The sequence below is a fragment of the Leptodactylus fuscus genome, chromosome 5 (assembly GCF_031893055.1).
Source record: "Leptodactylus fuscus isolate aLepFus1 chromosome 5, aLepFus1.hap2, whole genome shotgun sequence".
Taxonomy (NCBI): Eukaryota; Metazoa; Chordata; class Amphibia; order Anura; family Leptodactylidae; genus Leptodactylus; species Leptodactylus fuscus.
In genome coordinates, this window is record NC_134269.1 from 44,710,726 (window position 1) to 44,825,513 (window position 114,788).

Genomic DNA, 114,788 nt, shown 5'->3' on the forward strand with positions numbered 1-114,788 from the left:
GAGCTTTGGTCTCATGTTTTGCAATGATATATTTAAGTTACAATTAACTTATATACAGTTTATTGTCTCCTGTAAGGTGGACTGCACTCAAGAACACATTGGTCATTGCATGGCCGTACGGAATATTTCTGTGGGTTATAAAATAGATCACTTTACTTTTTACAAATATCCATTTCATGGATAAAAATGTTTACATTCCAGGTGAATAGCCCAGTAGTTAAAACAGCACCTATAGCACTCGCAAATTGGTATATCTCTATATTGAGATTGGTAAGAGATAGAGGGGAAGATGGCGAGCAAGGGAATGTATGGTTTTCTCACTTATGTTTCAGTATTTTTAGGTAATAAGTGCTTTAAATATAGCTAAAACTCTAAACCCTGTGAGTCCTGATAACCCCTCCCACTCAAAGAGAAAGCCTGTGAGTCCTTCTAACCAGTCCCACTCAAAGAGAAAGCCTGTAAGTCCTTCTAACCAGTCCCACTCAAAGAGAAAGCCTGGGAGTCCTTCTAACCAGTCCCACTCAAACAGAAAGCCTGTGAGTCCTTCTAACCAAGTCCACTCAAACAGAAATCCTTTGAGTCCTACTAGCCAAGCCCACTCAAAGAGAAAGCCTGTGAGTCCTTCTAACCAGTCCCACTCAAACAGAAAGCCTGTGAGTCCTTCTAACCAAGTCCACTCAAACAGAAATCCTGTGAGTCCTGCTAACCAAGTCCACTCAAAGAAGAAGCCTGTGAGTCCTTCTAACCAGTCCCACTCAAACAGAAATCCTGTGAGTCCTGCTAACCAAGTCCACTCAAAGAAGAAGCCTGAGAGTCCTTCTAACCAGTCGTACTCAAACAGAAAGCCTGTGAGGCCTTGTAAACACTCCCATTCAAAGAGAAATCCTGTGAGTCCTACTAGCCAAGCCCACTCAAAGAGAAAGCCTGTGAGTCCTTCTAACCAAGTCCACTCAAACAGAAATCCTTTGAGTCCTGCTAGCCAAGCCCACTCAAAGAGAAAGCCTTTGAGTCCTTCTAACCAGTCCCACTCAAACAGAAAACCTGTGAGTCCTTCTAACCAAGTCCACTCAAACAGAAATCCTTTGAGTCCTGCTAACCAAGTCCACTCAAACAGAAAGCCTGTGAGTCCTTCTAACCAAGTCCACTGAAAGAGAAATCCTGTTAGTCCTGCTAGCCAAGCCCACTCAAAGAGAAAGCCTGTGAGTCCTTCTAACCAGTCCCACTCAAACAGAAAGCCTGTGAATCCTGCTAACCAAGTCCACTCAAAGAGAAACCCTGTGAGTCCTGCTAGCCAAGCCCACTCAAAGAGAAATCCTGTAAGTCCTGATAACCCCTCCCACTCAAAGAGAAAGCCTGTGAGTGCTTCTAACCAGTCCCACTCGAAGAGAAATCCTGTGAGTCATGCTAACTAGTTCCACTCAAAGAGAAGGCTGGTGAGTCCTTCTAACTAATCCCACCCAAGAGAAAGCCTGTGAGTCCTGCTAACCAAGCCCACTCATACAAATGGCCTGTGAGTATTAGTTCGCCCATTGACTGTTCTCCATGAATAATAACTTATACAACCAAAGTTGTAGGTCACTGTGTGGGGTGAAGAGGACTCATAGGTTCAAGTAGAAGCAGATAAATAGGTTTTCACCTAAAAATACTCTATTAACTTATAGAGAACTATCATCCCCATGCTCATTGTCTCCCACTCATTGTCTCCTATTCTACCACTTTATGGAGATTATAACTTCATTTAGTAGTAGTTTTTTCCTGATTATTGGTGAAGCTAGTGCACAGGTACAAGCTGCATCTCATGCTCTTGGTTAAGTTTTCACGACCGCATTTGATGCGGACGCCTCTCTTATAACCTATTTAGGACTATATTTGACATGCTTATACAAAGTGATTTTAGACCTGGATCATTTTTTTTATATTTTATAACTCTTGAGTATATGGTTCCCTCTCCACAGCATTATTACCACCTGCCATAATAACATACTCATCCACAAAGAACAAGTTGGCAAACACCCCCCACACCAAAAAAGAAAGGGTGACTGCTAATAAGTTAACACTCAAACAAGATTCAAGGAGCAGTATTCTTAAGGTGATAGTCCCTTATTACTGTCAAATGGAGTTTTCCAGGATTTTAGTTAGGATTGTCCATATCTGATCAATGGCACCTTAACGTCACACCCATCAGCTGTTTGGGGCCCCTGCAGAGTCTGTTGCTATACAGTATACAGAGCTGGAAGCAGATGGCTCTGTATATTGTGTAGTGGCTGTACAGTGTTAGTCCAGCTCTACTCCAAGTGAGCTAAATGGGAGCTGAGCTGTAATATTGTAATACAGTATACAGTGTACAGTGCCATCTGCTGACTCTGTACACTGTATAGTACTGGGCCGGAATCACAAACAGATGATGGTGTGTGATCTGATACTGGTGGCCTATGCAAACGATAGGGTATAAAGTGTGAAAAAAAATCCTAGGAAACTCATTTAGGCTAAAGCCCCACGTTGCTATAACGCAACCTTTTACATTAATTGGATTCTGGCTAATCCCATCTACATATTGCAAAAAAAAAAAAGTGCAGCGAAAAATCTGCATTTTCGAAAAACGCAGCATGTCAATTCTACCTGGATAAACGCTGGCGTTTTCTGTATAGACATAATAGGGGCAGATAGTCCACAGAGGAAAACGCAGCGAAAATGAAATGAAAAATGCTGCAGAAAAAAGCATAATGCATTTCTACCGGGTTTTTTTGTTGCGTGTCGCTACGTGGAGCCATAGCCTTAAAAGGTTTGATTTGAACCATAAAAAGGGACTTTTTTCCCCCAGAAACAGCATGGGTAGTGTGCATGGGTAATGGAAGTTTATTTGTATTCAAGTGCTTCGTTGCAATCCCAGACACAACCCCTGGTACTATTTTTGGGAAGAAAGGCTAATCCTGGGCAAACCCATTAAATTACATTTTTTTGGACCAAAAAAGCACACCAGTCTCTTAGGCCAGGTTCACTTCTGTGTTCGGTATTCCATTCGGGGAGTCCGCTTGGTGTCCGCATGAAACATGCGGAGAGAAAAGTGCTGCATTTGGAAACCACATGGACCCTATTACAGGCTACTGTATGTGGTTTCTTAGTTAACCGCTTTTTAATAAGTATAGGTTTCCCTTAGGAGGGGTCCCAAGCAGACTCCCCGAATGGAATACCGAACACAGATGTGAACTGGGCCTTATGTGTAAAAATGACTGGTAATAGGAGACTGTTTTGGTGAAATCTGGACTGTCTCATTCTATTCTGAAACATTCAATATTAAATGACCTGAAAGGAAAAAAATATATTATTACATTATTACCCCATAATTTCGTTTTATGGGGTGAGGATGGTATCACTATTTTGTCCACACAATTCCTGGCTATAATATTGGCATATTATTGAAAATTGGATGAAAGGGTAGCTACTTAAAGGGAACCTGCCACATGGAAAATGCAGTGGCATGTTATAGAGCAGGAGGAGCCGAGCGGATTGATGTATAGTTTATGGGAAAACATTCAGTAGGACTTTCGTTTTATTCATTGGAATGTATGTCAGAGGGGTGGACTACCTAGTGATTGTCCGACTCCTCTCTATGACTGTGCATGCAGAGATAGCTGTCAATCACGGATTGATAGGCCCGCCCACTTGACTTCTTACCAGAGAAAAAGCAGTGATTTCAATGGATATATAACAAGTTATACTGAATGTTTTCCTGTTTTCAGGCCTACCACGTCAGAATAGCCTTAAGAAAGGTTATTCCTCCCCTACCTTTTAGATGTCTTCACACCGCTGTTTCGGTGATATTCACAGTTTTTACTGTACCCAAATGAGTCTCCAGACAGCACTGGGGGCGTCCTCAGTGCTGCCTGGAGACTCTCCAGTGACACCCTCCATCTTCTTCTCACGACCACCTCTTCTCCGCATCTTCAACCGAAAGTGCCGACTGCGCATGTGCGGCGACCATTTTCCTGTGGCCTCTTGTCCGTTTGGTCACAAGAAAATGGCTGCCACACATGAGCAGTCGGCACTTTCGGTTGAAGATGTGGAGAAGAGGCGGTCGCGAGAAGAAGATGGAGGGGGCGTTGCTGGACAGTCTACAGGCAGCACAGGGGACGCCCCCAGTGCTGTTTGAGTGCAGGGGGACCGCCCCCACTGCTTTGTGGAGACTCATTTGCATACGGTGAAAACTGTGAATATCACCGGAACTGTGGTGCCAAGAAGACATATGGAGGTAGGGGAAGAATAGCCTTTCTTAAGGCTATTCCGACGTGGTAGGCCTGAAAAAAAGGATTCTAATGATAGAATCCCTTTAAGGAACGTTCCTTTTTTTCCCTCAAAACATGAACACATGACTTCTATCTATACAGATGAAAAGTGAATAATTTATTTTATATTGAAGTTGTTAAAAGTAAAGTTATACAAGGTAAAATTGCAAAGCAAATTTCAAGGAGCCGATAGTTGCTTTTTGGTCTTCCTCAAGAAATGTCACGCAATAGTCTTGTGATGTCAGCTAGTGTCGATAGACTTAACCTATGTCCCCAGCTTGTGAGAAATGTACGATTACTCAATAACATCTATATAGAGCTGCAGGGGTATATTGTGGGGGTGGAGTGGCATTATCTTCTTTATCTAATGGCTGCTCTAGACTGTACAATAGCAACAATTCTGTAGCTTACAAATTACAACTAAAAAAATTATATATATATATATATTTTATATATATATAAAAGCAGATATAGTAATTGGTAGGACGGCCACATTGCGTTAAATATTCTACCTCTATATACAATTCTCCCATTATCTATGTATTTGCAGCAGGATAAAAAGTGCTTTAAAATCAAATTATAAAACAGGCAAAAGGAAAAAAAAAAAAAGCTATTTACAGACTGATGGTTCAAAAAATTTAGTGACATGGAGTATACTCCCCCCATGTGTAATACGCCTAATGCAACACATCAAAATCATTATAATATTAAAATTGAATTAAAATTGGATTTACATTCGGTATGGAATCGGCCGCCCGGTAGTTGGGGCAGTCAATAATATAGGTGCAATGGTTTTTTTTTAGTCTGTATTTTTTTTTTTTTTTTTTTTTTAATTTCTCTGTGACACAACCTTGCAACCTTCATCCAACCTACAGACTAATACATTTAACTCCTAAAAATCTAAATAGTCATAATTCCACTACTTTCATAAAAATACTTTTATTTTTTATTTTTTTATTATTTATTCTTTGTAGCACCTGCATTCTTCAGGCCAAAAAAATAGGTGTTGCTGTCATAGATATTCTATGTTGCAATAATTGTCTTGTTTATAAGGAGATAAAGCACCAAACTCCTCTTACCCGCTCCCCTCTCACCACAAAAAATATTTATAATAAAAAAAATTAAATTATATATAAAAAAAAACTGATTCAACACATAGACAGTAAAAAAAAAATTGGGGGGAATTAAAAAAAAAAAAAAAAAAAAAAAGGAATTCTAGGATATTGTAGTCTGCATGGCAGTGTTAATGATATAAATGAAACAGAGAATGCCCCAGAGCCTACCAGCACCATGTATGCTATCAATCGAATACGGACAACAATGGTATAATATTCACAGTTTTCATTGGATGCCAGATACAGCAGCCCTTTTGTCAAAATATTAATATTTCATTTTTTTCTTCATTAGTGCCTTGGCGGAAAAAAAAAAAAATATATGTATTGCGAGGAAGCTGTAAGGCCCCATGTTGCGGAAATGCAGCTTTTTTTGTTGCAGATTTTCCGGCCAAAGCCAGGAGTGGATTGAGTAGAAGGGAGAAGTATAAGAACTTCCTATATATTTCCCATTCCTTCTGTAGCCAGTTTTGGTTTTTGCTCAAAAAACCGCAGCAAAATCTGCAACAACAAAAAGCTGTGTTTCCGAAACGTGGGGCCTCAGCCTCAAAAGGAGAAAACAGATGTGCATGGAAAATGACTCAAAAATTCCAATCATGATTCATTTCACTTCCGTTTCAAAAAATAGCAGCAAAAATCTGGATAAAATTATATTTTATAAATAGGCCTCCACCCTCGCATGATAAAAAATATTTGTATTAAAATGATTACATTGAATTAAATATGGTTTTCCGTACATCACAATTGGCAGTGGAGCCCGTATTGTAATTGTAAGAAATTTTGAAAATGATTCTATTTTTTCAATAAATATATTTAAAATCTTCCACAAAAAAGCTGCTTTAAATAATATTTCATAAATAGATTTTAGGCAGTCATCTTCTCCAACACATCTGTATTCGCTTCTGTTCGCACTCACGTCATGTATCTCGATCACGATACAGATCCATCAAAAATACCAAGAAACCAAGATGGTTCCACGTAGATTGAACAGAGTATCAACAAAAAGTTCCGTTGGTCAAGCAGAAAGATGCCGATACTCTTCCAGATCCAATTATAATAAGATAAAATCTCTAATATTTGATCATAAAAGGGTTACTGTATCTGTGGTGTAGCCCGCTGCCATAAATACATCATTGCCATCCTCTACCAGAGCACTAGGCAAAAAAAAAAAAAAAATTCCTCGCGAGCAAACTTTTTGGTGGCAAGTCAGCTGATATTAAGTAGCTTAGAAAACCTTTGCGGATGTGATTCGGCTATAAATTTTGCACCATTATTGTTCTATAAAATCCAATAAATATATGTTTGAATGCAATTAAAAATCTATTTTTTCTTCTTTTTTGTGTGTGTTGCAAAAGGATGCCAAGATATTCCTGTTCTTTGTTGTACAACAGTAGGTTTTAAAAAAATGCAGATATAAATCTTCTTTCTTAAGATTAATTGAAAAAAAAAAAAAAAATACAGTAATAGTTCTCTTGCGGATCATGTCCTGGGAGATGTGTACAGATAAAGGATCCCCCTGTGGTACACAGGAGAACGAAAGCACCAAAAATAGCACCATATATTAGTGCTGTCGAATAGCTGAGGTACAATGGCCACAATGGTAGCTGTTTTAATCTCATATCCAGCGACTGTATGGTCCCGTAACCTTGGTATAGGCATAGGAAGATGAAGTGGTAAAAGAGTTTGTCAGAGTAGGAGCTGCTTGTCGAGTTGGAATACTGTCCTTCTTTTCGACAGGTGGGGTCTCTGTAGTAGCAGCACCACCCCACTTTTTCTTTTTGCCAAAGCTTTTGACTTCCTGTTTGATCCCCAGTCTAGCAGCTTCTTCCTGCCTCAATCGTGCTCTTTCGGCCAATTGCTTCATTTTGGCTTCCCATAGTGCCAGTCCGTGGTTGGGCTGATTTAAGTTCTTGTGTTGATAGAAGACCAAGGAAATACGGGTTGGATGACAGCGATTGGGCTTCTTGAGAGGTGTAGTGGCATGCAGCTCTCTCCGCGCACACTCTATCAGGATGGAGCCATGGCCCGGTGCTACAGCAACTCCTCCGATATTTTCATCAAGGAAATTGTGTTCACTGTCAGACCAGACTTCTTCCTCATCCTCTTCTTTTTTCACTGGGGTATCATCCATATTATCATCTAGACTATATGGATCCCAGGTATCTGATTTCAAGGGGGTTGTCGGAGTGGCTGGAGAAGCAAACATATTCCATGACTTTTCCTGCATACTGGCACTAGGTGTCACACTGCACCTATCATTACCAGCAACTGAATTCCAGAGCTTTTCTTGGAACATTTGGGTCTCCTTCATGGAACGCCCTCCCATCCAGTTCTTCGCCTGAGAGTTTGGAGAACCTTCATTGAGCTTGCATGAGCTCCAGACCTTCCCTGGAGTGTTAGAATCACGCTGACCACTCTGGGTATCCATCCCATATACACCCCATTGCTTGTTTGATCCGTGTATGTTCTTCATACCCATGCCATTTGATTGGACACCATAATAATCTACCTTATCTACACCATTTGCTAAGCCGCTTTTCTCATTGTTCATAAACAAATTTTGAGGACCTTCTGAATTCGTCCTTTCAGAAGGAGGCAATGCCCCATTTGCCTTATAGGCCTGATCATTTTTCGGCAAGGAAAGATTCAAAGCCGGGCTTTGAGAAAGGGAATGGACACTAGGGGATCTCTGGAATGGATCGTGCAAAAAGTCATTCACAGGTTCCTTCTTAATGACTTTGTTAAAACAAGAAGGATAAGGAGTGTTATCCATTGGAGCAGGTGTAGTCCGGTGGGGGGTATTTGCTGACCTTTGACTGGTTGCATCATGGAGGTTGTACTGCTGTGCCACGTCTCCGGACCGCCCATAATTTTGCTCAGATGATTCATTTCCATAGCCATGGTTCACACTCTCAACTGCTGGTTGCATTTCAGATTTTTTCTCAAATGTGTTGCTCATCCATCCACCAGTCCTTGCGTCATTAGAACCATAATTCATAAACTGAGAAGGGACCATAGGATTGTTGGGTAAGCCATAATATCCAAAAGGAGGAAGAGCATATTTTGAGTGATAGCCATTTAGAGAAGGCAGGTTAGGTGCTTGTGCATAGAAAGAATGGTAGGAGTAAACACTATTCATGCTGTAGGGATCAGAAGGTCTGCAGCTGCCCAAAACAGAGTAACTCTCCACAACTCCGTTTGAATTAAACTTGTAGTTATTGTAGTGATTTGTAGGCTCCACTTTTATACAAGGCTTTACCTGTTGTTGTGGTGGACCTGTGGATGACGGAAGTAAGGAGGAGTTAGTAATAACAAACTGAATAGAAATAAATTGTATAATATAGTTTATCCATATAGTCTGCAGCCTACGGGATAATACACACAGCAGTGTTACAGCTCCATACAAGCTATGAAATGTACAGTCTTCATATAGCTCCCATAGACTATGTATGAAGAAGGAAACCCCATCCATAGAGTCTATGGGACCATATTGTATCTCCAATTGTACAGAGTTCTTTTTTTATGTCTTACTCATACAAAATGCACCTTAAAAAAATATATATAGCTTGCTCCATCATATGCCCCATTACAGAGATATCCTGCCCTGGAAGACACATCAAATCGGAGTATGGAGTATTATAATATAGGTGGATTGGGTAGCCATCCGGGGCTCCCGGGATGCCCAGAGCTGCCCAAAGCACAAAACAATATTCAGCACTGCACCAACAGAGGACATGTGTAAGGTAGGTGCACGATTTTATGTCCGTGTGTCCGTGTGCTCTTGCCCTATAATTGTGCACTTCACAGCATAGCACTAATACCCTAATCTTGCCCCTATGGGCACTGCAGAGAGCACAGTGCAACTTCTCTTATCCCGCACATATTGGCACAGCACAGTACTACTACCCTTATCCTTTACATATGGGCACAGCATGACTACTACTGTAATCCTGTACATGTGGTCTCCATATACAACTACACTAATCCTACACATGTGAGCGCTGCTGAGTGCACAGTGCAACTACTCTTATCCCGCACTTATTGGCACAGCACAGGACTACTACCCTTATCCTGCATATAAGATAAGATAAGATATGGACAGTGCACAGTACTATGACTGTAATCCTGCATGTATGGGCACAACACAATACTACTATCCTAATCCTTTACATATGGGCACAGCGCATGACTACTACTCTAATCTTGCACATATGGGCACAACACAGTACAACTAACTTTATCTTTACATATGAACACAGCACAGTATCACAACTCTAAGTGGGTGTTCACACTTGCGCCTGCTGTCCACCCACCGTGATTCCATTGAAATTGCAGAAAAACAGATTAGGGATGCTTGCATATGGTCAGTTTAAAAACCTATTCATTTCAATGGGTTTTTAAAGCGATCTGCCGGTGTCCGTATGCAGCTTCTCCACCATGAAACCGCTTTTACCCCACAGACACAAAGTCCTGCTTGTATACCTTTGAGTCCGTGCAAGAAACGGCGGTTTCACGGCGGATTGCTTTAAAAAAACCATTGAAATGAATCGGTTTTTAAACTGACCGTATGCAAGCATCCCCAATCTGTTTTTCTGCAATTTCAGCAGAATCATTATTTGGTGCTGAATTTTCAGCGCTAAAAAAAAGCCTCCCAATGATTTCAATGGGTACTGCTAGCTTTTTTTTCCCACTAGCGGAATTTTCATATGGCATATAGGCATATATATCTGTATACTAATACACTATACGTAGAAAGAAAAATACCACTGAAGTTGTGGTCAGAGAAGTCAAGTAGTTCCCTTAATCCAGCCAGCCCTGCCATGGCCATTTCAATCAGTTGCATAGAGGGGGCGCAGAGAGGCAACCTTCCCCCCAAATCTGATACTGATGACTTATCATAAGAATAGGTCACTATTAAAGTCCTGGACCTTTCCCTCAGTTATTACCCACCTGGATTCTGCTGGTTTGCTGTTGGTTCGGTTGGCTCCTGCTTGGTTTTATCTGGGGTGGTAAGTTTTTCCTTCAGAAGCTTTTTCTTCTCAGCCGCTGCCTTCTTGGCGTCCAGTTGCCTCTGCCTGCAGGACTTGGCAGGTTCAGAAAGCTTGCGGACTTCTCGAGGAAAAGATGACAGCACCTGTATTCCCCCTTTCCTGATCTTTTCATGTTGGCCTTCCTCGCTCCCAAACTCATCCGTCGTGTCGACTTTGTAAAGCGGCAGCACATGGAGTTGCTCATCTTCAGCAATCTTACCAACCATCCTGTTGTCCTCCTTCGTCAGGGTGCAAACCTAAATACCATAAAGAGTTAGTTATTTCTGTAAAATATTGTTATGGATATTCGTTGTCATAAATTGGCTGCTTAAGGGGCTCAGTAGTTGTCTACAGGACTAAATGGTCACTTGTGGTCGCGCAATATAATATCACATTGTTGTGCAACTACCGTATAGTTTACCTAATAACAGTGAATATGGTCAAATAGTGACCTGAAAGCTGTTGCAATACAATATCAGAAGATATCCATCCCTGCTGGATTGTTGCGTGAGCACATTCGCTATTGTTAGTTGCGACCAGCAGTGTGACGTTTTTCATCTGGCCACCTTATAACAACAAATTGATAGGCAGATAAAATATTCATTTTTCTGATGTAGAGCTACAAATCCCCAGAAATACCAAAGCAAGGCTCTAGCCGCCAATAGGGGGAGCTACGGAGGTCACTGTATAGTCTTTTTTTTTTTTATTACTATTTTATTGCTTTATATTATTGAGGTCTTTGTCTATAGCAAAAAAGGTGATCTAGTAGGGGCTATAGGAAGCCATTGTGAAACCCAGTTGCAAATATAATAACAAAGTAGCAGGCAGCCCCAAAGTTATCACTTAAAGGGGCATTTCAAATGCAACAAGTTACTCCCAATCCTTTGTATAGTAGGTAACCTAGTGATTATTGGAGGTCTAACCACTGGGAATCCCATCGATCACCAGATTGAGACGTGACAAATGGAACGGCTGATCGGACTGTACGCCATTCTATTCATTTCAATGGGACTACTGGATATAGCCAAAACACAGCACTCGGCTATCCCTAGCAGTCCCAGTAAAGGGAGCGACATGCACTTTCCTATCAGCGGCTCCATAAAACTCTGTGGAAAATATCCTGCTTCTCGTCATCAGTGGACCTTGCCGATCAGCAAGTTATTAGGGGATAATTTACCGTGATTGGAATACCCTTTTAACTCTATCTAAAGGATCTGGTGCTCTGTATCAGAAAAATTGAAATATTTTTAGAAAATCCAAACAGTTCATAGATTGGTAAATGTAAGGTTTTTGACTGTAAATTCCCACTGATGCCAACAAGACCCTCTTGTGAACTTACCACTGTGCAGCCATTGTAGAGATTGTGCTGGTCTTTGTGAGCATGGGCACAGAAATCCATACATGCTGTAATACCAGAGAATGGACGTCCCTCTTCCAACCCAAGCCTGCAATCTATTGCTATTTCCTCATTGTTAACCTAATTAGGAAAGAAGGATAATGAGTCAATATTACTATTGTTTATTTATATAGCACCATTAATTCCATAGTACTTTACATTATTATATTAACTCTATCTTGCTTTACATCATTATATTACTTCCATGGTGCTGTACATTATTATATGAATTCCATAGTGCTGTACATTATTATATTAATTCTATAGTGCTTTGTACATTATATTAATTCCATGGTGCTTTACATTATTATATTAATTCCATGGTGCTGTACATTATTATATGAATTCCATAGTGCTGTACATTATTATATTAATTCTATAGTGCTTTGTACATTATATTAATTCCATGGTGCTTTACATTATTATATTAATTCCATGGTGCTGTACATTATTATATTAATTCCATAGTGCTGTACATTATTATATTAATTCTATAGTGCTTTGTACATTATATTAATTCCATGGTGCTTTACATTATTATATTAATTCCATGGTGCTGTACATTATTATAGTAATTCCATGGTGCTTTACATTTGAGGGTTTACGTACGGTACACAAGATATACAAACAATATAATACTAACGATTGCTACTTTCAGCTGTTTGCGCAAATCCACACACAGTTGAAAGCTGTCAGTTCAGGCCGCGGTCCGCGTGACCGCAGCCTACAGTGATTGCAGAGTGTAATCCCTGCCTTGACGCAGGGGTGACTATGTAGGCCATCGGCGCCAGCAGTCTGAAGGGGTAGGAGTGCACACGGCAGCCCGTCATGGGTAAGTATAATACTGTGTATGTGGTGGTGTCGGGGCGTACTGAGAAGCACATAATACTGAGTGTGTGTGGGGGGAGGGTGTACCGAGGAGCATATAGTAATGTGGCGGGCTGCTGTGGAGCATATAATACTGTGGGTTGGGGGCTACTATGGAGCATATAATGTATTTGGAGACGGTTGTGTGAGGAGCGGAGTAGGAGGTTTTTGGAGGATCTGAGGTTACGTGTGGGGAGGTAGTGGGAGATTAGGTTGGAGATATATGGAGGAGACAGGTTGTGGATTTAGCGAGCAGCGCAGTTTAAGGTGGACTGGAGGGGGGCAAGAGTATTCGTCGGGAAGCCATGGTGTTCTCTGTGAATCCATCTGGGTTTGTTTTTTTTTTGCTATAAATCAGGTTATTGAACACATGTCACAAATAATATACAACGTTATATAGAAGATACAAATTGGGAGTTTTCAGTAGTTGATACCTTTTAATGGCTTATATGATACAAAAATATAATTTTTCCTTAAACAATATTATATAGACCAGGGGTAGGCAACCTTTTTTGTTCGATGTGCTGATTTAAATAAAAAAAATCACAGATGAGGTACTTGGAGTGCTGGTCAGTAATTGTAAGGCTGACAACCCCTATACTAAAGTCATATACCACAAACATAACACAGAAATGCTGCCACCAGATGCTTCAGGACGCATGCGTTTTCTGCTATTTCCTGGGACGCACCTGTACCTTTCCATTAGAAGCAATGAATGTCCATTTACATTCACAATTAGTGATGAATGTATGTGTCCAGGAGCACCGTGTGGTAGCAGCATTATGGTGGAAACATATTACGTATCTGGATGCAAAAATATACCTTTATACAGAATAATGTCCCATAACGGTGCCTGCACACAGTATTATGTCCCATAGTGGCCCCTGTACACAGTATTATGTCCCATAGTGGCCCCTGTACACAGTATTATGTCCCATAGTGGCCCCTGTACACAGTATTATGTCCCATAGTGGCCCCTGTACACAGTATTATGTCCCATAGTGGCCCCTGTACACAGTATTATGTCCCATAGTGGCCCCTGCACACAGTATTATGTCCCATAGTGGCCCCTGTACACAGTATTATGCCCCATAGTGGCTCCTGCACACAGTATTATCCCCCATAGTGGCCCCTGCACACACTATTATGTCCCATAGTGGCCCCTGTACACAGTATTATGCCTCATAGTGGCCCCTGCACACAGAATTATGCCCCATAGTGGCCCCTGCACACAGTATTATGTCCCATAGTGGCCCCTGCACACAGTATTATGCCCCATAGTGGCCCCTACACACAGTATTATGCCCCATAGTGGCCCCTGCATACACTATTATGTCCCATAGTGGCCCCTGCCCAAAGCATTATGCCCCTGCACACAGTATTATGCCTCATAGTGGCCCCTGCACACAGTATAATGCCCCATAGTGGCCCTTGCACACAGTATTAGGCCTACATAGTGACCCCTGTACACAGTATTATGCCCCATAGTGGCCCCTGCACACAGTATTAAGTCCCATAGTGGCCCCTGCCCAAAGTATTATGCCTCATACTGGCCCCTGCACTCAGTATTATGTCCCATAGTGGCCCCTGCACACAGTATTATGCCCCATAGTGGCCCTTGCACACAGTATTATGCCCCATAGTGGCCCCTGCTCACAGTATAATGTCCCATAGTGGCCCTTGCACACAATATTATGCCCCATAGTGGCCCTTGCACACAGTATTATGTCCCATAGTGGCCCCTGTACACAGTATTATGTCCCATAGTGGCCCCTGTACACAGTATTATGTCCCATAGTGGCCCCTGTACACAGTATTATGTCCCATAGTGGCCCCTGTACACAGTATTATGTCCCATAGTGGCCCCTGTACACAGTATTATGTCCCATAGTGGCCCCTGTACACAGTATTATGTCCCATAGTGGCCCCTGTACACAGTATTATGTCCCATAGTGGCCCCAGCACACAGTATTATGTCCCATAGTGGCCCCTGCACACAGTATTATGTCCCATAGTGGCCCCTATACACAGTATTATGTCCCATAGTGGCCCCTGCACACAGTATTATGTCCCATAGTGGCCCCTGCACACAATATTATGTCCCATAGTGGCTCCTGCACACAGTATTATCCCCCATAGTGGCCCCTGCACACACTATGTCCCATAGTGGCCCCTGTACACAGTATTATGCCCCATAGTGGCCCCTGTACACAGTATTATGTCCCATAGCCGCCCCTGTACACAGCATTATGCCCCATAGTGGCCCCTACACACAGTATTATGCCCCATAGTGGCCCCTGCATACACTATTATGTCCCATAGTGGCCCCTGCCCAAAGTATTATGCCTCATAGTGGCCCCTGCATAAGGTATTATGCCCCATAGTGGCCCCTGTACACAGTATTATGCCTCATAGTGGCCCCTGCGCACAGAATTATGCCCCATAGTGGCCCCTGCACACACAGTATTATGCCCCATAGTGGCCCCTGTACGCAGTATTATGCCTCATAGTGGCCCCTGCACACAGAATTATGCCCCATAGTGGCCCCTGCACACACAGTATTATGTCCCATAGTGGCCCCTACACACAGTATTATGTCCCACAGTGGCCCCTGTACACAGTATTATGCCCCATAGTGGCCCCTACACACAGTATTATGCCCCATAGTGGCCCCTGCATTCACTATTATGTCCCATAGTGGCCCCTGCCCAAAGCATTATGCCCCTGCACACAGTATTATGCCTCATAGTGGCTTCTGCACACAGTATAATGCCCCATAGTGGCCCCTGCACACAGTATTAAGTCCCATAGTGGCCCCTGCCCAAAGTATTATGCCTCATAGTGGCCCCTGCACACAGTATTATGCCTCATAGTGGCCCCTGCAAACAGTATTATGTCCCATAGTGGCCCCTGCACACAGTATTATGCCTCATAGTGGCCCTTGCACACAGTATTATGCCCCATAGTGGCCCCTGCTCACAGTATTATGTCCCATAGTGGCCCTTGCACACAATATTATGCCCCATAGTGGCCCCTGCTCAAAGTATTATGTCCCATAGTGGCCCTTGCACACAATATTATGCCCCATAGTGGCCCCTGCATACAATATTATGCCCCATAGGGGCCCCTGCCCAAAGTATTATGCCTCATAGTGGCCCCTTCATACAACTATTATGCCCCAAAGTGGCCCCTGCCCAAAGTATTATGCCTCATAGTGGCCCCTGCACACAGTATTATGTCCCATAGTGGCCCTTGCACACAGTATTATGCCTCATAGTGGCCCCTTCACACAGTATTATGCCTCATAGTGGCCCCTGCACACAGTATTATGCCCCATAGTGGTCCCTGCACACAGTATTATGCCTCATAGCGGCCCCTGCACACAGTATTATGCCTTATAGTGGCCCCTGCACACAGTATTATGTCCCATAGTGGCCCTTGCACACAATATTATGCCCCATAGTGGCCCCTGCATACAATATTATGCCCCATAGGGGCCCCTGCCCAAAGTATTATGCCTCATAGTGGCCCCTTCATACAACTATTATGCCCCAAAGTGGCCCCTGCCCAAAGTATTATGCCTCATAGTGGCCCCTGCACACAGTATTATGTCCCATAGTGGCCCCTGCACACAGTATTATGCCTCATAGTGGCCCCTTCACACAGTATTATGCCTCATAGTGGCCCCTGCACACAGTATTATGCCCCATAGTGGCCCCTGCTCACAGTATTATGTCCCATAGTGGCCCTTGCACACAATATTATGCCCCATAGTGGCCCCTGCATACAATATTATGCCCCATAGTGGCCCCTGCATACACTATTATGCCCCATAGTGGCCCCTGCCCAAAGTATTATGCCCCTGCACACAGTATTATGCCTCATAGTGGCCCCTGCACACAGTATTATGCCTCATAGTGGCCCCTGCATAAAGTATTATGCCCCATAGTGGCCCCTGCACACAGTATTATGCCTCAAAGTGTCCCCTGCATACAGTATTATGCCCCATAGTGGCCCCTGCACACAGTATTAGGCCTACATAGTGGCCCCTGCACACAGTATTATGCCCCATAGTGGCCCCTGCCCAAAGTATTATGCCTCATAGTGGCCCCTGCACACAGTATTATGTCCCATAGTGGCCCCTGCACACAGTATTATGCCTCATAGTGGCCCCTGCACACAGTATTATGCCTTATAGTGGCCCCTGCACACAGTATTATGTCCCATAGTGGCCCTTGCACACAATATTATGCCCCATAGTGGCCCCTGCATACAATATTATGCCCCATAGGGGCCCCTGCCCAAAGTATTATGCCTCATAGTGGCCCCTTCATACAACTATTATGCCCCAAAGTGGCCCCTGCCCAAAGTATTATGCCTCATAGTGGCCCCTGCACACAGTATTATGTCCCATAGTGGCCCCTGCACACAGTATTATGCCTCATAGTGGCCCCTGCACACAGTATTATGCCTCATAGTGGCCCCTTCACACAGTATTATGCCTCATAGTGGCCCCTGCACACAGTATTATGCCCCATAGTGGTCCCTGCACACAGTATTATGCCTCATAGCGGCCCCTGCACACAGTATTATGCCCCATAGTGGCCCCTGCATACACTATTATGCCCCATAGTGGCCCCTGCCCAAAGTATTTTGCCCATGCACACAGTATTTTGCCTCATAGTGGCCCCTGCACACAGTATTATGCCTCATAGTGGCCCCTGCATAAAGTATTATGCCCCATAGTGGCCCCTGCACACAGTATTATGCCTCAAAGTGTCCCCTGCATACAGTATTATGCCCCATAGTGGCCCCTGCACACAGTATTAGGCCTACATAGTGGCCCCTACACACAATATTATGCCTTATAGTGACCCCTGTACACAGTATTATGCCCCATAGTGGCCCCTGCACACAGTATTATGCCTCATAGTGGCCCCTGCACACAGTATTATGTCCCATAGTGGCCCTTTCACACAGTATTATGCCCCATAGCCTCCTGTGTACACAGTATTATGCCCCATAGTGGCCCCTGCACACAGTATTATGCCCCATAGTGGCCCCTGCACACAGTATTATGCCCCATAGTGGCCCCTGCACACAGTATTATGTCCCATAGTGGCCCCTGCATACAATATTATGCCCCATAGTGGCCCCTGCCCAAAGTATTATGCCTCATAGTGGCCCCTGCACACAGTATTATGTCCCATAGTGGCCCCTGCACACAGTATTATGCCTCATAGTGGCCTCTTCACACAGTATTATGCCTCATAGTGGCCCCTGCACACAGCATTATGCCTCATAGTGGCCCCTGCACACAGTATTATGCCTCATAGTGGCCCCTGCATACAGTATTATGCCCCATAGTGGCCCTTGCACACAGTATTATGCCCCATAGTGGCCCCTGCATACACTATTATGCCCTATAGTGGCCCCTGCCCAAAGTATTATGCTTCATAGTGGCCCCTGCACACAGTATTATGCCCCATAGTGGTCCCTGCTCACAGTATTATGTCCCATAGTGGCCCCTACACACAGTATTATGTCCCACAGTGGCCCCTGTACACAGTATTATGCCCCATAGTGGCCCCTACACACAGTATTATGCCCCATAGTGGCCCCTGCATACACTATTATGTCCCATAGTGGCCCCTGCCCAAAGCATTATGCCCCTGCACACAGTATTATGCCTCATAGTGGCTTCTGCACACAGTATAATGCCCCATAGTGGCCCCTGCACACAGTATTAAGTCCCATAGTGGCCCCTGCCCAAAGTATTATGCCTCATAGTGGCCCCTGCACTCAGTATTATGCCTCATAGTGGCCCCTGCAAACAGTATTATGTCCCATAGTGGCCCCTGCACACAGTATTATGCCCCATAGTGGCCCTTGCACACAGTATTATGCCCCATAGTGGCCCCTGCTCACAGTATTATGTCCCATAGTGGCCCTTGCACACAATATTATGCCCCATAGTGGCCCCTGCTCACAGTATTATGTCCCATAGTGGCCCTTGCACACAATATTATGCCCCATAGTGGCCCCTGCACACAGTATTATGCCCCATAGTGGCCCCTGCCCAAAGTATTATGCCTCATAGTGGCCCCTGCACACAGTATTATGTCCCATAGTGGCCCTTGCACACAGTATTATGCCCCATAGCCTCCTGTGTACACAGTATTATGCCCCATAGTGGCCCCTGCACACAGTATTATGCCCCATAGTGGCCCCTGCATACAATATTATGCCCCATAGTGGCCCCTGCCCAAAGTATTATGCCTCATAGTGGCCCCTGCATACAACTTTTGTGGCCCCTGCCCAAAGTATTATGCCTCATAGTGGCCCCTGCACACAGTATTATGCCTCATAGTGGCCCCTGCACACAGTATTATGCCTTATAGTGGCCCCTGCACACAGTATTATGTCCCATAGTGGCCCTTGCACACAATATTATGCCCCATAGTGGCCCCTGCATACAATATTATGCCCCATAGGGGCCCCTGCCCAAAGTATTATGCCTCATAGTGGCCCCTGCACACAGTATTATGTCCCATAGTGGCCCCTGCACACAGTATTATGCCTCATAGTGGCCCCTTCACACAGTATTATGCCTCATAGTGGCCCCTGCACACAGTATTATGCCCCATAGTGGTCCCTGCACACAGTATTATGCCTCATAGCGGCCCCTGCACACAGTATTATGCCCCATAGTGGCCCCTGCATACACTATTATGCCCCATAGTGGCCCCTGCCCAAAGTATTATGCCCATGCACACAGTATTTTGCCTCATAGTGGCCCCTGCACACAGTATTATGCCTCAAAGTGTCCCCTGCATACAGTATTATGCCCCATAGTGGCCCCTGCACACAGTATTAGGCCTACATAGTGGCCCCTACACACAATATTATGCCTCATAGTGACCCCTGTACACAGTATTATGCCCCATAGTGGCCCCTGCACACAGTATTATACCCCATAGTGGCCCTTTCACACAGTATTATGCCCCATAGCCTCCTGTGTACACAGTATTATGCCCCATAGTGGCCCCTGCACACAGTATTATGCCCCATAGTGGCCCCTGCACACAGTATTATGCCCCATAGTGGCCCCTGCACACAGTATTATGTCCCATAGTGGCCCCTGCATACAATATTATGCCCCATAGTGGCCCCTGCCCAAAGTATTATGCCTCATAGTGGCCCCTGCACACAGTATTATGTCCCATAGTGGCCCCTGCATACAATATTATGCCCCATAGTGGCCCCTGCCCAAAGTATTATGCCTCATAGTGGCCCCTGCACACAGTATTATGTCCCATAGTGGCCCCTGCACACAGTATTATGCCTCATAGTGGCCTCTTCACACAGTATTATGCCTCATAGTGGCCCCTACACACAGCATTATGCCTCATAGTGGCCCCTGCACACAGCATTATGCCTCATAGTGGCCCCTACATACAGTGTTATGCCCCATAGTGGCCCCTGCACACAGTATTATGCCTCATAGTGGCCCCTGCATACAGTATTATGCCCCATAGTGGCCCTTGCACACAGTATTATGCCCCATAGTGGCCCTTGCACACAGTATTATGCCCCATAGTGGCCCCTGCACACAGTATTATGCCTCATAGTGGCCCCTGCATACAGTATTATGCCCCATAGTGGCCCTTGCACACAGTATTATGCCCTATAGTGGCCCCTGCCCAAAGTATTATGCCTCATAGTGGCCCCTGCATACAACTTTTGTGGCCCCTGCCCAAAGTATTATGCCTCATAGTGGCCCCTGCACACAGTATTATGTCCCATAGTGCCCCCTGCACACAGTATTATGCCTCATAGTGGCCCCTGCACACAGTATTATGCCTTATAGTGGCCCCTGCACACAGTATTATGTCCCATAGTGGCCCTTGCACACAATATTATGCCCCATAGTGGCCCCTGCATACAATATTATGCCCCATAGGGGCCCCTGCCCAAAGTATTATGCCTCATAGTGGCCCCTTCATACAACTATTATGCCCCAAAGTGGCCCCTGCCCAAAGTATAATGCCTCATAGTGGCCCCTTCACACAGTATTATGCCTCATAGTGGCCCCTGCACACAGTATTATGCCCCATAGTGGTCCCTGCACACAGTATTATGCCTCATAGCGGCCCCTGCACACAGTATTATGCCCCATAGTGGCCCCTGCATACACTATTATGCCCCATAGTGGCCCCTGCCCAAAGTATTATGCCCATGCACACAGTATTTTGCCTCATAGTGGCCCCTGCACACAGTATTATGCCTCAAAGTGTCCCCTGCATACAGTATTATGCCCCATAGTGGCCCCTGCACACAGTATTAGGCCTACATAGTGGCCCCTACACACAATATTATGCCTCATAGTGACCCCTGTACACAGTATTATGCCTCATAGTGGCCCCTGCACACAGTATTATGTCCCATAGTGGCCCTTTCACACAGTATTATGCCCCATAGCCTCCTGTGTACACAGTATTATGCCCCATAGTGGCCCCTGCACACAGTATTATGCCCCATAGTGGCCCCTGCACACAGTATTATGCCCCATAGTGGCCCCTGCACACAGTATTATGTCCCATAGTGGCCCCTGCATACAATATTATGCCCCATAGTGGCCCCTGCCCAAAGTATTATGCCTCATAGTGGCCCCTGCACACAGTATTATGTCCCATAGTGGCCCCTGCACACAGTATTATGCCTCATAGTGGCCTCTTCACACAGTATTATGCCTCATAGTGGCCCCTGCACACAGCATTATGCCTCATAGTGGCCCCTGCACACAGCATTATGCCTCATAGTGGCCCCTACATACAGTGTTATGCCCCATAGTGGCCCCTGCACACAGTGTTATGCCTCATAGTGGCCCCTGCATACAGTATTATGCCCTATAGTGGCCCTTGCACACAGTATTATGCCCCATAGTGGCCCTTGCACACAGTATTATGCCCCATAGTGGCCCCTGCACACAGTATTATGCCTCATAGTGGCCCCTGCATACAGTATTATGCCCCATAGTGGCCCTTGCACACAGTATTATGCCCTATAGTGGCCCCTGCCCAAAGTATTATGCTTCATAGTGGCCCCTGCACACAGTATTATGCCCCATAGTGGTCCCTGCACACAGTATTAGGCCTACATAGTGGCCCCTACACACAATATTATAGTCAATATACACAAAAAACTAGGGCAAAAAGGGGCAGAACTATATGAATATTTCTACTGTGCCTGAATCAGGCAAACTGCCATAAACATCTCAAAAATTGTGAAAAAATGTTGTACTTTATTAAATTTAACACATTAAAAATACACAATAATAAATGTACAGGGGATAGTACAAACCATATAATACATGGAGGTTAAGTTGTAATACTGCATCAAAAGGCTGTAGGTATAACTCTTGTTACATATATATATTTATCAGATGTCATGGTATAACTGTGCGTCTGAACAGCACTTCATTAGTTTAAACGTGGTTTACATAGAGTATATACACATAAATAGAATTAAGGTCGTGCAGGGTTACATTTACCTATAAGTAGACCTCCATGTACATGAACGCACCCCGACGCGCGTTTCGCCACTACCGTGGCTTCGTCAGGGGGAAATTATTATGCCTCATAGTGACCCCTGTACACAGTATTATGCCCCAGAGTGGACCCTGCACACAGTATTATGCCCCATAGTGGCCCCTGCCCAAAGTATTATGCCTCATAGTGGCCCCTGCACACAGTATTATGCCCCATAGTGGCCCCTGCCCAAAGTATTATGCCTCATAGTGGCCCCTGCACACAGTATTAGGCCCCATACTGGCCCCTGCATACAACTATTATGCCTCATAGTGGCCCCTGCACACAGTATTATGCCCCATAGTGGCCCTTGCACACAGTAATATGTCCTATAGCCGCCTCTGCACACAGTATTATGTCTCATATCCGTCCCTATACACAGTATTATGTTCCATAGTGGCCCCTACCACCAGCAACTGTTAAAAAAAAAAAAAAAATCTTGGAGGTTGAAAACTTCTTTAATTAAATGTATAAATAAATCCCATTGAATATTTTATTTTCTCCGTATTTTCACACTGCTATGTACAATACAAATATAACAACAATGTACACGATAAATATAATAACATACAATACAATTATAACAACATAAAGAAAATACAAGTTGTCTCACAAAAACATACAGCTACAGAGGTATAAACATAGAAAAGTTAAGATAAAAAGTTCTTTATTTGGTTGCTAACTTTCAACAAACTTTGTGTAACTGAACAGTACAAGCAACTATGTGAAATTTTATCCTGTTCTTAGGAGGAGGTCTCCCACTATTTACAAAAATGAGAATTTCGAATATATTTGTCTCTGGATGGTCTGCAGGTCACAAGAGTTAGATTACAGAACATGACTGATGTTACAGGCGCTATCACAACCAAAGTACTTAGTGCACATCTCTACAGATAAGTACTTCTCTATATATGTCCTGCATGGTCCTATGGCTGTTTCTGAGGTTTTAATGCACACATCCAAACATGCAGGCCAAGGCACTTCCTAGCGGTCGTCTTATTCTCCGTTCTGTTTTGACGAACATAGAGCAGGTCTTATCCTGCTCTGTTATTGGAACAGAATGAATCGGAAGCCCTCATAGAGGTGAGAGCATTACATGAAAGAGACTCAGATGTCACTCTGTGTGTCAGGGAGTGCAATAAGCTGTAAAATCGGTCACATCTTGGACATTGGACATTTCCCGTTAGTGAGCAATTCCTTCTTTCAGCTGTATGTGCAGCTGAAAGCTGTCAGTGTAGGCCGTGGTCTGCGCAATCGCAGCCTACATTGACTGCAGAGTGTGATCTCTGCCCCGACGTAGGCGCGATGACGTAAGTCAACAGCACCCACAGCCAAAAGGAGGAGGACGCCCGGCGGCTCTTCATGGGACTTCAGGTAAGTATAAGTGTGTGTGTGTTACTGTGCAGCATTTGATACTGTGTGGTGAGGGGGGCTACTGTGCAGCATTTAATACTGCGGAGAATATAATACTGTGTGGAGGGCCACTGCAGAGCATATAATACTGTGTGAGGGCTCTTCACTATTTATATCGCACAGTGTCTGTTTTATACCAGATGTGATATTAGTACAGGTAATAGTAACATTGCACAGTCACTATAACACATATCCTGTGTGATGTAAATAGTGAACATTAATTGTTCAAAAGTACCAAAGGCACAGACTTTACCTTTCGGTACGAGCTCTGTAAAGCCCCATTCACACGACTGTAATTTGTGGGTCCGTAATTGTCTGCAATTATGGATCCACCGAGTATAAGGTTAAATTGCCATGTTTGCACTTTGCAATAATTTAGTGGGTTTTGGGTTGCAGTTTGGGCACTCGATCTCAAAAAGGTTCGCCATCACTGGTATAGCAGCTAGTCTCCCGCCACCAGCTAGGGAGAAATGCAAACTATACATAGAGTTTGCAGAGGGGAAAACTATTACATTTTGCAGAATATCAGTCATATAATGGCCATAAATAGTGCCATTCCCAACCTCTTGGAGGAGTTATTATGGATTGGCTATTATTCCCAGATTATGCCTTTACTTTTCTTTGAAAGCCAGGTATTAATTTATAGGCAGCCAACTTCCACATGGTGCCACTTGGAACAAATTTCCTCTGTTTTATTTGCTTACTATACACACACTGTGCTATCGATTTATACAAACTTTGTTTAAAGGCTAAATACGCTTTTTAAATGCAATATTGGATCTCAAAGGGTTAAATTAAGGATGTGACCTTACACATAATGAAGGGAGATGGCATTTTAGAAGACGTAACTAATCTAAGATAATGTAAAATGTAATAACAAATAAAGTCAGTGATTTGTCTGTTGAAGGACCCTAGAATTCCTGGAAACAGCGGTACAGTCCTGGATTAGGTATTGTTCTGCTGTACTATGTATCCCCCATTGTGTCCGAATGGCGAGAATTTCAAATGTCCTTGAAACTTGGAAGAGCCGGCGCCTTTAGAACATATATTAGTCCAAAATTGTTATGTCCATTTATACATAATGGACACTATTTGTAGGGGAAAACTTACATTTGCTGCTTGAAGAGAAATGTATGCTGTATTACATGAAGGCACTGTGAAGGTTATAATAATGGGGTGACTTACTATCACTTCTAGGGGGCACTAAGACTGGGAGCATTGTGGCTGACAGTAATGGGGGAACTCAACTGGATCAGTCCTGGGGTAATATGACTTCATGTGTAACTCTAAAAGTGGACGTACCTGATTTTGGTATGCCTGTGGAGCAAGCATCTTGTAAACTGGAGCAACCCTAGTGGCCAGATCTTGAAAGTTATCCTTTAGACATTCCTCCTACAAAATAGAAAAAAAACACAGCGCTTTATAAAAACTGTAAAGCACTTAAAGACCTCCCTGGCAAATGACCACTAGAGGCACTCTTGCATTCTTTTTCATAACATGAGTCAGTAGTAGGTTTTGTGCTTTGAATATACAGACCAAACAAATAATAACACGTGTCTGTAAGGGCTCGTTCACATCTGCGCCCGGTCTCTGTTCTGCAGGTTTCCGTTTCCTGCACAAAACAGAGCAGGAGACGGAAACCTACAGGACTCTTTCATACCCATTCATTTGAATGGGTTTGAAAGATGTCCGGCCGTGAGCACCGGTGAGTGTTTTATGCTCTCTGCCGTGAAACTTTTTTTTTTAAAATCGGACACAGAGTCGGACATGCAGTACTCTAAAACGCTCACCACCGCTCACGGCCGGACCCGGTCTGACAGCTTTCCGTCTTCTGCATGCATGCAGAAGACGGAAAGCTCAGAACGGACTCCAAGCGCTAGTGTGAACCTAGCGAAAGGGTCAGTTCACATGGAGGAATTTCAGGGGGATTCCGCCCCTGAATCCAGAGCAGATTCCTCCCAAATCCACCTCCCATTGTTTTCAAAGGGTGGCAGAAATCGCAGCATGGCGCGGAAAAAGGAAGCATCCTGCTCGATCTTGCCGCAGATTCCACCCGCAGGGTCCACGGCTCTATACTCCCTCCTATTGCATTAGCATTCCGTCGCGGCTAGCTATGCGAAAAAGCCGGCGGTGGTAAATGAAGACGAACTTCCTTTTCATTTTCCGCAGTGTGAACTGACCCTAATGCTAACAGTCAGAGCAATGTCTTTTACTATAGAATGGTATAGTATAGTGGATTCATATTGACTGCCTACCTCCTTGGGATTATCGCCTACAAGTCGAAATTTCCTTGGAGTTTTGCTTCGAGCATACTTGCAACCATTGAAGTACATGCTCCATGAACACCCAAAGGAGAAAGAGGCGCCACAGGTGTTGGGATCCTTACCTTGGCACGCACAAGTTCGGCTGAAAAGACATAATTCACATGAGGCCTTGTATTTCCAATGGTTTTTAAAATTATTTTACCATTTTTCCTGGTTTTTCCTATTTTTTACTAGTTCACCTACTATACCAGATTTTCCATATGTACAATGTTACAGGAACATCAATTTTAGATTTAGTTTTGTTCGTTCTGAAGAGAAGCCAGAGTATACTAGATTTAGTTTTGTGTTATATTCATAGTTACACAGCAACAATACCTGGAACATTTTCTTAAAGGAGTTGTTTCATAACTAATGTTATATCAAAGTTCTTGAACCATTAGTATAAAAATTCTCCTTTCAGCAATTTTGCTTCCTTGGCGTTGCTGATAATCTGTGCTGGTGGCTGCCAGCACTAGATAAAATCAGTCTCCTTTCCCCTCTGGCAGCTGACAATATACAGTAGTCCGTTTTACTAGCCTACAGGAGTCTTCTCAGTTATACAGCGATGCTACTGCAGAGACTTGGCTATTAAATTGCCAAACAAGGCGGAAAGCTTTTTCTATTGCTGCTTCTTTGTGAACCAAGTGTCACAATACAGAAACCTGGCTGTGGAAATGGTAACCGAACAAATGTGTCAACAACAGGGTGGACAAGCACATTGCTATACACGTTGAACACTGGGGGGCACCATACTATGCAAGTAAATGGCATACTCTTCAGTGGATCTTCTTTTACAAGCATGGACTGTACATTGCAAATATTGTTTGTGTGATCTATAAAATGAATATATTTAATGGGGGATCATTTAAGGGCCAGGCATTGTTGTCTACCGAAAAACTTACTCATCATTCAGGCCACATCTTCTTGATGTTGGGTTTCCAAATTTGGTGATGGTTTCTGAGACAGTGTCATACAACTTATCACCCAAGGAACGCGGAATTCCCTCCCAAGCCATGATTAATATGATAATGACAGCATTTTCACAATGGTGGCCAGCTCGGTGCCGGACCAAACACAGTAGCTTCTCTTCCTCACTCTGTCGGCGGATGACCTGAAAGGCAGAACATACCAGACTAGTTAGGTATCTGTATTATTCAGACTTAGAAAAATCAGATTAAATGGATTTTCTAGGCAAAAGATATTGATGCCCTATATTTAGGTTAAGACATCAGTATCAGATCGATGGGGGTCTAATAGTTGCCAATCATCTGTTAGTTACTGAAGTTCAGCTCCTATACAAAATAAGCCAGCATGGACACTATAGCGCTATCTGCTGCCAGCACTGTAGCTCCCAAAACAGCTGATCGGCAGAGGTTCTGGGTGTCAGACCCCCACCGATCTGACATTGATGACCTCTCCCAAGGACAGGTGATCAATATAATTTACCTGGAAACCTATTTAACAATAAAGATACCCCCTTGAACCAACACATGACAGAGCTGCCACTTGTTTATAAGAATCCATTAATTGAAATGGTTGAATGTAATACTACATCTTCCCAGTAGTGGGCGCTTCATGGTAAATGAGCAGTTGACTACAACTTTTTTGGCAAAATGAGACGTTTGCCTGGGGTCTCCAGACCTGTTGCCACGGCGGCTTTTAGATTAAAGGGAGGGGGATCTATGATGAGTTAGTTCATAGTTATATAGATGAGGTTGGATGAAGACATTAGTCCATCAAGTCCAACCTATAACCCTACAATCCCTACAGTATTGATCCAAGGGAAGGCAAAAAACCGCATGAGGCTCATGCCAATTGCCCCATTTCAGGGGAAAAAATTCCTTCCTGAGTCCAATCTGGCAGTCAGTATAAAAACCCTTCATCCTACAATATACAGTATTTTTTTCTAGACATTCGTAATTTTAAAGGGTTTACAAATATCTTAAATAAAACCATTACATGAAATGTAATGTTTATGCTGTAGATATTTTTACGCCAATGTATACTACAAGCTTTATCCTCAAGATTTAGAAGCGTCACATATCATTAATATATATGCTGACGGCGACTACTCAGCGCCCGTTCTATAAATAATGTTATAAACATGCTTGTCCTCAGATCACCTCTATCCTACATACGGCTGTCTGCTTCCTGCCAGCGAGAAACAGCATCCTCTATCAGAAAGCTCACGAGGATGAAGGTGGCGCTCAATGTCACTAAGTATACACAGGAGGACGATATCATAGACAGTATAAACATACCTAGATCTCAAGAACTACTGATGGGACTGAAGGCCTATACACGGACATCAATGTGAGTATTCTAATAAGTCACATGGTAAAATGCGACAATGTCTCTGCGATCTGTTAATCTATATCTTAATATTTATCTATATCCAGAGGTGAAGGTACAAGATCCTGATGAACATCTTCACCATATACTTGACATGTGTCATTGGATGCACCAAATCTTTCTGACTTGGGTTGGGCAAGGCTGGGGGGGGGGGGATGAACTAATGCCTCGCGAAATCTCCGCTATCTATAGTTTTCTAATTGCTGTGTATAATTGATCTATCTGACTCCACATTGATATTTTCATTGTATGACGTCTTCTGCTGCCAACACAGTTATGTTATTGGTGAAGGCCTCCAAACTGTGCCCAACAGGTGATGTCAGGGGCTTAAAGCATCTTGAATTTCAACATATCCCATCTTATCCCATTTTTTTTCTGTAGCGTGAGGGGTCTAATGGGCGACTTTTTTATTATCTTAAAGGGATTCTATCTTTAGAATTCCCTTATTTAACTAAGTACACGTCGGAATAGCCTTAAGAAACACTATTCTTTTCTTACCTTTATTATTCTCATCTGCACCGCCGTTCCTGGGAAATTTCTTCTTTCTTCCTTATGTAAATGAGTTTTCAGACAGCAATGGGGGTGTCCCCTGTGCTGTTCGAAAGCTCTTTATCGACGCCTTCATCTTCTTCTCCGGACCGCCTCTTCTCCCACTTCATCTTCATGTCTTCATCCAAAAGCACCGATTGCGCAATGGGAACCGAACGGGAGAGGCCACTGGAAAATGGCCAACAGACATGCGCAGTCGGCGCTTTTCGATGAGGATATGACTGTGACATAGGAGAAGAGACGGTCTGGAGAAGAAGATGTAGACGTCGCTGGAGAGTTTTCGAACAGCACAGGGGACGCCCCCAGTGCTGTCTGAAAACTCATTTACATATGAAAGAAAGAAGATATTTACCAGGACCAGCGGTGCAGATCAGAATAATAAAGGTAAGAGAAGAATAGCCTTTCTTAAAGAGGACCTTTCACCATTTTGCCCACAGGCAGTTCTATATACTGCCGGAAAGCTGACAGTGCGCTGAGTTCAGCGCACTGTCGGCTTTCCCGATGTGGGCCCAGTGTGAAGATCTTACGGTCCCGGTACCGTAGCTCTTCTATGGTCAGAAGGGCGTTTCTGACACTCAGTCAGAGACGTCCTTCTTCACAGCACAGCCAATCGCGCTGTGCTGTGAGAGCCGGGAGGAACGCCCCCTCCCTCCCTGATAATGCTCGTCTATGGACGAGTACTGCGAGCAGATGGAGTTGGCGTTCTTCCCGGCTCTCACAGCACAGCGCGATTGGCTGTGCTGTGAAGAAGGACGTCTCTGACTGAGTGTCAGAAACGCCCTTCTGACCATAGAAGAGCTACGGTACCGGGACCGTAAGATCTTCACACTGGGCCCACATCGGGAAAGCCGACAGTGTGCTGAACTCAGCGCACTGTCAGCTTTCCGGCAGTATATAGAACTGCCTGTGGGCAAAATGGTGAAAGGTCCTCTTTAAGGCTATTCAGACATACAGTCCTATGAAAAAGTTTGGGCACCCCTATTAATCTTAATCATTTTTAGTTCTAAATATTTTGGTATTTGCAACAGCCATTTCAGTTTGATATATCTAATAACTGATGGACACAGTAATATTTCAGGATTGAAATGAGGTTTATTGTACTAACAGAAAATGTGCAATATGCATTAAACCAAAATTTGACCGGTGCAAAAGTATGGACACCTCAACAGAAAAGTGACATTAATATTTAGTAGATCCTCCTTTTGCAAAGATAACAGCCTCTAGTCGCTTCCTGTAGCTTTTAATCAGTTTCTGGATCCTGGATAAAGGTATTTTGGACAAACAATTCAAGTTCAGTTAAGTTAGATGGTCGCCGAGCATGGACAGCCCGCTTCAAATCATCCCACAGATGTTCAATGATATTCAGGTCTGGGGACTGGGATGGCCATTCCAGAACATTGTAATTGTTCCTCTGCATGAATGCCTGAGTTGATTTGGAGCAGTGTTTTGGATCATTGTCTTGCTGAAATATCCATCCCCAGCGTAACTTCATCTTCGTCACTGATTCTTAAACATTATTCTCAAGAATCTGCTGATACTGAGTGGAATCCATGCGACCCTCAACTTTAACAAGATTCCCGGTGCCGGCATTGGCCACACAGCCCCAAAGCATGATGGAACCTCCACCAAATTTTACAGTGGGTAGCATGTGTTTTTCTTGGAATGCTGTTTCTTTTTGGACGCCATGCATAACGCCTTTTTTTTATAACCAAACAACTCAATCTTTGTTTCCAAAATGAAGCTGCCTTGTCCAAATGTGCTTTTTCATACCTCAGGCAACTCTATTTGTGGCGTACGTGCAGAAACGGCTTCTTTCTCATCACTCTCCCATACAGCTTCTCCTTGTGCAAAGTGCGCTGTATTGTTGACTGATGCACAGTGACACCATCTGCAGCAAGATGATGCTGCAGCTCTTTGGAGGTGGTCTGTGGATTGTCCTTGACTGTTCTCACCATTCTTCTTCTCTGCCTTTCTGATATTTTTCTTGGCCTGCCACTTCTGGGCTTAACAAGAACTGTCCCTGTGGTCTTCCATTTCCTTACTATGTTCCTCACAGTGGAAACTGACAGGTTAAATCTCTGAGACAACGTTTTGTATCCTTCCCCTGAACAACTATGTTGAACAATCTTTGTTTTCAGATCATTTGAGAGCGGGCTGTCCATGTTCGGCGACCATCAAACTTAACTGAACTTGAATTGTTTTGTAGAAAGAAATGGTCCAAAATCCCTTCATCCAGGATCCAGGAACTGATTAAAAGCTACAGGAAGCAACTAGAGGCTGTTATCTTTGCAAAAGGAGGATCTACTAAATATTAATGTCACTTTTCTGTTGAGGTGCCCATATTTTTGCACCGGTCAAATTTTGGTTTAATGCATATTGCGCATTTTCTGTTAGTACAATAAACCTCATTTCAATCCTGAAATATTACTGTGTCCATCAGTTATTAGATATATCAAACTGAAATGGCTGTTGCAAACACCAAAATATTTAGAACTAAAAATGATTAAGATTAATAGGGGTGCCCAAACTTTTTCATAGGACTGTATTAAAAAAGGGATTCCAATGATAGAATCCCATTAAACTGAAATTAAAAACTGAGATCTGAATTAAAATAAAAGTTTTTGCCACGTAGGGAATTATGACCTACCCATTTAGCAATAGGGCAACCCCTGGAGCTCTTCCCTTCTTTTCCTGTGTAAATGACTTTTTCGATGCGGATTGCTTTCCCTTTCTCTCCATATCTGCAAACAATAAAAACAATGTAGGTAAATAAAAACTAGATAAGCAAACATAAGAGCCGCATGGGGTTAACAGACAGTCCAACGTTGCCCGTCGTACTCACCTTTCCTCCATTAAATCTCTAATTGATGCTACAGTTGGTCCAGATCCCAGGTGAGTGTAATACGGCCCTTCATCCTTCTCATTAATTTGTTCTGCAAAGAGATAGTTGACTTGTCATAACGTAGTTCAACAACCAAATGCGAGGGTGACAACATCTATCCAATGAGGGTTTGCAAGATTACAAAACTGTGTTAATATTTTTCTTCAAAAAACCCAAAAACAAAACAAAGCACCTCTCTTGCCCACGGTATTGCAGCTCTTACCCATTCAAGTCAATGTGAGCTCGAATATCAGACATATCTCATGGATAGCTGCGACACTGCTTCTGGAAAAACAAACAAATATTTTTTTCTATTCCTTCTGTAAATGCGGGACCTTCAGAGAAGGTAAGTTGCTGGGAAAATCAGTCGGAGGCAAAGGTGTTCAGCTCACACGTGTAGGTTTATTGGTAACGGTTCAGACAGTCCAGCAGTAAATAAACAAATTGGCTTTCTTCAGCAAAAAGGATAACTCAATAACATAAGCAGTCCTTACTTCAGGGTACAAGAAAGTAAATTTCCAAGGTTTTTCTCCCCAACACACCAGGGGATTTGTTTGGGCTTTTCCTCCAGACACATAAGGCAGTGTGTCTAACAAGGTTCTCCTACAAGAGACAACGACACCCCTTTCCTATGGGCAACCTCAGGTCTTTAATAGCTGATCACTTGGGTCAGCCAACAAAATCAGGACTGGAGCATAGGCCTGGGTTTGCAATGACAGCTAAAACCTGGTCCTCTACTCCAGCCAGTCACCTTGTAGACAACAACCACCTCAGTGGAAGATACCTTCTATCTACAACTTTACCATCTGCTTGTCTACATATCCCCCCCCCCCCTGCCCAAAGCTGACGGCCTGGGCACCTATAGCGGAGAGGCAGTGGATCCTAGACAGGGCATCCGCATTGCAATGAGCCTTCCCTGGTCTATGTTCCACCACAAAATCAAAATCCTGTAACGCCAGGAACCACCTTGTTACCCTTGCATTATTGCCTTTGCTACTTTTGAGAATGTTCTGAATACCAAGCCCCAAACTGATGGCCTTGTAGAAAGGTTTAATAAGACCTTGAAGGCAATGCTCACTCAAAAAGGCAGTCGAAAAGGATGGGAAAGATTGGGATTGTTTATTGCCATATCTGTTGTTCTCAATTAGGGAGGTGCCACAGGCCTCTACAGGGTTCTCCCCATTTGAGCTTCTATATTGTAGACATCCCCGTGGCCTACTAGACGTGGCTAAAGAGACATGGGAGTCTGAAGCCACCCCATATAAGAGTGTAATTGAGCATATTTCCCAAATGCAGGAGAGAGTCTCCAAAGTAATGCCCATAGTGAGGGAACATTTGCAAAAGGCACAGGAAGCTCAAAGAAATGTGTATAATCGTTCTGCAAGAATTAGAGAATTCAGTCCGGGTGATCGGGTTTTGATATTAGTGCCCACTGTGGAGAGCAAATTTTTGGTTAAGTGGCAGGGACCCTTTGAGATCCTGGAAAAAGTTGGGGAAGTAAATTATAGAGTGCACCAACCAGGCAAAAGAAAGCCGGTGCAACGTTACCATGTAAATTTGATTAAGCCCTGGAGAGAAAGGGAGTCACTGGCCGCACTAGTCTGCCCGCATCCTCCACCATATGTAAATCCAGGACCTTCAGAGAAGGTAAGTTGCTGGGACAATCAGACGGAGGCAAAGGTGTTCAGCTCACACGTGTAGGTTTATTGGTAACGGTTCAGACAGTCCAGCAGTAAGTAAACAAATTGGCTTTCTTCAGCAAAAAGGATAAATCAAAATAACATAAGCAGTCCTTACTTCAGGGTACAAGAAAGTAAATTTCCAAGGTTTTTCTCCCCAACACACCAGGGGATTTCTTTGGGCTTTTCCTCCAGACACATAAGGCAGTGTGTCTAACAAGGTTCTCCTACAAGAGACAATGACACCCCTTTCCTATGAGCAACTTCAGGTCTTTAATAGCTGATCACTTGGGTCAGCCAACAAAATCAGGACTGGAGCATAGGCCTGGGTTTGCAATGACAGCTAAAACCTGGTCCTCTACTCCAGCCAGTCACCTTGTAGACAACAACCAGCTCAGTGGAAGATACCTGCCATCTACAACTTTACCATCTGCTTGTCTACACTAGACAACCCCTTTAAACCCAGGTAAACCTATAGAAGGAAGGACTGGTTAAAAGTTTAGTTGAGCCTACCAATTTCTGGAGTATTGGGCAAGTATCCTTTGTGTAAGGGGTCTCTCACCTCTCTCAACAGATAATATAGGGGGTAAGGACTTGGCCCAAGCTTCTTGTTCCCAGAAGGATAAGCTAATGAAAGAGGTATATAGCTGCAACTTACACCCCACTGATAACACATGCAAGCTCAGCTGAGCAAAACATGTATATGGGGAGTCGGAAGAATAGCTTCAACAACTAAAATGTTTCCCTTCAGATAAAAAAACAAAGATAAGATAGGATAATCCTTTAATAGTCCCACCATGGGGAAATTCAGTGTGTTACAGCAGCATAGATAATACAGTAATATATAACAAGAAAGAAAACATACAAGCTCATAGCAGATAGAAAAAAGATACCAGGAGTCATAGCAACTAAGAAGAAAAGAAAGACTTCAGGATCATTTAGTTCTCTGTGCGAAGTGGTCCTCGCTTGGTCTGATGTAGATTATACAGCTTGACTGCAGTTGGGAGGAAGAATCTCCGATAACGTTCCTTCTCACACTTGGGGTGAATCAGTCGGTCACTGACAGTACTGCCCAGAGCTATCACGGTCTCATACATGGGATGGGAGTTATTCCCCAGCATGGAGCTCACCACGGACAGTATCCTTCTGTCACCCACCACCTATATTGGGTCCAGGGGGCTCCCCAGGACAGAGCTGGCCCTTCTAACCAGCCTGTCAAGCCTATTTCTATCCTTGGCTGGTATACTACTCTCCCAGCAGGCCACACCGAAGAAGATGGCTGATGCTAAAATAGAGCTGAAAAAGGGCCTAAGAAGTGGCCCCTGGACTCCAAAGGCCCTCAGCTCCTGAGCAGGTAGAGTCTGCTGTGACCCTTTCTATGCAGCACACCCAGGTGATCGGCCCAGTCCAGCTTATTATTGAAGAGCACACCCACATACTTTTAGTGACCACCGGATATGGGGAACATCTCCACTTACTAAAGTCCACCACTCTCTCCTTGGTCTTCCCATCATTAATCCTGAGGTGGTTCTGCTGGCACCATTCAACAAATTCCTGGTTTAAGTCTCTGTACTCCCTGTCATCTCTGTCTGTGATGAGGCTTACTATTGCAGTCATCTGAGTACTTTTGCAAGTAACAGCATCAAAAGCATCAACACATAAACTTCCCCTATAAGTTCACTTTTCATATCCTATCTATGCCACTATGCCTCCCACTGCCACCCCAGTATGTCAGCTGCTCACAAGGTCATGGATATCCACTTACAGAATTGATTGCTTTCTGTAGAATCTGCTGAACTTTCTTGATGAGTTATTGATCATGGGTTGATGGAGCATGCTATCCTTATAATAAACCTATTACAAACTCTGCAAGCATTGCAACTCCTTGATGTCGCCAGATGACCGACATTGTAGATTATAGTACATTATGCTATGATACACAATAAAGGTGGCAGCAATGCTGTGGCCCAGTTCACATCTGCATTTGGGCCATTCCGTTCCCCTCTCCGCATGACATGTGGATAGAAAAGTCCTACAAGCATTTGTCAGGCGGAAACCACTCAGACCCCATTATAGTCTATGGGGTTTGCGGGTTTCCTTAGGTAACGGCTTTTTTATGTGGACAGGTTTCCATTTGAGAAAGACTCCTGAAGCGAAAACCCGAACGCAGATGTGAACTGGGCTTGAGATGTTTTACAGAAATGCCTGGGATTGCTTACATGAACTGGTGTCTGCTTACTTTGGCACCACTGTTTACTATGATCCGTATGAATACATTGATACTGACCTCCACCAGCAAAATAAGAGAGGGATCGGTAGTATACAAAGTGTACGGCAGTGCAACAACAGAACTTCTCTAATACACTGGTGCTTTTATTGAAATGGCTTGTTCTAGCAGTGTGAATTTATATAGCAGGGCAGCCGGGGGACTTCAAAGTGTCTGCAGATATCTTGTCAGACCATTAGCTAAAGAAACATCCTAGGCAGGAATTATACATGGTGTTATTTTTAGTGCAAGGCTTGGCAGGAAAAGGGGGGGGGGGGGGTTGGCACATGACTTCCATCTAGTATTCTTTAAATCCCCATGTTGTGGACCACCTCTTAGACCCTGCACTTGAAATACCACTGTACAAGTTTTCACTAGAGTGTTACCACTAGTTCACATCTGCCTTGGTAATCCGTTTGGGGAGTCTGCATGGGGACCCCCCCAAACAGATTACCGACCACACTGGCAAGCGGTGTGCAGTGAAAGCACACGGACCCCATAGACTGTAATGGGGTCTGTGTGCTTTCCGCACGCTGCCTGCACGAATCACAATCTACTTTTCTGGGCAACGCGCAGAAAGCACACGGACCCCATTACAGTCTATGGGGTCCGTGTGCTTTCACTGCACACCGCTTTTCGGTGCATTTGGTATTCCATTTGGGGGGTCCCCATGCAGACTCCCCAAACGGATTATCAATGCAGATGTAAACGAAGCCTTAGCAACAGAAAAAGCTTATATTTGTATATCTAAATTTGTAAAGCTAAAATTTCCACCAAAAATGCAAAGCAAAAATAAATAAATGAATAAACACATAACCAACCTTCTTTATTAAAAAATGTAGCCATGTGACATGAGGCATAAGAGATAAGTTCTCGTCCTCCAGCCCATCATGGCAGCCAGAAGGTAATTCTTGTTGTTCTTTGACAAGGCTAATAACATTGATAAATGGTACTGTAGAGCAGAAAGCAGCAATGCAGATATATTACGTGCTGGTCCCCCTCGGCGGCTGGAGGAATGCTTCACATAGAGCAGATGTCTTTGCTGCAGCATTCCTGGGAAGAAATCTGGTCACGGATGGTTTTACACACACAGTCACACCCTTCATGCAGACGTTTATAGCAACACAGGCTCAAGTTCAAGGTTACAATATATGGGGGCAGGAAAGTAGTGGAAGCTAATCCCTGGTCACATGATGCATCCCTGCCCTTCTTGTATTGCTCCGTAAACATGTTTTACTTGATTGTTTGATAGACCATTATTTTTAAGGAAGGTCCGACAGTGCTATCAATGGGTTAATAAGTGCACCCAAATACCTTTAGCAGTGTTTTGAGTGTTTTCTGGCTTTCTCTGGTGTCCTCTGCCTTTGTTTACATGAGTAGCTTCCTGCTGTCTTAGCCTACAACTACCATGATGCATTGCAGTTCACTCAGATCCCCCTTCTCACATGACCACCCCAGGCATATGGGTAAATGATATATACATTTTTATTTTATTTTTTTGTAAAGGGAGTATGTTAGAAGTTAGGAGGGGGGAGGGGGTTTAGCTTAGGGGTAAGGTTTTAATTTATTCCGGGCAACCCCTTTAATATATTTATATACAATAACTATATAGCAATATATATATTGCTTTTATTTTGTTTATTTGCTTCCTGAATCCTTGGTTAAGCAACTTACTAAATCATTTTTACCTACAATTTTGTTGCTGCAAAGTCTGTGTACCTCCTTCAGCTAGCTGGCTGTGCTGTTGAATCTGACATAGGGCAAACAGCACTGCTCATGGCTCTCAGTCTCTAAGCTCTCTCCCTCTATTCTATTGATGTCATAGATATTATCAGGGGGAGGAGGTTATATACACTGCAGAACAGTGTGAGGACAGTGCTCCTAACACAGGATCCAGGAGGAGCCAGTACTAAAACCCTGCCCACCAGAACCAGCCTTATGTAGAGTGGGCTGGATGGTTTTCAATACTGCCAGGGTTTTGTTATACTGTATGTATTCTTCAGCACTCTGAGGACCCCTAGAGATTGGGGCTACCCCTCCCACACAACTGCCCAGCATCTTGCTGTAACATGATACAGAGACTGCTCAGTAGTCGGCAGTGAGTGATAGGGGAGGGGGAGAGTCTACAAAGTGACATGGGGTAGCACAGGAAGATGCAAGAGTCTTCTATTGTCAGTCTCCCCTCTAGCTGTTCCTTTCTTTCATCTGCCCCTCTCAAGCTACATATTTACTAATGGTTTACTTCCACTACTGTTCTAGGAAGGGATTGCATTAAATATTTAGGCTTCCTGCATGGCAGAGGTCCAAAGTCAGCAATCTGCAGATACGGTAAGTGCCTATGTGTGTATACATGTGTGTATACATGTGTATACATATATTAAACACACGTATGTGTATGTCTATACAATGGCCCAGGTCTTCCATTGGGTTTTGAATAAATGTTGAGCCGAAAAGTGAAGGGGTTACTGACTGTGGAGGGAATGGAGGTTAGGAGTAGTAGTCATTGGGAGCCATAAAAGATGTGGGGGTGCAGTTGTGTTGTACCTTTAGCAAAATGGATCACGGTGACCAGACTCCCCTTCACATCCTTTAGCTGGAGTAGAAAACGGTGTCTTGTGGGTTTGGGTGTTTTGGTTGGCGAATAGGTCATCTTTATTTGTGGTTATTTCTTGTTTTGTGGGTCCTAATGGTTTTTTCTTTTGCAGTTCTGCTGCGTGTATTTTATTTCACAGCTGGCGTTACAGAAAATGTATGTTGGAAATGAGGGCGGCATACCGCTTCATGTCCGGGTTTATGACATAATCGCGTTTAAGGTTATAACGAGATATTGAGAGTTAAAACAAAGCTGTGGCCGACCCAGTCCACTTAAAGAGTTAAGACCTTGTCTTGTCTTTCATTAAAGGGAGATGGTTCTATGGGTTAAGTGTTTAGTAAGCTTCTACAGTCATGACTAGATACGAGTGTCAATGTGGCATCCTGGAACATCTTTCGACTTGCTAGATGTGGGTCTGAATTCTCAGAAAAAGGGGCATGGCTTAAACATACCAAGATGTTGTGATAAAATTCTAGTTGTAAGTAAGGTGGAATAAACGTAGACAGTCTTCCAGAACCTTCCAGAATATGACCATAGCTGGGGGACTAGTTCAGGTCCTTGCCTAAGATCGGCCTGTGACAATTGGATGTTTACTTGTGCTTTGTGCATCTGCTTGATCATTTTATGATGTGTATTTTGCTGAATAAACTGATGACTTGTTGCACGGTTATTGTAATTGTGTATTTGCTTTTATTGTGACCAGTCTGGTGTCTCGTAGAAAAAGAGTGGCATGTCGTCTCTACAAACAGGTGAGACTTGGTTGTGTCCATTGGCTGTGCTATAGGTGGTGTCTCATCGGTGCCGCTCAACATACATTACTTTCTTGCCTTGTATGGCATGACCGGTGGTGAAAATCTACAAAGGTAAGGTTCTCTAAAGTCTTCAGATCTTCCATCTGGCATTATGTCTGTATGGTTCATTCTTGGTACTAATTTTGGCAAATCTCTTGTGAGCCTTATAACCGATCTTAGACATTTGAGATCTAATATTTGGCAGGAACATATCAGTAATTGACCACGTGACCATGTGTGATGACATATGTAACATATTACACTAGAGTGATTTGCTCAAATTTTATACTGTACTATGCACTTTTAGTCTGGCCTCTTTTTTTTAAACAATTTTCCAAATAATTGAATATAGTCTAACAGACAGAAAAATAGGCTGGAAATATTATTGTCTCTATGGATTGGATTGACATTGAGTAGTCCTCCAATGGTTAAAGGGTAATAAAGATTTTGGGACCAGCAGTAAGAGCATATAAATCCATACAATCCCCAACCTACCTTACTACGCATAGGTGTGTAAAACGATACTCGAATATCACATTATTAGTAGCAAAGGCTGAAAGTGATCCTTCAAGGTCAGCTTTGTATGGAGTGTTGACATAGGTCTTCAATAGGATGTTCCTCTGCTTATAAATTTAACAGCACCTTATCTGTTGTGTAAATGTTGCCTGGTGGTCACATCGAGCTAACCTGACCTCTAAACTACTACTACAACCTACGGTAGGCCATAAGATTTAGTGCAGGCAAGCCAAGGTTCCTCCCTGAACCAATGGACCTTGGCTTGCTCACCAGCTACTGTGTGTGTGGCGTTGTGTTCACCCAAGTCCTGACAAATCCTTATCAGTTCTTGACTAATAGCAAGGCCCTCGTCTTGACTGGTAATAAAACTCCAAACTCCTCTGGGAGTTACAACTTCCTTATTGCTCAGTATTTGTATCCTGACCTCCGTCCAGCTACTCGAGAGGCACCATGCACCAGTCTCTTCTTCTGTAGTGTTCCAGCCTTTGAAATAGCTTTTAGGGTAAGAAAAGTAACAATAACCTTGTTTTTTTTGGAGGAAAAGGCATTCAAAATAGACAACAGGGATTGAGCTGAGAAGATTTCCTTCAAGGAAAGCAACTGATGGAATATTTTTGAGAAAAGCCATCATGTATGAGAAGACAAACCTGGAAACTAAAAGTTGTAGATAAATGTTGGTTGAACCCAGCAATTTTAGTGTGACAAAATGTTCACTTAATATATCTGGTGGTGTCCTAACTCTACCCCAATGGTAGACATCAGGGGAAATACGGCTCAGAGATTTCAGCATGATCTTTTTGTTCTCCCCAGAGATAAGCCAAGAGGAGTTGGGCAGTGGCTTACTCTCTGCTCCCCATTGAGAACACATGCATGGTTAACTAAGCGTAGGCAAAGTCAAGGCCTGAACAAGCATTCAGATGCCAGTTATGTAAAGTGTATGGCCTGGGTTCATGTAAACCTTGACCCACTGCCAAATCCATAGCATCACTAACATCTCCCACCAGGCCCCATTAACTCACATGAGGTCCACAGGGTTCTAGCACTATTTTACCTGTTCAAGAGGATGGAAAGTGCAGTGTGAACGAAGCCTAAGGCTAATATATATTATTTATTATTTATTTATTATATATTATTTATTTATTATGTATATATAAAACAAACACGGAGTCAAGGGCACAAAAAGAATCACAAAGTATCATATAGTACCCTTAAGCGTAGTCAGTAAATATACGCATATTCAAAACCTAATAAATAAACAAAGAAACTGGATTGAAAATGCTCAAAATATAAAAATAAATTTATTCAATACACATAAATAACACTACATATTCAATGTTAAAAAGTGACAGAAATGACAATACCATCAGAAAAGTGTGAGCATATCATCGAGCGAGGTAAGTACATACCAATGGGTAAGTATAATGCATAAATACAATATCCCAACACAACGGTTTAATTGCAAGTACAGTATATGTCAGAATCTCCCTAAGGTATATCTCAAATTTGTATAGGTGTTAAAGGTGGCTCTCATAAGTAGCCTAGTAGGCACCAATAGATGGATGGCAAATCCAGGGTTAGCTGCCCTAGATATAGGAATGGTAGCCGAAGTACAATATCTATAAAGGTTAAGTACCAATTTTATATACACAAAGGGCTGTCCCAGTTGACACAATCTGTCTATTGTGACATGTCTAGTGACATATAGAGAGGTCAACCAGGTCAGCACATATAATCTAATAAAACATGCAAATAGCATATATATGGAGTCTGCTAGGATCAGATAGAAATAGTCTTAAAGGAGGGAGAAACGATACAATAAAGGCACTTAAAGCATGTAAGGTGGAGATAACCTACCCATATTGTAATGAGGATAAGGAAAAACCTCGCAGAGAGATACACACGCCTGTCCCCTTGTCTGATGGTATTGTCATTTCTGTCACTTTTTAACATTGAATATGTAGTGTTATTTATGTGTATTGAATATGTATATGCATATATTCATAGATTCCAAAAAAAAAACACGAAACAAAACACAAATCCTGAAGAATATATACGTGCCTCAACATCTTCCATATTACTCCACCTGTGACTGTAAGGGATTTATTTATATGTAAATACAATTGTCAAATATGTCTAAATATAATGCCCATACCTCTAGGCTATAGAGGGCAATACCAGTTCTTTATTACTTACATTGGATCATTGTTTGCAGAAAAACAAAACACAAAGTTTGGCAAAAGTGTGTCAAGGACCTACATGAATGGTTACCATAAGTAAAGGGCTTGGGTTTGCGAATGTGATGCAGATAATGCGGGTCACACTTGAAAGCCCTTCCGTAGAGGATTCTATGGCTTCTCTTCGTCCAAACACCTCAATTTTCTTCATAAAGTCCTTCTTACACCGCTGATGGCTGAGAAGTCGGGAACAGTTCTACAAACACCACCACCCTCATTGTTCCAAAGATCTCACTTGAGCATTGACCAGAATGGTGATCTCTCGGCAACAGGGGCACCGATTCATAAAGGGGAAAACATAGTTTTATTGGGCAGACCCTAACCTATTGATCAGCAGGGCTGGCTTAGAATACAGGGTTCTGGTGACTGTCTTCCAAAAACATTACATCCCACAATCCAAGTGTATTACATAGAAATTTTGTTGTGGAATTTAGACAAGGATTTCACTCACTGCGTTACAATGAATTAAATCCACTGCAGATTCTGGAACGGATTGGGCATGTTACAGAAAGAGCTGCAAATATACAATTTCATTTTTGTTATGCTGTGAGTAAATGGGGTTTATTAAAATCCTTTTCACCAACATTGTAGCAAAATTTCAGCACAGATTCCGCAACAGTTTTGCAGTGTGTTAATTCGCCCCTTGGTTTTTTTTTAGGATTTCTGATGGAAGGGATGATGTAAAAATACTTCTATAGGAGTCATTGCAAATCCCAGAATCTGAACAACGTAAAGAATGTTTTTATGAGTAATCTGAAAAAACGTTCTGGAAGAGACTTCAGTAACGTGTTGGTTGACAATGGCCGTATCTAGAAAACCCCACTCGATAGTAATAGTACATGGTCTTCAGAGAAGATACTAAGGAGAGCTCAAAAGACCTGCGGCTTCCCCAATCCACCGCTAGATGCTAATTCCTAGTAATTTTGCAGAAAAACGACAATGAGCGTGGGGAAACCTTGATATTTTATAACGTTTACATTACGCTAGTGTACGTAGAGCAAATATTCGGGATATTACAGTTGGCTCGTGGTGAGGAGTCTCCGCCCAGCTGTTCAACCTTGGAGAATGGTTGACAAATACATGTGGTAAAGAGGCGGCAAACGTTACTAAGCAACAAGGACGCCAGTGCTGATACGTAATAGCAGCTAGCGGGTAATTAACCCTTTGGATGGTTTCCTGGCTACGTTCTACGGGACAGTAGGAATTGTTTGTCTTGCGATTCCGGAATGTGGTATCTTAACCCTTTGTGAAACCTATATTTTAATCTTCCGTTTTCTACAGCGGTTCACACCCTGCCCGTCTACTCATTTTGACAACAAAACAACCCTACAGTTGTGGGTTTTCTCCCACACTTATGGCTATGACCGACATTCCAGAATATCCGTATAATGCGGTATTGTTGTTTAATAGTGTTTAGAAAGCTAGGGTGCGGACTTCCTCTGTTTTAAGACGTTGCGAGTAGAGAGGGGATATCTGGAGTCCCTTAAGAATTCCATAAATAGAACACAGCAATGCTCTCTAATTCTTATTCTGGAGCAATATTGCTGTTTTTATGGGTCCATCCATTGTGTTTGTATTCAGTTATCAAATTGGCAGGTCACGCATTCTGAGAAGAGAAGTATAGAGTTGGAATTTACGTCCAAGCTCAACAAAGATGTCCGCCCATGTTATTTACAGTTACTGCCTTAGTTCTGTGATGTATGAAGACAATAGTCATAGTATTTGTAAGATATTACTGCTAATCCCTTGGGGGTCCGAAATAGCGAGACACTCCTTGATAAACATATCATTGGGGAAACCTCCAATCTTAAAGTTCATCTAAAATGGAAAATCTTTACTGACTACTGGAAATTAGGTAGAGTAGGTTTTTTTTGGGTTATGGGTCTGACAAAATAGATACAGTCATGACTTACATAGTTTTCTTTATTTCACTAAGGTCATCAATGTTTCTTTCCATGAGAAAGTCAAGAAATGAGACTGACATTTCAGTTTAGTTGGTAAATTTAGTTGCAGACTGATCAAAAACTATAGAAGTAAAAGGGCATCAAAACATACATTTAATGTAGTTTTCTTTGGAGACAGCCCCCTTGTACATAAAAGCCAGCTATTATCATCAGGTGCAGTCATGTCTGGCCATACGTATACCCCATAGCATCCACTGGTAGAGGTAGCAATCATTTTCAGTTTGGGCTCTTCAGGGGAGGGTCCTTAGGGGAAACCTCCTCCAAGACTTCTAAATGTCATAATACAGCATACAGAATGGAGCTGCAGCTGAACAAGACCACTATTGCCTCTAAGCAATATGGTAGTTACGAGGTAACCTGCAACCACAATCTCTTTTTATAATACAAACCATTGATGTACACCACTCCTCTAAGAAATGGCAAGTCAGTTTCTAAGTCATTCATATGGGTAGCAGTGAAAATGGCTTTTAACAGGGCTGTGGAGTTGGTAGGCCAAACCTCAAACTTTTAACAGAGCCCAACTCCAACTGGGATTCCTTTATAAGTGGCTGACAGGCAATGGTCCGACAGATGCAGTAAAGCTTGACAAAAAGCTAACAATTGAATTCCTATAAAAAGTAAACTATACACCTAACCATATTGAAGCACTTATGTTGAAGTCAGTTTGTGTCTAACTTTTTTTTTTTTTTTTTTAAATAATCAAACCAGCTCTTTGCTGGAGGTCCCCTCACTAGGAGGAAGACCCATCACTCGGAGAAGGTCCCATCACTAGGAGGAAGACCCATCACTCGGAGAAGGTCCCATCACTCGGAGAAGGTCCTATCACTCGGAGAAGGTCCTATCACTCGGAGAAGGTCCCATCGCTCGGAGAAGGTCCCATCGCTCGGAGAAGGTCCCATCGCTCGGAGAAGGTCCCATCGCTAGGAGGAGGTCCCATCGCTAGGAGGAGGTCCCATCGCTAGGAGGAGGTCCCAACGCTAGGAGGAAGACTCATCATAAGGAAGAAGACTCAACACTCGGAGGAGGTCCCATCACTTAGAGGAGGTCCCATCACTAGGAGGAAGACCCATCACTAGGAGGAGGTCCCATCACTAGGAGGAAGACTCATAAGGAAGAAGACCCAACACTCGGAGGAGGTCCCATCACTCAGAGGAGGTCCCATCACTAGGAGGAAGACCCATCACTAGGAGGAGGTCCCATCACTAGGAGGAAGACCCATCACTAGGAAGAAGACCCATCACTAGGAAGAAGACCCATAACTAGGAGGAAGTCCCATCACTAGGAGGAGGTCCCATCACTAGGAGGAGGTCCCATCGCTTGGAGGAAGACCCATCACTAGGAAGAAGACCCATCACTAGGAAGAAGACCCATCACTAGGAGGAACACCCATCACTAGGAGGAAGACCCATCACTAGGAGGAGGTATGGTTATTTTTGATAGTATTTTAGACATTTACAGAAGACTTACCACTCTGTACACTCACTGTTCTGCAAAAAGAGGGGAAACTCGGATCGCATTCACACGACTGGTGGGACCCGCTGCAATCTAGGATGACTAACCACAATTGCTTGGAGGGCTTGTCATTTCAACGCATACAGTCAGTGTGTATAGTCTATGAAACCTAAAATCTTCACAAGAAACTTAATTAGATAAAGGCATGGTCTTTAAGATGTGGTCCATTCGGGCAGGGGGGGGGGGTCATTCTATAAGCAACATATCCCATATTACAAATGGCCAAACATCACTGCCATTTCCTCCAACAGCAGCTTTTTCTCTAGAAATATCATACATGTCAAAGTCTAATAGGAAAAGTCCCCTCCTAACATGTCATTGGCTGATGCCACTGAAATGGGCGGGGGTTGGGGGGAAGGTAAGCAACTGCATTCTAATGTAGATACCAATAATATAAAAGGGCTATTTACACAGGTCAACAATCATGATTTCCCTATTATTGCCCAATATGAATATCCCCAACAATTGCATATCATACGAATGCATGTTCATCTGCCGTAGATCTCATCCTTTATCCAAATATAACAATCAATCACTTGCTGGTAGCATATCTCTGGTGTGAACAGGTGATGTATCACCAACAATAATGTATATTGTATGAGAGGAGGGAAACAAAAAACAACGATACAATTACTGAAATCATACATTAATTGAAAAACATAAGCGGTGAATGACTTCCTACATATTTGATAGGGGTTTGTTATGGGCAATTTATCTTGCAACCAAAGGACAACAGTTGGGCAACAATTCTCTTACCGTTACAGGTTAAGGCTGGAGTGTATTTTTGGATTGCTTATAGTCCAACTATTAAGTGTCAACTGTAGTCTGCACTATGGCGTATGTAATGCAAAGTAGTATTCTGGTCAACAGATGTAGCTTCATAAAAAAAAAAAAAAAAAAAATGAATGAAGGTTCATTATACTAAATGTCTGTGTAGTGCCAGCCTTAAGAGCTTATTACATAGGGGCAACACGGTGGCTCAGTGGTTTGCAATGTAGCCTTGCAGCGCTGAAGTCCTAGGTTCGAATCCCTCCAGGAACAAAATCTGCAAGGAGTTTGTATGTTCTCCCTGTGTTTGCGTGGATTTCCTCCCATTCTACAAAGACATACTGATAGGAAAAAAAAAATGTACATTGTGATCCCTAAATGGGGTTCACAATCTAAGAAACAAAAAAAGAGCTTATTACATGGCCCAATAATCAGGCCAGTTCCCGGGAATAAGTGTTCCTAGGAATACTCGCTCCCAATAATTGGCCTTGTGCCTGTCCTTTCACGTTATAATTTAAGTTTTTTGCGTTTTTTTGTTTTTGAAATAGTAGTAGCTCCTTTCCAATATAAAGTCTCTGCCTCTTATGATCCACACCTCATTTTGGCTTCAAAAACAATGAAAAACCGGAAATTGTAAAACTAGCCTAATCGTGCAGCATAAAAGGAAGATTATCAGCAGCACATCACCCTATAAACAGGGATGCGCTGATGATAATCAATACAAGTGAATGTGGAGGAACAATCATACTTTGCAAACACAAACATCAATTGGTGCTAGTCCTGCCCGTGCATGGGGCCTTATTGGACCTTTAAAGCTTCCTTCTGTCCATTAGGTTGCTATAGTCTTCCAAAGCTACAAATCACTAGAAGCAGTATTGTGGTAACAATGAGCTAGCAACGCTCTAGGACTAAAAGGTGATGCAATTGCTGGCAAGTTTAGCAACATTACATGTGCAACTGCTTTGACTAGGACTGAATTCACCTATGTCTTCATGAAACCCAAGCACAAAAATCATCTTTTGGTTTCCAACATTTGAGGTGTCCTTCATAAACTCGGTACAAATAATGCCAGTACCAATGCTTAATTTCATTGTCCCATTCTATAATGTGACATTTTTGATATTGTGCAGAAAATCACCAAAATGCAATGATTCTGCAAATTTTTCTTTTTGCACAGTAGATCATTTTAAACTCTGCACAGAAAACAAAAGGTTGTACTTACCGACACAGTTGCAAGTCGGGAAATCAGACTGAGCCCTTTTCGCTGGAGTGTCCAATAAACTCTTGGTCGGAGAGGTTAAATAGCTTAATGGAGATTCCAAAAACCCACTGAGAGAAGGATTAAAAGGCAGGTCACTTTTTGTAGGCGTTCCATCAAGTTGTTGGTTTTCCTCTGAGAAGAAACACGTGGTAGAGACCACTGTAATAGCACCAGAAGACTCAATTTTGACCTGTTTTGGAGACTTGGATGAAAAGAGACTCTCAAAATTTTGAGACATTTCCTGCCCTAAGGGCATGGTGGAGTTTGCAGCTGACACAGATGGTGGAGGGAAGGCATGTTTAGCCTGCGGCTCTAAAGCCGTTGCTGGTTTTGCAGGACTTGCACCATTTTGAGAGGCCACCTCTGCACCTGGGAGTGGAAAGTCATCACCAAACTCTGCTTCAAACTGCCTTATCAAATCTTCAAATTTGTCATCAATGAGGTCATTCTGAACAGAAACGGGGCCAGCGTTGGCCTGTTGACTAACAGAGTCACTCTGTCCAGAGCTAGAGCTGGTGTCATCAACAGTAGATGTGGCATTCGTAGTTTTCGGACCAAAATTGTTGGTTTGAGGAATACCAAGGGATAAGCTATTGCCCTGCCCGTTGTTAGACTGATTTACCGTGCACATTTCCTGAGTGTTTAATGTAAATCTGTTGTCAAGGTTAGTCTGTAAGCCAGACTGTGATGTAAGCACCATTGAGTTGTCATTGGAAAGAGACTGCTCAACATTTTCATTTGGTTGGCTCTCTTCGTGCCGAGATTGGCACGATTCTTCGATTTTAATTTGGCTCACTGGCAAGAAGAGCGCCTGGCCATCCTTTTGCTTGGGCTTTTTAATCTGGATTTGTTTCCGAGGAACCTTTGCTTTAGGCTCATTTTGCTTTTGTGAAGGCGATTGCCCTCTCTTTTTCCGCTCTTTCACTGGCTTATCTATGGTCTTTGGGACCTTCTGTGAGTTTGGGACCCACCAGTTTGGTTGTTCTTGTGAACCTTCCTGTGGAGCGTTTGAGTCCAAGAAAAGGTTGCGCTTATGATGAAGGTGTTGCTGTAATGCGGCCTGTGCACTCCTATGGAAATCAGATTCTTGGAACAGCTGGGATAACTGCTGATCTGGGGACATTTTGTAAAAATCGGGTGTTGTGGTTTCTTTCTTAACAGAGCTCGATTTTGACTTTTTGGCTTTGGGGGTTACAGACTCAGGACCCTTAAACATAGGCTTAATATAGTCCTCTGCATTCCCAAGCAACTGCTTCAACCCTGTCATGGGATCTGAAGGAGTTTTTGGTTGCTCTGGAGCTTGAACCCATTGCTGCATAAATTCAGATTTTTGCGGAGTGGACACCTCATTTTGCAGCATAGGAGTGCCATGAGATAGTTTTTCTGGAATGTATTGTCCATCGTGATAGCGAGAGGATTTGTTTTGATCCCAAGAAGCTTGCCTGGTGGGTTGAGACATCGGAAGTGCATTATTACCAGTGTACATTTGGGATTGCTGATTTTGGAACAGTTCATTGCATGACATTGGTAATAACTGGCGCTGGTCACCCTCTGCAGATGGAAAATGCGTTAGGCGTTCATGGGAAGGCAAAGGTGCCTGTGACTGGCCATTGGGGCAGTCCTTGTTTGTTTGTGGAAGTGCAGAAGATAATTGAGTAAGCGCTTCAATAGCAATTGCAGTTTGCAGACTAATATTTTTCTCTTTTGCAATGCTCCATGCATTTTGAGAAAAGGGAAGAGAGCCTGAAGGGCATTTTGCAATCTTATTTTCTAATGCAAGCACCTGTTCCTTAGAATAGTTCTTTTCCACCAACTCTCTGCTAACCTGATTCAGACTGTTGTGTGGGCCATCTTGATGTTTCTTAACAGCAGATTTAATTTTGTTCTCCAGCCATTCCAAGTAATCTGGACATTCGGGTCCATCACAATTACAGTTAGGGGGTTTCATGCCATGTTTAGCGAGCTCCAGAGCAGCTTTTAGGGTATTTATATCTTCTGGGCAAGGGGGAAGTTTATTTTCTGGAAGGCTAGAGCTTTCTCTATTCGTCTCATAATTGAACTTTTCATATAGCTGCATTGAAACCATCGATGGAGTCCCTGATTCTGGTAACCCATAGGACATGGCCTCGGCCACGGCAGAGAATGCTACTAGGTTTTTGGCATCTTCTAAATTTGAGTTGTTAGTAGCAGCAGAATGGTTGTGGATGTGAGCGTTTTCCCAATGGATTTTTTCGCCAGAATCCTGTGGAAGAGGAGTATTGCTTAACCAATTGTTTGCTTCCATTAATAGCCTGTTTCCCAAATCTTCACATCCCTTATTCAGCAAGACTTGGTCACATGACTGCGTCACCCTTCCTTCTTCAACAGGATTGACTGGCCCCGTTTCCATTTGGTCTGTTTTGGGTCCATCAACTAAAATACTTTCTGAACAATTCTGGGGAAAGACAAAAATATCAATTAATATACAATGTAACAATCGTAATAAAGGTAAACTTTTCAAATATATGAAATGTGAAGGTTTCATAGAATTGTGACACACAATGAAAGTTACACAAGTATATTTTCTCCAGCAGCTGGGAGTGTTACAGTTGGGTGATGCAAATATTCAGTTAGGGTATTAGTCACAAAACTGAAATTGCTCAGTCATAGAATTCATGATCTGGAAGGAAAATGTTGACAGTAAAAACCATTCAAGTATTCAGTATGGTCATTCCACTGCTGCAGCTCATCCAGTTCCCCTAACCAACCCCCTACGCATACATGCTAAGTCTATGCTACACGACGGAAAATACTACTATTATACATAGATGTAGTATACATGTGGTCTTAGGGCATCAACTCTCATGGGAGACATATATTGTAATGTACTAGTTTCCAGTGAAGCCATGACTAATATTCAGGAGGCCTCATATATCAGAGCACCATTCTCTCATACATTTGTCAAACCCACGCCATTGGTCTAAGAACGTATGAAGTCATCTGATTCATTTCAGGAACGTATACATAATTGCAATATTCCAGAGAAATTGATTCACCATTCTACCAGTTCATGTGGTCCAGTAGACCCATCTAGGCAAATATTAAACCTCATCTCATGGGACTCCCACTGTGGTGCTTTGGGCCTCTACTATACCATCACACACGTACCAACATACTGGTGGCTTCCAGGACAGAACAGAGGATTTTTTTTTTTATTATTGCACCCAGTGGAGTCTGTATGGTAGAACATGGGCATTGAGTGTCTCTGTAATGGATCTATGGTGTTTGGGCACTGTTGTGAGAACAAGTCCTTAACCTACCCCATAAAACTGATAATAAATAGACCTACATCTCATCAGATAAGTAACTTAAAGCTTATGGGCTCCAATGCAAAATCTGTAATGGGGCCGCCAATTACCTTGTACCATCTAGAATATTAGTATATTTTATGTGCCAGGGGGACTTTTGGGGCCCTCTAAGAGTCCTGGGTCCGGTAACAACTGTTACCACTGCCATATATCTGGTCATGGTCAAAGCAGCAGTCTTGGAAACACATTAAAATCAAATAGACATGATAATACGTTACATAGTACCATCTTTCATGGCTACAACTTATGGCCAAACCTCTACGGGATTTCAAGCGCACAGACAGCTGCCCATGTGCATACAAAATGTATGACTCCATTGTGATAGGACTGTCTGTAAATGACAGCTGTATCCTTGTTCATTGAGAATCCTTAATAATGCCAACCATCATCTTGGGATTGGTTTACACTGATCAAATGTTACATTCATCTGGATTACTTCAAATAGCCTGACAAATGAATGGGCCACACTAGTGCTCAGAACCTATATTCATTATAATGGGTCCAACAATTTTATACTGAAATTGGCAAAGAGAAAAGTCCTGCTTGCTGATCTTAGCAGAATCTCTGTCAGATTCGCCCAAATGCTAATGGGCACCTAGCATAAGCCGGATACCCACCACAGAATCCTTTTTAAGGCTAAGGCCCCACAAAACGACTTGTAGCAAGAAAGCGCTGTGGGAAAAACCACGGTGGCAACGCATCCTGCAGCGCTTTACATAGAAAGTTCACAGAGTTTTCCTCCGCTGACTTTTTGTTTCAATTATATCCATGAGGAAACCACCGGCATTTCCATAGATATACACTCAAGTTTTTCAGCACAGTTTTTGTATATACTCGCGTATATACGGTAATTGACATGCTGCGATTTCCAAAACCGCACCGTTTTTGGAAATCGCAGTATGTCTGAGCCGTGGTTATTACCATAAAATGGGCATGGGATTTGCAAGAATCCCATCCACTTTTCAGTAACTGTAAAACGCTGCAATTTTTCCTGCAGCGTTTCCGCCGTGGGCCAATCGTGGCGTTTTTGACTCGGACCCCGGTCTAAAGGGGTTTTCTGGTTGTCTTGGACCTCCTTTGGTCTCTACTCTCTAATTTTTCATAACATACAGGAAATTACTGCTCAGCCAATAACTGTCTGCAGCAGGTACCTGTCTCCGAAGGGATTGCAGGTGCCTGCAGGAAGTAGAGACCATGAAAAGCATTGGAGTGTCAGGGATCTGTGAGGAGTCATTTTTGGTTTTTATGCCATTTTTTTTTTTAAAGTTCAAATTAAATTACCAGGTAATATCCTCTAGAAATAATACAGGTTTATTATTTTTGAATCTATTAATGTATTTTCTTATATATTTATAAGGTATTGACGTGTCCTAACAAATTCTTTACCAAAAGACGAAAAATATGTTTGGTGAATGATAGTTTGTGGAAATACTGGACATAAACCTAAAGAGAATTCTTCCGAAATATACAGATTGTATAGCCCAAACATTGTGTAAACTGGGCTCATCCTTAAGGAGAAGGACTTTACCTAGAAAACCCTTTTAACACAGGCCTATGATGATGAAAAGATGTAGTGACCTTGTAGATGGATACTGCGAGATGCTCATTGACGTTACACAACATATCGTCCATCAATTCACTTAAAACATTCTATACATAAGAGATTCATCTGAAATGGCCGATTTTGCCAACAACCATTTGAAAATTTATCGCGAACAATTATATGCAAGGCATGAAATTATAGTGGAAAGTCCATTATATGCAAGGTCATGCTTGAAAATCTTATTCATCACGTTGTCAAAGACATGTATATGGCGTGATCGGTTGCGTTCAGCAGATCACTTGCCAATTTGCGTCCTAACTTCAAGATTGGCTAGTTTAGTCTTAAGCTGTGGACAAGATTTTGTACGAACAATCTCAGGGGCAATTGATCCGACATATTATGGTCGACTTACAGTCAGTTTCAATATGTACTACTAGCACAAATGAAAGTTACTTAAAAAAAAATTTGTAAAAATTTTTGGTTACGATAAAGATTATACTATACTACATAACCTTCCCTACCGAGGAATACTGAAGCATAAAAAGTTGAAATTATTACTGGAATCTTAATAAATATGGAAACTCAAATCAGGGCTGTCCATTTTTGAAACTGCACAGGGTTAAGTAGGACGTCTTTCTTTTTTTGCTACAGAGCCTGGGTTTGCAACCAATAAAATCCCACACCAGCCATCACACTCCATCACTTGCTGCCTCTTTGTCTGCTGCAGAGGAACACAATGAAATCCAGGCTTGTACCAACGCCGAATCTCCTCAAACATCCTCCAAGCAACCTTCTCCTGTAGCAGCATAGTCTAGCATCGTGTCCCGGGAATCGTTCTCCTGGAACGGGAATATTCCCTGTACGAATACCAATACAGCTAGCAAAGAATACATATCCTAACATCCTATCCTTCATTGCACCTCCTCTTTAAGTATTGAATAAAAGGACTCGAGATGTACAATAAAGATAGAAATATACAAAATATATTTATGTACATATTTGTAGGAACCTCAAGTTCAAGTGGAGGGAAGAATGATGGGGGGAGGGGTATAAATAAAATAAAATAGTCGAATTGTACCACCATAAGCGCCCAGCTGTGACCCATGGGAACGTGTATCTCACATTTTTTTCATGATATTTGAGATTACAGACCCGTCTCAAGCACAAAGCAAGTAACACTTAAGATCTCCCGGACAAAAGAGTCAAAGAAACCCCAAGGATCCATTGCAATTAAACATACAATAAGGTCACATATCTAGCACATGATCCTTGGCGTCATCGAGCCCTATATTTAACCCTTTCCCTTAACCATTAATTTGCAAAACCCAGGAAGAGAAGATGTAAACAGATCAATAAGGCCCGGTTCCTAGAGATCTAATAAGAGCCATAAAATAATGAAGAATAAGAGACACTTACGTTCAAAGGATCCGACGGAGAAAAAACAAAAATTGAAAAAAGAAAAACAGAAACCGTAAAAATGAGGAAGCGCGAGAAGGAAGAGAAGTCCTGGGGCTTTAAAGGACGTGAGAGTAGAAGTGGTGAGCAGGAAGCGGCTTATAGATTCAGCCTACACACACCTCACCCTCCCCCCTCCTAACAGCTGTAGGGGCCATTAGCCCTGTCAAACAGCACACGTACATTCTGCATACAGCACACAGGCTCGCTCTGCTGCAAACTACAGCGAGAATGGTCGCTAAAAGACAGGCAGGCGCTTCTCCTCTCCATGGACAACAGCTATATGGCAGCAGACTCAAATGCAGCATTCTGTGTCGCCCCGGCGGCCTGGTCGCTTGGCTCTGCTCATTTATAGAAACAGAGTAAGGCTACAATTACTTTATCTAGTTTTTTTTTTTTTTTTTCTTCTCTCTCTAGGATAACGCTTGCTAGCGGGAAAAGAAAAGCCGTTTTTGTCCGCCCTTCCAAAACTGTTGGCTTTCGGTATTGAGTTTCACTTCTCTCTGGCATAGGGCACGCGGAAAAACAGAGAGCGCTCCCATTCTTTTCCTGCTCTTAGTCCCAATCTCCCGGTATGATGTAATCTGGAAAGCACTGACAGATAAAGCGGAGTCCATCCTTCCACGGCTGCGTAAAACCGCCTGCCAATCAGAGGCCGGGCATCGCTTATGTAGCGCAAAGGGCCAATACTTTCTACTAGAATACTGCCGTAATTAGATGGCTCCTCTACAGCGGTGGAATTACGGATTCTTGTGCCGCGCTCTTTCAATGGGGCTGCTTATTTAGAAACACTAGATAGGGTGAGGTAAGGACACGTAGTTCGTCATTCTATGACAGATCCAAATATTGAAGTTTTTTATTATTATATTCCCAGTTAATGGGGGCTCTGTCCTGAAGAAACTGTGATAAACGTGTGATCATGGAAGGAGATCAACCGGTGATACCCCTACTGATCACTAGAACGGTCTTCTCAAGTCATTCTCTCTCACCGTACAGCCGCGTGAATGGAGCGGTGGTCACCCATACATGCTATAGCGCCATGCAGACAACCAAGTACACTGTGGAGACCTCTCTGACCTCCAAGAATTTCGTAATTGCAGATTTCTAGCAAAATGCATCCACCACCTCTACTGAGAATTGTCCTTCATCAGGATGAATAACCTCAATCAGAAATGGAGTGTCTTCGATAAAGTTGGTAATGGATAGGCGTCAATGGAACCTTATTCAAGCCTCCAAGTTGAGTTTATACCGCACCAATGGTTCGTGTGTACGGGGTTGTGGAGTCGGTAGGCCAAACCAGTGACTCAGTTTCCTTCATATATGGCAGCCATGGGCAGATAGTAAAACTTCTCTAACAGAGATGAGCGAGTACTATTCGAAACTCCCGTTTCGAATAGCACGCACCCATAGGAATGAATGGATGCAGCCGGCACGCAGGGGGGGATTAAGCGGCCGGCCATCGGCAAAGTCTGCCTGCTAGCCACTTCCATTCATTCCTATGGGTGCGTGCTATATGAAACGGCCGTTTCGAATAGTACTCGCTCATCTCTATTCTCTAATACTGAAAAAGAAAGCTAGTGACTGAGTTCCAATGAAGATATTACTGAATTTCCCCATGGTGGGACTATTAAAGGATCTTATTTTATAAATATGCAACAAACTATACATTAATTATACAATATCAAAAATTGTACAATATTTAAAATAATTGATCATTTTAGTTTGAAGCTGGAGCAGACTAATTTTTTTTCTCCTCCCAAGTCAGACTGCACAGCCATGGGTTTGCGCAGAATCTAGCATATGGACAGGAATGTAGAGGAAAAAAATAAACCCCCTTATTAACCCAATCTACAACAGCCTTGACCACATTCAACCTAAAAAATGTGACTTTTTATTTTATTTTAGAAGTTATAAGAGTGTACCTACATGGAAAAGAATGGAGGCCGGGGTCCAACGTGGTATTAATGGCAAGAACCGCAGCGTTTTACAGTCACTGCAAAGTGGATGGGATTCTAACAAATCCCATCCACACACTGCAGAAAAATACAAGTGGCAAAAATGCTCCAATATATAAACCATTGCAGTTTTCGAAATAGTAGCATGTCAATTATACCTATGGAAATGCAGCCTCTCACCTCTTCTCAGTCTTCTCTGCATCGGGCTGAAGAGATCCAATCAGATCGAAACAGCTGTCCTCAGCTGAGAGACTGTACTTGGTAAAATCCCACATCATTGCATTGCAGCAAAGGCCTCTGGGAAGGTCGGGCATGATGTTAAAGGGAGCGCCCTCTATTGGGCTGCATGACTGAGGCACTGTCTTCGTAATTACATAATGGAAGACAGATTTGCATATTCTTCCCATGTTCCTTTGCGCAGTGGAGCGCAAAATGGCGTAATAATACTCCACACCTAAATGGTGGTCTCTCCCTAAGGAGTGACAATATCCCCTTCACCCTATGGAAACGCTGGCAATTTCTCTATGGGTATAATGAAAGCAGGTGGTGTGCAAAGGAAGCCTTTTTTTCTGTGAAAAGTGCTGAGGGAAAAACCGCAATGTGTTTCTGCCACGGTTTTTCCTGTGGTGCCTTAGCCTGGGTTTTCTGGGAGTTTTTCTTACAGCCTATCGTAAGGGTAGGCTATAAATAAGTGTTTGGGCTGGGGGCAGAAAGCCAGTCCCCCGTATGGATCAGCCACTCAGAATGCATCGGATCCTCATACTATACAGTGTACAGAGATGGAAGCATGTGGCTCTGTACACTGTATAGTGGCTAGATGGGGTTACTGAGACTGTGCTACTATTGACTTGGTGTCATGACACAACACGTCACCCACATTCAGTTACAAAGGACCAAAGTGAAGTCAACTGGATATAAAAATTATATTTTGAAGAGGGGAACCTAACCAACACGGACAAATCCTGGACACATCAAGTAGAAAATCTAGAATAAATTGTACAAGCCAACGAAAGGGGTTGTCTTATGAAGACAACCTGTCTTCATGGACCTTCACGAGTACAAATGGAGAGGTGCTCTGTAAATTCAGGCCAGGAAATTGTCCATGTATTGGACAGATTTACCAGCCCAACTGTAGCTCAGGTAAGCTGAACTCGATATGTCAATTCCGTTCAGCCGAACCAGGTTACCCGCCGCTATATCCAGACTGAATGTCCTGAACTCGGCTGCATGAAACCGGCCAAAGAGGTGCTACTGCTCTGGTAGATGCATTCATTACACGGATGGCCTTCATAGAAGAGCTGGATAAAGGGGGAACCAGCGAGTTGGAGTCCGTTAGCAAAAAAGTTACTGACTCCAAAATAAAATGTAATTACATTATATCATTAATAGCGTCTAATTAATTAGATGTATAGATTGTTACACATTTACTTTCATAGGAATCAATCTCTGCCTTTCTGACCACAGCTGCCAGCCATTTATGACCGTCATGAGTTGGAGTTGGTGGTTTGGCCTAATGACTCCACAGTACTGGGGGAAAAGAGAAAAAAAGGGGTAATTTTTTTTTGCTTTAATACTATATTTGCAAGCCCAAACTTTTGGACCCTAAAAACTTTTCAGACCACAAAAAACTCAAAATAGGCTTGAAATATGGTTCCACCAGTCACAGAACCATTGTATAGCACTGTATCTTTAAATGGACGGTCGGCTGGACGAGTCTTTCCTGTTTTGAACAGCTATTATTAAAGTCAACATTTGCTAGAATAGTGACATTCCATGTCTCCATAGCATCGAGCAGAAAAACTCCCCTGGCCCGGTCCCCTCATACTGTAACCAGCGCACGTCTAGAGAGTTTCGGATCTATGTTCTTATCAGGCGCACGATTACATAAAATGTACTAAAGGTTCCCTCTGCCACGCAAATATGTGAATGGGGATTTGTTTGGTCCCATTGGAAGAAAAACATAACCCTCGAGCGATGATGATGACACTCGCATGAAATCAAGCCACATATGAAATACTCTCTTATGCCAAACAGTAAAAACGCAAGTCATATGAATAATATTTTGCCACGACAAGACTATAAGAACTCCAGAAAAGGTTTTTAGGTGGGCATGATGCCCTGCATCCAGTATTAGAGGACTGACACAGCACATGCTAGAAATCTGCACTACTTGCTGCCAGTCGCACTATTAGGTTTACGCGCTTTGGATCGTTGGGAAGGTACGATGAGGGCGGGGACTAATGTGTTGTCATACAACTGCACGTGCTCCTGTATAACACATGGGCAATATCTTCAGCCTGGAATAAAAGAACAAGTAGCGGATTCAACTGCAATGTATAGTCGTGACATTGACGTATGGAAATGGAGGAAGGGGGAAAAAAAAGCAAACCCATGAAGGTGTGGGAAGATATGAACAGTCACATATAAGGGATGATATATGGGATGACACTTAGTCTGGTAATTGCTTTGGGTCAGACTCGCTCGCCATTAAAAACAAAAAAAGTTTTAGGAAAATTTCAGTTTGAATTTAAATCAACATTACCCGGCTGGATTTCAGATTTTATGGGTTACACTTTAACAGCCTTGGCATTCCAAGAGTAAAAGAGTAACTTGTCCAGTTTATTTTGTATCAGCTCCACTAGGGGAACCTTTAAGGGTAACACAAGTCTAGTCAATGATTAACCCTTCTTATCCAGGACTCGCACCCTTTAATTATCTGCAAGTTTAACGTGAAGTAAAACAAGAGGGGGGAGTTGGAAAATATGTAACTGGCGTATAGATAGACCAAGTTGAGTCAAGTGTGTTCTCGCTTCATGCCATACTGAAAGTAGAAAGTTGCTTAGACTTGACGAAATTCATTTTCTAGCAGGATGTCACGTGCGGTAACCATTGTATCACATTCTCCATCTCGAAGTGTCAGCTTCAAAAATACTACACTATATGGAAATTATGAGACCAACTACTGAAGCCCTGTCTTACTGGTTACATTGCTTGGTAGAAGGCTACCGATTCTATAGCTCCATAGGTCAAAAAAATAATGAGTAAATCTAAGGCCACATAGAATTTCTGTAGCAGACCATTGCAAAAATCTGCAGTAATTGATTCTGTTTGGCTGGCCCACTTTTTAACCCTTGCACTGTTTAACCTTTGCAGCCTAAGGCTGAAGCCCACGTTGCAGAAACGCTGCTTTTTTAGTTGCAGTTTTTGAGCCAAAGCCATGACAGGATTGAGCAGAAGGGAGAAGTATAAGAACTTTCTATATATTTCTCATTCTTGGCTTCGGCTCCAAAAACCACAGCAAAATCTGCAACAAAAAATGCTGCATTTCCACAAGGTGGGGCTTCAGCCTAGAATAGTCTCTTGTTAATTTTAAGGAGCGGTCCTAGATCAGATCTTAATGGCCAATCCTTAGGAAATGTCAATATCAGATCAGCAGGCGGTCCAATAAATCAGTAGAAACTGTTCAGAACCAGAAGCCGATGGCTCTATACTTCGTGCAGCAGCGGAGCTACGTCACTGCAGCTCAGCTCGCGTTTAAGTCAGTTCGGGTCCAACATGCATACCCCCATCAATCTAATAGTGGTGACTTTTCCTATGGTAAGGTCTTAATATTGGATCATGCCCAACCCCTTGTGTCCATACATAGATTAAAGTTGTCCAAACCCACTGATTTCGGAAGAAATGGCAGACCATCCAAGATGTATGAGAGTAGCCCAACTTTAAGTGACCGCAGAAGTCAATTGAGAGGTCTGTTGTTGGATTTTTAACATATGCCATCTTTTTGTTCTTTGGCGACTTAAAGGGGCTCTATCAGCAAAATCATGCTGATAGAGCCCCACATATGCGTGAATAGCCTTTAATAAGGCTATTCAGGCACCGTAAATGTTACATTAAATTACACCCCCGTTTTAAAATAAAACCCTAAAAAAGAATGTTATCTACTTACACATCGTGCACGCTGGACGGGCATTCGGGGTGTGTCGTCTTCTTCTTCATCCACGCCTCTTCTTCCACCGATGTCCACCGGTCCCGTCCTCCTCCGGCGCTCGCGAACAACACCGATATAAAAAAAAATGACCTGGGCGCTTGCGCAGTAGCATGCGGCTTCTACTACGGCTACTGCGCATGCGCCCAGGCCATTTTTTTTTTTATCAGCGTCAGTTCGCGAGCGCTGGAGAAGGACATCGGAGGAAGAGGAGGCGTGGATGAAGAAGACGGCACACCCCGAATGCCCGCCCAGCATGCACGATCCGTAAGTAGATAACATTCTTTTTTAGGGTTTTATTTTAAAACTGGGGGGCAGTTTAATATAACTTTACCAGTGCCTGAATAGCCTTTTTAAAGGCTATTCACGCATATGTGGGACTCTATCAGCATGATTTTGCTGATAGAGCCCCTTTAAACAACTACTGGCGGCACCTGGCAGCAGCATACTCTCCTCTGCCAGTTCAGAACACATGCCAAGCTGAGCATATAAATCACATACATGGTCATGGTAGCCATCTCTATACACAACACAGCAATAGGGCCAACACAGTACACCCCATTCTATTGTAGCATGGATGCAATGGAGAACACCGTGCCTAATGAATGTTATGCACATGTTTGCCATGTGCATAAGGCCTTCAGTAGTATCTAGGAAACTGATGACAATATTTGGTGAGCCCAATGTTAGGCTACAATAAACAGAAATGTGTGCATGTGCCGGGTCAGTGGTAAAATGCCACAGATGACATATGGATGATATTCGCGTGCTGCCAATGACCCATTAATGTCCTTCATTGAGCCCAGGCCGGATACAGGTATAAGACCCATTATGAGTTTTGTCCTGGGCTCACGGCCTCTTTCACTGTCTTGTGATAATACATAGACGAGCGTATGGGACTATTAGAATATAATGGATCAGTGTCCTAGGCGTGAAATACACAGCTAGCACACCAACAAAGCACATGTTCATGTACACGGAGAACTATACTGGCTTTTAACTGCATCAACCATCAAGTCTCGTAACACTAAATACACAGACTTTCCATATAGATATAATTTATGTACAAGGGTGAGTAATTCTATAGACGCATTGTATTACTGAGCCATAGTCTACATTGTCGCCCAGAGCTGCAGTCACAATTCTGCTGGCTGCAGAGCTGAAATAATGAACATCTGTAAATCTGGAGATTTGCAGTCTTAAAGTGTCTTCACAGCAGGCATTGTACAGTAAATGTAAGAGGACCGTCCTATTGCATCATGGGAACCCAACTATTAGGGATGCCTTGGACAATGGGCTTGTCAACTGTATCCCATAGCAACTAAAACTTTTCAAATTGTCATCTTTTTATGTAGCTGATATCCATCTATTTTACATTCGGTGCTCGATGGTATGTATACTCTCGTAGGTTAGATTACTACATGGGTCAGTGGCTGAAGATCTTTGCACACTTTATGAATATTCGGTCTATTAATCACAATGGGTACGCCTAAATGCGAAGTCATTGTTCATATGAGAATGTTACCAGTATATGTCTATCAGACTGGCCGCTGTCCTAACAGCCGTTACCCCAATTATTTGGAACTAAATAGTTGTCAAGACAGGCTCACTGGTGCAGAAACTGGTTACACAGCGACAGGACTTCAGAAAAGCTAAATGTTGAGGCAAAGCCAGCACTGAGACAAGCTGAAGATTCTTTGTATAATATATATATATATATATAATACACGCTGAATATATGGGTTTGCAGAATAAATCTCCTTTTTTAGCCTTACATTGTCCACATATACAATGCAATAAATTGACAAAATAGAAAATCGTTGTGCATGGATAGCAACATGGTGGCTCAGTGGTTAAGACTCTGTAACCTTGCACTGCTGGAGCTCTGGGTTCAAATCCAGCCGAGGGCAACATCTGCAACCGTTTTGTATGTTCTCCCAGTGCTTGCATGGGTTTCCTCCAGGCACGCCAGTTCCTTCCCACACTCCAAAGTCATACTGATAGAGAATTTAGTCTGCGAACCCTATATAAGACAGTGCTGACTATATATCTGTAAAGATTATATATATATATATATATATATATATATATATATATATATATATTTTATATATTGATCAGAAAAACACAAGATCATGAATAAACCTTCCCACCCAAGTCCATAAAAGAAGCCATGCAGCCTCGCACAGATACTAATCTACAGCAAGTTAGAAACAGAACACAGCCAGCAACCTTTGCTCTACTAGAGGTCTGCTTAGTCAGCCAATATCTTAGGAAAGAACTTGGAATTTACTGTTCACACATCAGCCTTCTGCCCTGCAGACACTCCTTCACCCTCACCGAAAACTCCATACCTGGTTGCTCTGCTAGCCCAGATCTAGGGAGTAACTTAACATGGCCTTCCTCATACTTTATTCTGCCTTGGAGGCCACAGAAGCTGAAGGTGTGACAGCCTATAAATCCTCTTTGTCCCTTTAAACGAATTTGCTCTCCTTCGCCAGAACCACTCCTGTTTATACAGACCGGTTGGGCAGGTCTACCCATACTGCATGCAGCTGCATGATCGGCTCGCTTCAGCTGCGTCGTCCCTTTAAATATCAGCTGATATCGGAGCTTTAACTCAGCCATGTAAACTTATTAGGGCTCACATGAGGCTATACACAGGGGGTCCATTCAGATCCATATTATGAACCTTTAGGCACTATTATCTCCAAATAGCATACAGATTACCACCTTAATGGGGCATGTAAATTCCTAGGGGCAATGGAATCCCACAGAATTCTATAGACTGCCTATTACAAATTCTTAGCACATAAGGGTATGTTCCATGTCAAATTCCTTGCCAAATTCTGCCCCTGCCTGTAGAGAAAAGTAAAAAAAAAAATTAGCATCTGCCTCCCATTAAAACCTATGGAGGTTGGTTTCAGGCTGAGGTGAAAATTTCCTGAAATTCAGAGTCAAATGCTACCATGTGAACGTACCCTTACAGAGTATATGCATGATGCCAACAGCTTTAACCACTTATTGTAGTTGATCGATTTTTCTTTTTCCTAAGCTTCTGAGAAATCCATCGAAGACTAATATCTGTGAAAAAATCTGATCGAGTAGTTGCAGTAGTTATTGGGTACAGAGGTGTTGAAACTTGGAAAGCAAGATCTTCTTAATGACAGACCAATAATCCCCAATAGAAGGACAGCCTGTGTCTCCCCAATAGAAACCCAGCCATGGTCGCCCCAAATTAAGGCAATATGTCAGGGGATGTAGCTCCAGGAGATGCGGTGATAGCAGTCACCACTAGGTCCCATGGCATAAAATTCATCACTCTTTAAAATAGCACATGACATAGAGGTGCCTCATTACAGCTTTTTCATCGGAGGCCAGAAGTCTAAAGCTATGCCTCTGTTGGTTGTTTTAAAGAGGACCTTTCACCAGCTACACCTCTTTGCACCCTTCAGTAGGTGCACCTCTACTAATTCCGGTGCTGTAGTTAGTTTCTCTAGCCCTCACCATTCCTGAGTAATCTGTGCTGTTAATTTCAGCATGGGCGTCTTATACCATCATTGGGTGTCAAGACCCCAGTCTGTCAGCTTTAGTCTAAGACCACCCACCTGACAGACCACAATTAACATATTAGGTGCTGTAATTAACAGCACCAATTGCTTAGAAACTGTAAGGAGTAGGGTTGAGCCAATCTTGACTTTTCAGGGTCGATTTTGAAATCTGATTTCCGATCATTTTTCATTCGAACCCGATCTCGACCCCAATTCCAATGCAAGTCAATGGGATTTTTTTTTATTAATCGGAGATTGGATTTTATAAACAATCCTATTCACTATACAGAATAGAATCTAACTGAACGCTTTAATTGTTAGAATCCACGCTGTGTAGTGATTTTTTTTTTTAATCACTAAGAAGCCAGAGGATTTTTTTTTTAATCCTCTGGCTACTTAGTCCCCCCTGGTGTCCACATACCTGCAGAGATGGCTGGTCCGGTGCCTGGTGTTCTCGTTCTTCTTAGCCTCGCTGCCCCCGCCTCCCAGGTTAATGTTAAAGAGCTAGGAAGAAGGTGGGGATGGTTGCTTAGGAGAGTATGGGCGGGTACAGGGCAGGGAGATGTGACGTTTCCCCTCCCAGTACCCGCCCACACTCTCCTAAGCCACAAGCCCCGCCTTCTTCCTAGCTCTTTAGCACTAACCTGGGAGGCGGGGGCAGTGAGGCTAAGAAGAATGAGAACACCGGGCACCGGACCACCCATCTCTGCAGGTAAGTAGCTAATAGAGATGTTAGCTAGTCTCCCATTAAAATGAATGGACGCAGCCGGCGCACAGGGAGTTAAGGCTGTGTGCCGGCTGCTTCCATTCATTCCTATGGACTCACAGCAGAGCCTTCACACTGAGTATACACTCTGCTCAGAATGATGGATAAATCTTCCAAGTATATTCTGGACATATACCACCAACATGTAACAAATGAAGCTCACAGCTATTTTTTTTTAATGCACTTAACTTCTCCCCATTGCATCTTCAATTTCCCTGAAAGTAGGTCATAGTAATTGTTAATACGTGACCTGCTATGGGCTGTGGTGGAACGTGCCTGACAGTGTGTATAGTGTATGCATTACTGCCCTGTCATTGAAAATTGTACTTGCATGAAATATATGGGATAAACCATTGCACTTACTTGTCCAAAAACCCTAAAGATTCCCTATTTCTGAATTAAACTATCAGATAAGAATTACAGGGGTTGTCCAAGTCATAATTTTATTATTTCATGGTGCTGCTAGTGGGGCTATAAACACAACCAACCAACTTTCCTCAACCCGGTCCTTCATCTGGATAGTATCGTCTGGGTACTGGTCTCAAGGCGATCTGTGCCGGGTCATCTCAGCAGTCACCACTTCACAAATAGTGCATGAGTGGTTTGACGTGCCGATCGTGAAGAGGCCTGTGACTGGCTGCAACCGTGGGTGCGTGATAGTAGGTGGCCACATTCAAGACCGGTTAGCAACCCCTGTGTGACAATACAGATGTTCCTCTGATGTGATCAGCGTTGTTGATCTGTATATTGTATATACACAGTACACGGCCGCACCTCTAATGAAATGAAGAGAGGCGGCCGCCTCAGGTGACACTTTTGTCACTGCTTGGAGGGGCTGCATTTTTACATTTTTTTAATTTTATTTTTACAAATTCATTTTTTGTTCTTTTTTTTAACCAAAACCATCCCAAGACAGGACATTTGGAAAGCAAAGCTGAGCGGGACCCTGTCCTGGGCTGACCTAGGGGACGTCTGCATCTCTGTGCAGGTGGCAATGCTATAACGTCATTGACTTCCTGCACTGAGACACAGACATCCTATGCACGGGTGAAGAAGAGGAGACGCCGGTCCATCTAGGGATCACAAGTAAGTGAGGTTAACTTTTTTTTTTAATTTTTATATTTTTAATAGGCCATTACCTGCTAGAGTGTCCCCTCTTCCCCTTCTGCTATAGAACACAGAAGGGGGGAGCAGAAGCGGGTGTGAGCAGGAGCAGGGATTGGTAAGGGAGGCTGCAGGCCCACAAACCTCCAAAAATAATAATAATATGCTCTGGGGTCTTTTCAGACCCCGAAGTATAATAATAGGAGACCCAGGGCCCAAATGATGTCTGTGCCGACACTGAAGGAGGCTGAAAGCTGCAGGGCGTGTGCTGGAGTTCGGGATAGGTAAGTAATAGTTATTTTATTATGTTTCTCATCTTCTCGGGATCTCTGATCATTATACTTTGGGGTCTGAAAAGACCCCAGAGTATAATGATACCGCGTACAGGCGCCACTGGCGGAGCATGATACCGCACACAGGTAATTGGGAGTAGCAGCAGTATGGGGGCTTTGTGTAGGTGAGGACAATGTGGGTCGGGTGCCTGGAAAAGGGAGGAGCCAAAGAGGTGTGCTGCAAACTTTACAAAGACAAGTCACTATAGTAAGTAGTCATGGCAGTCCAAAGGGAAGAGAAGAGAAATGTAAATGATCAGTCAGAGACATCTCCTGTAAGTCACAAAATGTAACTGCACAGTATACACCTAAATGATAGAAGATAAATACCTCATTGATGGGGGGCTGTTGAGACCCCACTGGGCCTGAAAATTGTTTGTTTTTCCCCCAACTTTGAGGGAATTCAGTCTGACAGCAGCCAGACTGAATATAGGCGTGTCGCTTGGTGGACGGACCAACCCGCAGTCTCACTCACTTCAATGGGAGTGACAAAGGTAGCCAAAGTACAGTACTCAGCTATCTGCAGCACTCCTATTAAAGAGAATCGGGGCACGTGGGGTCATCCGTCCACCAAGTAGAAGGTGTGTGAAGTTATTTTCATTGTCAACGCCGTGTTGTTGATCTGAAACTGAAGTCATACAGTAAGAAGAATTCTTAAAAATGGTTTTATAACTGTGTATTGTGCATGTTTATTGTGTGACAATAGCAGCGTGTGACGCTAGTAACATGTAAGATCAATTTTTTTTTTTCTATTTTTTTTATTGGGGGGGGGGGGGGAATGGGGCATCTTTCTAAAGGCTAGATTCACCCCATACACAGTATAAGAATTGACAATGTAAAAGTGTATATTAATGTGTTTCCTTTGCAGGTGCAACATGGACATGGCGAACTATTTGGTGTTATTGCATGGCAGAAAAAAGTCTTGTAAGTCTTATGGTATGACCCCGTGCTAGCTGCGGTGTGACACTTGGGGCAATGGCTCATATAAATAGGTGGGCCTTTGCACCATTCCAGGAGTCAACGTCGGACAAGTCTATTCGGTTGATTGGTCCATATGGTCTCGGAAATCGGCAGGCCTAGTATGTGAGTGCCGTAGTGAACGTCACCTGTGGGTATAGGAGTGATGACCACCAACTCATGTAAGTATTCTTCTGGTGTCTGACGTAACTGGCTACTGTGCTGTGTTTTGTGTACGCCTGTTACTGATCTTGTATATCTGAAATCAAGCAAAGCAAAGTTTGGTTCCAGTGTTAGAGTATGCCTGGTGATTCTTACATAACTGCATCACATCACCGGTCTTCGTGGGGAAGAGAGATAAGACATTTGTATATTTGGCGTAGTTGCCCTGTACGGTTACAGTTCATTATAAAATGGTTATTTTCATGACTTGGAATACAGAAATAGTCAATCTACAGAGCAAACCATGGACATCATATAGAGTTAGTGATGTTGTTAGAAAGCATGGTGCCACTTCAGGTCATTGAACATGCTACATGGATATACAGCAATCCAACCCTTGAGAACATAAGGGTGGCAGGACTGGTTGGCCATCTAATGTTTATGGGAATACCCCAGTAGGAAAAAAAAAGGTCTGGCAGTATTAGCTTTGTTTTCAAGGGAGATAAGTTGTGTCCAGTGGTGTCCTACTGCCATCGTCCCATAGAAATGGGAATAAGACACCTGGTCAAACATGTATGTGTATTGGGGAAGAGGGGTTGGGAGGAATGGATGGATGTAGGCAAACAAGCATTTGTTGACATCGTCTATGGCACATTGTCACCTTAAATTCTGCAGGTAATACAACAGCCAAGGCTCACAATTGGGATGACCAATTGCCCATTCTTAATGTAATTGATATAATAAGAATGAATAGCGAATACTGAAGTAGCGTAAAACCCCATTGGGGGGGTTAAGGAAGGTGTCATAAAAATAGCTCCATCCACTGTATTCAGATAACAAGAACATATATTACTTTCTATGGGGGGAAAAAATCATATATATACACACATTACTAAAGCACTCACCTCCACAAGTCGGTATCTAGTGGCAGGATACGAAGCACAAATGTCTGCCTTGCCTCGGTGTGACATACATTGCTATAGCTCAGAGGTGGGGTCACTTATCTGCAATTAGGACCATGTGCATGAAGGTGCAGACACCTTGGTGCTGTTCAGACTCGCCCTGTGCTATAGACAATCATCTGCAGCGAGACTGTTGCTGTGTTTTCACAGCCCTAGAGACACAACAACTGCTGCACCTTGCTAGTGGAGGGTGTGGGGTGGCAGATATTTAGGATACATATCATAGAAGAAAAGCAGAAGACAACCTCCACCAAGAAAGGACAATGGAGCCAAATCAGTTGCAACTAGTCACTTTCTCAGGGCTCCACCGGAACATGGATATCCCATATCTGCTAAATCAAAAGACATTTTCGGGTCGTGTGGTAGTCTCTAACATTGAAAAGCTAATCAATCTTTTTAAAAGGAATTTTCATAGATTTTTCAATGTCCTTGGGTCCTTCAAATATTTTTCTTCCGATTTTCATGGACCAGTACATTTTAATAGGTGTCTTGGTTGTACAAAACAGCAACTTGAGCAGATTTCCATTCATTTTACAAAAAACAATTGGCTGTGGGAAAACAACAGATGTCATTGTCTGCATGTGTCCACTAAAATCAATGGGTTCAGATTAAGTCCCTAAAGGAGGACATGAGAATAAGTAGTTATGGATAGATTAGACCTTATGGGTAATAAGTCATGCGTAAAATGTGCTACGCAATTAAAGGGGCGTACCCATCTTAGGCCTTTATTGTGGTGGATAGATGTGGTCCCACCTATGGGACTCCTATACCTTACTATGAATTTATTGAGAACAAAAAGGTGGCCCATACATGCATGACACTTTCCTATCACTTCTATGGATGTTCCAAAAGTACGACTAACCATGTCTGACCGCAGTTCTGGAGATTGGAACTATGGTATCCGCAACTACCCAACATTTTATGGCTTATGCCATAAAGGTCTAAGTTAGGAATACCCTTTTAAGGTCGATTGCAGACGACCGTGATGCAACCGGCTGACCATAATTTAAAAGCACGGGCTACACATGGGGAACATGGGGATGTCCTCGTGTACTGTCCATGCTTCCACGGCCTCTTTCGTTAAATGAATAAAAGTCACAGAAGCACGGGCCGCAAAATAGGACAGGAATAGGACCTGTCCTGTCTGAGGCGGCCAGGACTGTTGGCCCACACATGGGACCGTGAAAATCACGGTCATGTGTACGGGCCCACAGAAAAGAATGGGTCAGTGTGCTATCTGTGAAATACATGAATAGCACACTGACCCACACCACGGTCGTCTGCAACCAGCGTTATGCTGAGTTCACACAGAGTTTTTTTGGACCGGATTTTGAATCCGCTTCAGAATCTGGCTCCAAAAATCGCCTCCCATAGACTTCAATAGGAGCTGTTCACTTCTTTTTTCTGTTAGCGTTTTTTCCCCACTTGCAGAAAAAAGAAGCAAGGTGGCCTATCTAGCCTCGGATTCCGCAGCTGAATCAACCACGGTGTCCAGGGCGCGAGACTCCCTCCCAACTAGGTCCATTCATTTGGGCCTAATCCGAAGCGGAATGGTGCACTGCAGCAGCATCCAGTCGCGGCTAGCCACAGGAGGCATTTATTGGAGGCAGATTCTGAAGCGACTTCCGCGTCAAAATCCGCCTCCAAAAAACTCTGTGTGAACTCAGTATTAGAGTGGAGCTTTAGATGTAGAGTAGATGTACACTCACCGGCCACTTTATTAGGTACACCTGTCCAACTGCTCGTTAACACTTAATTTCTAATCAGCCAATCACATGGCGACAACTCAGTGCATTTAGGCATGTAGACATGGTCAAGACAATCTCCTGCAGTTCAAACCGAGCATCAGTATGGGGAAGAAAGGTGATCTGAGTGCCTTTGAACGTGGCATGGTTGTTGGTGCCAGAAGGGCTGGTCTGAGTATTTCAGAAACTGCTGATCTACTGGGATTTTCACGCACAACCATCTCTAGGGTTTACAGAGAATGGTCCGAAAAAGAAAAAACATCCAGTGAGCGGCAGTTCTGTGGGCGGAAATGCGTTGTTGATGCCAGAGGTCAGAGGAGAATGGCCAGACTGGTTCGAGCTGATAGAAAGGCAACAGTGACTGAAATAGCCACCCGTTACAACCAAGGTAGCCAGAAGAGCATCTCTGAACGCACAGTACGTCGAACTTTGAGGCAGATGGGCTACAGCAGCAGAACATCACACCGGGTGCCACTCCTTTCAGCTAAGAACAGGAAACTGAGGCTACAATTTGCACAAGCTCATCGAAATTGGACAATTGAAGATTGGAAAAACGTTGCCTGGTCTGATGAGTCTCGATTTCTGCTGCGACATTCGGATGGTAGGGTCAGAATTTGGCGTCAACAACATGAAAGCATGGATCCATCCTGCCTTGTATCAAGGGTTCAGGCTGGTGGTGGTGGTGTCATGGTGTGGGGAATATTTTCTTGGCACTCTTTGGGCCCCTTGGTACCAATTGAGCATCGTTGCAACGCCAAAGCCTACCTGAGTATTGTTGCTGACCATGTCCATCCCTTTATGACCACAATGTACCCAACATCTGATGGCTACTTTCAGCAGGATAATGCGCCATGTCATAAAGCTGGAATCATCTCAGACTGGTTTCTTGAACATGACAATGAGTTCACTGTACTCCAATGGCCTCCACAGTCACCAGATCTCAATCCAATAGAGCATCTTTGGGATGTGGTGGAACGGGAGATTCGCATCATGGATGTGCAGCCGACAAATCTGCGGCAACTGTGTGATGCCATCATGTCAATATGGACCAAAATCTCTGAGGAATGCTTCCAGCACCTTGTTGAATCTATGCCACGAAGAATTGAGGCAGTTCTGAAGGCAAAAGGGGGTCCAACCCGTTACTAGCATGGTGTACCTAATAAAGTGGCCGGTGAGTGTATTGTAGACGGGCCTGGACCCAAAGACCCAATTCTGCAATAATTCATAACACTCCATTTAAAAAGTTAGATTAAATAAGGGAAAATTAGAATAAATGGCAATATGGCACAATTATTTTATAAAACATTATATTAATAAAACAATGATGCTTTAGAATTGAGATGGATTAGGGTAAAGTTATGTACTTGCACCTTCCTGCAATTTCTGAGCTTAAATGGTTAAAGTCGAGAGAGTGCGTATAACTAAAATCAAGTTTTACTAAAGCAACACAATATAAAAAAAGAAAATTGTATTAACATTTAAAGAAATTTCCATCGCGTATAATAGGAAGGACGGATAGAAGCTTAACCGTTGTCGCGCCGCTCCCCTGACCTTCAGAGCATACCATTGATTATACTCCGTTACGTTGCATCACGGTGTGTATGCGGCAGCACTGAACTTTTTCTCAGCCATTATCTTTCGGTAAGCGGTGGAAGTCATTCAGGCTGTCGCAGTTTGGTTTCTTCAGTAAGTGTGTGCAAGCGGGAACTGCGTGTACTCCTCTGATGTGACGTGTGAGAGATGCAATGTTTGTAAACTAAAGAGACACGTGACTTAGGGATCTGTGACTCCGCCAGAGACGAGGAAAGCAAGATCTGCCTGCCAGGAGAGGGGCGGCGAGGAGAGGTTTCCTAGAAAGAAGATGAGGCCCTGTGGTTTTCGCTTGGAACGGAAAAAGCAGCGAAAAGGTATGCGCAAAAGCTATTTTTAAATGCTCAGTCTTTTTTCGGAACAACCTGTTGAATGCATTAACCCCTCACGCACATTAACTAACCAGCGAGCGGCGTATTCAATCTCATACGCAAGGCCCCGCAGCGGCAGTAATGAGCCTATTCATTATAGGTTCCAAAAAACAAGTCGTGTACAAATATAGTCCTTGAGATCTGATAGAACGTGCGCCTTGGTGTGCGATTCATGCATGTGACTCTTTTACGCCTTCCTGCAACATAGACACTACACAAACCACAAATACTCAAGGCTGTAAACGAAAACCAACTCCCTAGTGTCAATGTGACGGACACCGCTACAACCCATGTAGATTTATGATCCTGTAAAAGGTCCTGGCTTTGTAATGTATACATATCATGTGCTTGGATACCGCGCCCAGACAGGGGACTGGCGATCTAACGTGAGTGAGCCAAAATAGTCACGGAAAGCAAGTGACCTGAAGTCTAGGCTATTCATAAACGGAGTAGTATACATGGCTTCTACGGTGCTGCAAGGTAAAGGTGTGGTGACGTAACGCGCTGTACATGTGGGCAAACACTAGAGTAATACAGATGAATGGATTTCTACGTTGCGCTACTTCTACAGCTCTGTGAGTGGAGTTCCACGTGGAATGCAAACGTGCAAGCAGAAGCCTAAAAATTCCTTAAACTTGGTAAAAGGGCACGAACAGCGATATTATGCATAACGTTAGGCGGCACGGATGACATTCTGACAGATAGAAGACAACCCCCGACACCCACCCACAAGTTATATGACGTTGTAAAAGCTGTTCCTTCAACAGGAAAACCCCTAGCGCCATCGTTTTGCCATTTCACGTAAGACACGGACCACACTAACCACGCACATAACACGTGTTTATGATAGACTTCGAACGTCACGCCACAGTTAAAGGGACACATTCCAGCCTACTTGGCACACACACAACACACACTTCCGTTTCTTAAGTGAACGTAAAACCCATGTGCACAGAGACAAATATAAGCCCCCAACGTTAAAAGCAAAGAATATGACCCCCTCCCCTTTACAGTCAGCAATTACTTATAGTATATTCTAAATAATAACTATTTTGGCACATTTAGATTTTTTTGTATTACAAGTGTTTTGGTATGTTAATATACAAGGAGTCTATGCAGGGGTTAATTTGCACCTACCGTCGCACTCGCCACTTGTCCATTCGGCAGAATTTTGGAGCTGTCCTTATTTACAGCCTGCAGGAAATAGATAAAAAGTAAGAATTAAAGATATATAGAAGCGTCCAGGACGATGTGGTGATATAGGTGATGGGTTCTAGCCCTTATACACTGCGTCTGGGAGAAGGGATCCTTGGCCGGATGACGGATGCAATGTATTTTAAATGATATGTTTACCCGTCTCCTCTAGACCACAATCTTTAGGTGTCCCTGGCCAATGTAAGAACTGACGGACAAAACAATAACCTTTTGTTTAGACCGATCTGGCGTCAAAATTGCACACACAGTTGATTACCAGCAGCCATTTTAGGTCTGCTCCTATAAAGACACTGGTGCATTGGCTTTTTTTTATGAACTCCCTCCCTCCCTCTCTCTTCTGCCAGACGCTGGGATCATTATCATAAGACAGAGTTCTTAGTACCTCTCCTACCCCCAACACATGATATGTGACATGCCCCCTCCCCTTCTCACTTGCAGTAGTAGGGAGACCAAGGCACAGAGAGGGTGGGGAGGGGGTGGGGGCTGGGTGCTGTAATGCCGAATTTTTTTTTTTTTTTTTTTTTTCAGATCTTAACAGGGAGAGCAGACCATGTGGTTTCTCTCCCAGCGATTCAAGGCTGCTAGAATCTGCGGACTGGACTACAAGGAATGAACGACGGAGCTGTCAAATAGGATTTTTAGCTACAGAAATCAATTACGACTCCTAGATGCACAAACGCACGTCCTCAATGGCGAGGGCTTCCTTGTTCTGTCCTATATTCAGGGTATTATATCATTTCTTTAGGACTGTCATTGTGCAAGGTCTGTCACAGTCCACGGCGCCTGCTATATCTGACAATGAACAAGGGACAACATGGACATGGCCGATTACAGTATCAGTCACCCAACGTTGACCGTAATCTTCGTAAAACTCCCTTCTGTTTTGTTACAACCCCCAAAATAATTCCAAGACTAAAAAATATTTTATATTTGTTATGGCATCTATGATACGTCGATTAAGAAGGGGTTAATAGCGCGGACTACACCAGAGAAATGAGACTATCCTTATTAGAGCTCCTGTTCGAGAGAAGGAGATGCCAATTCGCTACGAAAAGGGTTAACTTTAGTGGGTGGCGCGACCAAACCCTAAACTCTCAGCCAGAGCAAGCTCTTTAAACTGCGGAAGTATGTAACCTGTGAACTGCCAATGCTGACAGCATGGCATTGGCAGGGTTAAGCCATACATTAGGTAACAGATAAAAAACAGGAAACCTTTCTACATAGGATGTTCTGGGTGTGTTAGACAAGAAGCCCAATCTTCTTCAGGAAACCAACAGACAGACTTGTGGCCATGTGTTCGCCAGCACGCTTTCTGCGTAACAAATGAAGATCGGCTACATATATTCCAGCCTTTAATAAGTATGAAACTGAATGGGCCAAGTCGGGGTGACCTAAAATGAACCAATTCCAAAATGGAAACGGCTTGTAACGTTTCACGCGTCTGCACTGTGAGCGCCGGTTTCTTAAAGGAGCAGTGCAATATCATGGCAAGCACCGATATAGTCTTGAAGCGCGCAATAGTACAACAGCTTTAAGGTTTTCGATCATCGTGAAGTAAAGGGATGGCATGAATAGTGGGCCTGGACTATTACTCGAATACAACACTACTACGGTGAAAAAAAGGGAAGTGCAAATCGTATTAAAGGGGCTCGCCTTGGAAAACATTCGCCTTGTTTGACCTCTGCCACTCAATAAGTAGCGTGTAGCGGCAATAGAGGCAAACAAGCCAGCTTGTAGTAATATAGAAACACGTGAACACCTCTACGATATACACTTGAGGAGGTCTCAGTTCTGCACCTTTTCCAGCTCCACACTTAGTTAACGTATAGGAATTCATTGACTTTTGTGCTTTTCAGGATTCCCAATAGTAGAACCCAATTTGGGGAATGCAGCACCATTGACAAATGCGGTTTTCCACTCGACTGCTCTACCAACATGGCCCATGGTAAACCACCTTGTGTCCCAGGTGCACATAAGTCTACCCAGTCAGAAACAGCCAAAGACTAGTCCCCTTCACCTTAAATATAGTAGAGTAAGACATAGAAATATAATCCACAGTCAAGCTCAAACACACGTAGCTTATGGTGTACCGAAGTAAGCAACGGCAACAGTAGATACGTAGGATTTCTTAGAAAGTTCCCTTTGTCTAGAGATGAGCAATGCATGACTTATTTACTTCTTGTTGACACTTGTTTCATCTTAGGATGACCATGCACATTAGGTAACTGTCGAGAAAATTATTATTTGGCTGACAGCTATCTCTCGTGACACCTTCATACACATGCACTCTACACGAACATATAGTAAACAGGCAAAGGGTAGAAAGGCCCTACAAGACTTATCTGGCAACAGCTCGATTTTCATCATCCCCCAACATCTGCTGTCAGAAGACCCCTCATACACATTAGATTACCGTGCCCTGACAAAATTGGTAACACAGTCGATGAGGTTGGATGAAAACAGGTCCATCAAGTCCAACCATAAACCCTTCAGTGTTGATCCAGAGGAAGGCAAGAACCCCATGAGACTGATGTCCATTGGCCCATGCCAGGGGAAACAATTCCTTCCAGATTCCAAAACTGGTAAGGGCTCGTTCACATCTGCGTTGCCCTCTCCGTTGTGCAGGTTTCCGTTTCCTGCATAAAACAGAGGCAGGAGACGGAAACCTGCAGGAGCCTCTCACCCATTCATTTGAATGAGTGAGAGAGATGTCGGGCCGTGAGCGGCGGTGAGCGTTTTATGCTCTCCGCCGCGAAACTGGGTTTTATAATCCGGACACAGAGTCGGACATGCAGTACTCTGTGTCTGGATTACAAAATCCGGTTTCGCGGCAGAGAGCATAAAACGCTCACCGCCGCTCACAGCCGGACCCGGTCTGTGCTTTCCGTCTTCTGGCATGCAGAAGACGGAAAGCACAGAACGGAAAGAAGAACGCAGGTGTGAACCTAGCATAATCTGTATAAAACCCTGGATCAACCTGTGTTTGCCAAAGACTAAAACCCATTACTTGTAAAAATTTTCCTTTCAAGAAAGGCATCCAGGCTCTTCTTGAACTTGAACAATGATCCCATCACCACTTCTTGTGGCAGAGAAGTCCATATTCACGCTGCTCTTATGGTAAAGAATCCCCATCTATGATATTGGTGAAATGTCCTATCCTCTAAACATAGATGTCCCCTGATCACTGTCACCGGCCTAGGTGTATAATAGACCATTAGAAAGTTCTTTGTATTGTCCCTTCATGTATTTGGACATTATTAGATCTCCCCATAGATGCCTTTTCTCTAAACTAAATGACCCCAACATTGTTAACCTATTCCATTCACTCCCCGGTTACCTTGGTCGCCCTTCTCTGCACTCTCTCCAGGTCAGCTATGTCCTTCGTGCACACAGGGGCCCAAAATTGTTTATAACAGTCTATGTGTGGCCGTACCAGTGATTTGTATAGAGGCATACTTATGTTCTTGTCACGAGCAACTATGCCTCCTTTGATGAATCCCATAAATTTATTCGCCTTGGCAGCAGCTGCCTGGCACTGGTCACTAAAGGTAAGCTTACTATACACCAAATTCCCCAAGTCTTTTTCAGTAGCAGTCTTACCCAGTAATTTACTTTTCGGTACACAATCATACATTTTATTTCTTCAACCAAAATGCATAACCTTACATTTGTCTACATGAAACTTCATTTGCCAAGTGGCTTAGCTAGACATCAATTTTAATGTGTGTGGCCAGCTTGCTTTTTGTAACACAGTCTTATAAGTGTTTACTTGTCTGAGGCCAGCCATATACAAGACTTAACTCCTATTTCTCTTATTGGTGGAAAGTCATTCATTAGATCCTCAGAGGGATTTTCTCATGAACAGCCATATTTAACTTGTAATTATCTACAAATTTAAACATTTTACAACTAATTTTTTGTAGAGTTATAAATAGGGTTGAGCGATCGGGATCGGTAAAGATCGGATTCCGATCGGCGAGTAAATTTCACGATCGCGTTCGGAATTCTGACCCAATCTTTTCCAGCGGGATCGAGATCGGAGGTTATCTTAAGATCGGCTGAACCCCAAAAGTGACTTTTCCCATAGAGAAGCATTGACTAGGGTTGAGGATTGGGATTGGAAAAGATCGGATTCCGATCGGTGATCAAGCAAATTTCACGATCGGCTGGAAAATTATCGGAAATCGGATTTTAAAATCGATCTTGAAATCTCAAGATCGGCTCAACCCTAGTTAATCTAACCATCTTACAATCTTAGAAGTGAAAATCTGTTGTCTTGATCGACTGTCAATATATACAACACAAAAGTGCATGAACCTTCTATACTATAAAAAACCAGTCATGGCTGAGTTTCTGACAAGTCCCAGACCATAGAAAGTTCCTGTGTTCATGGTCATATTCATTGACAACCGAACAAGACAACAGACTATCACCACGAAGATGGTTAGAAAAGAGAATGGCCCGATCCCTACTAAACTGAACCATCCTGACCCTTCGTTCACATTTGCATTGTTAATCCGTCCGGAGAAGTCCACATGGGGACCCTCTGAACAGAATAGTAAACGCAATTGCAAGCACTGTGCAGTAAAAGCACATGGACCTCAGACTATAATGGGGTTTGTGTGATTGTGAGTGCTGCCCGCACGAATCATGCAGAGAGGAAAGTAGATTGTAAACTACTTTACTGTCCGCATGTTCGCTGTGAAGATCTGGCGGCAAGCACACGGACCCCATTATAGTCTATGGAGTCTGTGTGCTTTTACTGCACAGCGCTTGCAATTGCATTTGGTATTTCGTTCGGGGGGTCCCCATGTGGACTCCCCCGGACGGAATATCAACACATATGTGAACCAACCGAACTAAAACGACTGGGTGGTGTAGTGTCCCCATACTTCACCTTATATCATAGGGCAACTATATACACCTGCACCCTGTATCTCTCAACTATGAGTTGAGATGGAACTTGACCTTGTTCTCTACGAATTCAGGGGAACGTCTGGTGGCATGCAGTCAGAATAATATACAGATACGGGAGAACAGACTGTGCCAGCACTACGACCAAGGGGCCCTAGAAGAAAAGACCCACTTCCTGCTATACTGAACCAAATACTCAGCTGTGAGAGCCGTCTACTACCAAAGACTCTCTGCCCACATCCCAGATCTCACATCTGCAGACGAGAAGAGGAAACTCTACATCCTACTGGAAGAAGAGGAGGCCACTGTGGAGATCGCTGCCCAATACGTGTCTAGCTGTCACCAAACAAGAGGAAGATGAGACGCATGAACTATCAAACCCCCCCACCCCGCATGGACCATTAAACCCCTCACCCAAAAGACCACTAAGCCCCCCATCACCCGTCTACCCCATACACACCGATATCCACACGCCCCAAACAAGAACGACGAGACCCTAAGGACACTCAAACCCCCAACCCACAGACCCCATACCCACCCCCCTCCACCACTCCCAACCTCCTTTTTGCTTTGGCAACACCAAATGTCTTATTCTTTGGTAACGCTAATAAAGCTCATTTGTATCTTGTATTTTGATACAGCTAATACAGATAGGATGGCCCATTACCCTTCAACTTGACTTGTTTTATACCAAAAGCACTTTTTAGATTTTCAAAAAAAAAATAATTTGTCTACAAATATAAAAATATGGTATTGTCCATTGGAATACCTCTTTAAGGAGATACTGTTAAAATTTCTGGGCTCAGCCAACTTTTATCCAATATTGAAACCCTGTCCGCATCACAGTTGGTTTGCCATTTCACTCTACTGCATTATTTAGCCCCTTTAGAAATATTGCAGTAAGCCCAGAGCTGAGACTTTGTATGAAGGCATTTTCAAGCCAATAAAACCTAAATAATAGACGTAGACCACCACTATAAAGCTAAAATATCGAAAGGTCCAAACAGGCTACCTGAAAGATGGCGTCCTCTCCCTTCCCTAGGCTGTGTACGGTCATATCCAGGTGATCCTTTACCATTCATACTCTTATCTAAAGACTCTACTGCCCAACATATTGGTTTTAAAATGCAAGCAAACAAAATCTAGTAAATCTACATTTCCTTTTGAATTCACCAGTGAAAGCTAATGGTCGACAATACAGTCAGACAAGCGAACAGCAGGGGAGACAAAACCTGTCATACAACCCAACACCACAAACAGGCCGCCCGTCCAGTGCAAAGTCCAGCAGACTATACCATAGGTGCAATAAATTGGTGTTGACAAGCAGCAAACACAGCAATGCACCATGGCCACTTGTTAAATTCAACACTACAAAAGCTTAGAGTAAATTTTAGCCTATTAAAGTTAAAAAAAAATGTTTTTGCTTTATATGGTGGATCCATTGGTGCCTAATAAATTGCCCCCTAAACATACCAATATATACAAGACTGCTAGGCTGTGCACAAAGCCCTTCTCCACCCAGCAAGACAAAGAGTTTGAAGAGGACACAGGAAACGCAGTGAAATAACACCTAAGAAACGGAATTATTTCTTAGAAATTTTGTGCTGAAGTACAAAGTCATGACCCAAGCCAGTAGACACTTACACAACCTGCAGACACCAAAGTATATCCTGAAGTACTTGCTATGCTATGTAGTCCTATCTTAATACTAAAGCTGAGCGCAGACTAAAGATTTCAGGCTGGTAGCTGAACAATTTGTCATTCATGGTTGGCTACAAAAGGTTGTAGCTGTGGATGACAAGAACACGAGTAAAAATGATAAATTGCTTCTCGATCTCTGCCATGATCTATAGCCTGGACTGGCCAACCTGTTTGGCTTGAAGGATTTCCAACAGTTCGCCCCAATAATGACTTATAAAATCGAAGTTTTTACGGACATTCTTCAAGCATGAGTTTTACCCAGACATGTATACATCAATGTGTAGACCAGATCATGTGTGTAGGCCTACGCATACTATATTTAACGAAAAGATCACACAGTGTTCAACTTGGCTTGCTCTTGACGGTGACCAGAAAGTGAATCCGCTCCTCAGTTTCTTAGTACAAAACCACAGGAGGCAATGGTATATTGCTAAAGGCCTCAAGAGCCTTCTCCTCTATGTAATGAACATAACCTTGTCATTCTTCCTGACCAAACAACCATGAGCGCCTGGAGTTCAGAGTGTCTATGCATACAGAGAAAAATGACCATGGTTCAGGGGGTCATATGTGACACCATACTTAAGGAGGGGATATAACAGAGGGAGAGAAGATGTGCTCTGGGGTATACAAGCTTATAAGAATTGGTGCAATTGGAGTAATTCCTGACTGGACTCCTAGGAGAGACCATGAGAGTCCTGACTGCAACACTCACTACGAGAGACCACCGTGAGAGTGCGCTTACAACAGCCACACAGTGATTGACAGCTTTCTTTGTATTTGTATGTACACAGCTAGAGATGAGCGAGTAAGCTCCCTCGTAACCGCAAGCTGCCAGCTCTCCCGACTAGCAAAGACAAGCCTGCGGCAAATCAACGCTGGTTCTGCTGGAGGCTTGTCTGTGAGGAGGCAGAGTCTAAGATTGGACCACAATGGAGACTGCTGTGGTCCAGTCTTAGACTCCACCTCCTCACAGATGAGCCTCCGGCAGAACCAACGTTGATTGGCCGAATGCTGTACACTGGCCAATCAACGCTGGTCAATGCATTCCTATGAGGAAAAAGTAAGCTCCCTCGTAACAGCAAGCTGCCAGATTTCTTTGTATTTGTATGTACACAGCTAGAGATGAGCGAGTAGTATTCGATCGAGTAGATAATCAAATACTACTATCTATTCGCAGTAAATATTCGATTCAGAACCAACGTTGATTGGCCAAATGCTATACAGTGTATAGCATTCGGCAAATCAATGCTGGTTCTGCAGCAGGCTCGTCCTTGCTAGTCGGGAGAGCTGGCAGCTTGCTGTTACGAGGGAGCGGACTTTTTCTCATAGGAATGCATTGACCAGTGTTGATTGGCCAGTGTACAGTATTCGGCCAATCAATGCTGGTTCTGCCGGAGGCTCGTCTGTGAGGAGGCGAAGTCTAAGATTGGACCACAGCAGTCTCCATTGTGGTCCAATCTTAGACTCTGCCTCCTCACAGACAAGCCTCCAGCAGAACCAGCGTTGATTGGCTGAATGCTGCACACTGGCCAATCAACGCTGCAGAACCAGCGTTGATTTGCCACAGGTTCATCTTTGCTAGTCGGGAGAGCTGGCAGCTTGCGGTTACGAGGGAGCTTACATTTTATCAGCGCAACTGCAAGCGCTGTGCAGTTAAAGTGCATGGACCCTATAAACTATAATAAGTCTGTGCGCTTTAACAGCACAGTGCTCCTCCTAAACACTCTCCTCCTGCTACTCGTGGACTTGGTGACTCTCCTTTAGTCGAACAGTGGTTTCCCCTGAAACAAGCATTTTTTCCCATAGACTATAATGGGATCCGACATTCGATCGAGTAGTCGAATATTGAGGCTCTACTCGAAACGAACATCGAATCTCGAATATTTCACTGTTCATTCATCTCTATACACAGCCAGCCACTAATGACTATGCAGGCCCGATAAGCAGGACTCTCACTTTCTCTACTAGGAGTCCTGTTACTTTTCACTCATAAAGTCATATAAATCTATACAACACAGAGCTCAGATTCTCTCCCTTTTATTACATTCTGTTCTCAGCTAGGAAACCAAAAATCACATGCAAGGTTTCCCTTAAGCAGCACAGTTTCAGTAGGCATCTCCAATAGACCAGTAAAAAGTTTACAATGACAGGACCCAGTAATATCCCAAAGCCTTCTTTCCAAGATATTTGCCAGTAGCGTAGCATACTGTGTGCCATGCAAAGATGTTTTCCATTGGTTCCACCGCTTAACTTGGCTGCAAATGTTAACATTACTTAAAAAGACTCATTAACTCCATTTGGAGTAACACGAGACAATGACACATTGATGAATGGATCCGTTGTTAGAAACCCCCCAAGGGAATAAGCTTCCATAATGCTATACGTTAAACATGGCTGTTTTCTTACAACTGACAGGAACTGAAAAAAATCTCTCTAGATGAAAGTTATATCACGTTTTAGCTTTCATTCCTCATTCTTATGAGCTTGGCATTGGTCAACTATGGAAAGTAAAGCCAGAAGTGTTTCGAAATAAAGCTTCAAGCTCGGATAGAAATGTCGCAAGCCATGCACGCGGCCTACTAGAGTGGTTGCTTAACTCTTGCTGTTCCAAAAACCTGCTGTGTGCTTTATTTAGGCTGGTGTCAGAGGACAAAGTTTCCCCGTGGAATCCACGAGGAGCAGCGCCTGCTTTATTCTCTACGCTAATTAGCCATGTGCTCAAAATCTTAGTCGGCCATCCTCCACTGGAACACTTCCCGTTGCATGCCACTCTGACACCCGCACTGAGCAGCGTAGTGAGGTTATTACTGTCGGAGCCTGCAAACATGATGATCATGCAGAGGAAATCAATTCCGGCATCCTAAAACGTTCTGCGCACTGTCGGTCGTAGTGCTGAAGATAGCGGATCCCATCAGAAACAGTTTTAACCAAAAATAAAAATAAAAAAATCACAACTAGTTCCGAGTTTTCTTTCAACATATGCTCAATGGAAAAGAAGTTTTTGTTACCATGCGTAGGGGACATAAGTAACCACAAAGCTATGCTCCAACATGACCACAGCTGACCAGGACATGGAAAATGTGTAATTTTGGCATCTATCTTTTGCTCCGATAAACTGTCAAGCCCTATGGTCAGTAACTACTAGGATGTTAGGCCACATAGCAATCGTAATTCTTACTACCCTACTACTTAGAAGCATAGTTACAGATTCAGTATATGAGGTGAGCAAAACACATCTGATACCCAAGTGCCCCCCACCCCAATTCATGTAAGGCCTGCTTAAAACTGGATGAGCCCACTGCCTGGTATGCCACTGCTCTGTTTTCAGTTTCCTGAGTTTTTCTTCTGCCACCACTGGCTGCTGGGTGACGCCTTCCCAGAGACTTTCCGAAGCAGGCATTCTAGGTAAAGCTTTGGAAGTCCTTCACTGCTCAGCCAATCCACTTTTTTGGCTGGCAAGATGGTGAGGACACCTTTCACAAAGTCCAAACCAAGAAGCGTGCTCTGGCAGCTCAATCTCAGGACTAGGGAAGAACATTAAGAATGAGTATACAAGTGCGTAATTCAATCACGCCATCACGTAAGTGGGCCAGGACCACCATTAATCCTCCTGCAGCCATACACAGTCAAAGCTAAATACTGCACACACCGGGATCTGCCTCCTTCACCTTTCTGCTTACTAAAGGAACATCACAATTATAGCTTGTTTTTGTAGAAGCAACGTACAAGTTGTAGGTCAGGAAGCTACAAGTCAAGCCTTTCTTTTTGTTGGTGTTGAGACATTAATAGATTGTCTGATAAACCATGTAAAATAGAGGAGCCTACTGCTGAAATTGCATTTCTATCCTCACCCCTTCATCTCGGCCAGATATTTTCATCAAGGTTTGGAGGTCCAACACCATTCCTGTGCACCATTTCCAAAATGTTAACTGACTGAGGGGACTACAAACTAGGAAAATGGGTGAACATTTGCCAAGTATCACTTCACAACCTTAGGAGGTAATTCAGCACCTTCACTCATGACTACACCCAAGTCCAAGCAATATTGAGCCACTTCCAAAACACGGAGCCTGTGGCAGAGAGTTTATATTATATTACGTAAAAGGAAACAGATGTTCAGCTTTGGGATGTTCACAATTCCTCCTGATCTTCAGAAGTCAAGTCAGAACCATTTAAAGTTCATAGGAAAAATACAACGAGCTTAAGAGTAGTAAAGAGTAGTTTCCCCATTTTATTCACTCTGGTAAGCTTGGGCTCCCATCTGCAAGCTATGAACAACCATGTACTGTAGTCTATATAGTGGATGATAGACTGCAGAAAAAGGTGGCCACTAGATGACCATAAATCCAACCCACCAAATTCGGTGAGTTTAGTTGAACATATAACGTGTATGACCACCATTTATTACTGCTTACATGTTCTCATATAACCAAACACATCATTAAGATGGGTTGGAAGGAGTCAAGATCAGATTTTCTGAAAGCTGATCACTGTGGGTTCAGAGACTTCCCCGCAGGGGAAAATGTAGCATTACATGATGGGTATTCTGACAAAAGACTATCCATATAATACAATGGGCTACTCTGGGTCATAGTCTGAGGTTCTGAGATGGCTATCCCTGCTAGGATGTGTCTAAGTGAATACACACAGAGAAAACGCCCCGTGCCTACACCAAACCATAGCCAAAGGACCCATTCACAGAGCAGAGGGCAACGTGTCCTCTTAGCCTTAGCCAGGCAGGATTTTTTTAGGTTATATTAAAGCACAGTAGACATTTATTTCCCATAGAGAGGGAGACAACAAAACAATGTGACCAATGGCCCGCGTATGGTTATACAGTGGCATACAAGTATACATTTGCGCTCACTCCAGACATCCATCCAACATGTGGACATAGCATGACGTAACCAGACCCTTAGCATTGAAATGTAACCTGATCAAAAAGAGAACTGCACCTCCAGCATGCACACAACTATGTGTCACTAGAAGGGTAGTAGTATTTCATTTCCACTTTGTATACAGAGTAAACAGACAATGACAATGCTCAATGCACATAAAAAAAGATTGGAAGGGCATTGCCGTTCTGCAGCATCTTCTTCACAATCCCACCACGTGCATCACACAGCAAGTCATCTGCTTGCCCCTCCACCAACACAGCACACAATGAGGCCATTGTCCTGGTTGTTACACTACTCTGAAGGTAACGCTATGCAGCACTAGTAGAGTCCTACAATCTAAAAAGACCCCAAAAACTGCCTTTATTACCATCAGTAAAGGCAAACATCTATTTGTTCTTTTAACTAAGCAATCTAGGAGGGAAACTAGTGAATGCAGAAACAATGCAGGAGGGGAAAATGGGAGATTCTCTAACCCATTGACAACTTTTAAGATGGATACACAATAGAGTGAAAGTCTGACATGTTTTAGGGAATATTAAGCCTACATAGCTACTGAAACACATTACTAGAAATCCTTTACTCCCAATGTATTCACATAGAGCCATAGCTTCCAATAAGTGGTCACATGATATACTATATGGACAGGTTGCACATATAGAGCGGAAATGTTACAACGCGCACACAATTTCTTATGGCTGGTGCAAACGTCCACCGTTTAACCCAGCTTTGTAGAACTGAAATCAATGAGACAACAGATGTCAAAAAAATTACCTTTTTCCATTCAGTTTTCCATAAGTTTCACTGTTAAAATAATGGAAAAACCTCACGTGGAAAAACAGAGGTTTTCCATCCATTAAAGTCAATGCATAAATAATGGAAAAGCTAACACAGATATTGGTCATTTATGCCCTGGGGAGGAAGGAGGGTTAAACATGGAGGTATATACAGGGGACGGGAAGATTACCATGGTATTAGGTTAGAGGGTAAAGCTAGCCAAAGACATCTAATATGCCTGGGGGCCTCCTGGATCTTCTAGACACCAATTGTCAGGAGAAGGTAGTAAAGTACAGTGAGTAAACACAGTAGCTCAGAGATTAGCAATTTTGCTTTGCCGCGTGGAGTCCTGGGTTTGAATCCAACCAAAGACAAGATCTACAAGGATACTGACAAGGAATTTAGATTTCGAGCCCTACTTGGAACAATAAGTGATCAGGTCTGTAATGTTTTTATACTGACTGCCAGATTCGAGTCGGGAAGGAATTTTTCCCCCCTGAAATGGGCCAAATGGCATAAGCCTCATGGTTTTTTTTTTTGCCTTCTTCAACACTGTAAGGGACTGTAGGGTTATAGGTTGGACTTTATGGACCGATGTCTTCATCCACCATCTACTATATGTGCTGCAGAATATGTTGGCGCTATATAATATTTTCATGGGGAAATAAACCACCGGAGGAGTTTGGCTGTGAATTACTACCCTGTTCCTATTGTGAACAACTGCATGCTTGGCAAAGATACAATACAATGTAAGTTGGCGAGCTTCCATTCCCTTAGGTTTCTATTGTATTATTTCATAAGTCAAGAACAGCCTTCTGTTATACTAGGTATTCTAACCGAAGCCTCGTCACCGGCATGAACAATGTCTAGATTTAATATTATTTGTCATAAATATATATGAAACTTCTCTACCAGTAACTGGGAGGCAAACCTGTAATAGGCCCCCCACCTACGATGTACCACTTATAATATTGGCGTCTTACACGTGAAAGGGACCCCATGGTCCCACGTGTGATGGTTACCACTGCATCCCCTATAGCTAATACACTCTGGTTCTTAAGGTGGCCACACACATTCAATGAATGTCGCCAAACCAGTTATGGCAACACGATGATGGTGCCCTGACTTATCACTGATGGCTCGATTCTTTGTCCTCAGAGGAGATAAGCCCATAGTTAGATGTCTGGCCAGATCCCTATGCCAGTTAAGTACACAAGTATGCATGTGGATGGAAGGGTCTGGAAAAACAGCTGTCAGATCAAAAAAAGTGTTCAGTTGGTAAGCTATATAACCAAAAAATAATAATTTCTCATGGCTGGTGTTAGTGTCAGGCCAGTAACCCACATTGAATGGTAGGCTCCTTTCCCATCTACTCCTGTGACCCGTCTCATACTGAACTGGAAAAATGAATAGAAGATAAAGTCATATTAAGACCAAACACGCACTTCGAGAGCCGCAGAAATGGGGGAGATGCTTTCTCGGACTTCCTAAATATTCCGTAAGCCGTCTCCTCGGGAGACGAAACTAAACAGTAGGGACAGATCGGTGGCACAATGAAGAGGAAACTACTTCCTTATTCACAACGTAGCGAGTTTCCCACAGCGTAACCTAGTGGGCCAAGGCAGAAAACTGCCCTGGAAGGTAACTCGAGGACATTGCTATTAGAAGGCTTATGAGTCATAGCTGCTGGTTCAGTTATGCAGCAGCGTAGGGTCGGATGATGGGAAAGCGGCGAATATCACAGCTAAAAACATACTCCATTCATGGAAAACATAGAAACGGGATTAAAAGACGCCGATACGCGCATGGAGGCGGAAGTATGATCACTGACTAACTGCAATAGGCTACGGATTTCCAAACCATGGAGAACAACGCCAAAAAGTGGCAATTGAAGAGTACGAGCACCATGGATGCTGATCGCGCCATCCTGAAACATATTGAAGCACGTAGAGAAGAATATGGTCCTGATGTCAGGGTCTTGGTCACCCCAAGCGAGTCTTAAAACAGGAACGACAAAGCAGAACAAACAAGGTCGGAATTGTTTGGCAGATCCCTGGAATACACAGCTAAACAGGATTCTGTAAGAATTACTTTATTGATGATAAAGATCGAACTGATGTCCAGAACCAAAAATCTTCACCCGCCTTGCAGTTGGCACAGGTATATATCAACAATTATCATGGTCTAGGGGGCAAAAGGGCAAACAGCTGCAGTCAGCCATCACCGAAAACCAGAACCCTGTGCAGACTGGGATGGTTTCAGTGTTTTTCGTGATCCAGCCAGATCCTGAACATAATGCTGCAGAAGAAAGAGGACTAAACAGGCTACACAATAGGAGCAGTATGTGGCTTGCAGTGGGGGTGGGGAGTTTAAAAACCCAGCTGGCAGCCATAGGATATGCTTGCCTATACCACACGTCAAGATTCATTCCCTGTGAGGCGGGGGAAGATGGAGGAGCAGAAGGAGGGGGAAGGAGCGGGGGAGGGTGACGCACGCTCTCTTACAACCCCAAACACAAAAGGGAGGCCTGGCATGTAATTCTTTGGTAGGGTGTTTGCCACTATTCAGGCAGCCGGGCGCAGGAAAAAGGACAGGTACTAATAGGTGCCATAAACGTATTGATACGGTTGAGTGAGTGTCAAGCTATGAGAGGGAAAAGCCTATTTCACACACCCCTATACCACCCATGGAAGACAATTTATGACCCTGCTGGGAGATAACAGCAAATAGCAGGGCAGATCAGTAGCAAGTAGGGCCATGTCAGAGGGATTTACACTACAAATTACACAAAAACTCATTTTCCTCTGAAGTACTTCAAGCAAACATAGGCCACCACCATGCCCGAGCCTGGTATAATGGGAGTTGTAGTTCCTTTGAACCTGGACGGTATTCATTATCTACTCTCATAGCGCCAACATATGCCAAATCTCCTGTATAGGAGGAGATAACATCACACTACCAATCGTGTCTAAATCTACACACCCTATAGAGGGAGCTAGAGTCTATCTATTCCATACATTACTGCCACCATCATAGTCGTAACACAGAGGAGCCATATCTGGCCTGAGCCAAGGTCTGGACGGATTTATATACAATTCATTTTATATAGTAGCATCAATGTCTAGCTGGAGTCTGAGCTAGTGAATGTGTCTCAAATTTGCCAGATGTTATGGAGTCCAACACGCCAAAATAGAATTCCGTTTCCATCCTGAAAAGTATCTGTATATACATTGGACAGATCTGACATCTATCCAATTTGGAAGGGGGGTGGATGGCCGTGTAATCCAAGCCCAAGAGTCCACAGTCAATACACCATTATAACCATACAAATCTGTCACGAGCGTTCCCAGCACATGGATAAATACTATAGAGATCTTAATATCAGCAAGGGCAACACAGAAAATGCCCCGAAACGCGCAGCTCTGAACATATACAAGGAGTCCAAATTCCCAACAGTCCTCAGAATTTCTACATAGAAGGAAAACGCTCAGGCGGAATCACAGAAAACTGTAGGTGTCAAGAGGAACTTCCCTGAACTTTAACATGAACCCCAGTGATTTAAACCCCTCCCACAAATCGCAACGAACCAATGAGAGGCAAGCGCCATCAGCTGAAAACCGTGTATCAGAAGCGAGCCTGACAGGATATCTGCAGTTCTTCTGTAACAGTGACATTTAACCCTGTTCTACTGGTGCACCGAAATGTAACGTCGAACAGTCCCCAGAGTATCGATCACAGCAATGTGTATTTCAGGCTGAGACGGCAGAAGCTTGGCAACGTGCTCCCATATGGTCTAGCGGTTAGGATTCCTGGTTTTCACCCAGGCGGCCCGGGTTCGACTCCCGGTATGGGAACAACTGTTTTTGCAGATCTCTTAAAAAGAAATAAGATTTGATTTTGCTACCATATAATTGATTAGATCTGTAAATAGTAACCTTCTGCAAATCTGGGTCAACGCTACGGATTGCTCACACTCAGCGGGATCAAGAAACGCATAACCCATACTAATGCACAGCTACATAGCAACCAATGACCGGCACTGAAAAGAAGAATATAAAGAGCCTGAACCCGCTCACCTCGGCTGCTTTTAGCGGTACCACTCGCCTCTTCTTCAGATGTTCGCATTTTCTCTTCTTGCATATCTGGTGGCTGGTACTCCGGTTCACACAGTTGTAACACTCTCCACAAGGTTCCTTTCTCAGACATGGTTCACAGACCCCACATCTCTTTCGTTTTTTGAGGGGCTGCTCCACAACTTCCATATTACTGCCACCGCTTCCCACGCCACCACCAACCACTGGCTCCACTGGCAATTCCACCGGCTTCAGCCTCCCAAGGGATTCCCCATCGTCACAGAAGTCATAAACATCTTGAGCCCCCATATGAGTCAATGGGGCATGCTGGGTCTCCATCATCTCTAAAAATAGCCAATTTTTTTTTCCCCGAAAAGCCTCAGAACCTTTAAGACAATGGTTTTGCCAAAGGCATGTGGCTACGATGTTTGGGGTCGGCGGTAAATGTTATCTAGTCCTGTGAACCAAAGTTAGCAAACTTTTACAAGTGATCCACAGTTTACGTCCCTTCATTTGGATGCAAACCTCCACGTAGATGGTTTTGTCAACGAGAATACCTTTCTAGTAACCCAAATTCTTCTTTTCCCAGGCTAGCGGACATATTATACGTAAGCGCAAGCGTGTCTTCTGGAGATTCCCCTTTCCCCCCTGACAGCTCATCGTGACTCAAGCAGTTGAAAACACTACGCTCTAGTGATCCGCCAGGATGAGGGTGCACAACACTTCTGGAAACTTTTCCTACAAAAAGAGGGATATGTCACACAATCGAAACAAAAAAAGGGCCCTCAAACTGGATCTGGTCCCAACTTTACTTGCAGAACGGATTTTTGCACCACCAACATTGGTCATACTGTCCATTCAGCACCATTTAGGAATGACATTGGTGACCCTGTACCTTTAACTTCTATTACTATGCAATGTAACAATGTAAACAGTGCAACAATGTAGCAATACATACAACTGGAAACAGCAACACACAAGAAATTTATAAACATTTAGCAGATCCACAGCATACACAAAGTTCCCAGCACACTACACAAACTTTGTCTATACATAAACACAAAGTATACAGAATTGTCTAGTATATACACATACCACAACCAGCAGCACACAACAAGGCCCCAGCACACAGACACATAGGGAGTGTTAATGGCTCATTATAGTGACAGGACACAGCTCTCTGCAATTCTTTGTTCTGTGCCTGGAGCTGGGACTGTACCGGTACGTCGGCCCTCCCCCACCCCCTCCAACAAAGAGACCCCCTCCCACTATGTGCAGGGAAAACGACACCCCCCTAGAATCCCCCTCTTGTCCGTAGAACCTGCATACAAGCCATGCACCCCAGTACAAGTGGTCCCCCTTACCCTGCAGTGCACATAAGGGGACCCCCAAGCTATAGTGCAATGCAATCCCCCCCCAAGGAAAAAAAAAGGCAATGCATGGAAGGGTTCCTGCACACTATATCCAAGTGACATGGGGGACCCACGTGTGGGAACACAGATCAAGGGGGCACCAGTATCTACTATAGCCAAGGTGTCAGGAATATTCCCAGTAATGCACACAGTAATGCACACAGTAATGCACACACATGCGGTCTCTGATCCTTGCATTGATACATTTACACTGCTGAGCCTTTGCAGAAATGCAAGAACCACCATGTAACCCAGTGCACAAGCAGCAGATCACTAGCAATTCTGCAACTACACAGACACAAACCCACTGCTGTAGTCAGAGGGAGACAGAAGAGACAAGCAGAGCCCGTCACTAGGCAGCTCTGATGGCACATGACACCCACAGCCGGTGCATGGCAGCCTCACTCACCTTGTGTGTGCCCCTCTCTGAGCCTTCAGCAAGCCGGGAGGACGACCAGGAGGAGGGGGAAGGGAGAAGCTCAGGGGCACAGATGTGGAGCAAACAAAAGGGAAGTGACTGAGAAACACAAAGATACGAAGTGGAGTAGAGACAGGATCAGGAGCAGAGACAGAAGAGAAGAAGGAGGAGGAGGAGGAGGGTGGGGGGTCACAGGCAAGAGGGAGGGAGCAGGTGCTGACAACACAGACAGAATGGGGGGGAAGAGAACTGAGATTTCTACCACAACACAGGGGAACCTAGACATATGTGGTGGAATAGGCAGACTGCACTACTGCACCAGGGAGAGCTATACAGTGACTATGGTGGCCATGGATACAAAGGATTAGCCACAGGCAACCTAATGGTCAGGGAACAAGGATCCTCGAAACCCTGTGTATTAACAATGCAAGAGATCTATCAGAAACATAGTAGGTACATGCATTGAAATATATATATTTCATGCATGCATTGAAATATATATATTTCATGCATGCATTGAAATATATATATATATTTCAATGCATGTACCTATTATGTATACAAATCCTGTGTATATAAATATATACACACACATATAACATATATACATAAGATATATACATATACAATATGCATTTTTAGAGCGCCATTAATTCCATGGTGCTGTACATTTGATATATATATACACACATTATATATCTTATATGCATCATAAATTCTTAAACCTTTGGATTGCTACAACCAATGCAATGTATGTGGAATGGATTTGATTGGTTGGTACTGAGATTTAGTTGCAGTTGATGCCCTTATTATTGCTCCCTCCATTACTAGGATATCCTCTTAAAGAGAACCTTTCATGTCCTCCTGCACATCTGCCTTCACTGTCAGAAGGGCGTTTCTGACAGTCTGTGAGGAGCTCCCCACCTGCCAGTAGCGTCCATAGCTCTGTACTGTCAGAGGGGGCATTCCTCACTGCTCAGTGTCAGTGGCTACGACTAAGAGGTCCTTTTCTCTACCTCGAAACGCGTCAGCTCTTTCCCTTTTATTGTCATGGACCTACTGTGACATCAGTTATTGTTTGCATCCTTCATGGATTTTTTAAGTTGATGCAATAAAAGTTACATTTTATGGAAGTGGAGTGGAGCTGGATTCCTTTTTCCATGCATTTCTATGGACACTACTGGCAGGTGGGGCGTTCCTCACAGACTGTCAGAAACGCCCTTCTGACAGTGAAGAGCTATCGGTAACGGCACCAATAGCTCTTCCCCAGGGGCACATAATGGGGAAGCCAACAGTGCGCTGATGTCTGCTTTCTATTGGTATATAAAACCACATGTGTCCAAGGACATGAAAGATCCTTGTTAAATGTATAGCTTCCTCGTGACAATGTCTAAAGCACTGCAGAATATGTTGGTGCTATACAAGGGTCTATTCACATCTGTTTTTACACCAGTTTTTTGCATCTGCGTAATGAATGCAAAAAACTGATGCAAACAGACGGCCACCCGTTTACATAGAGGTCAGTATATACTGCGTTTTTGTGTTTAAGAGTAACAAATATAATAATCTGCACAGTCTGCTCATTGGAACACATCAGAGGTTTGGGGTTGATGGCTGTGAACCAAAACCCATTATATAGCTGATAACACTCGCCTATGGCCAACTTTATTATTTTATTATCAGCACCATGCATAGTTCTGGATATCTATATGAAGAATCTAAGAGGATTTAGCATCTGTAGAAGAAATGAAGATAAGATGTCTTCTAAGGTAAAAGGAGTATTTAAGATAAGAGAAAGATCTGTGTCTGTTATTGTAGTTCATCCCCATTCACGTACATGTCAGTGCATTGTAATACTAGGGCAGAGGTGGGGTAGTCTAGGACTTTCTAACCTTTAATGGCCTTTATTTTGGCCATACACATTGACTAAATGCTTCCATACAAATGCGAATTAAATGATACCCACATACAATGACCACCCCTAAGGCCATTCCTGGTGGGATCCATCTATTGTCTATAGAGAGACCTGGGTGAATGGGACACATGTAAACACCTCTCCCCCATACAGACACATACAATATGTAAATGGAGTCAGCTGTTGTGTTAAAAGGCTAAAAACTTTACACCCTTTGAAGCATTTTCAGTGAATGCGACAACACACTGTGGAGGTATATATATATATATATATATATATATATATATATATATATATACACATACACACACACATACACACACTCTACAGACTTACCTGTGCAGAGTTGCTCTGACCCCTTTAAAACCCTTTCTATACGGCTCCTCCTAGTAACACAATGTAGTAGACTATACCTCAGGCATTGCAATGTAGCACGAGTGCATTGTGTAAGTGGTCTCCCTGTATACATCACCATATACCACACAATAGTCCAGAGGAATTCACTGTCCAACGGGACAAGACTGAAAGGAATTCCCTATGGATTTTGGTCTGCTTCCCTACTTCTACCCTTAAGAGCTCATTCATATGAACGAACATCCGAGAATAATCTGTTTTCACCGATACTTCATAGACTCTTTTCAGGTATCTGTGAAGATAGCCCAATATGTGGCATGTTCTATTTAACAGATCGGCCATACGGACCATGTGAATAGATCCATTATATTCTATGGATCCATGCGCTGGCCATACCTGGCTGTGAAACCCAATCTCAATAAATTAAGCACCAAATGGAGGGAGGAAAAAAAAAATCTCCCCTCCATTAGTTATAAGGTTTTTATTTTTTCCCCCGAAACAATTTTTGCCGAGTACTACCCAGCTGTCCCAGACACCTGAATGACAAACCTACCTCTCCATGATGCATTTCATTAGTTGCCCCATGCACAGAGTAATAATACAGGCAGATCTGTACTTTAGGTTTGTAGGAAAGGTCTATGCCCCCCACTTACACCACCTATGGGTACATTACACAAAAATATTTCCCCATCCAACCCACCCCTGATATATCCCATAGAGATGCAAGCCATACACTGAATGATGTTGTAGCGATGAGAATAATCATCCATTATCACAGTCGGAATTATCAGGCCACACATGGAGCGTTGCAATCCATTTAGAACATTTCATATAATAATACATCATAGTCGGGGGGCCTTTGCATTAGGGCCCAGGAGCTTCATGTTTCACCTCTATAGAAACACATTACTATCAGTGTTTAATCATCTGTATTATATTATTATAGTCATTTATTCCACACATTTACCCAGGTCTACCTAGTCCTTGTTCCTCACTATAAAAAGCCCACCAACCCCTAAGACACATGGACATTAAATAGCGTTGCATAGGAGTTTCAAATGCAAAACAAGAGGGGATCAGACTGGTGTGGAAACGTAGGCCGAGGCCTAGCTAAATGGTGGGAGTTGAGAGGGAATTCAATTCAAAATAGGAAGATAGGAGGTAAACTCTGCAGAATATTTGGATGAATATCGGGGAGGGGGTTCTATAATAAAACTGCGTGTAATTTGTTCGTTGGTCTTACATCTCATTCATCCGTATTTACTGGTCTAACACTATGAGGAGTCCGATATCTAGTATTAGAGTCATCTATGCCATCATTGCTAGGAGTCCTTGTCTTCCAGCGAAATACTCTCCTTGTACTGAATTCATTCTGGCGACTACCGAGTCCCACAAAAGAAAACAAAAATGCAAACAGTCCTTTTTTGTACGAGTCCCTATGCCTAAGAAGGTATAGAAGAAGACTGTTTCCTATAAAGCAAAATCAAATATCGACTCATCATGGTGAACTCTTGGTGCATTGCGGCTTAGAAAGTTGTTCACTATTCAGCTTTTGCAGCTAAATACTGAGCAGAGCCATGCCTGTATCCTTAAGGGGTTAAAGGAATTGTCCCTATCTTATCGCGGAGTAAACGTTCTCGTACAATTATTTGTAACCATTAGAACAGGACTGTGAGGCGGATATTAGCAGAAACAGAATACGTGAGCCATAGCGGACCACTGCTCCGCTCCCACACAAGTGAAGATGACACAAGGTGTTAATTCCTCAGACATCTCACACGTCTTGGCTCAAACATCTCAGGAACTTCAGCGTGATGTGAGGCCATAAAGCGGCTCTATATTACCATGGGAACCTAGGAGGACTCCATTGACAGATCGGTCGGATCTGACCTATTTTCACTGCATTATTGTATAACCAAGTCTATAAAACCTTCTACAATTAATTATTACACATCTGGAAAGTGACCAGCAACACAGTAATTCAGACCGCCACGTTCACCATTGAGGGGACATATCAAAGTCAGCGTGAGGTGGTTTTAGGATGCCAATTTCTGCCATCACCGTGTCCTCAGATGCTCTACTTCCTTTTCCATTCAGTAAATAGTCAACGCCCTGCCTATTCCTTAATATTAACTAGAGGCAGAACGTCTAGGCGTGTCCTGGAGGGGGATTCCACCAAAGACTACACATCACTTAAAGGGCAATTACAGTCAAATATAAAAATTCTTCCAATTTATTGTGCATAGAGGCAATACCACAGCATGCAACATCATCTGTTTCTGTCCGCCTCTCCTCTTGGCAACGATCACAGTATAATGCCCTTTCCAGGTAAAAAGAAAAGTCAAAATTTGTTGTTTATTCTAAGGTCTGATGCATAGAAAAGCTGTAATATTCATAGATAACCAAACCAAAAACTTGATAATCTGGGTGACAACCAATATGATTACTATATGGCTTATCTCAGGGGTTGTCACTAGAGATGAGCGAGTACTGTTCGGATCAGCCGATCCGAACAGCACGTTCCATAGAAATGAATGGATGCACCTGGTACTTCCGCTTTGACGGCGGCCGGCCGCTTAACCCCCGCGTGCTGGCTACGTCCATTCATTTCTATGCGAGCGTGCTGTTCGGATCGGCTGATCCGAACAGTACTCGCTCATCTCTAGTTGTCACCAAGCTTTCCCCATCATATCTACCTAATTCTGTAACAATAAGATTGCCAGATTTACAGTTTTTTTTTTCACGCATGCAAAAGTCCTGCAGGTCGGATTTTATTTTGTCCATTAAAAAAATAACAGACGTGACAGAAAAACAGACACTAATGGTATCAAGATAAAATCCCATTGAAATGAATGGCAATTTTAACAGATTTGTTACAATTTTGCTAGTGACCGTTGCTAAAATCTTGTAATGGCAAAAGCAGGGGACACTACCGATGGTCACCAACAGTAGTGTGAACGACCCCTAAACAGAAAAATTACATTTGGAAGCTTTCAAAGCACAGGGGCGCCTTCTTCAGGCATTTCCAAATAAGTGACTGAGAACACAGCACAAGATGGGCAAGATGCTACACAAAGGCAATACGTTCATGAGATAAGTAAGTATGATAAAGGTGGGGCAATAAAACTTAGGTTACTGGGGTGTTGGGGGTTAGGAGTTATTTGGAATTAGTCTGATGGAGGAGATGAATTGTGTCCATGTAAGGGGTCATAAATCCAGGGGTCAGATTGAGGCCTTTTGTCAATGATCTGAATTTTATCATCAACTTGAATTCCCAAATTTTTCTCTGTCTTTGTTAAAGGGACAAGCTGTGATCTGGCCCAGAGAAATGTTGTCCCAGGGGGCCATCAAGCTGAAACTTTAGTGTGTGTGGAAATTCATCCTGGTCTGATACTAACTAAAAAAGATAAATTTTTCACCCAGCTTGCCTAGACACAGATATAACAATAAACAGGCATTTGCTACCCGCCAGACATCTGTTTGCCACAAAGGTCATGCCCTGCCCAATGGTTCGCCCCCTTGTCAAACTATAGCAGAGCACCAACTCTTACTGTGGACATGCAGCTATGTATGACGTAAGTAGCGGACATGGCTTTACCACACCTGAATAAATGGCATCTTCATCATTCATTTTGACAACTGATTTCTCCAATATTCCAAATGTGCTACAAGTACTGTAGGGGCTAACCAAGAAAATGGCGGGAGTATAAGCCTGCAGGCCAGGGATATGGACACTGCTGGAGACCATCATCTACCTGGAGGCTATGGCCTATAATTAGAGATTACTTGTCTGACTCCTTTGTGTAGTCATGTTTTGTCTACACGGGATGCCTACAATATAGGTCTTCTACTATCAGATCTGTGGCTTTACAGTAGCAGCAAAGTGGAAGAGGATTTTAAGAAGTCTCATCTACAATCCACATAGCCAAATCCACTGTTGTGCAGTTTTTACTGTTGCTGTGTATTGTCCCATTGCAATACATAGGGTTGTAATGTAACCAAGGCAGCTAGACTGGTTATGCCCTGAACGCAACTGGTAGTGAAGTCATGTCAGACAAGAAAGCCACCAGACCCAAGACACTATTGCGATAGTAGAAAAAATATAAGGGTGCATGCACACTACGTAACGCCGGGCGTGTATGAGAGCCGTACACGCCGGCATTACGGCAGACTGCCGAACACTTCCCATTCACTTCAATGGGAGCGCTCGTAACAGCGGCGTTTACGAGCGCTCCCATTGAAGTGAATGGGAAGTGTTCGGCAGCCCTGCTGTAATGCCGGCGTGTACGGCTCTCATACACGCCCGGCGTTACGTAGTGTGCATGCACCCTAAAAAGGTAAAGTTGACAGAGTAAGGCTCTATTCATATCACTTTATTTACCATCTGTTTACATGGAGATCAAGTTTTTTTTTTTGTTTGTTTGTTTTTTAATCTGTTTATTACGTATGTCTTAGCCTAACTTTTTTTTTATTTTTTTTAAACATTGATCTCCATGTAAACCAATAGCCATCCACAGGGGTGAACCTGCCTTTTTCGCCGCCTGAGGTGGAAGACAGAAAGCTGTCCCCCCCCCCCCCCGGGAGGAGGGGGCAGAGCAGAGGGGGCGGGGCAGAGTGAGGGGGCAGGGTGGCATTAGCAGGCAGAAAGCAGGCACGGAGAGGACCTGCTCTCTGCGTGAGGGGAGGCCACTGGAGCAGCGGCCTCCCCAATCCACCGCTCGGTGACGCTAAGCCAGTCCAGGAAAGCTTGTTCTGGACTGGCTTAGGTAAGCAAAAATGCCGCCCTCCCTAGGGCCCTGGCATAGCGCCGCCTGAAGCGGTCGCTTCAGGTCGCCTCATGGGAGGTGCCGCGCTGGCCATCCATTTGCATCTGTTATAAACTTCCGCGACCTGCAGCCTCATCAAGGGACATTGTATAAGGCCATAGAGAAGAGTGGGTCTGTATACTACTCATAATCACAATGGGATTAATATATGGAAACCTACAATTGTGTGCATGAGACCTTACAGAATGAAATCAGTGGCAAATCAGCAAAATTATGCAAGAAATTACAATGAAAATGTAAAAATGAAACGATCACGCAATACTACTTGGTTTATCATCGGTCGCAGCGTTTATGACATTTGTCCATCCTCACATGTATAAAAGCATTGGCCAGTTATTTGTACTGGAAACCTCAGGAGAGGAGGAAAGAAGAGGAATTGCGGATACGTATATGTATACAATTATTGCATCGTAGATATGTTACGTTACCAATCTGTGCTCATTTTTAACACTTCTTGTCCAGTGTACACCCTTATAGGTGGAAAGCTGGGGGGGAAAAAAAAAAAAAAAGTCAATGGCAAGTGAGCAGTTTATGCAATAGTGTATGAATGTCCACACATTGCACAGTGATTGTGCACTTTTATTACATGACACAGAATACTCACCCCGTCTAACAGGCCCTTAAAATATGGCTTTAACCAGATAATGAGTTCCTGTGATGGACTTGATAAAAAGAAGAATGGAATTGTTCCAGTGTGATGGTAATCTTACTGTAAGTCACTGACCATTCATGGCTGTATGATAACAGGAAAGGGGCCCCCAGCGAATAACAATGCCCTAATAATCCCTGCACTAAGAGGACATTGTAGTAGCAGCTGTCCCCCTGCTAAAAGGGGGAGCTCTGCACAGGGCAGCACATTTATAAGGCAAGAGACTATCTGCAAATTCATAGTTGTATAAGTGATAATGGTAGGAAGGCTTGTATGTTGTCAAGCCCAAAGAGCTTCCCAAACGAGTAATACTACAGTGTATACAAGCGGAAACAGAGCTTTGCTGCCTCAAACTGGTAAAAACGCAGAGATGCTCATTGTTAAAAAATGCAAACCAACCTGCAAGGGCCCCGGAGGAGGAGGAGGGCCCACTTGGCCAGAGTTGCCTACAGAGCTGTGATTCAGGCAGGCGCAGAACATGGCAACCATGGCTAAAGGAGTTGACATTGGGCAGCGATTTTAGAGGACATAGAGATTCCTTGTGGCCATCTGTGAGCAATGTCTGGCAAATCAGGCCCGTACCCAGTGCACGTGAGGTTAATGTGCATATCAAAATAAGATTATCATTGCTTCATTGGTTTGTGGTCATAATAGTTTGTGGTCCTATTAAAGGCAACATTATAATTTACTTGGAGGGATTTTATACCTGATAGACTATGAAGGGCATCTGGGGACTTTCTGGCTGTGGCTTGCTATGTGGGGCCTTAGGCTACAGGAGTACTTCTCTTACTAGGTTCTGTATGTAGAAGAAGAGCAGGAGGTTTAAGACATCACAAGAGACAACATAGCGATAATTCACCACCGATCCATGTTAAGATCCTGAGCACATGAACTTTCATGTTGTTAAAGGGGCTCTATCAGCAAAATCATGCTGATAGAGCCCCACATATGCGTGAATAGCCTTTAAAAAGGCTATTCAGGCACCGCAAATGTTATATGAAACTATCCCCCCCCCCCCCCCCCGTTTTAAAATAATACCCTAAAAAAGAATGTGATCAACTTACCCATCGTGCACGGTGGGCGGGCATTCAGGGTCCGCCGTCTTCTTCATCCACACCTCCTCTTCCTGCGATGTCCTCCGGTCCAGTCTTCCTCCGGCGCTCGCGAACTGGCATTGCTAAAAAAAATGGCCTGGGCGCATGCGCAGTAGCCGTAGTAGAAGCAGCATGCTACTGCGCATGCGCCCAGGCCATTTTTTTTTAGCAATGTCAGTTCGCGAGAGCCGGAGGAAGACAGGACCCGAAGACATTACAGGAAGAAGAGGCGTGGATGAAGAAGACGGCGGAACCTGAATGCCCGCCCACAGTGCACGATGCGTAAGTTGATCACATTGTTTTTTAGGGTATTATTTTAAAACTGGGGGGTAGTTTAATATAACTTTACCGGTGCCTGAATAGCCTTTTTAAAGGCTATTCACGCATATGTGGGGCTCTATCAGCATGATTTTGCTGATAGAGCTCCTTTAAAATAGTCGCACCTGGGACCTCCTCCTACTTTTAGAGCAGGTTTTATAAGCCACAGTACCTTTTTGGAAAAGGATTTTTACTGAAAATTTGGGACAATCTCAGCAAATTTGGAAAGCTGGTAACTATGGGCACTAGAGCTGTATGACTGGACACCTCACAATAGTCTCCATAGAACTGCTTCTTTCAAAGACTGTCTAGAGACCTCTGTACCGACATGTCTGCAATATCACTCATGGGTTGAATGCCTCACATAGTCCTAGTACTCCTCTGTATAAAGGATATGCCGCAACAATGCCCAAAATCTCAGTTTATTATCAATGTTCTGGAAAAAGTGCAGCAGATTTTAGAATTTTAGAAGAAATTCAGCCTTCCCATATTACACAATAAGAAATATGTGCATCTCGCTACCTCCCAGAAAGCACATGGGGGTGGTGAGGTGTGATAGATTTGTCAATGGAGGAGGAGTGCAGATAATCACACCAGAGATAAACCCAAGTCAGTGAAGTGCAAAGGTCAGGGGATCCATCAAGTAGCTTAAAACAAACCACCAGCAAGTGATAAGATCTGCTGTACCACCATTACCATAGCCAGTATTTACATATACACACAAAGAAACAAAAAAACACAACCCAAATCACAAACTGTATGCCTTAGTCATGTATATGGACATCACAAGTCTCCTACTCAGAACCCCCGTGTAGGAGCCAATATGGAAGTTGCACTGCAAGGGGAGCTCTCACTCCAGCAGATCTATTCATATATGTATTACATGGTCTGATACATATTAGATGTGTATATTGGGTGCACCCAACAACCACACATTGTGCATGGGGGAAGAGTACTTTTGTCATCAGGAGAAATAAGCTGGCTCCAGAGGAATCCAGTAGTGCCTAAGCCAATACCTTCATAGAGCACCCATTTTTAGAGATCCCTGACTCAAGTCTACTGAGCGGTTTGCCAAGGGGTTGCAGGAGTTTCTCTCTGCATCTTTAAAGCGGGATGAGGAACGGAATCCCCGAGCAGAGACAGGGAGAAAGTATGAACCCAGCCTTAGCCCTGCGTACATTGGTGGTGGTGGTGGTGGGGAGGAAGAGTCGAGAAGAGATAGCTGTTACACAAATATTTTCCCAACAGGTTGTTATAGTGCATAGCCAACCTAAGGCTACTTTCCCCTACAACCAGTGTGGATCCCGGAGTCAGGCCCAGCCATATTTTTTTCTTACACTTTGGGGAGAAGGGGGGTTCTGTTTTTATGCCTGCAATTAGAATGCATTCTGATTGCGGGCATTAGCTTTGGGCCTCCGCGTATAGCGGCCGCCAATACAGACCAAGCATCCACCTTACAGGCGTCTAACCCTCCCCAGGATGCTGGGGAGGGTTAGACGCCGGCATAGGTGCCGGGGCCTGCGGCATAGCTACGCTCCTGTCCTGCAGGTCGACCTTCCTCCCCGCTCCTCAAGTCCACATTTGGACTATAAGACGCACCCTTATTTTCCCCCCAAATCTGAGGGGGGAAAAAGTGCGTCTTATAGTCCGAAAAATATGGAATATTGCGTGGCACCATTGTAGAGCATTACACTAGGGGGCCCTCAGGGGAGCATATTATATTGCGTGGGGCCTACTGCATAGCATTGTACTGGGGATGAAGCACTGGGGAGCATAATACTAGGAGGGCCCTCTGGGAAGCATTTACACTTTGGGCCACTATGAAGCTTTATACTGGGGGGAAGGGGTAGTGTGGGGAGCCTGTTATATGGTGTGGGGCATCTAAGGAATGTATTATATTGTGTGGGGCTTCCCAAGAGCATATTGTTCTCTGTGGAGCCATTGTAGAGCATTATACTGGGGGGCACTGTGGGGAACCATTGTGGAGCATTATACTGGGTGAACCCCCTCTGGGGAGTATATTAAACTGTGTGGAGGCCATTTTTGCATTATAGCTGTTTGGACAATTTTATTTTTTAGAATTTTTATTTTTTATTTTTATTTATTTTTTATTATTATTATTTTTTATTCATTTATTTATTTATTTTTTATTTATTTTTTTAGAATTTTATAGAATTTTATTTTCTGGGTAGGTCTTATTTTTGGGGAAAACACGGTATTGCGCCCCTGATCAGTACTTACATTTATTTTTTATATCCATAAAAAAAATAGCCATTGGTGTTTTATATGGAAATTCGTTTTTGTTTGTCAAGTGGACAGTAACCGGTTAGTCATCACAGCTTGGCCACCAATTGGTCTCATCGTTCACATGTAGGCCAAAGGTCTGGAACACCAGGGATCTGAATGGATACATTGGACTATATCCCAGACAAATGGAGAGGCAATTTTACATTGTTATTTTAAGCCTCAAATGGAACTGGAACACCCCTTTAACTGTGTTAAATTTGGGGGGACCAATAATGACATTTTCACCAATGGAGGTATGGGGTGTAGTTTTGCTGACGTCAGTGAGTGCAGTGTCAATGTGTCTCAAATGTTGGATGGCACAGAAATAAATTGATTTTTACATGAGCAGGAGACCATTTCAGTCCCAGTCTACCCCTTTTATACCCTAGAATTAGTTACAATATCTTCCGTCAGTTTCAGTATCTTCCATAATGGTTCTTATCAAAATATTTGTGTGCTACTTATATGTTATGTTACTATGCTACATATATGCTATATTATTAGGCTACATACAGCTCTATGAAAAAGACAAATCCTTTGTATTATTATGAATCACCATCTTGCTTTTTTTATTAAAAATTAATAATTGAAAAAGATTATATGTGTGAACTGAACCTTCACACGGATGGATATTACCTGCCGCAGACTTTCCAGTAGATTTCATCATCATTCAATCCAACTATTTGCCTTTATACTGTATTAAAAATGTTCACCAGAGCATGAAAGCTGCCGCCTGAGATCCCTGCAGTCCCGAATATGACTGGGAAGAAAAAATAATAAAATGACAAAGTTACATTTGAATCATTTTGTGACATTGTACAATGAAGTAGCCACCGATGCAGCAGACACCATCATTGGCTTTGGTCGTTCCCTCCCTTGGTGACCTAAATGGGTGGCCTGCTTAGACAATGTGTTTGGTTAGATTCACAACAATATATTGATCTCAGGGTGTCCTGAGCAGGCTGTAGAATTTTGCAGCAGGTGTTTTATTCCCCTACAGCGCCACCACAGGACAAATCAAGCACTGCATAGATCCAACTGATTCAACGTCCTGTATTGAATAGGTCCCCAACCTTCTGTTCACCATGAGCCACATTCAACTATGACTGGTGGTCAAAAGCCACATTCAAGTAAAAAAAAAAAAGTAAATTGAGAGAAATAAGTTACGAAATTCTAAAATTGCCAATATTTTATTGTAACACCACTATATTATACCATCTAAAGTGGCATTTCTAAGAGATTCGGACATGTATTACATTTTGCCATTATAGGTCATATCGTAACCAGCGCTTATGGCCATAACTGAAGGCTTTCATGGCGAGTCATACAGATGGGGCATGAGCCGTATGTGGCACCCGAGATACTGGTTGGTGACCACTGATGTAATGTGTGCCAAGTCATCCATGGAGGAACACTCCTTCCAAAGCTGCTCTTTGTTCTGGATGGTAGATGGGGGTATTTGACCAACCCTTTTAATAAATAGTACATGAGTACTTTACTGCCTGATCTGACATTGGACAATGGAGATGCAACTGTAAATTGGTAGGAAAATTTTCCCAATCCACCATCTAACACCCAGCATGTATCATACATGTATTATTAACCATTAATCAGAAGACATGCACAACACTCAATAGGCATCATATGGTTGCCTTGCAAGTAACCCATCATGTGATTGTGTCTCCGCACCCGACCTGATAAAGTGAGAGAATATGCCTGTATAACACATTTAGGGCTCGTTCCTATGATGTAACGCTGTGCTCATTCTGACACGTATATACGTGTCAGAGCCAGTGCTTCAAACAGAATCCCATTGACTTCAATGGGTTCCGTTTAAGGCGCATAACACATTGAAATCAATGGGTTAAAAAGCCTCCCATTGATTTCAATGTGTAGCTCACGTAAGACGGCACCCATTGAAGTCAATTGGATTCTGTTTTACAGCGCTCACTCTGACACATGTTTAAGTGTCAGAATGAGCGACGCGTTACTCTGTGGGAACGGAGTCAAACACTTTTAGGCCGATTGCAGGCGACCATGCTGCAACCAGCCTGCTGTGAATTGTCGCTGTGTGCTGCGTGTGCTTCTGCAGCTCCTTTCATTAAATGAATAGGAACCACATACTGCAAAATAGGACAGGAATAGGACCTGTCGCATCTGATGTGGCCTCGACTGTCGGCCCACACATTGGACCGTGAAAAACACGGTCATGTGTATGGGCCCATAGAAATGAATGAGTTACAGTACTATCTGTGAAATACAGTACATGGATAGCACACTGACCTACACCATAGTCATCTGCAAGGGGCCTTAGGCTAAGACCGCACATGACAGGAAAACGCTGCATATTACATTACCTGCAAAGTGGATTGAATTCTGGCTCATTCCATCCACACATTTCAGAAAAAAAAAAAAACCTGCAGAGGAAATACTGCAATTTAAAAATCGCTTCTGTTTTTGAAAATCCTAGCATGTCAATTACACCTATGGAAACTCTGGTGTTTTCCGTATAGGTATAATAGCGGCAGAAAGTCTGCAGAGAAAAACTCTGTACAAATGTAATGAACTGCGGACTGTGATAAAAAAGCGATGCGTTTCTGCTGCTCTCTTTTCCGTTGCGGCTTGCTACACAGGGCCTTAGCCTCAAAGTGGTTTTTCAAGCAAAACTTTTTGCAAGGTTCCAGATGGCTGGGGTGCTGGCACCTTGTAGGCCTTCTGATCATCTGACAACAATAGCTACAATGCAGTTAGAACACAGTGTACAAATCTGGACACCGCTCTGTTCACTGTATAGTGACAGATAATGGATTACTGAAGTTCAGGTTCAATTCAAATTTATAGAAGCTGAGCTGCAGTAATCACTAACTGCCACTTCACAGAGGGTGGCGCTGTCTGCTTGCAACTCAGATAACGGACCCTAATCTCGATATTAATCAGGATAGGTCATAAAGAATTTTTGCCTGTAAAACCCCTTTAACGCCCACAACAGATGCCTACCTTTAAAAGAAAAAAACCCAAGATGACCTTGTAAACTATAAAAGTACATTTTCTTTTTCTGTTCCGTGAAGCCATTATTCAGGTAAGAATAGCAGGTGCAATATAATACATAGTTATGATGCAGTGTAAAAAGCAGCCAGGACATTTACATATTAACAAGTGTTATACCATATTAGCATATAAATAAGGAAACCTGCAGCAATAATCGCACCCACCACTGTTTTTACATAATGGGGTACATGTGGGAAGATATACACACAGCAGGGCCTCCTGTGAGTAGGTAGAAGCAGCTATTGGCTATCAAGTGGCTTTCAGTTTTCTAATATTTTTCTGAAAAGTGAACCGCCAGGGACAGTTTACGGCTGTTCAGTGGCTGCGCAATATTCTGCAAAAGAAATGCAAAACAGTCTGTCAATAAACCAGACGTGAATAGATCCATAGCCATTCATGGGGTTAAAAACACCTATGTGAATGAGGCCGTAGGATTCCAACGGTTGAAAGCCAGCTGAGAAGCCTGCACATAAGCTATAGGGAGAACCACACAACTGCAGGTGAGTTCTGCTGCGGTATATATATATATATATATATATATATATATATATATATATACACATACTGTATATATAAATTCTCCAGTCTGTATGCTGCTATTTGCCAGCAAAATGGAGATTTTCTAGTTGCAGATTCCACCATGGGTCTGTGGCAAAGTTCGTAAAAGCTGCGTATTATACTTACCCCTCATTCACATCTACGTTTGGTAATCTGTTCAGGGAGTCCAAATGGGGACCCCCTCGAAGGGACTACTGAATGCAAACGCTGTGCAGTAAAAGCATAAGGACCTCATAGACTATAATGGGGTCCGTGCGCTTGCCTCAAGATCTCAGCACGAGTCATGCGTAAAAGAAAGTAGATTGTGAAGGATTTTCCTGTCCACACGTTTCCTGCGGAGATCTCGCTGCAATCACCGGACCCCATTATAGTCTATGGGATGTGTGCTTTCATTGCACAATGCTTGCAAATGTGTTTGGTATTCTGTTTGGGGGAAGGGGTCTCTATGCAAACTCCCCCCGAACGGAATACCAACGCAGATGTGAACGAGGCCTTAGTCTTTCAGCACTATCAAGTTCAGATGAACCCTCTGGGGACAGTTCACACGGCAGGTCAGTTTATGCACAGAAAATCTCTAGTTCGTAGATTTTTGTTTTGTGCACAAATCTGGCGCATAAGTCATCACAAAGATGTCAGAGTCGCTTTAGAGCCCACCGTGCACACACATTTCTATTTAGGTTGTGACTTTTAAACCAAAAAACTCTTCACTTTAAGACTTGAAAAAGATCAAAAAAATTGCAATGTACAAAATGAAAAATTCTACAAAATGTAATGTATAGAAAATAGAAAACTATGTGAAGGAGCTCATCCCAATAGCCAAAAGTACTTGAGGCTCCTGGGCCCAACCTGAAGACCGGGTTCACATCTACATTGGGTGTCCATCCAGTGCCGATCCGTCTTAAAATTGCTTGATGAAAAATTCCTCCATGCCCTACTTTTTCAGGACCCATTATAGTCCAGGGGGTCCCTCGGGCTCTCTGGTGTCTGCTAATTTCACAGTCCAATATCTGTTCTTCTGGCCCCCCAATGAGCCCCCAATGTGCCATCTAAGATAGTGGTCTATTTTATGGGGTGGATAACCTTTTGGGACCCCCCCAGAGGTTGCATGGCCCAGTGGCGACTGCTTCCATCGTACCCCCTATAGGAAAGATATTTTGTGTCTCACCATTCAGGAATAGGCCCAGGTGTACCTTCTCCATGTTGGTGGCCTCTTAGGACGTCTCCTACTAGTGTCACCTCCTTGCAGATCACTCCTCTTGCCTTCAGGCCTGACTTGAGTAGTAATGGTTGTTCTGGTCTCCAGTTTGGTCATCATTACTTTTCTACATAAGGGCAGAAGCTTTGTAATATTTATCAGCCATGTTGCAGGGACAGGTCTGGGGATGTGTATAACTTGTTATCTGTATTATATTTCTTATATGTTATAAAGTACATTATAGATATTGTGAAGGAGGTTATTATGGAGTAGACGTTCCTAAGCACCTCTGACCTACTATGTCCGGGCAGCAGTTTAGGCACAGCTGTGAATAATAACCCACACCCATGATCCACCCCCTGTTATCTACCCCCTTTTTTTGGTCTAGAGGTTGAAGCTAAACATAGGGAGTGTTTTTCTGCGCTTCTCGCAAAAACCACAATGGGGTACATATATCAGGCCATAATGGTCATGTAAATAGCCCCCCTTACTGTTATGTAACACCCCACATTGCAGAAAAGCTGCTTTTTTGTTGTAGATTTTAGTAGCTAATACTAGGTTTAGAACAAAAAAACAAGCAAAATCTGCAACATAAAAGAAGCATTTCTGCAACATGGGCCGGCATGAAGAAGGGTAAGAAAAAAAACGCAGAGAAAAACACAACAAAAAGTTAATGAAAAACCCTAAAGCATTTTCGCTGTGTTTTGATACGTGCAGATTTTGCTGTGTTTTTTTTTTTTTTTTTTTTTTTGAGCGAAAACCAGGAGTGGATTGAGCAGTATAAGGCTAGGGCCCCATGGGCCGGAAACACTGCGTTATACAGTAACAGCAAAGTGAATGAGATTTGGTTTAATCTCATCCGCACATCATAACTGAGTCTAAGGCTATGTTCACATACAACAGATAATCTGCACCAAAAACAGACTGGAAAGTATAGTATAATACAAGGAAACGGAGTCTTAAAACCCCATTCACATGCTGGAGAAAGATCCTTGAAATCTATTTACAGAACTTTTAAAGGTTACAAAATAATTGACATACATCATATAATGTTTATATGTCCATGGCGGAGACAAACCTGGAGAAAATTCTCACAAAGTTCATGACCTCCACAATTATGATTGTAGCAGGACATGCCACAATGTTTTTCATATGGACTGTGGGTCTGTGTGAAAAAAAAAAACAGTGTTGGGGCCACACGGTGGCTCAGTGGTTAGTACTGCAGCGCTGGAGTCTGGTGTTCAAATCCTGCCAAGGGCAAATAAAACATCTACAAGGAGTTTGTATGTTCTCCCCATGTTTGCATGGATTTCCATCCCATATTCCAAAGACATACCAATAGGGGGAAAAACAAAACCCAGTGTGAATTACTGTGTGCACACCATTGTAGACATGGTCAGTATACAAACCAAGAATATAGCCATCTTAGCCCTTAAGTACCATCATGGTGTCTATCATAATATGTCTATGGCAATGGTGTATGATAGACGTCATGATAGTACTTAAGGGTTAAAGGAGCTCCAGATCTGTTTCTCAGGGTGTCATTTGGAGAGCCATGCACCAGTTGTTTAACTGACTAGTGCAAAACTCAATACTGCCCCCTTCTGGACAGCTGAAATGTGATTGTGTCTATGAAGATTAGAAACCAAAGTGGCTGCAAGAAGGTGAAATTTGTACCTTATGTCCTTGGGGAAGGAGGGTGAGGGGAGATGTGTGGGGTTTATTATTTATGGGTAATATTGGTATAGCATGAGTATTAAGAGATAAGATAATCCTTTAATAGTCCAACAGTGGAGAAATTTCAGTTATATAGTTTATATAGTTATATTACTATTAGTATGGAATATAGTATTGTGTATGGCTAATAGTGGTATAGTATGAGTATTAGTATAGTTATATTACTATTAGTACTGAATATAGCATTATGTATGGGTAAGGGCAGGTTCACACCTGTGCTCAGTCTCCGCTTTGCGGGTTTCTGTCTTCTGCCCGAGAAACTGGATAGGAGACGGAAACCGGCAATCTGTTTTCAAACCCATTCACTTGAATGGGTTTGCAAAGTGTCCACCCGTGAGCGTCTTGTGCCTCTCTGCGTCGAAACCATTTTTTTTTTTTAACCGGACACATGTCCGACTGTGTCTAGTTAAAAAAAAAAAAATCCTCCAGTGTGTGGTACTGTGTGCAGACGCGTGTATCTAATCCTCCCCCATGTGGTACTGTGTGTAGACACGTATATCTAATCCTCGGTCGTATGGTACTGTGTGTAAACATGCGTATCTAATCCTCTGGTGTGTGGGACTGTGTGCAGATGCGTGTATCTAATCCTCTGGCATGTGATACTGTGTGCTGACCTGTGTATCTAATCCTCTGATGCGTGTATCTCAGTTTGGATATGAGTGTTGTATTGTACATGTGGAGTGACCGTGTGTATTGCAGTTGGAATATGAGTGAAAGTCTTGCAGGTTTGTATTGGCTGGGGGGGGGGGGGGCATTGTGTTTGGAATGCTGTATCTCAGCAACGGTACTTCCGAGCGAGTTGGAGTCTCGTCTTAAACCTTTCCGGATATCTGAAGTATCTCTGTACCAAATTTGGTGAAGATCGTTCCAGTCGTTTGGTTTGCAATAGAGCACAGACAGACAAACAGACAGACAGAAACTCATTTTTATACTATAGAGAGATATTGAAAAGAGTATCATGTATGGGTAATACTGGTATAGCATGAGTATTAGCATCGTTATTGAATATCGTATTGCTTATGGTAGCCTGGAGGGTGAGGGGCAGCAATGGCTGTAAGCATCCATGTTATTTATGACGCTCTCCTGACAGATGGTTGTCTATGACTATACGACTATTATCACATCCATACCGGAGTCTGAGTGAACTATGGACTGGGATGTAGTGAGACAATGACAATGTTTTGTTGACTTATTATGGCCACAGAAGATTGTATTTGCTTATGCTAATCCCAGCTCAGAGGCAGATGACGGCGTTATGGCTGCCACTAAGGAAACCAGATTAATATTCCTATGGCAATAATTGATTGTAGTTGTTGCCGGGCAACAGAGCAGCGTGAGTTCTTCTGACACAGTCGGCTTCACCTATACGCTGTCCTTTATTTACCGGCCTGCAGATAGAGGCAGAGGAACAAATGTACGGCCAGATTCACATCTCGCATTCAGCTCACGGATACACATGACATATCTGCTACACAGATGCCATACACTAGTGTCTGTCACCAAAATAGGGTTCCATTATATAAAAAAACAAAAAACCCAAAAAAAGCAAAAAAATATGTCCGCACATGTTTATTAAGGCTGATGCCCAGTGGCGTAACTAGGAATGACGAGGCCCTGTGGCGAACTTTTGACATGCCCCCGACCGACACTAACGCTGACGCCGAAGACCTCAACTGACCCCCTACTTTGCATTCTTGCGTGCTCTATTATGCCCCATAGTGGCCCCTGCACAGAGTATTATCCCCCATAGTGGCCCCTGCAGAGTATTATCCCCCATAGTGACCCCTGCACACAGTATTATGTCCCATAGTCGCCCCTGCACACAGTATTATATCCCTTACTGGCCCCTGCACACAGTATTATGTCCCATAGTCGCCCCTGCACACAGTATTATGTCCCATAGTCGCCCCTGCACACAGTATTATATCCCTTACTGGCCCCTGCACACAGTATTATGTCCCATAGTCGCCCCTGCACACAGTATTATGTCCCATAGTCGCCCCTGCACACAGTATTATATCCCTTACTGGCCCCTGCACACAGTATTATCCCCCATAGTGGCCCCTGCACACAGTATTATGTCCCATAGTGACCCCTGCACACAGTATTATATCCCTTACTGGCCCCTGCACACAGTATTATCCCCCATAGTGGCCCCTGCACACAGTATTATGTCCCATAGTGACCCCTGCACACAGTATTATGTCCCATAGTCGCCCCTGCACACAGTATTATATCCCTTACTGGCCCCTGCACACAGTATTATGTCCCATAGTGGCCCCTGCACACAGTATTATGTCGCTTACTGGCCCCTCCACACAGTATCATCCCTAATAGTGTCCCCTGCACACAGTATTATGTCCCACTGTGGACACCCATAAACAATTATACTCTGGGGTCTTTTCAGACCCCAGAGTATAATAATCGGAGACCCGGGGGAATAAAAACATAAAAAACTACTGTTTACCTGTCCCCCGGCTCCTATGCTGTTGGCCTCTGCTGCCGTCCTTCTTCAATGACATCGGATGTCACATGACCCGGGACGCAGGCCAGGTTCATGTAACGTCAGACAACTATAATAATACATTTTATTTATATAGCGCCAACATATTCCGCAGCACTGTACAATTTAAAGGGTTCAGATACAGACATACATAACAAAGAACGTCATTTCACACAATGGGACTGAGGGCCCTGCTCAAAAGAGCTTACAATCTATGAGGTAGAGGGGGTGACACAAGAGGTAGCAGGGGCGGCATTGCTTATACAGTGTTCAGACAATTTTGTAATAGAGGTTACAGTCATTACACATACAAAACTTTGTGAGCCGTCACTAGTCGTGTCCTTTAACATGTGGATAGAGCTTGGACAACTATGTTAGGCTGAAAAGGCATCAAGAACGGAAGGATTAGCATTAGGAATTGTGATAGGCCTGTCTGAAAAGATGTGTCTTTAGTTTGCGTTTGAAACTGTAGAAGTTGGGAGTTAATCTTATTGTCCGGGGTAGAGCATTCCAGAGAAGTGGTGCAGCTCGGGAGAAGTCATGTATACGAGCGTGGGAGGTTCTGATAATAGAGGATGTAAGTGTTAGACAACTAGGAAGGAGGCCTGGCAGGATAGTGGAGAGGTAAGTAACAGTGTTTTTTGTTTCTTACCTCTCCCGGGCAAAGACCCCTGAGTATAATGATCGTGTTTGTGAGGCCTGCGGTGTCACTTACCGATCCCAGCCCAGCCAGGATCGGCAAGTAAATAGGGCCCGTAACGGCCTATTAAAAAAAAAACCCCCAAAAAAAAACAACGCAGCGGTAGCGGCTGTCACCGGGCCCCCTAATGTCCCGGGCCCTGGGGCAGCCGCTACCACGGTAGTTACGCCACTGCTGATGCCCCACATTGAAAAAATAGTGTTTTGGCCACGGAAGAAACACCGCAACAACAGCAACAACAAAAAAATAAAGGCTTACAGTCCCTACAAAGTGGATGGGATTCTCGCTAAACCCAAAAAATCAGCATCATAAAAATTGCATTTTCAAAAACCATTGCGTTATACCTACGGAAATGCTGGTGTTTTCTGTAATTGTATAATAGGGCCAGAAAGTCCGCAGAGCCTTTTTTAGCTGCTGTGCAAACACAGTGGGAAAAAATACCACGTTTTACAGTACCAGCAAAGTGAATGAGCGTTTAATGTCATCCACACATTGTGGGGCAAAAAAACAAGTGAAGGGGGAAAAAATAGCTGCAGAAAAGCTGCGGTGTCTTAAATTGTGGGTGTTTAATAAACATGGCATGTTCATTTTATCTGCAGAATCACAAATGTTTTTCCTATACATTTAATAGAGGAAGGAATAACGCTGCAGAAAAAAAACCAACGCGTTTTCCTACATATTGAGAGGAGACCAGCAGGGCCCCGCAAAACAAGGGGAGATACTCTGAATAGGACATGGTGCAGCAAGGTCACTACACTGGCTCTGTAGACTGTGCTTCAAACACCTACCCTCAATGATTAGAGATGAGCGAGTAGTATTCAATCAAATACATCCCCTGCATAGTTATAGGTGTAATTGGTCGATTACCAAGGGGTTAAACGCATCAAATTTTTACTGCGTTTAACCCCTTGGTAATCGACCGATTACACCTATTACTATGCAGGGGAGATATTCGATCGAATACTACTCGCTCATCTCTATCAATGATCTATCCTAAGAAAAGGAGAAAAACATCCAACCTTAGAAAACTTCTTAAAGCTAAAACCCCATGTAGTAGCGAACAACAAAATGCTGTGGGGAAAAAAACACTATTTTTCATTGTGTTTTAATGATCTTAAAGGGAAAGAGCTTGTGTTTCTGCAGCTAAAATTGACATTGGCAGCGTTTTCCCCCCCCGTAATGTGTGGGAATGGTAATCGTTCTGTATTTGTGCAACGTGGAGCCTTAGGCTCCGTTCCCACAGAGTAATGCGCCGCTCATTCTGACACGTAAACACGTGTCAGGGTGAGCGCTGTAAAACAGAATCCCATTGACTTCAATGGTTGCCGTCTTACGCAGGCTACACATTGAAATCAATGGGAGGCTTTTTAACCCATTGATTTCAATGTGTAGTGCGTGTAAGACAGCACCCAATGAAGTCAATGGGATTCTGTTTTACAGCGCTCACCCTGACACGTGTTTACGTGTCAGAATGAGCGGCGCATTATTCTGTGGGAACGGAGCCTTAGTATGAAAAGGGGGTTAAACCACCCCATGTAGTTGCGCTTCACTTTATTGTGACTTTTGTAAGATTAGCTGGAACATTCACAACATAAACTATGACATGTCATTCGGTGGTTTCACCTCTCCCAATATGTTTTAGGTGCTTTCCATGGGATGATTCATGCCGGGATATCTGCTCTTGTCAGGTGTGGACCAGGGTTGCCGACCTACCTAGTACATAACCTCTAACTTCTACAGTACAAAAAACAAGAATACACTTCCACATTTTTTTTGTCACCATAGGACTCTTATAGTGTCACTGTGTTGCATGTAACTTACAACATACAGATCGTTACCTAAAAGTTTTGGGACAACATAATATACAGCTTTCACTACATGGAAATTAATCTGAAATAGCTCTCTCTTTATGACTAGTGCAGAGATTGTGGACATACTTGGAATACTAAGAATATGGCAACAAGACAATTTTGCCCGCAACTCCCATCACCTAACCAAAAATCTCCGGTCGCCTTGTGACTCTTCATAAATGATAGTAAATTGAGTCACCTTGCAATCCCAAGAGTGCTGTGAATGCAACTTCAAGTTGAACATTGCTTGACTTTTTTTGCAAGTAGAAGTTACATAGTTAGTACAGTTGTAAAAAAAAGACACATGTCCATCAAATTCAGCTTTGGGATGGGAAGCGTCATGGCAGTCTATACATTTCGATAACCATCGATGCGATGTTGCTCTAAAAAGCCATCTAACCCTTTCCTAAAGCGGTCACCTGTGACTGTGGTGAGCACCTCCTGGGTAGGTTATTCTGTAGATTCACAGTCCTTACCTTTTTGGTTCTTGAGACTAAACTTTTTTTTTTTTTTGTCAGATGTAGTAAGTGTCCCCTAGTCTTTGTGGGGATTTTTACATGGAACAGCTTTTCCCGTATCTCTTGTAGGGGCCATTGATGTATTTATATAGATTAAATGCCTCTTCTCTAGCCTAAACAGATTTAACTCCATTATTGATCTCTCCTCATAACTGAGGTCCTCCATGCCCCTTATCAGATTTTGGCCCTCCGTTGAAACTTTTCTAACTAAGACATCCTTTCTATGTACCGGAACTGAACTGCATATTCCAGATGGGCCACACCAATGACTTATAAAGGGTTAATATTACGTCCCTGTCCTGAGAGTCCATACCCCTTTTAATACATGATAATATACTACTTTGCTTTACTGTTGAGGGCCTTATATCTGTATAGCTTCAGGCTAAGGCCCAACATAGCAGGCTGCAGGAGAGAGAGAGAAGAGAAAAACCGCTGCAGGAAAACCAAGGCCGCAACGCACTGTTATTTCATACAGCGCTTTTCACAGAAAGTCCTCAGGTTTCATTGGCGGACTTTCTGCTTCCATTAAACTTATAGAGAGGCGTTTCCGTAGGTATAATTCACACGTTGCAATTTCTATAACCACAATAGTTTGTGTTGTGACTTCAATGGGTTCCTTTTTTTCAGCGCTGAAATTCCACACCAAG

At 43.3% G+C, this 114,788-nt stretch overlaps 1 protein-coding gene and 1 non-coding gene across 5 annotated transcripts; one reads left to right on the top strand and one right to left on the bottom strand.

Moving 5' to 3' along the window:
* Window positions 1-6,835: 6,835 nt before the first annotated feature.
* On the bottom strand, window positions 6,836-90,721 carry TET3 (tet methylcytosine dioxygenase 3). 4 transcript variants are annotated; one of them, XM_075273011.1, is made up of 12 exons: window positions 90,582-90,721; window positions 88,764-89,498; window positions 72,323-72,379; window positions 47,322-49,794; window positions 31,738-31,828; window positions 31,543-31,636; window positions 26,897-27,105; window positions 25,947-26,097; window positions 24,994-25,083; window positions 11,765-11,902; window positions 10,346-10,682; window positions 6,836-8,671 (listed from the first exon to the last, which is right to left on the bottom strand). In XM_075273011.1, exons 2-12 carry the CDS (start codon window positions 89,100-89,102, stop codon window positions 7,011-7,013), a joined length of 5,640 nt encoding a protein of 1,879 aa, XP_075129112.1. In that variant the 5' UTR covers window positions 89,103-89,498; window positions 90,582-90,721; the 3' UTR covers window positions 6,836-7,010. The 4 variants fall into 4 exon arrangements, with proteins under 4 accessions (XP_075129112.1, XP_075129114.1, XP_075129113.1 ...); XM_075273013.1 differs by lacking the exons at window positions 88,764-89,498; window positions 90,582-90,721 and adding an exon at window positions 72,833-72,850; XM_075273012.1 differs by lacking the exons at window positions 88,764-89,498; window positions 90,582-90,721 and adding an exon at window positions 72,608-72,817.
* On the top strand, window positions 88,470-88,541 carry TRNAE-UUC (transfer RNA glutamic acid (anticodon UUC)). Its single transcript has one exon. It is a non-coding gene; the product is annotated as a tRNA-Glu (tRNA).
* Window positions 90,722-114,788: the final 24,067 nt, after the last annotated feature.

Excerpts from the sequence above, each read along its gene's own strand:
- TET3 (XM_075273011.1), bottom strand. The coding sequence starts at position 89,102 with ATGATGGAGACCCAGCATGCCCCATTGACTCATATGGGGGCTCAAGAT. Across the intron at positions 31,829-47,321 it reads CCCGACTTGCAACTGTGTCG|AACAAATTAATGAGAAGGAT; the intron begins GTAAGTACAACC and ends ATCTCTTTGCAG. Across the intron at positions 27,106-31,542 it reads GTTGCCCTATTGCTAAATGG|GTCATCCGCCGACAGAGTGA; the intron begins GTAGGTCATAAT and ends TCTGCCTTTCAG.